Below are 144,179 nucleotides of genomic sequence, written 5' to 3'. Positions count from 1 at the left end.
CAATCACTCTGTTTCATAAGCAGTATTCTCGCTGGCCACCAAGTGACGTGCCGACTTCTGCATATTTTCCAGATTTCCCTTTTTAAAACCTCCTCTTAACTCTCCCATTATCATTTGGTGGAAAGCCAACAGTTACCTTACAAACTAGTCTTTTTACCTGTCAAATAATGAAATCAAAATGAAATACCACTAGGAAACAGAAGGATGTCCGTTCTGACGTAAACCTACATTTTACTCTTTTGCTTTCAACTTTTGTTAAAAATCTCATTGAAAGAGGCGGTAGAAAAATCTGTACCTTCACTGTTTGCCTTTTTTGGCCGGGTGTTATGCCTAACAGATAACATAGCCTCTCCAAGTTACCCCAGACAACATTTCATAACTGACTGTTGCCCTATGGATTGAATTTAGGGTAGCCTCAGGATACTTGGGGTAACACTGTGGGGGGGGGGGGAGAGTGGGCAAGCGGCTTGTACTGGGATCCGTTTATAGTGGCCACATCTGAAAAAAGTTTTGCAAGGTCCATTTTTAGAAATACTCTCAGGGCTTTTGTACTTCTGTTTGGCAAAGGTCTACTGCACATTCTGGCAGATTCTTGACTGTTATTAGAGAGCACTTTGCAAACACTTACTAGTCACTTCTATGTAACTGAAGTTGGTAGCTAAATATTAACCTCATTCTGCAGATGGCTGAGCGGTTGTTCACTTAAACGGGTAGTGTATTAGAGACACAATGTCAGAGGCGGGGATTAGAATATAGGAGTTCCTTGCTGTCAATCCTGTACTTGGTGCACTGGACCTGTCATATCACTGAGTTGCTCCTATTGGTGGCAAAAGGTCATATTGGCTGCTTTCCAAAGAATGCTGTTCAAAAGGCACTTGCAGATGTGTAGAGTGGTGGTTCTCAACCAGGAGTACATGTACCCCAGGGGCTACACAGAGGTCTTCCAGGGGGTACATCAACTCCTCTATATATTTGCCTGATTTTACAACAGGATATATAAAAAGCACTAGTGAAGTCAGTGCAAACTAAAGTGTCATACAATGACTTGTTTATACTGCTCTATATACTATACAGTGAAATGTAAGTGCAATATTTATATTCCAGTCATTTATTTTATATTGATATGGTAAAAATTAAAAGTCAGCAATTTTTCAGTAATAGTGTGCTGTGACACTTCTGTATTTTTTATGTCTGGTTTTGTAAGCAAGTAGTTTTTGAGAGGTGTAGTTTGGGGATACACAAGACAACTCAGACTCCTGAAAGGGGTGCAGTAGTCTGGAAAGATTGAGAACCACGGGTGCAGAGCAAGCAGTGAAAGGCTTGGGTGATACTGACCCCTCCAGCCATGCATTGCTCTGGAGTCCTAAAGAAAAAAAATCTGTGTTTGCACAGAGCCTAGAAGATAGTTGTACAGGTGATCATAAATAATCAATTGCCTTCAACATTATAGAAGTCTAGTTAATTTTTTTAAAATGTATTTGGAAAGTGTTTTCACTACGAAGCTTCCGTCCTCTCAATGGAAGTGAGTTAGCCACAAAAACTCAGACCCTGCCAATATATGTAAACACTTTAAGAGGTGCAAGACCAGACTCCAAGTGATGGGGAAAAAAAATCTATTATTAAAACAAAGTAAGCATATCTACCAAACAGTGGTGTCTCATGTACTACTACTCTTACTATCCTAAAAGAGAAATCCCTCTTTAACTGTCCAACTAAATAGAAAAAAATCAATAAAATCTGCCTGTATATATTCCAACAATGTCATGGTATATGTATTAAAAATGAGGGAGGAGAGGAGAGAGATTATCCTGCTAATAAGTTATACAGGCAAAAGGTGGGGTGTGTTTAACTGTCTCAGAGGAGATGCTACTGCAATGATACGGCAATTATAATTAATTTCTGACAAGGGAGGATTGGTTAAAAATAGGTGGTTAGATAATCTGGTTTCAGCATTATTAAAAATATTCACTTACTACGACGACTAGTACTGGTTGCAATGGAAGTTACGGCTCAGAGGCTGTTAGAGGTGTAGGGAGACCATAAAGGGGAGGGAATAGGTCATGTAATGGAGTATGGGTGGGCACTTGCAGGCACCAAAGCTGCTTCCGTAACGTAGTTCAAAATCTGATAGTGGGTTATGTGTAACAGAAGGCACTAAATTAGGCAGCCTAACTCCTTTCGGTTCAGTATAAGTAGGTCCAATTGCAGTCTGAAGACAGTTTCTTTGCTGGTCATCACTTCTCCACTGTGGGCCTAACCCTGCAGGCCCTGTTCCATCAACAGTGACAATTGTAATCTGTGGAAATTCTGGGCTGCACCATTGGTCTATGAGAGATTCAGTTTCCCATTCAATGTAAACATGACTAGCCGGTAGCATTGTTAGAGTCTTGGGTGAAATCAATGTAATGTTGATTGTGTCATTGTTTAGTCCCTTTCAAAGCAGTTGCTAAAAGACTTGTAAGAATTTAATAACGCCTTCTGCTCCTGGATTCAAGTAGGAAAGCTTTCTTATAAAACCACGGGGATAGTGAGCTGAATTACATGTGGAAAAATTCAAGGCAGCAAAAATAGCACACCCATCGCTAGCTGGAGAAAAGAATCTTCCTGACTAGTGTCAAAAGAATTTGTTTAAAAACAAACTGCACAGTAGCTGGAAGCATTCCTCTGGGATTTAAATCTCCCAAGTGGAGTTTTGAAAATGGTATGGTGTAGTGCTAAAAATAAGTTCTCAGATTGCTCCTAGCAGATCCCAAAGCGCATACTACACTGTCAATTCTCCCCTGCCCAGTTTTGAAAGAAATCTGGAAAAAAATAAATAAGAGCAATTTTTCAAAAGACGGCTTTGGTGCCGCCACGGTTTGCAAGAGTCTCGTATTTTGATGGGGCTTTGATGTGTGACAAAATAATGTGTTCCTTTTCTTGGCGTTAAGCGAAAGCACCTGCAGACCCGCTCGTCTTCCTTCACCCCTCTCCGTCTTGCACAGAAAGAATAATCAACCGAGAGGCTAACATCGCCAAAGAAATACTGTTAGCTGATCGCTTCCTACCCTCCCAGCAATCCCGGCGCTTCACCGACCAGATTGCAAGGAGTGACTGTTTATACTTAAGGGAACATCAATTCTGGGATCCGATTTTTAAGGCAAACCTACGGGTGGGTTGTTTCCCAGAGGCTGAATCTCTCTAGCAAACAGGTCAGTGCAGCTAGGCTGCGAGCATGGGCTCCTCTGTGGAGAATTGATGTTTAAACCGCGGCTCCGGCTAGCGCTTAACAATTAAAACCTCTAATGAGGATAACGGGCAAAGGTGTTTTTAACAAACAACAACAAAAAAAGTCGCTAATAAACCGTAGTCGAGCGGAGGGGTAAAGACGACTTCCTAAAGGGAAGGGAGGGACTTGGCTATGATCTCCGGTAAAAGAGAGAGTTGAAAGCCACTTGTGGCTGCTCCTTGTGAAGCCTCATTTAGCACCGAGTGTACCAGGGGGATTCTGGTCGGTGGTGGCAGCGCCGTGGGAATTCCCACTCCAACAACCCGTGAAGTGTTACACCGCATAATTATTCACCTTCCGAGGTCCATTAGAAGGTGTCAGCAGAGAAAGAAATTCAATTTCAACTCACCCCCGTGTGCTTAATGCTGCAAGGCGCTGACTCTGCGTGGCAATGCCTAGGCACAATGGCGCGACTTCGGAAAGGGCAGTCTAACTCCTGCGTGGCTTTGATTTCCTGTAGTTCAGCCCAGTTCTGCGTGTGGCTTTAACTCGGGTGAGTTAGTGATTCGCCTGCTTAAAGAGACGCTGCAGCACGAGAGAATCATATGAAACGCTGAAGGGCAGCGTGTCGATACATATAGTGGTATGTATATAAATACACGTATATCAAGGCACGTCTCTAATCAGATTATTTCCGCGACAAAACACTGTGTGGTCTTGGGCTTGAAATGTGGGGTCCGCGAATTACAACCTAAAAAATGCCACCAGAAAGTGGAGCATAACAGATGAAGCAGAGTGTGGCTGTAAAGCTTGTCCATTTCACCCCCAGAAGTTGCTCCAATACAAGGTGCTACCTCATCCACCTTGCCTCTCTAATAGCCTGGGACCAACACGGCTACAGCAACCCTGCGAGCGGGAATCCGCTTTGTAAAGGTACAGGCCGCCTAAGGAAGCCCTGTTGCTTCTTGAGCCCTAGCTGGCTCCGGATGACTAAGAACCTGCGAGAGACCCGTCATTTCCCTAGCAAAGCGAGCCTGTCCAGCGCTGGAGAGCGCTCTGGGACTAGACGGGATCACTCTGACCAGTGCAACGGGTACAGGCAAGGCCCTGCACCTGGCCACCGCTACTGGCTCAGTGCACCAATCACAGAGGGCCCCGTTCTGATTTTAGGGGAGTCTCTGCTCCAAAAACCGAGTCGATGGGTTTTTCACGGTATTTCGGTGGGCAGCGTAGGGGAGCCACCTTCAGGCCTGGGTCGTGCACCGCCGCCGAGCAGTTGTTGACGGGAAGGCGTTAAAGCCCCGCGAAGCCAAGCCCCTCTGAAGCCAGGCCTGCAAGAAGAGGCGACGCTTTGCAGAGCCCCCGCCCCAGCCAGGGGAGAACTGGGGGGCGAAGCGAGGGCAGGACGCAACGCGGCTGTCGGAGAAACCCCAGCACAGCCAGCAAGCGGCTCGCTAGGGGGGGAAAGGGCCGGGCCCTGCAGCTAGGAGCAGAAGCCAAAGTGGGGCGGGCTGGGAGCCTGGGCGCAGGGCGCGGGCCAGTGACGCTGAGAGGGGGGCAGCCCCACTAGCTGACACTGCTCCGGACCCTTGTAAAGGGCGAAGGCGGACAGCGCTTGGACACAATCCGCCTCTGCCTTGCGGAATGGGGCAGCTGCTGGCCAAGCCAGCCTCTCCGCTGGCGCTGAAACTGACTCCGGTGCGGCCCGGCGTTCACCCACGGCCCCTCAGTCAGGGCCGCCCCCGAGCAAGGCCGCGCCCACATTTACCCGGACCTACGGTCCCTACTCATCCGAGTGTGAGCCAGGCCTGACAGTCGCCCCCCGCCCCCCCCCCCGCCGGGTTTCCCCCCGCCACAGCCTAGCTGGAGCTGATGAAAAAATAATCAACAGAAAAGTTCAGGGCATAAAGTCCACAAATGCCTGGCAGCTTTCTGCGGCCCTCCTGTGCAGCGCCTGGCTCCCCCACAGCGCGGAGCTGGGCCGGACGAGGAGAAATCCCGTCTGGAAAGCCCCCACCCTTGAGTGCCCTGCAGTCCCGGCCGGGGGAAAGCGCAGGGTGGCGCTCTGAGCCTGCTCAGGGGAAGGCAGGCGGCCTGTCCAGCCTGGGGTGGAGGGGGCTCGTGTGGCGCGCAAAGCAAGGCTCGGAGCTGAAGGGAGGAGGAGGGGACCCAAAAACACCAAGTCCTGCCATGATGCTGCTGCTCCGTGGGACGCCGCAGGCAGGGACGCAGAAGAGGTGAGCCCCCTCAGGTCACTACGTGACCGCTTTCGCCTCCTCCCGCATCCACCCCATGCTGGATTCAAACGCGCAGGACAAACCCTGGTGTGAAATGTTTGAAACGTGCGGAAAGCCCAGGGGATGTTACTCCGATCGGAGAAGCTGCGCTTTGTCAGCGCTCGTTGCCACGTGCATTCATTATACCTATCAAGGTGGGGCTGGCCAAAAGGAGCAACGGAAAGAAGCGACAAGGGATAGCTCCAAACATATTGAAATGTAAGCTCAGATCCGCTGCTAGAAATAAGTAGGAGTTGGCTTCTAGCACTTGTCCTGAGAAGGGGAGAAGGCTCCATGGCCAGGTCAGGGAGAAGTCGTTGAAATGTTGAGTCAGCTACTGGACAGTGTCATGATTTTGGACATTCCTCTGCTCCCTACCTGTCCTCACCCCAAAACGGGCGTTTGGTCCCAGCTTGGGCTGAATCAGCGACCTGGGAGCAGGGACTTGTGACCTTTGCCCTCCAGAGGAGATGAGGAGCACACACGCGAATATACACACACGCCTGGCATGGAGCGGTTTCCTGTACTCTATTTTAAGAGAGTCTCGTGGAAGATAAGTACTGCGCGTGCCAAAAACTAAATTCCATAAAGGCGAAAAACAAAGTTGCTCCTCTATGGCTGGGGCCATTAAAGACCCTTTCAAAGCACATAGTATATAACATAATTATGCCTCTTGCTGAGCTATGAATGGTCAGATTCCGCTTCCAGTAACCTAGGTGTAAATACGGAGTAACTCCGTTTAAACCAAAATTTAGCTCCCTGTTGTTTTTTTAAACGGCACTTACCGGAATCCGTAATAAGGAATTAAAAGAAACTTTAAAAAGTAGCAAAGGGTACAGTTCCAAACAGCATTTAAAAGCCACACGTCTAGAAACTCAGAAATGCTAACTGAAGTGGTTTCTCCCAGTACACACTTTCCTGATGCATAACAAACAGCTTCTCTGAAAGGTTCCAAGCAAATTAACCAGAAAGCCTGAGAAAACGAAAGAAAAGAAAAGAAAAGAAAAGAAAGAAACAGACGATAGTAGTAAAGTTAAAAGTAATCAGTCTAAGATTTAAGGTACATATTTCACAATCAGTTTTTCCTCAGGGAGGTTGGGGAAAAATCAAACTCTGATTCTTAAAGAGTCCCTTTAATATAATAAAGTAGAGTATAATGAAACTAGCTGATTATGCAGCTCTCTTCGGTATGTTAGGAAACACCAAGCTACTTTGAATTAGAGTGAAAATGTTTCACCCTTTCATCAGATCTGATTAAGCTCTGTAGGCACTAAACCTTATGCCACCATGCTATTAATACGTTCACACGTTTTCCTTGCCATTTCTTCTCAATGCCAAATTAGAAGTGGCTTCACCAAACACAACTGAAGTTTGCCAATTTTAGGCAAGCGCGCATCTACCTATCTACACCCCCCCCATATAATATACATTCAAATCGAGTGAATTATTTGTTAAATTCGAAGCCTTCCTACATTCTTACAGTACTGACTTCTTGAAGGCTATGAAAATGTTGACGCGTGTATCGTGGATCCGCATAGCATGAAGTGTTTAGCATTCATTTTCCTTTTTACATTCTCAGGGGGAAAAGGCCAGAAACATTGTATTTATTTAGTATCTTTAGATATTAGGCTGATGGGGGATGGAGGGAGGGCGCATTTAAGCAGAGTCAAAAATCCATAGTATTTTTAACCAACTCAACTGCAGGCGCCTCCTCTCTCTACCCTACTGAAAAGTGTAAACTGCAAAAATGAAAAGCTGGAATTAAAGGAAAAAGTAGGACACGAAATTTGATAGACATTGCTACAAGCTTGTGGAAAAAAAGATTTAAAAGGTCAAAGAGCAAAGGAGAATGGCCGCAATAATTCTAAGGCGCTTGGAAGGTGAGTTGATGGACACTGGTTTGACCTGAAGGTCAGCAACTAGTTTAATTCTACCTTGGTCTACACAACGCTTGGTTTAAACGCAGGATAATTTGCAGTTGGTATCAAACAACTCAATGCCCTTAACTAGATGGGTTTAGTAAAAATAAATCAAGCTACAAAAGGGAAAGAGACTGGAATTTTGCTCCCGAAGAAGTTAAAGGAAAAAAAATGTCTACTCGTATACAACCATCAAGCATTAAAGGACCAGTAAGCTCACACACCTTTGAGGGAGGAGGAAGAGTTTTGTCATTTGTAGATCCTGTTGTAAACCTGCCCCAATTCCAGAAAGCTAGCTCCATAAATTTAGCAGAAGTCTTCTATTTATTGTCATGTTAGCCTCCTTCTCTTTTAAGTGACAGACTGAAGGAGCATTATTATGAGTTACCAGAAGAAGCATTCCTCTTACCTTTAACATTTAACTTTCCTTTTAGATTATTCTCATATTCCTCCAAACCAAACCAAACCACTACATTTTGCATATAGAGCTATGTTTAAATACATTAATCCCATTTAAACATCATTAAAAAAAAAAAGAGGCACAGCGAACTGTTGCTTTGTTTCAATGGAAAACTTTGTAGGCCTCAAACAGCAACATTTGTAAAAAGGCTGCTGAGAAATTTAGCTTTATTTAGAATAATTCCTGTTTCCAGTTTATTTTAAATGTCCATAACTTTATAGGATCAAGTTCCTGGGTGCATCACTCCTTTACAATTGCTAGGAGATGCTATAGACAGTTATATATTTCACATGCAAGCACAGAGTGCAATTGTGGAAATCTCAGTTCTGTGTACATATTTCTTTTGTTACTGAATTTTACAGGGATTCAATAATCTGGCAGAATGCAATATATTTAATAGAACAGGTTAGGTTTTCAAAGAGAAAAAAGTTCTAAGGAAAGAAGAGTTGGCTAGGACTTTTCACCAAAAATTAAAAATTGTACTCATTCCCATAATATCAGTAAGAGATATTCAGTTCTAGGAAACCCTCACAGTGATGTTCACTGACATCTGTGGACAATAGCCAACTGATATAGCAACAGTTTTAGTCCTCCTGGGCTTTATGAGCTTCTTGTTAATAAACTACAGTCCTTGAAATTAACAGATTCTGGGCCCAATAGAAAAAGGTCCCTTGGTCAGGATAGAATAATTCTTCATACACAATGGTTTGGTAAGTCCCCCACCCAATGGCTATGCAAAGTTGGGGTTCATCATGTTAATTTACTTTTTGTGGGTAGAGGTGGTGGTCGTGTGCTATCTAAAAAACATCCCCAGAACATTTCATTACTTTAGATTTTTAAGAAATAATTGTCTTTTTAATATAAATTGACCATTTACAATCAATCAGACCTAAAGGGGAGGAAAAAAATTAAAGAAGTATATGCAACCCAGTTAATTCATACACAATGCTTTCACAGGATCAGCACATAGTAGATGCTAATACATTTTCTTTAATTTCAGCTATTGCTGTAGTTTTCATATAGACTGACTAATTATCCATTTTAATGTCTCAAGTACGGTTTGCATTAGATACTATAGTTTAAAATTAGATTTGATTCCTTGTATTCCCTTGTTGACATTAAAATATAGAGAATTATTCAGACTGTAGGAGTTTCAGGTAAATAAAGAACCACCTACAGTGACTGGATTAAAAAAAAACAATTAACTGACCTAATGGAATGTTTTATCTGGAGTTTATTAATACCATTTAAAATATTACAGATAAAAATCAATTACATATTTCATGCATTTAAAATGCAAATCTAAAATGTTCCAGCGAAAGGCTTTCCATTTCAATGTGAAATATCCAAATTATTTCAACATTACAATGAGACAAATAGTTTGCAGCATTTGCAAACAGCTAATGTAGTGTCAGGAGTGTTTATTAACATTTATCAATATTATTTTCAGGAAATACACATAGGCCAACATTAGTTCAGTTTCACTTGGACAGTTTATTTAATACATGGGTTTTGGCAAACCCACTTTATGAAATATAGGAGAACTCTCACTTTAACTATACCTGAACTGCCAGCAAATGCAAATAAGTACATGCTCCATTAAATTAAATGTCATTCAACATTTATCAAATATTGTTTGCTTACAGGTTTATGCCTATCTAAATTAATATTCAAGCAAAAACTATATCCTGAAGTGCGATCTGAGGATACACTTCAAGAAACAAGTCCAGGGAAAAAAAGGCAGTTAACTAGGACTGCAACAATAACGCTTAATATTTTCTCGTGACAAAAGAAAAAAAAAGCTCAAGTGTACTTCAATATATTTTCAAATATTTACTAGAAGTAATGTACAAGAAAAATACTATACAAAATCGTCTCCTGAACAACTGCAGCTCACACCGATACACTGGTGGAGTTATATTTAATTGTTAGCTAATCTAGAATGATTTCCCCAGTTGTACAAACCGTTAGATTCAGATGTATTTTACAAATATTTTATTTTCCTATTTCTTCCCATCATCCTCTTTTTGGCATTCGATCTACAGCTTCGCTTGAAACCAAGGATGCTTCTTCACTGGATTTGAATTTAATTACCAAAAAATAAATTTAATCCTAATTATTTTCGGTGTACGGTGTGAATGTACAGAAACGGGACTATACAAATGGACGGGTGGACTAGCAAACGAGATTAAATTTGGAAAGTGGGGTTGAAATCTGTTTTTCAAAAGGACAAACACAGTCACGCTGGTCTCACTGGAAAGCAGTGCTTTTTTTAAAATATATGATTAGCTCGGGATCGTTTTAAATTCAATATTAGCGCTGTGTTTCAAAAACAACAATTGCAAAATGTGTTTCTAAAATAAAACTTTGAAATTATAGTTATAACACTCCAAAATCATTTCCTCCATCGCCAGCAAACAAGCCCGCACGATGTGCCTCTTCTTCGGCAACTTTGAATTGTTCCCAGGCGTATCTCTTTGATGGCTGGGGTAGGTTGGTTTTTTAAAATGATTATTTATACGCGTAAAAAGCTCTTGACCTGTGAAATGGCGATTACGTTAGGCATTTAACAGCTGCAGAGCACGTGATTTTTAAATAAACACGGAAGGGTTTTTTTTTATTTAGTTTTTTGTTGTTGTTTTTTTTTTTTTGGAAAGAAAAGTCTCCAATCCCATTTTCACCCAAGTGCTTCAAGTGGCAGCACCGGGCGCTTTCGGCCCCCAACTTTCTCAATGAGACACACTACGCTGGCCCCCATCTCACGCTAGTTTGTCCCGATCTGCCTCCTCCTTGGCCGCTTTTCCCCTAGGGCTTTTCTTGTCCGGCCCCACATTCCCCTTAACCCATGTGCGAGCGAGGCGCGCTTGGAGGGGGCTGCCCGTGGGCCCGGCACCGAGACAGGAGCTGAAGCTGCGGGGAAGGGAGGCCCTGGGGAGAGTGTCCGTGAAAACAGTGCACGTTACTTACATGTCCATGGCCCCTTTACACAGTTACTCCCGCGGGGGAGCGGGGGAGGGCGCCCAGCCCCAGCGTCTCCCCCGCCCCCCGCCGCAGCCTTCACTCCAAGCCGTTCCTGTGGCCGGGCTCCGGCGGCTGCAGCAGCTCCGGGGAGTGGCACGGGGGGCTGCCTGCCACGCTGTGCTCGCTGTCGGTGTCGCTGCCCTTCTTGCCCCCGCTGCCGGAGCCGCCCCCGCCGCCGCCCCCTGCGCCCCCGCCGCCGCCGCCGCTGTGGGTCTTCACGTGCTTGCTGAGGTGGTCGCTGCGCATGAAGCGCTTGTTGCAGACGGGGCAGGCGAAGCGCTTCTCGCCCGTGTGGGTCCGCAGGTGCCGCTGCAGCTCGTCCGAGCGGGTGAAGCGCTTGCCGCAGAAGAGCCAGTTGCAGACGAAGGGCCGCTCGCCCGTGTGCCAGCGCAGATGCGCCTTCAGGTGCGACGTCTTGCCGTAGACCTTGCCGCAGCCCGGGATGTGGCAGCTGTGCAGCCCCTTGCGCCGCAGGCTGGCCCCAGCCGGCCCCAGCCGCTCCGCCTCCTGGCAGTTGGGGCAGTCGCAGGTGGCCCGGCCGGAGTAGCGGCGGGCTGAGGAGCGGGGCGAGCCCCCCAGCGGCGCGGCGGGGCCCCCGCTCAGCATGGAGCCCCCGGCGCCGGCCAGCGGCGAGGGGGCCGAGTCCGGATAGGAGCCGGGCAGCACGGGCTTAAATCCGTCCATGAGGTGCTGCCCGGCGGGGCTGAGCAGGTGCGAGGAGGCGCCGCTGCTGAAGGCCGAGTGGCCCAGGCTCGAGTAATCCGAGTTGTAGCCGCCCAGCGGCGAGTGCAGCGAGGTCTGGAGCCCCCCGGCGGCCGGGTGCAGGGAGCCCTGCAGCGCCGCCGCCCCGTTGGGGTTCTGCACGTCGATCCAGCCGGCGCCCACGTCCCACCAGCTGGAGGCGCCGGCCGAGCCCACCTCGCCGGCGCCCAGGCCCGGGTGCGAGGGCTTGAACCAGGACTCGTAGGGGTGCGCCATGCCCACGCGCGGGTAGATGCCCTGCAGCCCGTCCACCGACGTGTGCACCTTGGAGAGGAAGACGGGCTGGTGCGCGGCCGCCTCCTGGGACGAGCCGCCGCCGCCGCCGCCCCCGGAGCTCACGGGCGCCTGGAAGACGGAGTAGTCGTTGGCGAAGGGCGAGCTGGCGGCGGCCGCGCTGCTGGAGGTCAGCGAGAAGGCGCTGGAGCCCGGCGAGCCGCCGCAGCTGAAGGAGTCCGAGACCAGGGCGGCCGCCGCCGCCGCGGCCGCCGCTGCCGCCGCCGCCGCCGAGGAGCCGTTCCGAGAAGCGCCCGCCACCCCGAAGCCCGACAGGCTGGAGCCCACCGCGTTGCAGCTGCCCGAGGAGGAGGAGGAGCGTTTCCAGGGGTGGAAGCCTTTGCCGAAGGAGGACGCGCTGTCCGAGAGGGACGAGGGAGACGGGCTGGGGCTGCCGATCTTATTGCAGGTGGCGGCGAGCATGGCCAAAGGAGTCGAGCCTAACCTCGGTTCTTCCTGCGGAGAGGGGGACAAGAAGGGCGTCAGCTTCGGAGCCTGCCCTCGAAACAACCCGCCCGCCTCCCATCGCGTCTCTGCCCCTCTCCCCAAACCGCTGACCCAAGCTCGCTCCATCGCCACCCCCACCCCCACCGCGAGAAGGGAGAGAAAAGTTTTTCCAGGCGTCCTCTGAAATGGGCTGGCTAACGAGAGTTGGGGTTTACGTAGCCTCTGGCTAGCTGGGGTATTTTAACGCTGATAAACCTGGAGGGGGTGGGGAAAAAAAGTTATTTATTTCCGCGATGCTAAAACTAAACCCCCTCAGCCCGGAGGCAGCTACGTTGCAGCTCGTCCTCCTTTCCCCAGGACCTAACAGGTTCGCTTCTCTCAGGCCAGAAAAGACCAGGCTGCAAAAAGCTGCGAGACAGTCTTATCTACGTACCAATAAACAAACATACAAGTTCAACGTACCTGCTGGACGCGACGGGCTGAAAAATGTTAAGGGGAAAAAGAAAACCGCAATCTGTTGCAAACTAGTAATTGCACACGGACGGGAAAAGTGCTTTTTTTTTCCTCCAGCAGTCACATGTAAAGAAGAGAGGACACTTCACCGGGGATGCAGGAACAGCACAGCCCGGGCGCTGTAGGTTGCTTCTACAAATGCCCTTAAAAACCTTTTCCTGCACACTGAAAAGTGACTCTGGCCCCTTCCCCCCCCCCCCTTCCTTTTCTCCTAAACTCACTTGTACTTAAGAAAAAAAAAACCTCAATAGAGGAGACTGATAGCCCTGGTCAAGACAGGGGCTATTTTAACCCCCTCCAATCGACAATAAAAAGAAACTAATTAAACCAGCAAGAGAAAAAATCCTTAGACTCACCCCTAGAAGTGAAGTTGCCATCACACAAAAGTGCCCTCCTCTCAGAGGATCTTTTTTATATTGATAAATCAGAGGCAGTGTTTTTTTTAGAGGTGTGCAATACAATGATCAGTTCCGCCCATTCCACCACAATTGTAGCTCCCTCTCAGGCTTTGAAGTGCCGCTGAGTCCCGGCCAGCCAATCTACAGCCTCGCCGGGCCTCTCCGAGACGTTACTGCGTGAGGTCATCAGCCCCACCAAACGCATGCGGCAGCCGCGCGGCAGCGGCTCTCCAAAAAGAAAGACGCAGAGAGAGCCTGCAAATCTAGGGGAGCGTGCCCCCAAGTACAGGGTGCCCCCAAATACTCAGTGCAAATACCCGAGTGCATTTCTGCTTCCCCCTTCCCAGCCCCCTTCGTGACTCTAAAAACTCCCTGCAGCATTTTCAGTTCAGTGAGTGTCCCTAGTTTCAGTCGTTTGTAGATCTTGTTACTCTCCTGCCTCCCTCCCCCCCTTTCCCTTTAGCAGTGTGTACATAGTCGGGTTTTTGTGGCTAGAAGTTATGGACTGTGCCTTCTGGTGGACTTTTTTTTCGTTTGTGAGGTATTTGGTGTGGATCCAAAGGTCCCACTTTCCGGGTGGGGTGTTTGTTCCCTTATAGCTAGCTAGTTCGGATAGCAGTCCACTTCGGTTTGCTTTCAGACCGTTTATCTTTTCAAGGGAAACAGGAAAATAGTTAAGTACAATGACTGTCTCCCCGCGGTTAGGTAGATTTCTATCCGGATTCCTTTTACATTGCTGTTGCTTTGTGCGAACGTTTTTGGCAACCCAGACTAAGCCATATATCAGGCGCGTGGGGACAGTGCCAGTGCCCTAGGTTATAGGTACGCGGAGATAATTTGGCGTGTATATTTTCAGAAAGTGTCATCCGAGTTTCAGGAACACAGCAGCTATACAACAGTGTAAACAATATTTCAGTTGCTATTCCTCTTTGTGTATTGAAAATACTCAGTTTAATCTCCTCTCCTCTGTAGTCCAAATGTTGATAGTTTAAAGGTAGGAGTTATTAATACTGTGAGCAACGGTGAGCTGCGTTGTTTTGACTGGCCTACTATGTTTGGGTTGGGTTATTGGTTTTTTTTAATCAAATGCATCAGAGCTTCCTAAAATGCAGAAAAAATACAGCTGTCCCTGGGTGAAGTTGCATCACTGGTGTACATTTCGGGTAGCAAAGTCGGCGTGGATGTTTGTTTGGGTTTTTGACTTGTTTCAGTGTTGCGGGGATATTGACCGTACATCATATCTATTGATTAAGGGGGTAACGTACATTATCATACTTTGAAGTAAGAGGGAAGTAAATTAATGAACTGCTTTCTTTCTCTGAAGACTGACGGTTACCATAAATGTCGTGTTTCTCTCTGCGAGCTGCTCTGAATGATTTTAGCCTGTTGAGAAGGCGTGACAGGCCAGCCCAGAAGGAGGAAGGGGTGGGGGAAGGAGGGAACTCCGTTTAACAAATAAAAAGGAATTAACTTCATTGCTTTGGTCTCCTTCTATAATGATATTCATTTTACAGACCTAATGCACACTTGTTTAAATTTCGGGTTTAATTCTAATCAATACCATCATCCGGTAAGGGGGGGGGGATTTTCGTGAGAGACTCCCTTGTATAAATGCTTATTAACTTTTATCCTACTTCCTTTCGCTGTTGGAGCTGAAGTGTAACTATTAAGACACAGATCAGAAAGCTTAAGAGCAAAACACGCATTTTAAGCTATATGCTTTTCAAGCGGAATAGAAAATCGCATTTTGTGGCGTGCCAGAGGCTGCATAAAGATCATTTACTCTCAGCCTGATAAAGTTCCTCTATGTATGTTCCAATACATGAGCAAAGTACAATGCTTAAGTGGTATCGTTTTTAGATAACCTCTCTAGTTAGGTCTTTAATTAGATCGCTTCCACATTTGTCTGCATTTTGTATGAAATGAGCCTTTTATGAAGTTTGTGTGTTTCTATACTTTTACTAACTTTTTTAAAATTTTGTTCTGAAAGATTTTATTTTTTAGTTTGTTTTCCTCTGTCGAAATAAATAAAGCAGTGAGACATGGACGTTGGAAATAATAAAAAACTCTTACAAAAATCGTAGAGTCACTATAACGGGAATTTGACAAAAGGTTTCAGAGGAAAAACAAAGGCAAATACATAATCGTAACTGAATAAAATACACAAAAATAGGGTCAGTAGCATCACTCTGCTGGTCTGATAGTTTCACTGAAACTGGAAAAACAGCAGCTCTGAAATTTGAGAGAAGTGAGCTGACCATTTCTGAATTCACCCCAGGAACATCTGTAACCTCCCCCTTTTGTATACATTGCCTGCTGGGCAGAGGATTTAAGAAAGCTTACAATTTTGTTTGCATTTGAGTTATTGACCACTACACTTAAGGGTGTATTACAGCAAGATAATATGCAGGTTTGTGCGGAGGAGGGGAGGAAAAAAAGCTAGCAAGTAAAGGCTTTTCCGAAATTAATTAAAACTTTTTTTCCATTTGAAGTTTAATGTACTGGGGTAGATAAATGTTCGTGCTGTTTCTTGAAAACCTGTGGGATCCACTTTCAATAAAGCGAAAATCTATTAGCATTCTGTATGCATCTGCGGCATAAATTTCATTTGAATTTCAAATTTAATAAACCAGGAGGTTTTTAATCATCCCTGGTTTTATTTGTTTGATATTAACATGCTTATTGACCGGGTCTGTTGACCAGTTTGATCATTACAGGACAGCAAAAAGTTAATTAAAACGACCACAGCTCCTTAATCATATCATCTGTCTCATCCATGTCGCTCCCTTTATTACAGGCTATGATGGATAGTCTCCCAGATTAATTTCTCTGTTTCTTCGATTTGGACAACAGCTTTGGGGACCTAATTTACATCCTGGGAACAACTTGCTCAAGTGTACCAAACACCTTGTGTCTACGGTATACATTAGCAACTGAAGAACTTCACCCGCAAGGAGAGCTTTCGGTAACCCTTTCCTCGGACCAGTACCCTGATAATCAAATAAATAAATGCTCCTCAGGGTTAGCTGCCTGCATACAATGTGCTTTAGAGGGGGGGTCTTTCTGTTTGATACAATGGAAATATAGTTCCTCTCCGGCTATTTCAGAAGGAAATAGCTGGAAAGGATTTAATCTAAATAATGAACAAATCACACCTGGAAGGTAAATATCAAAAATGAGACTATATGGCAAGTGTTTGTACTCTGTGAGTGTGTGTTTTGTGTCTATAATACCTGTGCGTGGTTGTGATATATTAATAATCATGTAATATCCTGAATGTTATAGGATTACAATTAAATCGCTTAGTGTCTAAGTAATTATGCACATTTTCTCAGACGTCTCCGGAAGCGTAAAGTGAAGGCTACAGCTTAGAGCTAAACCTGCCTGTTTAAATGTAACTGGTTTAAATTCAGGTTTTGACATATGCCTTGGGGAGGATCTAATTGACTTGGATTCCTTACCCCCTCATGGTCACTGCATTGGAAACTCCTATCTTGGACTGGGGTGCTGATAAATAAACCGTGCGGGAGGTGAACCCCCGGGTTGGGGGGTGGGGAGGCAGGTCCCTCCGGATTCTGGATTTGCACAGTTTTGAAGCCCTCGGGTTTATGGCCAAAGTTTCTTCCGTTCTTGCATTCCTGCTGAAAAGAAAACCTGGACAGACTGTAGCAGGTACCTGTGGATTCAGACGGGCACCCCCTTTTACATTGCTGTTCTAAAGCCACGTTCACCTGGCTGTGTGTCTAATGATTTACTGAGCGGTGACAACAAACTCTCCAGGCTGCAAGGGCTCCGCTTGGGAGGAAAAATGGAAGATGAAAAAACATAGACACCTTCCAGAAAGGACTGTACTGTTATTACCGATGATCATTTACCAATAGTAATGATTAATGCTATTATTTGATTGTCAGCCCCATCTCTCCATCGCTCTGGCTGATTTTGGACGTTTCTCTCATTACGTAATTGGGCAAATTCGTTGATTGCAGCTGTGCAGTAGGGTATCTTGGTCTAATGAGAAGCAGACTCTGCTGAAAGCAGAGAATCCTTTTTCTAGCTGTATTTATTACCGAACAGAATGTACCTAATTGATATCTCATGTTGTACCTGCAAGCGCAGTATTGTTCCCAGTCCTGTACGCGAACTCTGTTGCTTTGTTTTCAAAAACATTCACGATTACTTTTAAACAGCCTTAATGCTGCCGCTTTCTCATCTCAAAAGGGTTGAAATGTCTCAAAATGGGCATCGCTCCTCTGCCTTAGAGCCTGGCTTACTTACTGAGTCATTTTCGCGAGGGCACAGGTTGATCTTCTATTTTCAGCTAACTGAGGACAAAAACTGTGTTGAGTTTGGTCAAAAAGAGGGCATGCGTCTCTCAAATATCGATGCCTTTGCACTTAGATTACAGTATGAATACAGTATGCACATATTATTGTGTTTCTGGGGAGAGAGAGAGGTGCATTCATATCACAAGCTTTATAGATGGGGGTGTATACAATATAACTGAGCAACATTTTCACGGGGATTGTGTAACTGTACACCAGCGGCGTTCCGAAGTGATCGTGTAAGTACATGAGACACGTTATGGAGAGAAAGTGAGCTTCTAACCTACGTGCGTGTGTATGCCTGTATTTCTGTTATGCAGAGAGAGGGGGACAGCGAGAATGCGCGAGATAGACCTCCTCTCTGCAATACAGTAGGTCGCTTTGGTTTTTCCTAGAATAGATTTGTTTAAACTGTTTTCTGTGTTTCTATTATATCTCACTTCCTCACAGCTACCACTTTACAGTTAAAAACTACTAAATTCTGGTCCTTGGAACTATTGATTTCTTTTCATGCTGCTCTGTTACTAGAGGAGGTAATGCTTCCAGATTACCCAGCGTCTCCTCCAGACGGTTGACAATTGCAATCGCAGTTTCGGAAAGATAAATGTTACTTGGGGAATTCTGTTTAATTACAAATAATCTAGGAGCTGCTCTGGGTCCGATGGTTTAACCACACGTGTTCGAATCATTGTACAAGCTTTACAAGTGGGTGACAAGAAACAGGAAACGTCTGAGAAATCGGTGTGGGAGATCTGACGTTCCCATTAATAGTGATTGTCTACAGCCAGGTTATGCCCTGAAAATAGATTTAAAAAGAAAACAACCCACCCACCCACGTACACGCACACCCCCAGAGCACCAGAAGTCACGGTTTGCAGAGTATATACAAGAAGAAAAAGGAAACATTCCCACGGGTGTTGACATGCTGCCACTTGCAGAGAAAGGACAACCTGAAAATAAATCCTTGTCGATTAAATACAAGAATTCCTGATCCTCCGATAATGCTGCATACCATTAAACAGTTGTAGCTCCCGTTTTCCGGATCGTCGAGATAGACAGAAGTCCTGCGATTTGCTTTGAAAGAGCCCAATATTGATCTATTTACTGTTCTGCTTATTACTTATAGCTGCCACCTTTTTTGTAGCTATCTGCCTATATAACAGAGCAATTAGCGTCCCCACTGCCCTCTCCCCCCTCCCCCCCCAGTCGTATTAACTGGGGGCTGGGGGGGAAGGTGGCGACCAGGTTATTCTCGTAACCTGACCTGGCTGTAAGCGTGAGATGAGCAACACTGAACAGATGTCCCCATTTAAGCCATTCTTTTCCCACATGCCTGCTGCTGGATATTGCCAGCGCACAGGAAGCTCGCTTCAAACCTGGCCCATTCCCGGTCATAATGGCCAAGTTATTCTGGACCAGTGAGCACGAACAAAATGGGCTTCAGATCGCGTGCTTTAGAATAATTCGAGTCCAGGAAAAAGCCAGGGGAAAAAAAATAAAACCTGTTAAAAACCATTTTGCGCTCTGATCGCAGGAGAAGAACTTGCTCAAAAGATCGTTATTCCCTCCCCTCCCCGGCAAATATGGTATAATTTACAGAGCAACTTAATAATCCGAGGGGCACTGCAAAAGCCCTTTGCGTTGTAAACCGCTTCTAATTACCTGCCAGAGCAATTAGCTGACTATCACGAAGAAATTAGATCGCTCAATGTAGCATAAATAATGCGAATAATTTTGTAAGGAGAATGGAAAGCGAGACCTGGTGTTTCTTTATAAGGAAATAACACCTCGTACTGTACGAACCCTACATGAACACATATTAATGTCTAGGCATGCATGGAAATGAATCCGAACATGAACCCTCTGGCTTTGATTCAGCGCTTTCTTCATTTACATATGCGGGGTGAAAGTCGGCTTCCAGGCGTTTAGATATAGAGCTCTTCCAGATCACAGTAATTAACACATAGAGACTTCAATAGGAAAACCTGTTTTCCAGATGATTTTTACAATGCTGCTTTATGTCTCATTTGGCAGTTTAAATAGCTGGAGTTGTTTTCTGGCTGCATCTCTGCTATCATCTGTTGAGCATATTTTGCCTAGAATGCTGACCAAAATGTAGGAGCAGAATTTTTGCGGGGGTGGGCAATGTACTGTGTATGCCCTTAGTTTGGGGGGCCATTTCTGTTTCTTCTTCTAACACAGGATGGTTTCTACGCAGATTATATATAGTTTTGCAGCACGATTGTCTTTTTAAAAGTTTATGTCACTCATCCTTTATATTCACTTCTCTTGGTATATTGCACAGGAAAATAGAAAATCTTTGCACGATCCTCAGTGGTTGGAAAGAGTGTTTTATCTCCAGGTGAAACTTGTTTCTGAAACCAGATGTTGCAGGAAAGAAACCGCATTCTCCAGAGGAAAATCTATGTATTTAGGAATCTAGATATCAAGCTATTTAATAACACAATTTAAAAGATACTGCGTCCTCTCTACTGCTGGAACTTCAGATCTGGAATTTAGTAAGGACATTTTGTTTACAAATTCGTGCATACCATAGACTGTACATAGTCTCTGATGACGATGTAACATAATGTAATGGTGCGTTCATTTACAGTTTGATTTAGTAGTGGCTTTTTTTTGCTCAAGTTGATCGAGTTCTGTACTTTCTGTTATGTTTCCCCCAGTCAGAAAGCTACAAGCAAAGTGCCAATACAAAGTGAAATTGATCAAATCGCAATCTGCTAGCTAGTTACTACAGGGCCTGATTCTTGAATTAATACATTTCATTTGGCGTCATCTGGATTATTTGCAAACACAATTGACTAGGCGTGTGTCTAATATATATAAATACATACATATACCTTTATTGTTTGAAAGTTATCTCTGATAAAAAACCTCCGTTGATGATAAACCTTTCCATAACTTTCCAGTAATTTGTGTTCCCCTGCTGTGAGACTATAATTTCAGTTACTAAACTAGAAATCATGTATAAAAAGTCTTGTGTACAAGTAGTATTTGTAATATTACATGAATATGATCATTATCATACTCCAAGATTTGAATGGGGAGCATTTAACTGTTTCACAGTCTCCACATAGAATACACTTAATTTGTACAGAATGAACAAACGTTAAGGATTCTTGGCTGCTAATTAGAGAAGGCTTTGAAGCTCCATTACCGGCAACAAAATTATTGTGGTCACTTTAGGATAAATTCTGCAGTGCTTAATGGAGCGAAATTCCCAATGAAGTCAATGTGATAGAAGTCAATGGGTATTTTGCTCTATTAAGGACCACAGAATGTGTCCCTCTGTGATTTAGAGATTACACGCTGGTATCAATAAGATGTGAAAAAAATAGGGCCAGACTCTACTTTTTGTTACAACCGTATAAACTCTATTGGAGTTTTAAACCGTATAAACTCTATTTCGTGGAGCTGCTCCGAATTCACAACGGTTGTAACTCGGAGCAGAATTTGGCCCTGCAATTCTTCTTTTTGGCTGTTACACGCAAAGTGCCAAATCCTGCTTGCCCTCATCAAGCGAGTTGGGCCCTCTGGCTTCACTTAGATGTAAGGGTGGCGGGGAGGGCAGAATCCGGCTCTAAATACTGTTTCAAAGGGATATTAATTTCTATAGCACAAAGGGACACATTTTGTGCTTTTTAATTGAGAAAAACTCCCATTGACTTCAATCCCATTGACTTAAATGGGAATTTTGCATCCTTAAAGCCAGCAAAATTTGGCCCATACTGTGCTATCACGTAAATATCGAGCTAATTCACAATCCAGAAGTGATGGCAGTATAGTTCACATACCCTAGTTCAGACAAAACGATGTCCTTCATTCCCGCATTACTGTGAAAAAAATCCCACCCCCCTCCTCCGACTCCCTCCCCGCCCCCCAGTAACCCAAAAGCTAACCAGACAGGTTGGTTTCCAAATTTGTCTTTGGATACCCAGAGCATTGCATGAGAACACAAAATCGAACCCTGGCTTCCACGTACAGTAGTATGTCACTTTGATACTAATATCAGCCTTGGGAAGTCCGTCTGAAACCATGGCCACCTACTGCTGTTAATGTGATTTGACAGCCAAAGATGCAATGCACTGGTTTTAAGTCACTTGCATTTAGGTAACGCCTTACCTCGCTAGAAGCTTATTATACTTATTGAAAATGGGACTGTCCATCTACATGTACAGAATAGCATTGAAATCAATACAAATGTTGCTGCCTTGGTTAGGGACTTCTTCTAGTTAAAGTTCGATTGTTTCTCTCGCCTTGAAAAAATAATACAGCAGTGATCTTCCCTTTTCCCCCTGCAAACGTCAGACCTTATCCAGAGGACTTTCGGGGGATACAGAACTGATCCTCCAGGAAGCTGCACATAACACTCGGGGGGAGGGGGGAGGGGTTCTGCCGGAATAATTCATTGTACAAATCAAAGGTCAGACGTTTGCTTTTCCGTTGTTTATCAACCACAATAATTAACTCCTTCTATTTTCCCCACATACTGTGTTATAGTGCAATAAAAGGCTGCCGTATGAACGCCACTTTGGGTAAACCTCTTCAAAGGGGGTTCTAAAGAGTCAAGTTATACATCGCTTTTAAACGCAAATGGCTAACGTAAATAATGGGTGAGATCAGCAGAGGCTTCTGGAGCTTCCATGTATACGCCAGCTGGAAATAAAAAAGCCACGAGTTCTGCATCAAACGCTACAGGAGATTCCTGGAGGTGAACTCTCTCTCCCCTCCCCCGAAGGGCCCCCCCTCCTCGAGCTGACTGAGCTGAAATTTCGGGCCCGATCCTTCAACCTTTACTTCGGAGAAACTCCCTCCGAATTGCGGGATTGTGCCTATCACCTTTTAAAAAATGTCCTGGTATTTTCATACACCCCCCTGGCCGCGTCAAATCTAACCTACGCAGGGAATCCGGGATAGCTGAGCTGCGAGCATCTTGGCAAATGCTCAACTCCTGCCTCTGTGTCATTATTTTGCAGCTCTGCCTCAAATACATTTGGCTACATATAAAATATGCCAGTCCTGGAGCACACATGGCCTCTTAGTCAGTGAGGCTTCCCCCGCCCCTCTCTGAAGGAGAACTCTGTTCGCATCCCTAAGAATAAGTTTGGTTTATAGTTTGCCTGCTCCTACAAATAGCGTAAAACGGGCACGAGTGGCGCCACGGTGCAGACCAGATGAACTGGACCTACAGTTAAACAAGAATATATAATGCTCATAATAAAGACAGCTTTTTAATCAACCGGCCTGTTCGGTTTTCAGTGGTGTAGGGACCACAGAGAGTTCTTCTGAGGGAGTCGATTTCCCAGGAAGCTTTAGTAGGAGCCATAATATTATTGGCGCCGCTGAAAAGCGGGACCTTTCTTTTTGTATGTTCTTCCATGCATCTCTTTGGCAGGTGCTTACCAACTATTCTATGCCTGCGATGCAAGAACAATTTACTGGTGAATTTTTGTTGCCTAATTTCTCACTGATTCGCCCCTTCATGACCAGAAGCAGATCCAGGTGCCTACAGGGGGGGAACAATCTTGCGAATCCTGGTTAAAAACAGCAGGAGATAAAGTGAATGCCTGGCCAAATGAGCAGGAAAGTAGGGGAATAACTGAAGTGTAGAAAGAAAAGGAGGACTTGTGGCACCTTAGAGACTAACCAATGTATTTGAGCATAAGCTTTCCTGAGCTACAGCTCACTTCATCGGATGCACTTCATCGAAGTGTAGAAGTAGCCAAATACGCTGTAAGGAGCCGTGGGATGGAGCGCTACTTACCAATGGGATACAATGGGGGTAATTTAGAATTTAAAAATGTGGTTCACTCCTTTCGACCTGAGGTGGGCAGAGATTTTACCAGGGCGAGGGCTTTTCCCAAGTCAGCTCTTGGTTATGCACTTCGATGTGCAAAGTGGAAGCTCTCCTTCCATCAAACACAAGACCCGCTTGAGGACATTTGTCCCCCTGCCTTCCCCCTCCTAGCCATTGGCCGTTCCTAGATCCCTTACATCTGACTCTGTGTTATGGCTCAAATCCCGCCTTCCGTCGCATACTCTTGATACTGCCCCTTTCGAGGGGGGGGGGTTTGCACAGAGTGTGGGACTTTTGAGATGTCTAAGTCAGATTCACATGGACCATTTGGGATCTGGGGCAAAAATCGGGGATCGGCCCTGCTTTGAGCAGGGGGTTGGACTAGATGACTTCCTGAGGTCCCTTCCAACCCTGATATTCCATGATTCTGTGATTCTATGGACAGCGCCTGGTCAAAAGCCCGTTGAAATCAGTGGAAAGATCCCCAGTGACTTCAGTGGGCTTTGGATCAGGCCGTTGGTGAGATTTTCTGCCATGATGAAGGGTGTGGGGGGGATGCTGCAAAAGTCAAGAACAGGAAACCGGCAATAGTAGCGACGCTGGGGGTGTATTTCACGGACAGCGAACTGCTTTGGAAGGACAGTAGTGGTAGAGGGGCTTTAAGTATTTGAGTTCAATTCTAGAGTATAGCCACAGCCTGGCAGTTTAGATCTGGGGTATTCACAGCCTTTAGGCCTGTACAAGGAGATGCCAATGCCAGGACTAACAGGGTGTTTATCTAATTATCTAACGACGTTCTGTAGGAGAGTGGCAAGATAAAAGGCCAGAATGAACCTGTGCAAAGGGAACAAGTAGGAACACGTTGGCATGGTCTCCTCTCTGTTCCATGTGAAAGGGCAGTGCACACTCACTATTGTGCAGCAGGAAGTTGTTTTCCAACCCGGGTCAAAATCAGAGTCTAATCTTACCGAGGGCATATATTTCCTGCAGAAAAATAACCATATACACACGCAGAAGGGGTATCCCAAATAGAAAGCACCTGTGTACATATTACAGCGCAGCCGGGGATTGCCCAGCCCTGTGTAAAACTGTATCAGCAAGGTAAGTTCATGATCAGAGAGGGGGCTTCTGATCTTTGGATTTCCTTTTCGGGTTGCTTTGGTGCCCATGTTGTGTGAGGACAGCAGCGGTCTCCACCGTTCCCCTGCATCCAACACACACACACACACACACTCCCTGAGATCTGCCCTCCCCACGCTCACCCAATTAGCGCACGCGCGCACACACTCACTCCCTATATGCCACACACACTCCCACACATTCTAACACACTCCCTCTCAATCACGCTGGCCCTCAGCACTGACAGGAGGGGAGGGTAAAGGACAAAAGGCAAATCCCAGCTCCGCACAGTGGAGCCCACCCTACCCAGCCCCCCTCCGCCCCTCGGATCCCACCTCTTCCCCCGATCCCGCCCTACTCCGCCCTCTCGGTATGAGCACCGCCCTTGCATGTGAACGCTAACAGGGGACCCTCTGACACGGCTCTGTGTTGATCTCTCTCTCTCTCTGGCTCTCCTCCCCCGCCCCTTTGCGCCTTGTTTCTACACTAGGATGTGAGAGAGATTAGGACCCGAAGCACATGTGTTTGCCACTTGTTCTGCTAGCAGGTGCAAGCAACGGGGTTGCTATGAATGGGCACGAGGGGCTGTGCCCTCTTGTGAGAAGGGCGCTCACAGTGGGGGCGCTCCCCCCCCCATCCACACACACACACACACACACACACACACTTTCCCTTTCCTCTGGGCGCAGCCTACACACACAGCAGCAGAGTCTCTCCTGCAGCTCCGAGTGCCTCTGGCTGGGGACAGGCTACAGAGGACACTTGCTAGTGAAGCTATGGCAGACTGTTAGGGGTGGTCGGCGGCGGGCACTTCAGATCCTTTGTCTCTGATTAGCAGGGAGGAGGGGCGGCGACTTCCCACCTTTACAATAACCCCGCTGGCTGCACCCTTTGTTTTCCGGGGGATTGCGTGTGTCTGTCTAATCAGAGCTCAGTGGCACTGGGGAAATACAGAATGAACAGCAGAGGCTGGAGCGGACGGTCACTTCTGCCGAAAGTTCTCCTTCCTCCCACCCCAGAGCCCCGATTAAACCCATTATTAGCTCTCGAACTCAACTGGGGGGGGGGGGGGTTAAATGTGACCCAAGACTCTCCAAAACGTGGAGGCACAACCCCCAAATCCTTAGAAGGGCCAGAATCTGATTCCCTTACTCATGCTGAGTAGCACTTTACCCCGGGATGCGCCCCCTTGAAACAAATAGGACCGTGTGGAGTAAAGTATTACTCAGTGCACTTGAGTGAGTAGTAGCTGAATCTCTCATCTTTTTGGTGTTTTTTTAACCATGAAATGAAAAAGAAAATCGACAACCACGTTTTGATCTCGAATGGATATATTTTAATAATATTATTATTTAATAAAATTGAATATCGTTTTAATAATAATAAATAATATAGTAACTGATAATATATATTTGCTTTTACCACAGTTATACTTACAGTAATCTTTGAGTTACAAGCGTTAGTCCTTCTTCTAATGCCCTGATTTATTATAATCTAATGCAATCTGTGCTGTATCACACTTTCTTTTAATATAGAATTACTTATTTCATTTAGTTAAATATAGAATTACATATTTAATTTGAAAATTCTAGTGTCTTGCCCTTAACATTCACCATCGTTTTAATGATCATTTCTATTATGTGGAGTACTGCAAACTTCTAACTGTGGAAAATGCTTGGAGCTCAACACATTTGTATATATAGTAAGCTATTTACAATTTGTTAGTTTTTATCTTTGGCTTTATGGGCCAGATTGAAAAGCTCCCATTGACTTCAGTGTGGACTCTGAATCAGGCCCAATGTGAGAACTAAATTTCATTAGTCAACTACTCCCTTAGCTCAGAATTCCTGGTGTCTTAATTAAACTTAACTAACGTAATGTATCTCTTAACAACTAGCAAAGTTTTAAAGTATAACTTTTTTACTAAATTTCAAAAAGCAAAATCTCCTTAATCTTATTTTGCAACATCAAATAAAAAGTTATATTACTAATTAAACAGTAAACAGCAAGATATTAGTTTATTTTCCCCAGGATCTGTGTATGCAGGTTTCAGTCCAACAGATTTTTAACCAAAACAAGTCTGCCCCTTTAATGATTGCTAAGTGTTTCTGATGGGAAGATTATTCGGCTATATGTTGTCATGTGAGTTTTTCAAATACTGCCCTTCAAATTCTACTGTTCATCATGTACATTTTGCAGGACATATTCTATTTCCCCCTTATACTCTTGACTGATGAAGAATTTAAAGATACTGATAAAAAAGTACTCTTCAAATATATGTTTGTGTCTACATTGAAAGTAGATCAAGCAGATATCGAATATATTAGCTTAAAAGGTTCAAATGCATTTATTAAAAATTTGCCCTTTGGATATGCTTGAAATTAATTTCTCATACAGGATACAGCCACTTATCTGAGGAGAGCTTTATATTTTGTCTGTATTGGTGGTGATTGCTAATTAGGTATAATACATAAACTGGAGACAGTTTTAAATCCCAGTTTAGGAACCTAATTTGTTTAGTAGTTGATATGGACACCTTTTTTATTCTATGGGGGAATGGGCATTAAGTCTACTATAGCTTATTGTGGGAGTACTGTGTGCTTAAAGTCATTGACCAGATAACATCATGTTAGTAGTTATTAATTTATTCATCTACTTTCTGCTACACTAGGAATACTGCCTACAACTGTTAAAGAAGCAGCTGGCTTTTTTAGCCATATAAATTGGGCTCTGAGACTGTCAATCTTCTTTGTTGGACAGAGAGGAGTTCCTGCCTTCTTTGAAAGAGTAGCTCTACATCTGTCATCCCATTCACCAGTGTGGCCCAAAATCAGGGAGACTACAGCTGTCCTGTTCCTTTCAGATACTGCTGGGATAGAGAGGTAGGAGGACTGAGTATTTGGTCAGCATGTTCATCATGCATTAAGCAAGCTACTACAAGTCCTTCCATGTAACTGTATTGTTTTCCCGCTGCTTGAATAGGAGAATATGCAGTTTAAAAGGTCTTTGGAATGTTGATTCTGCTGTGTGTTTCTATCTAATTGATTTAGTCTGAACTTGCATTTGTTAATCAAATACATTTTTACTGACTAAAATTGTTAGCAGTGATTTACATTTAGGCATGTATACATGTGCATATAAATGATAGATTTATATGAGTATAAATAAAGCAGAAAATGTTATTTATTCTTCCAGGTTTGGAATGATACCACAACTGTCATTGTGTTGGCATAAAGATGGGAAACAAGTGGCTTACATTAGCTCATTCACTGCAAGTAAAAACCAAAACACATCTTTTAAACACACACACACACACACACACACACACCGGGAGAGAAAACCAGTTGCCACTTAAAAGGTATCTGAAACTTAAAAGGAACCTGAAATTTTATAAATGAAGATATCCTTCTCAGCATTCAATGGCATTGAAAATGAAGTTGTTAATTACAGTTAGCACTGATGTTGTCACCACATAACGATAAAATAAACAGTCCATGCTGGTTGGTTTCCAAAGTTATGGGCTGCAACTGTTATTATGACAATTGAGAGTCCAAGTAAACCTCACACTATCACGAGATAGTAACTATTATTATTATTATTATTATTATTATTAATAATAATCATGTTTATTATGGTAATGCTTCAGGACCATCCAAGAATGAGGCCCCATTGTACTGGGCACTTTACAAATGCAGAATAGTAGACAGCCGTAGAGCTTACCATCTACACCAGTGCATGCAGCCACTTTTCTAGCTCTAAGTCGGAGCCTAAAAAGGCCAACAATGGTGCAGGTATTTCCAAGTACCCAGATCATCAGGAATTGCCTCTCCACAGACTGCTGGCCACTGGGGCTCATTGGTGCCTGCCCTCTTTTCTCAGGGGGCATTGCAAGCTTAGCAGTGCTTGCCACAGTGCAATCATGCATGAGAGGGCGTACACTTCTGATCTGACCACAAGTGCCAATAAAAATTATAACTAGGGTGACCATATTTCCCAAAGGGAAAATGGGACACTGTGTGGGGCTAGCCCAAGGGCCCCTCCCCACACGGGGCTGGCCCCAGACATTTGTCCGAGCCCCATCCCCACCTCCCACCTGGGGCTGGCCTGAGTCACAGGCCTGAGCCTCCCTCCTCATGTGGGCCTGGCCCCCATGCCAGGCTGGAGTTGGCATCATTGCTGCCCGAGCCCTGCCTGCCCCCAGCATGACGCTGGGGCTGGCATCGCTGCTCTCTCAGGCACAGCCTGCCCCCCACCCCAGCCCTGCCTCCCCACTTGTGCAGGGCTGGCTTTGCCGCTTGCCCCCCCACATGTTCCTCTTTTTTGACAAAAGTGGGCATTTGTCCTGTTTGCTCTTCCCAACTGATCAAGTTGACAAGAACAAATGGGACAAATGCCCACCTTTGCCAATAAGGTTGGGATGGCTGGTAAAGGGCTTTAAAAAGGGACTCTCCTGGCCAAAACAGGACATATGGTTACCTAATTATACTATTTGGCCAGACCTGAAACAACGACAAATCTTTTGTCATAAATTTTATTTACAATCACTGAAAAGGTCTTACATTTTTAAATGACTTTTTTCAACAGTAATGATATTTTCCCCCTGATTTTGAAAATCAGACTGAAAATGATTTTTTTTTTAAATACAGGGAGTCCTTTTTTATATTGCATGTTTCCAGCAAGATGGCCAATGCTGGGAATAGGCTCCGCTCACTTGAAATCAATGGGAGCTAAGCTCCTAGATACTTTTGAACATTCCACTAAGCACCTATCTGCAGCTTGAGGCATGTAAATACCTTTAAAAATTTGTCTTGAGGTCCAAAGACCTTTGACTTCAATGGGGTTTTACTCATCAGTAACACCAATGTAAATGAGAAGAGGATCTGGCTCCACTTGATCTAACCTACACTAATCTCATCACTGCAATACCTAACGTGAAATTCACTCCTGGGCAGATGGCATACATGAAATAAGGCTAAGTGGACCTTAATTAGTGTGTAGGGTTTGTATGGGCTCTTTGCCCAAGTATGAATTTCATGCTAAATGCCTATAAAAGAAGTATTAGTATGATGTCCTTCATGTGCTGTAGTTTCCTCCCTCCTTTCCTTGAGGCAGATGGGAAATGAAACAAAAAAAAATGCATCTCAATTTATAGTCAAGCACCCATCCGAAACACTCTGTAATAGAACATGGTGGCCATTGAAAGACCTAGCTCAACCTAACAAGCACTATTAGGGGGCCTCATCATTTTAAGGCCAGGAATTCCAGGGGATGTGGTCTGGACGGACAGGTGGGAGGAAATGTCATCCTTAGGGTGGGAGAGGATGTCATAGAATCATAGAATATCAGGGTTGGAAGGGACCTCAGGAAGTCATCTAGTCCAACCCCCTGCTCAAAGCAGGACCGATCCCCAATTAAATCATCCCAGCCAGGGCTTTGTCAAGCCTGACCTTAAAAACTTCTAAGGAAGGAGATTCCACCACCTCCCTAGGTAACCCCTTCCAGTGCTTCACCACCCTCCTAGTGAAATAGTGTTTCCTAATATCCAACCTAAACCTCCCCCACTGCAATTTGAGACCATTACTCCTTGTTTTGTCATCTGCTACCACTGAGAACAGTCTAAAGCCATCCTCTTTGGAACCCTCTTTCAGGTAGTTGAAAGCAGCTATCAAATCCCCCTTCATTCTCCTCTTCTGCAGACTAAATAATCCCAATTCCCTCAGCCTCTCCTCATAAGTAATGTGCTCCAGCCCCCTAATCATTTTTGTTGCCTTCCACTGGACTCTTTCCAATTTTTCTACATCCTTCTTGTAGTGTGGGGCCCAAAACTGGACACAGTACTCCAGATGAGGCCTCACCAATGCCGAATAGAGGGGAACGATCATGTCCCTCGATCTGCTGGCAATGCTCCTACTTATACAGCCCAAAATGCCGTTAGCCTTCTTGGCAACAAGGGTACACTGTTGACTCATATCATAATTTAATCATGTGATTGATCAGGCTAAACCGAAGGCAGGAAATGAAAAGGCAGGGTCTGCTTCTCATTCTGAAAATTGTCTGGATAAGATAGGGGCTGCTTCTGGGGCTGTCTGCAGAGGACGACCCGGAAGATGTGGTGGCTGTGGTAGTCGTAGCTGGGAAAATGAGTCTAGATAGAGGTAGACTGAAGAAGAACCCTAGGGAGGACTGAGTGATGGCTGAACCAAGCCATAGGGGAAGGCTTATATCCTTTAGGAACAAATTATTTTGGTGACAATGAGCACTATAAAGGAAACTACGCTTGAAGGGAAGGCTTAGGATGGGAGGGACTCTATAACTGTTGAAGATATTTTGTGATCTTATTGAACCCAAGATACCAAGAGGAGTGGTGTTGCTAGAGACTTTATCGAACTGACCCCTGGGAGGGGTGAGAAAGGATTTGAAGTGACCTAGGGAAATAGAACCTGCATCCATGTGACATAGACAACGGGGAATGGAGGCATGGATATACCAGATCCTAGAGACGTATGTTGTGGTCACCCATACAAATTTTAAATGCACAGCTTCACAAAAACAATGCTAAATAAAATAAAAACTATCTGTTTCCACAACACCCAACTTTACTAGCAACAAAAGTAATCCCTATTGCCCCATATGGGACCTCAAATGTTCATATATTTTCCAAATCCTGCCTCAGGGTGATCATCTCGTCCTCTCCTCAAGAAGCTGAGAAAAAAGCTGGCTTCTCACTGTCTGGAAGGCAAACCAAGCTGGACTGTAGCCAGCCAAGACTGGAAACAAGTTCCAAAGTTGAGGTGCCTTCCCATAGTATAACTACCTAGCAATAAATATTTCCTGTTTAAACCAAAGAGGGCTGACAGGTATCTGCTGATCTCTATGACAGCAATATGGCATTGGAAGAGAGGCAGTTTCTCAGGTAGGCAGGTCCCAGTCCATTTAGAGGTCTCTAGGTCAAACTCTATTCTTAAACTCTATTCAGAAGATAGGGCAGTTCATGAAACAATGGTGGTAGGTGATTTAAGTATGAAATTCTACTTAATGATTAGGCAGCCACGTTCTGAACCAGATCATACTGTTGAGAGGTTTCAATGTGTTTCACTCTGTACAGCATGTGAGTCTAACATTGAGCTGAAAAAGACAGGAATAACTCTAGCAGGGCCTGAATAAAAAAATAAAATAAAAACTAGCTCTGCCTTGCCATCTACAGCTGGAAAAGCAGACTTCTTGCTATAGCCACTAGGCAGGCATCAAATAGCAGCTCAGGAACTAGACAGTCTCCAGAATTACAAACCAAAGTGATGACTGATGGTCACACACACTCTCAGTCAGGATGCTGAATCAATCTGCTCCATTTTTCTGGTTGCTTCTGCCCATCTACCAACATTCTCTCTGCTATGTGTTGATTAAGTCACAGCCTGCCAGTCCCAGCCAAGCCCCAATTCCCTGGAGACACTTACATTTGTATTTTACTCAAGTGTATGGGCCAAATCCTATGCTGTGCCCAAGTTTTTGAAATAAGATACACAGAGCATTGATTTGACATAGGATGCAGGACATTAGCCACAGAAAGTAAGAGAAAAGATGTTCCCCTAGTCTGGACCAAGATAGGAGCATCTCCTTGTTTATGTCAGGCAGAGAGAAGCAGCAAGTGGCCCACTGGACTAAAACTCATCCTCTCCATCTCTCAGAAGAAACAGCAGACAGGGACAACAGCACCCAGCCTGAACCATCAAACTCCTGTGATCAAGGGTGGGACAGGCTGTGATGGTGCCCCCCATAAGGCTTTTTGGAAATATGCTTATGAATATATATGACATAACTGGAATATGTTCTATGCTACATATGCCATGTAACATATCTATTTAAAGGTTATGATCTACTGAATCTATTACTCCTATTTGTATGCATGTATCATTTTTGTATTCGAAGTTATGAATATTGGCCGTGTATTGGCTTGATTTCTAAAGAACCTTAGTAGAGCATTTGGTCAGTTCCTGGAGAAAGGAATTCGCAAAGTTAAGTGCCCAGTCAAGAAGCACTTAAGGAACAATGCATCTTGGAATGCTCCAATCCACATAAGAAGTCTTCCTGGAGACATTCAAGATACCATGTGGGCAAGGGCTTCTGCTTGTAAAAACTGTGAGTCATGCATGGACATGTGACTTGCCCAGGTGACTCCAGAACTCCATCTTGGAGCTGGACTTTGCATAGGAGAGAGGAGGGGGTCTCCACCCACAAGAGAAAGTCTATTTCAGCCCATGGGAGACTCCTCCATTTTGTCTTCAGCTGGCTAAAGAGAGAGCCTCTCCACCCCCAAGAAAGAAACTGGAACAAAGGGCAATAACTACAGGGGGTGTGAGTGATTGGTGGGACCTGGATTAGAAGGAGATCAGTCTGTAAAAGGAAGCTTACTGGAACTGGTGAGGTTTTGTCTGTATTAAGTTTTATTAGACATAGACTTGCGGGTTTTATTTTATTTTGCTTGGTAATTCACTTTGTTCTGTCTGTTACAACTTGGAACCACTTAAATCCTACTTTCTGTATTTAATAAAATCACTTTTTACTTATTAATTAACCCAGAGTATGTATTAATACTTGGGGGGAGAGGGAAACAGCTGTGCATATCTCTCTATCAGTGTTATAGAGGGTGAACAATTTATGAGTTTACCCTGTATAAGCTTTATACAGGGTAAAACGGATTTATTTGGGGTTTGACCCCACTGGGAGTTGGGTATCTGAGTGTCAAGGACAAGAACACTTCTGTAAGCTGCTTTCAGTTAAGCCTACAGCTGTTAGGGGACATGATTCAGACTTTGGTCTTTGCAGCAGGCTAGTGGGTCTGGCTCAAACCAGGCAGGGCACTGAAGTTCTAAGCTGACTGGGCAGGAACGCAGGGGCAGAAGTAGTCTTGGCACATCAGGTGGCAGCTCCCAGGCGGTTTCTGTGATCAACCTGTCCCTCAGGCCTCTTAATCAACATATGAAGTTCTGCTTAAAAAATAAAAGGAAATCAGTGTGTGACTTGTCTATTTTATCACCCAATAGAAACATAGAGGGGAGTTATTGCTGTCCTAGGTGTACAGGAAATTCAGTGGGCTATGTGACCTCAGGTAATTTGCATTATTGCCAGGTCCAGGCATTCACAAATAAAGAGTCAGGTCTCAACAAATCATGAGATTGTCTTAAAAATCATGAAATCAAATTTAAAAAGTGTGAGGATCTTTTTATTTGCCTTTCAGTGTTTGAGCCTGTAGGATGAAAGCTGTATACTTCTTCACTCATTCTTCACTACAACCATGAGGTCTAGAACTTTTTTTAAAAATTTTAATCAAAAGCTGAGATTCTCATGTAATCATCTGATTCTGGGAACTGAGTCTTTCAAAAAAACCCAGCAAATATTGTGAGACTCAGACTACATTTGTGAGAGTTGGTAATATTGCAACTGGCTCATTGGGAAATAATGACTTAGTACATCCCCAGTGTCCTAATGTAAAGACGGGCCCTGAAAGTCAATAACCCAAGGCAAACATATAAAGGATGTGAATGGGCTCAAGTTTATCAGAGTATTTGTATCTGTCTTACAAAATGATCACACTTAGGTTCCATATCATTTCTGGTGTGCTGGTTGTGTTCATTGGAACCATTCAAAGCTTTATTGTAATGATTCTGTAAGTTATATGAGACAGACACAGGTAACTCCACAGTCACTGAGGGTTAGCTTGAGATAATTTTTGTAGAAATCTTTGATAGGGATTGATGATTTCACTACTGAAGTAAATGGCAAAACGGCAAATGATTATAGTGAGACCAGGGGCCTTTAAAATATTTTGCATACATTTGTATCACATTTCAGATATTTTTTTTTTATTGTGGAAATTAATAATTTTTTTGCCTGCTGTTGTCAATTGTACATACATTGGACAAGTATCCAGTAGGAAAAATCCAAGTAGATAGCACTCACATGTTCATGAAAATAAATGGAACAAAACAAATGGAACTATGATTACAGTAATAAAAACTCCTAATAGTCAGGGTGCTATCCAGGACAGATGTCCAGCCTGGGTAGCAGGCTATGCACTGGATATATGAACCGAGGGCCCAGGAAGAGGAATCCTTCGAGGGCCTAGAGAGAGGAATCCTTACTCCCATTTCACAAAGCAGCTGTAGAGTTATTCCACAGAGGCTGCAGCCCCAGGATAGCCTTGTGGGGGCAGAAGGATGAGGACTGGGGGATTCACCCAGTGAATTGTCCTGGACTTTCCCACCCTATTTCGGCCCACATCTTGCACCTTAAGATCTCACCCCTCTGCATACTGGCACATAGGGAGGCTTCAGCTTCATGCTGAAAGTGCACGCCCTCAAATCCAGCTCCACCACATCAGTTCTGCTGCCATGGGGAACATCCTCAGCCACAGGTGATGGGGTTGTATATGTCCCTTAAATTATGAAATGCAGTCATTATTTGTGCCTAATGTAAATTAAATAACAGTTCAATTGTGCCTTTGCAAGTGTAAAAATAAATTCATTTCTACAAGACGGAAACATGAGCATGAAGAACTTTTGTGGACTTTATTCTTTTAAGGAAGAGGAGTCTTTAGCTGAATGAAAACCAATTTTGCAACTGTATTTTTAATCCTGACACTTACGAAAGCCATTTAAACATGAAATGGTGAATGGGCAGGGGCCAGCTTTAGGGGCATGTGACATGGGTGGCTGCACAGGTCACCAAAAACTAGGGGGCACCATTCATGCAATGTGAGAATTTTGCAGTATCATGATTGTGCTGCTGATTCTGCTTCTTATCAGCTACCCGCTTGGAGCTTTGATGGCTGATCCGACAAACCATAAATAATAGAAGGTCAAACTGAGCAATGTTGTTCACTCTGACCTTCTAATACTTCTGGTTTATTAGATCAGTCATTAGAGCTTCAACAGGCTGCTAAGGAGCAATGTACAGGGAGTTGCAGCTGGCAAATTTCTGCCTGACCAAAGATGGGCTCTCTGAATAGAAGTAAAATAAATTTTATTTAATCCTTGTATAAGGTGTTTATTGTAAGACCTGTTAGTGCCATAAAACACAACATAACAAAATACCCAAATACAAACACTAAAACAGACAAAAAGTTGCCAACTTTTCAAATATAATATATGGACAGACAATGTGAAAATCTGTTACAAAAACAAAGTTAATCGCCATCAGATAAATCACCTTATCCAAAAAGGGATCATTTCTTGGCTATCAAGAGGATAACAGTAACAGTGAAAATAAAGGAGTAGCAGGTGCAACATGTGGATGGGTCATCAGAATAGTCAGAATAGGCCACAAATATATATGTTTATCATTACCACCTTTTTATAGATGGAGCTGGTTCTGCTGCATACAATGAAGCTTGTCTAACATGTTCCATTATAAGACACTGTTTTCAGCTGTTTATAAACTTTGTCAAACTTCAGTTGTTTAGGCAGAAATTTTCCATGCTGAGTCTTGGCCAAAGGCAGATCATGTTTGCAGTTTCAACAAAAATGATTCAGCCAATTCTGAAAATGAAATTAGGGACAAACACATTGTTTAGCCAATCTTAAAAAAAAATCTTACATTTTTTTAGAAGGTCTAGCTTTGGAAAAGGGACTCAACATTTTGCAGGGGTATTGCCCTGCAAAGAAGTCAAAGAAGTGCCTTTTGCTGTTCCCATGAAATCCACCCAAATTTTGCTACGTTATAAGTGTCTGAAAATAGCTGTTTGCACATGCTCACTCGTAACTTGTGAGAGACTGGGAGATTCCATCTGTGTTGAGCGGGAGCTTTTCTAAAGTTGGTCCTCTCAGCTGTTGGGGGCATTGTGGCTCTGGGCCCCAGCACTGAGAGTAGGCTGACTGTCTATTCTGTGCTCACAATGCTCCTTCTGCTGGTGCTCAGACAACATGGAGGAGAAGGAGGAAGCTGTCTGACTCAAATGCAGAGAGATGAGGAGCAGAGGAGAGAAAGGGCAAGCTAAAGGAGGCAGTAGGAGCAGTGAGTGATCAAAGAGAGGTTGAGGGGGCAACAGGAACTGAGGGGCATGCTGGATGGGAGACACAGTAGAGGACTGGTGCAGAAGGGTGCAGGCTTGGGGGAGTAGGGTAGGAAGAACACTAGAGCACACTCCCCTCCACAACTGGAATAGAACTCGAGACTCCTGAGTCTCCACATTCTTCTGCTGTCTAACAAGCAGCTGTGAAACCCACCAGCAAAGTGTGTGCCTCATCCACCTTTAGTCGCTAGTACACATAAAGGTTAACAGCCTAAAACCGCTACTGTCACTCTGTTATCTTAAGTGTCAAAAAGATCTGTGCTATATATCTAAAGTCCCAACCCTGCTGTTAAACTATATGGGGGTGGGAGGGGGGAGGAGGATCAGTATGATTCCATGTGATGGAATTGATGTTTTTTCAGCTTGTTTTTTAGGGGGAAAAAATTAGGAAATTTCATTTTAAAAATCTACATCAAAGGAATGTCAAGGTTGCAAACTCAAGCATTGAAAAGTTATGAAATGATTGCAACAACTGTTAGCATACTTTTGGTGTTACCTGCAGCTCCTTCTACCTGTCCAGGATCCCTCCATGTTTGCCTGTCCAATCTTAATTTGGCTCCCTTGTGTGTATACATTATGAGGCAGTCCTTAATTACATAATCACATACTAGTTTTTCTACAGTACACTTGCCTCATTCTGTGCACCGGATGAATGGTGCTCAGGGAATGAATCAGAGGACTAGAAGATATGTGTAGGGCATGACGCTGTTGAAGAAACTGGAAGGTGTGTAATGAATGAGGCAGGGATAGGTAGTAAAGAAAGCATGGTCTTGTGGTTAAGGCAGTTGAATGCTACTTTGGAGAGTTGGATTCTGGCCCTGCCTTTGCCACAAAGTTCCAGTGTAATGCTAGAGAAGCCACTGAAACCAGATTTTTCACAGGTGACCACCGAGTGTGTGTGCCTCATTTTCTGAGGGCACAACTTGAGGCCCTTGGGGTTGATTTGCAGGAGTGCTGAGCGCTCACAGCTTCAGGTGAAGTTGATGAGAGCTGTGCTTTGCAGACATCAAGTGCTATAAAAATGCTAAGCACTCTGAAAAGTCAGGCTCTAGGCATGTAAGTTTGAGCACCCCAAATGAGTGGACGTTTTTAACAATTTTGTTCTTAATACCTCTGAGCTTCAGTTCTCCATCTCTACCGTGGGTATAATATCCTATTTCACAGCGGTGTTGTAAGGATAAATGAATTAATGTTTGTGAAATAATCAGAAACTATGCCCATAAGTGCTACCTTGAAGACATTAATGATTCAGTGTTCAGACCAGGGTGTGAATGGTGTGCAGGAAATAAGATATGGAGCCACATATTGAATGATAAGGGTAAAATGAAATAGTGAAGAGCTGCTCATTCAGTGAGCCCCATCCATCTTGTGCATTGAGAGAAGTAGGGGTTCTGCTGAAAAAAAAAACCCTAGTATGTGATTATGTAATTAATGACTGTTATAATGCATATGCACACGGAGCCCAAATTAAAGTTACACAGGCAAGCTTCATTCTGGAACTTTGAGTGCTTAACTTTGCAACATGAATGTCTTTTTAATATAAGGTTTTTGTGTAATCACTAATGTACATTAATATTTTCTTTGTGAGTAGGAGAGGTGATTTGTGCCCTTGAACCCAGTGACCACTCACTTAATGGCGTCATTTGGCCAAATTCACTCCTGCTACAACTCTGCTGATTTCCCTGTGATTTCAATAGAGTTACACCAGGGATGCATTTGGCTCAGACCATCATCTTAGCCTCATTACATATTTTTAGTACCTGCTGGGTACGAGTGGACCAAAAACAAGTCTGTTATTCCCTAGAACATGTCTTTTGGCTTTACTTTATTTTCTGTCAGGTTTTTTGGTGGTTAATGCAGCATTTAGAGAATCAGATAAACTTCAGTCCCAGAAATGGAAGTATTACCAAAGCAAAAATTCCTATATTTACATATAAATATCCCCATTCAGCATGACTGAACACCTTTCTCATTTATAATGAACTGTCAACAACCACAACAATCACGTTCTAAGACACAGATGTTAAAGTGACCGAGAATATCTCTGATCCAAAAACAGTTTTTCAGAGTCTACATGATGCAAACAGATAATCCTTACAAAACCTATTTTGTATTATAGTGAGATTCCTAGATATGACTGCACCATCCCAGCCAAATAATTGATCAGACCTTTACAAGAGAGACTAAGATAGCTGCCTCATCCTGTGTCACGGGCAGGGAAAATAGCTCTATGTTTAGTATGTCATCTATCTTTAGATCAGAGACCAATAGTTTGGATTTTTATAGTGACCTATAGCAGTCAATGAATATTGTGGTCTTCCATTAACCACACATTGTCATTTCAGCTGGGAGGTAACAATGTGTCACCATCTGATTGAATACTTGGAGTTCCAGAGAAGAGGCGAATATATTTTTAAACAATGTTTTGACTGAAAATAATAATACAGTTAAAATATTTGCTTTCCTCCCTTCTGCAAATTCTTCTTACCTCAATTATAGAATAAATTAAATGGATTTAATAGCAGATTTGGTTTGATATTCAATATAGTCCTGTCTTTGACATGATTTTGTCTATATGCTATAGACAGCAGTTTAGGCTGCAATTCAGGGAAAAAAGCATGCTTAGGAGCATCCTTAATCAGAAAATAATTTAAGCATTAAATCCTATTGATTTAAGCATGTGCTTAATTTTAAGCATGCGCTTAAGTACTTTCTGAATACAGATGCTTTCTCAAAGAGGGGTCTTATTGTTTTTTACATAATCCTCCATTTTGTTCTTCTCTCTCTCTCTTTTTTTCCCCCAGACACATAACTTATTATCTATCTACTACAAGATTAAAAGTATTCTAAACCACATAAGCTGCAAGAAATAGCTATCCTGTTGATTTTAAAAAATATTTATAATATTCCATCTAATGTATTCAATGAATTATTTATCTTTTAAAGAGATACAATAAATCTTTACCTACAGTATTTCATGATTTTCATAGTAGGAATAATAAGTAACATGATTTGAGTGTGATTGGAACAAGGTATATTTTGGATTCAATTTAGAATATTTACTAGAAATCAGAAAATAAAATATGGAAAATAAACTGTGGACATTATTAAATTGCTCATTATAATTATTTTTTCAGTGAGGTATTTCTATTCAGGTTAGAGACATGGAATAGCTTGGATATTTATATATTTTAGGAGCAGCTCAGGTGTAGAGGCACTATCATGATTTTCAATGTCATTGTTCTCAGTTACATTGGAGTGAATCCAAAGCAACTGCATTGATTTCACTGGATTCACATTGGGGTAACCCAGAGTAGAATTTGACCCATTGTTGATCTGGGGGGAGGGGAGAAGAGATGAGAGTGCCAATAACTCAAGATTAGCATTTGAAATATAAACCCTCTACAAGAAGATCTTTGTGAGTCAAAAACTGTCTCAGTACCCTTTAGATCGGTTCACAATTCAAGAAATGGGCCATCTAAAATTTGAAATGTTTACAATTGTAAAAACTGTATCAAAATACTAACTCATCAAAATACACTAAGTTGTCACAGATGTTAATTTAGGCTCACAGCAAACTTGTGACAGAAGTGAGGCTCTTTGTTCAACATCCATTGATACGTAGAGGAGAGGGCTGGAAAGCAAGATTCCTGTGTCATTTCTGCCACTGGCATGTGGCTGGCTGGCGGCTATCAGGAGCTAATTAAAGGATTAGGTAGGTTGTCTTCGGTCTTGAACCCTGAGCCATTTTTAGTGGTATTTGAAAAGGAATCTTGTAGAATATTTATGTTTCATATATTAATTTCAGGTTATTTAGAGCTTTATCTCTTGTCCTGCCCCAAAAGTTAAACATTGCCATTTCTGTGTAGTAGCTTCTATTGTGGGAATAGAAGCTACAGTTCAGGTTGAACTCCAATTTAGACTATAATCGCTGCCTGCTTGCCCAACACACAGTATATTTTGTATGGACTATTCTGGACTTGATCTTGTTCCCGCTGGAATCTAGCAAAACACTCATCAGCATCCAACTATCTATGCCCATACACTTTAATATTGGAACAGGAGCAGGCTCACAATCTTGAAATCACCTTGATGTACAGTTTTTCTGATGACTGGTAATATATAAATGTGTGACATTATCAATGTTTTAGTCATCAAAATACCTAATCTTCAGAACATAGGAACCAGATTGACTTAAGTAATTTCAGTTTAAGACACTTTCCTACTTAAATATGTCTCCTGTAAAAAGCTATTCCAAACATCTGTTTGCATAAATGACATAGTAATTTGCATCTCTTGACTGGATTGCTGATTCTGTTTACATTTTTGGGAATAGTTTGCCTTAATATTCCGGTTAGTCAATGACATTTGACTGATAATAAGACATACAGTGCTAGCATACCTAAAGAGATGAATTCTTGTTTCGCTTTTTTTTAAGGCAATCTTCTCTTTCCCCTCTCTTCTGAATTAGAGTTGTATATAACCATCTAGTTAATGCTTGTACTGCTGATGCTTCAAAAGGTTTCTATAATAACACAAATAAAATCAGCACAAATGTAATTCTCAGCTCTCGGTCGTACAAGTTAATAGGTTTTCTTTTCAAAACACCTTTTTATCTACTAATAATAGTACACTACATATCTCTAATATATGTATATGAGCAAATCTAAGAATAGCATTAATATGGCAAAGCAAATCGCCTGTCCACCTATTGGTAATTGCCAACGTTATGGGTCAAATTGAGCCTTGGAGTGAGTGGGTGAAATTACATGGAAGTCAGTGGTGTGAAACCAGCTTTCATTAGGGCTAAATGTGATCCTATGGGATAAATTCACACATCCTGGCTCTGGGAGATATAAATTGCACCTCTCTGTGGCGGCTAGGTCTCTCCTGCTTGAGGGAGATTCACCCTCCATTGTCCTCTCTCATTGAATCAGCACAATCACATGCACCTGATCATACCTCTGTTCGGCCAGCACCACCCAATTTTATGGCTGCAAAGACTCCCTACAGGTTTCCCCCAACCTGGAGGAGAAGAGGTAGTGACCACTCACTGCCACTGCAAACTCCCTCTCTGAAGGAATGGCCACTTATGGAGTCTTGTGTCTGAGTGCACACCAGTGGAAGCCAACATAACTCAGGGTGAATTTAGCACTAACTCTTCTTTCTTACCATTTTTTCTTTCAGTGCCACAGGAAACTGTACCCTAGTTAAATGATGCCTTTACCCCCCCTTAAACACATTTAGGATCTGGCTTATCCAATTAACCAGTGTACCACAGCTCCTTAGCCCTTCCCCCACTGCACTCCAGCCAATCAGCAATCTCTCTTAGTGATGAACCACTGTCACAATCAGACTGGGATTTTATTTCACAACTTCCTTTTTACTGAACTAGGAAATGTATCCCCTCTCCCACACACAAACCTCAAAAAGAATGAAAGAACTGAGAACAAGATTTTAGCACAATATTTTAGATAAACGTCCATAATCATAGTCTAATAAAAAAGGCCTTTTTTGAATCAGCATTTAAAACCACAGTGAAGAAGACATACCTATTCATTTACAAACACTGGGCAAAATTCCGCTGTCAGGTATATCCATGCAACTCCACAGTCCTTGCGAACGGAACAAAAATAAACGAATACTGCCACATTTATTTATTGTTGCTGATATAATGGTAGCACCTAACGGCTCCAATCAGGACTGGGTGTTGTAGAAACACAGATAAAGCGACATTCCCTGCTCCTGGATGTTTGCAGTCTAAAGGCCCAGTTCTGCAATTTGTTGCCCGGGACTAGACTGCTGTGCACTGAGATGCTGTGTGGGGGCAGAAGTCTGCTTACATGCAACATGTGGCAGGATTGGGACTTAGGGTCCCAGTTTTACAATACTTTATGCCCATGCTTAACTTTAAGCACACGCATGGTCCCATTGACTTCCTAAGACAACTTGTGCTTGAAGTTCAGCATATGCCTAACTTAGTGTTTGCAGGCTCAGAGCCTAAAGACAGACAGAAGGATGGGGCTGGGATATAATGTACAAGCAAATGAACATGGCAGTGAATTGGCACAGTTCTCTTAGCAACATATATTGGTTTGGTTTTTAATTTGGGGGGTAGAGTTAGGGTTCAGGGAATGTCAGAATGATGGTGTTGTTGAGAGTAAGGGAGAAGCAAAAGGAAGGAAGGGTAAGAGGGACAGTCATAATTTGTCATTTATCTAACCGTGATCAGGTGGTAGGATCTCTAGGCATCATAGAGGAGCGTTACAGAGGGATCTGAAAGAGGATAGGGATAGGATAGACTTTGGGGAGTTTATATCCACGTACCTCTTCAACATCATTGAGAAAACTTAGGTGAGGTCAAAGACTGTAAAATTCTTTTAAAACCCCTCAGTGACTGGAGGAGAGTTCCCACCTCCTTGGAACTATCGTGTCCATTTTCTGTGCTAGGCTCCTGACTCTCTGGAACATCCAGAATGTAGTTTCAGTTTAAAAACAACTCCACCTTGATTAAACAAAGTGTATTGTGGCTACAGATAGCACAACAGTGCTTTTATTAAACCAAAGTTTACAAAGAATAGTGCTGAAATAAACCTTCATGGGTTGCTCAACATTTGTTCTTTTGGCTTAGTTCCCCTCCATCTAGATTTGTCAAGCATGGTAGAAGCTAGGGAGCAGGGAGCCCAGTTTTCTCAATATATAGAGAATCTAACATAATTAGTTCTGCCTCAGTTTTCTAGCCAACAGTGTGTTCTCATAGCACCAAGGAGATCTTTTCCAACTCAACATCAGGTGATTGAACTTGGCAGTATCTATTAAATCAGGCTTCAAGCCTCATGCTGTTCTTTTTAAACCAAATCTCCTGCATGTTTATTCCTGGCTTTGCTGTGCATGGTACTGGCTGCTAAAACACCTGTAAAAGAGTTCTTTTAAAAAAAACTGTCAAAATCAGCTTTCTACTAATTTCTCACATGGATTGAGTTATCCTCCTTGACATTAAAGATCTACTTGAGCTTTGGATATAGCTAATACTTTTCTTATGTGCATCAGCATTACTACTGGAATACTGTGTCCCGTGAAGGTGTCAACATTTTAAAAACTGGAGAAGGTTCAGAAAAGATCAACAAGAATGATTTGAGGCCCAGAAAGCATTCCTGACAGTGAGAAACTAAAGGAACTCAATCTATTTAGCTTATTAAAGAAAATGTGAAGAGGGCAACTTGATCATGGTCTAAGGGCACCTGCTCCGGGAAGAGATACCTGCTCCTAGAAAGTTTTTTAATCTAGCAGCCAAGGCATAACAAGACCCCATGGCTGGAAGCAGAAGTTAGCAACTGGAAATAAGTGAGGGCAATTAATTGTTGGAACTGATTGCCAAAAAAAGTGATACATTTTACAAACTTTAAATCAAGATTGGATGTCTTTCTAAAAGGTATGCCTAGTTCAATCGCAGGTTGTTGGGCTTGCTGCAGAAATCCCTGGGTGAAATTCTGTGGCCTGTGTTATGCAGGAGATCAGAGATGATCAAAACAGTCTTGCCTTAAAATCTATGAATCATGTTTGAGCATCATCCCTGGGCAGTACTTCTGTTAGCAGTTTATATATTTATTTTCGAAGTACCATTCAGGGTGTGAGACCCCCTTTAGGAATAACACCTTTAACCTCTATTCAAAATCTCCCCATTTTGCCACATACCAAATATAAGCTCAAATTGTCCCCTCTGTCTTTGGGTGGAAAGGGTAAAGACCTGGTGAGCTAGGTGGGGAAAGTATGAAAGTGGAAATGCATCTTGCTAGCTCCTTCCAGCAACTACAGGGAAACCCTTTCTGGGTGCATCACAGGTATCCGTAGTTAGGGAATGGGCAGGCTGGAGATGGAATCATTCGGAGAGTGCATTGTCTCACTACCCACCCTGTGGTTCACCAATTCAGGGCAAGTTTGAGTGTTGGTTACAATCCACAAATCCCTAAAGGATTTGGGACCCAGGTATATGAAAGATTGTCAGGACGTCATTTTAATCTCATGTAAAGGAACTGTGCTGGTCATGAAGGAATAGATCAAAAACAAAAATGCAACAACGTTTTTGTTTTTGAAAGATTTAGTGAGTTTTAAAAACAGGAATGTGTAGGATCCTGAACTGGTCAAATATTCTAATCCCAGGAGCAAACAGAACAATGAACTAACCTCAGAGCAATCAGAGTAGAGCTTTAAGAACTTATAAGTAGGGCTGGTAGTGCCCCCTGTTAAGTTTGTCTGACACTTCCCATTATAAAACTCTGTTTTCAGTTCCTTCAGACTTTGCCAAACATTAACTTTTTGGGCTGGAAACTTCCATGCCATGTTTGACATAGGCTGTTTATTTCGTGTGGGGTTTTTCTTTTTCGTTTTCTTTTGGTGGGAAAGATGGGGAATGGGAGGAGGGGCAAGTTGAGCCAAAATGATGCAGTCGTTTCCAAGAATGAAGCTAGGGGAGAATACATTGTTTTTCCCACGCTAAAAAATTCTGATGACCTTTTCTTTGAACAGCTCTTGCACCCCTGACGCTCTGGAGCAGAGAGTTGAAAATTTGTCTCGGAGTATCCTTTGTGTAAGAAATGTGCTTTTTGAAATCATTGGGAAAATCAGCCCAAATTTAGCTTTTATAAGCCTTTGAAAATCACAGGTCGTACATGCTCAGTAGAGACTTTTTGAGTTTTAGCAGCTAAAATCTCCAGAGTCCATCACCACTGAGCATGCTCAGGCCTCTCACAGCTCCTAGTGCTAACCAGTCTGGACATGCACCATTCCCACAGAGCAACTGAGCATGCTCCCTCCATCCCAGGGCTACAAGGGCTGAAGCCAAACCTGTCCAGTAATGGCTGCTGTATGTTGGGGTGGAGCCCAATATCAGAACTGAGATCAGGGAGCTTGTCTCTCAGGTGTTCTCAGTGACCGGCTTGCTTGTACCCAGGCAGGGTAGAGGAGGAAGTTGTCTAATTTAAAAGTAGAGGGAAAAAAGCCAGACTGGGGGTGGGGAAAGAAAAAAGTTTATTGGGACAAGGAGACTGATGAGACTGGGACTGGATTTGAGGCGAGAAACTGGGACTTCTGGGAAAGGAGATGGACTCATTAGTCAAGGAGGCTGCAACAGGCAGCCAGAATAGGGGATGGGAATCTTGGACTGAGTGGGGATTCTGGTAAAGGAAATGGGGGGAGATTTAAAATCAGACAATAAGCCTGGAGGGGGAGACTAAGACTGGCTGGCCAAGGAGACTGGGACTGGGATGAGAAGCCTAAGGAGTGGAGACTGGGACTGGAATAAGGAACCAGAGGTGGGCAAGAGATGGGACTGCGCCAGTGACAGGTTGGAGCAGACAGGGCAGATGGGGATGTACTTGGAGGGAATAGGCAGAAGATTCTAGAATTAGAAAACACTTCTCTCCAGAGCCTGGAATAGAACCCAAGATTCCTGAGTCTCACCATCAGCAAATATCAGTGCAACCCATTGGCGAAGTGTATGTCCCATCTACGGCTGGTCCACAGAGAGGATGACACCCTGCTGCAGTTATTCTGTTAGCTCAAGTGGCAGAGATCTGTGCAGTGGCTCTAACAATTCCAACCCTGTTGATGAATCATGTGGATGTCAGTGTGATGCCATGTACTGGAAATTCTGTTTTTTAAAGTTTGCTTTAAAAAAACAACAACTGGTCAATTACACACACAAACCACATTAAAAAAGGTATGTTATCATTTAATTAAAAATGCATTGTAATGTCTATCCCCAATGGGGCTGAATTATGACATTTCCTATCTTTTGAGTGCTTGATGTTGTAATCTCAACAACGTTCTTTTAATGTACTTTATTTGTGTGTAATATTCATATAGAACCATAGAATTCACCCAAAGTGAGATCTCAAACCCACGTCACTGATTTAAAATGTGGGTTTAATCTCTGAAATCACTTTAAGAAGTTGAAGTGGTTTAAGAATTTAAAGAGCCTTTGGGGATAAAGGGGTGGGAGAAAGTGTGTGGAGTACTGGTGGCGATTCTTCAGGCAGACTCACAAGGGTTTGTCTTATGCTAGCCCCTGTAAAACAAACATTGCAAGGTCCGGTTTGTACAGCCTACCAGATCCTTCAGGGATATCCCTAAATAAGAACCTCTTTCTTCTGCCACATCACTTCCTTTTTTTCATAGTTCAGTTTCTTCTATTAATGCACTGATATTTGATATCCAAGTAAGAGAAGTACAAGGTGATCCAGAAACAAAGATACAAACTCCAATATTTGCATGCTGAATTTTTTTTTTGAAAGTATTGTAGTATTCTGCACTGGTGAACCCCAGCTCTACAGCCTTCACTAGACCTGCTGCAGTGCTGGGAGTTATTACTGTATAATACTTTAATACTTTTTAAAAAAGAGTTACTGAAACTTTCCCACAATTTCACCCTGTTGCAAGATCCTCAACTCTGTTTTAAGATTATTCAAGAACTCGCTGGTGGCCACAGGATTCAAAAAGAAATTCAACAAGTTGCCACAAGGTGGGTATTTCATTTAATTGTCTTTACGTGGCCTTTGACTAGGGTAAAGGCTGTTCATCTGCACTCAGAGCTGTTAAAAATAATAGCAGTGCACCACACCAGGTCATGGACCCCTGCTATATTAAATGCTATTCTCAAATCAAGTTGAAATCTAAGAAGTGTAACTATTATGACTTGAGGCTGCTGGTCCCAATAGTATTACCTGTAAAGCCTGGAGTATTGTCTCCTTATTGTGAATGCTGAGTTACCAACTAAGTTTTTCATACATTCTCTGAGTGTTTGCAGGAACACAGCCATTAATGATCCTATGGGAAATTGTGGATATGGGAGAAGAAAATGTGGGGAAGATGGGGAACCCCATGCTTTCTGGTACTCCCTCCCCATCATGTTCCACTGATCTCTCTGAAGATGAAAATACTACTTTAATCAGGTGAGACAGAGATTTTCCAGGTTCTTGCCAGGTTTTCCTAAACACATCATATTCCCTAACAAATTTTGGAAACGTACACATTGCCAGTAGAGTCTTGTGTAAACTAGAACATTTTAGAACAAAATTCCCATTGGTGCTACCACTGGTTCATGTGCTGGTGGTTATGGGCGCCCTAGGGTGAAATCTTGACTGGCATGAAGACGGTGACAAAGTTCCATTTAGTTCAATGGGGCTAGGATTTCACCCCTACAGTATTTAAAATGCTCCTTCTGCTTTGTCACCATATTAGTCCATAGAGCAGACACCATGTTCGTCTCTAGTGTATGATATGGCCTAAGGGTTAAAACATACCCCTCATATTTGAATTTTTTTTAATTTAGTTACTTTTTTGTAGTTCATTTTAATTAGAGGTGGTCAGAATTTTGTGGGGGGGTTTTCTGCAAGGAACTTCGAGGTTCGGGTGAAAAATCTAAAACTGAAATATTTTGGCTGGAAGCTGAAATCGTTTGATTCTGAAATGTCACCATGTTGCCTCACAGGAGCTGCATTTTGGGTGTCTCATCCTCTCATTGTTTTCTACAAGATAGGCTTCCTGTTTGGACTACATTTCCCATGGAGGGTGGCCATTCATCATGGCAGTTGTGTGGCCATGGTGCACCATGGATGATGAAGTCTGATAGACACTTTCAACAAAAAAAGTTTAGTTGAAAGCCCAGTTTTCCATTTAAAATTTTTTAATTTTTTTAAAACATTTTCTACAGTTTGTCCAAATTTTAAACTTTACTGTCACTGTTTTTTATGTTTAATCTTTACAGTGACTAGGGAAGGCACTTCATGCAGGCACCACTCACGCTCCTAGCTGAAGATCTTATTTTCATTGTAAACCACAACGTCTTCATTCAGTTGTTCTCAGATTGTGGTCTTTGGACTACTAGTGTCCCACCGAGCCTTTGCTGGTGGCCTGCAGAATTAAAACAGTTTTTAAGATTCAAGCAGTGGGAAACTGGGAAGGTGGGGGAGGGAATGACTGGCATGATGATCTCGCTCTCTTACAAATTAGATGACAGAATGAAAAAATGAACCACTCTTCTACTTCATAACACGTCCCTCCCCACCTTCTGATTTTATTGTGTTAGAGATATTGGTATTACAGCCTGGCATACATTAAAGTGTATACAGAGAATAAAAGAAATAGCAGACACTGGGCCAAATTTGTCACATAAGTGACAAATGGTGCTGTTAGCACCTAACCCCAGCAATGCATAGCAGCTCTGATTTCGGTTAGGGCTTCCGGGTGCACTGAATCCATGTGGGCCAGATCCTGTACCAGCCAGCTCCAGGAACTCAGGATGAGCCGCGCTTTTAGGTGTCCCTACTCCAGGCAGACTTGCCCCAGGGGAAAAGCAAAGACACCCAAAGACCTGTAGAGAAAACACTGAAGTTGAGACACAAAAGATTTGTCCATCTTAGCCAATCCCTGTGCCTCTAAGTATTGCGGAAAGGTTAGAGGAGTGTGTAATGTTACCAAATGTTTGCTGCACCATGGTTTAACTTAAGGATATGTTGTCAGTCTTTGCTTTCAATTCTTTGCCTTTGTTTTGTGTCACAACCTAAAGGTTACTTAAAGCTTTCAGTATGTTAATTAATATGTTGTTCGTTAATTTTTTTTTAAAAAACCCTCTGTCTTGGTGAACTTCTCCCTAAGGCATGTGTAAATCTTTACATATCTTCATATTCTCAGCATATTTTATGCAAATAGTGGTTAAAAATGAAAACTCTAATTTCAAATGAAGAAAATTCATGACATGCATCTTGTGTTGCAGTTTAATCACTGTATACCCAGGAAAGTATTGACAGTTGTCCCGTGGAAGCTATTAAAGTTCCTGTCCAAGGTTAAATGAAATTGCAGTTTATCAGTGCGGCATTGAGAAAATAAGGGAATCTGTTCATGGCTCTTGATTAATGCCAAGCGTGATCAACACAAGGGGGTTCATTAAGCTATACATCATGTGGGTAATTTAACATGTCATTGTGCCTGCTGTCTGCTTTAACTCTCTATACAACACAGTGTTCCAAAGTTGTATCAGCTATGCACTTGAAGTTTTCTTATCCTAGAGTTCATCACACTTGGGTTGACTTGCCATTTTAACGTTTTATATCAGTTCATTTATTTACAAATGCATTATTTTTAAAAACCCACAAAAATACCCTCCATAACTTCAAATCTTGTGGCTCATCTAAATACATTTGTAGGATATTAAGACATAAGCAAGAAATGCAAGGAATTTTTCCTTCATTGCCAGGATCCTCAATGTTTGCACTGATTTTTAGGAGTTACCACAACTTTACATTTCAGATATATGGCTGAATAAAGTTTCCTGAGAGGTATTCAGGATTTAAGGAGTTGGTCTTGGTTGTGAGGCAATGTATGGCCTCAACTCCCAATGAAGGCAATTGATGAGTGTATCAACTTGCAGGATCAGAGACCCTTATTGCTTGTCAAATAGCAATTAAATTGTGATCCATTAGCTATTTGGTATAGCAGGACACATTCCTCTTTGGTGTAACATAATTCCAGATACATTAGTGGAGTTACACCAGCGATGATTTAGGCCCATAGCTTTTTCCCATGTGTATAAAGAAATAGGAACAGTAGAATTAGCATACTGTATCAGACCAGTTGTCTATCCAGTCCCATTTCCTGCATGACCGTGGCCAGCTCCAGATGCTTTAAAGGAAGTGCAAGAAACCTCATACTGGTCAATTATGGAATAGTCTGTGTACAGGAGAAGTTTCTTCCTAACTCCTGTCTCTTAGCATTTGGCTTATGCCCCAAAGGATGACAATTTATATCCCTTATAGATTTTTCCGTTTAAGTAACTGGGGTTATACATCCATATAAGTGTCTAATCCTTTTATTTTATTCCTACTAAGCTCTTGGGTGCCATGATATTGAGTGGCAGTGAGTTCCGTGAGTTAATTATGCATTGTGTTTGTACAATCATATTGTAAATGAACTGCAAAAGGAACTGAAGGAGACACAGTGCTGCAAGATGTTATGCTTTATGGCTGTTTTAAGATGAGGGTATTGTTGTTTTCTTTATAGGACTAATAGTGTGCAATGGAATCTAAATTTTGTAAAGATGTTGGTTCTTGCCTAGTGTTAGATTATTTTTGATTAAAAGATGTAGCCATACTGGTTTGCTTCACAGTATGTTGGATAGTGCTGAAAGAAACCTCTGTAGTCTGTTTATTAAGGTGTCTTCCATCTCAGAAATGAATTGTGAATGGGAAGCTCTCTGTGAACTTGGGAAGTCACTGCAGCATCATTATTTCATCACTTAACATAGGTACGTAAAGGAGATGGACTTGAATTACAGAGTCTGATATAAAACTAACTTTCCCAAAGTTTGGGGTAGTACAAGTGTAAGGTTTTGTTTTGTGCCCATCTCTAGCGCACAACTATTACAACAGGACAAACCCATCATCTGACTTTCAATTCTACTTCTGCAAAGTGACTCATCATGAGGAAACAATAAAGTTGTCATTATTTCCAGATTAATTTTAATGACAAGTAAAAACCTCTTTTTCTAACTGCCAATCCTGCCAGCTCAGTCTTGGATCTGAAAGTCAAAGTGGGGTCTTTGTGGTTTCTGCACCATCATCAGTAGCCCAGAGTCTTTGGGACACATTTTGATTTCAGTTATGCCTGCGCAACCCAGTTGTCTTGGTATTCAGTCTTGTTGGTGGACTTAACAAAAAAGAACTCAAAATCACATACAGTTGAATCACTCAGAACTTACTTCCTAAACCAAATAATCTCTTTTTGTGTTGTTTTGTTTTGTTTAAGGCCAGTGTCCTCATTAAACATCTAGGGCCCATCAAGGAGCACATTCAGGGTGAAGTAGTACTGAAGGTTCAGAAAAGGGCAACAAAAATGATTAGCTGTTCTTTTCATTCCCTCTGGGGCACCTGTTCTTTTCATTCCCTCTGGGGCACCTGACACTGGCCACTGTGGGAAGACAGGATACTTTGGTCTGACCCAGTATGGCCATTATTATGTTCTTATGAAAGAAAGGGTGGGCCAGTGATTAGGACACTGGCCTTGAACTTGGGTTCAATTCCCTACTCTGCCACAAATTTTCTGGGCAAGTCATTTAAGGCCAGATCATCAAAGGCTGGCACCTCGTGGGATTTTTAAAAGCACCTAAGCATATTGGGTACCTATCTCCCTTTGAAAGTCATTGATCTTAATGACAGGTTTCAGAGTCAGGGTTCCCTCCCCACTCTGAACTCTGGGGTACAGATGTGGGGACCCACATGCAAGACCCCCTATGCTTATTTTTACCAGCTTAGGTTAAAAACTTTCCCAAGGCACTAATTCCACCTTGTCCTTGAACAGTATGCTGCCACCACCAAGTGATTTAGACAAAGAATCAGGGAAAAGAACCACTTGGAGTTCCTCTTCCTCCCAAAATCCCCCCAAGCCCTTCCACCCCCTTTCCTGGGGAGGCTTGAGAATAATATCCTAACCAATTGGTTACAAAATGATCAAAGACCCAAACCCCTGGGTCTTGGAACAATGGAAAAATCAGTCAGGTTCTTAAAAGATGGTTTTATTACACATATTGAATCTATTTCCCTATGTTAAGTATCCTCACACCTTCTTGTCAACTGTCTAAATGGGCCATCTTGATTATCACTACAAAAGTTTTTTTTCTCCTGCTGATAATAGCTCATCTTAATTAATTAGCCTCTTACAGTTTGTATGGCAACTTCCAGCTTCTCTGTATATGTGTGTGTGTGTATATATTTATATGTATATAAGAAGATTTTTTATATATATATAATCTTCTTACTATATGTTCCATTCTATGCATTGGATGAAGTTGGCTGTAGCCCACGAAAGCTTATGCTCTAATAAATTTGTTAGTCTCTAAGGCGCCACAAGTACTCCTGGTTTTTTTCTTTTTATTGATCTTAATGTGAATTAGGCTCCTAACCTGCTTTGGCAAGGTAAACTAGGCAAGGTCAACCCCTGATGGGGGTAGTGCTGACTTTGCCTAGATTTACCTTGTAGTACAACTAAAGTGCCTGGTCGTCATTGTTTTTTTTTACCTTGGGATCGCTCACATACACACACATACCCACAGGTAAAAGATTAGTCTTTTAGCAGTAAGAAAAGGAGGACTTGTGGCACCTTAGCGACTAACCAATTTATTTGAGCATGAGCTTTCGTGAGCTACAGCTCACTTCATCGGATGCATAAAGTGGAAAGTACAGACTAACACGGCTGCTACTCTTTTCGCAGTGAAGGCAAGGCTCTAGACAACATGAGGTTAAAAGGATGGTGCCTTGTTCTGTATTAAGGTTCCCAACAGTACTAGAATTGGTCAACCTGCGCGGGTGATGAGATTTTTTTAAAAATAAAAATGTTAGTGTAGACACTAGGAAAAATTGTAAACATTTTTCTACACTGGTATAGCTGTATCAGTACTATCAATAGTGTTAGCTCTAATGTAGACCAGACACCAATGTTTTAACTACTGTTTCATCTGATCCTAATCAATTTAGAAGGATCTGGCACAACTTTCAACAGTTCCTCATTTGCATCCCCTTTTTACACCATGGCTGGTAGGAGCTGTAATGCAGTTACTAGTTTTTCTAATGTAGGCAAGGTAAAAGAAAGGGGATTCAGTTTTTTTCTGAAAGAGGTGTAAAATAGCTCAGGCACAAGTGATTTACAGGGAGAAAATTTACAAGAGCAAGTAGTATTGTTAATCTTATGTGTAAAATACCTGTTTTCTCTATTGGAATGATTTCTTCTTTTCCTCATATTCCATTGATGGCATTTGGGTTTCCTGGGATTGGATTAGGAGCTGTTGTACTCAATGAGGAGGTACTGCATGTGTGCCAGGATGTCCAAAGCATATATACACATGAATTTTATTTTAACTTCAGTTACATATTTCTTTTGTGGAAAGTGAATTTACTACCCACACCTGAAAAATAAACTGTTTAACTCTTTTAATTTGAGGTTTGAAAATCTATTTTAATGAGATCCAAGACCAAATTATAATGGTATCAAATGAAAACAACTGTTATAGTAAGCGACATGAATGGATTGTTTAATTTAACGATCGCTGTTGCGGCTCGGCTCTCTTTTTATGCTGACCTTTAGTTTCAACTACCTTGCATTCATATGGACTGCATGAAGTTCTTTACCTTAAAATGTAAAAATAAAATAAAATAAAAGTTCTTTCATGTATTCATAGTCCCATACTTGAATACTTTTTAAAAGATACAGTACTGTTTTCTACAGCCATTAATTACTAAGGGTTTATTTACAAGACAATAATTAATTATACCTCTGGGATGCTCAAGAGGCTAACATGAATCAAAGCAGACTTGATAAGAAGCGATGAAAGTCTCACATAATTAAGCAGGGCACTAGAGACCAATTGTTTATAGAATGATTTTGCTGGAGCTAATTGGCACTAATTATTTAATCTGATTTTCTTCTTCCTGGTGATTCTTCTACCAATTTACAGTTCTCTGCTAATGGTACAGACACAGTTGACTTTATCAAGGTGTTCTTCTTGTACTAATTCAATGGATTTTCACCTTTCCTACTCACTAGGTTTTGCTGTAGAAATATACAAGTGCAGGATAGAAGACAGCAATCCTTAAAACTTTTGGGCAATGTAATTTCTTAATGTGTTTGGAAGTGTTATATAAACCCACATTGGTTAAAAAAAACGAATGACAGAAATTTAAAGACATTTGGAAGCAAATATCAAACATACAGGATCACTAGCAGATAAATTATAGTTCTGTTCACTTTGTATGATCTTCACCTTTTCAACTATTACAAGCTGGCCTGTTGGCATAACATTTTATTCTACATAAGACTAAGTTACATTTTCACTGATAGTTTAGGCCCAATTTACGAAAAGAGTTTCTACTGAATGATCTTTCATAATTTCCAAACTATTTTATGCATGATTTGAAATGTGAGCTGTATGTGATTAAAAGAGGAAGAAAATATCAAGTTGTCAATGTTCAAAGGCATGACAAGTATATTTTTTACATGTAGAAATCATGCATCCAAGTAGTAGAATGTATTTAATACCCATCACTTTTGTATGTAAGTTAACTCCTAAGGTAGAATGATCTATATTTATGTAGAACCAGATTTTTAAAGATATTTAGGTGCCTAGTTAGGTACCTAAATACCTTAAAAAGTCTGGCCCATATTGCCTATTTGCAACATGTACACAATTTTGTATGAGATATTGTGTTAGATTCTTTTATCTTTCCCATACCCAAAGCACAGAGAGGTTATGGCTGCACTTCATAGTTAAACAAGCTCCTACCCAGGTTTTAGCCCAACCCTCCTGCTCCCCAGAAAAACTTCTGTCATGATGTGGTGGAGGTGCTTTAAGTCCAGGCTAGCTGACCCAGCTGGGGCTGAGGGTTAGAACCTGGGTTCTGCTTTTACTCTGGCTTGAACCCACCCACTTTGCACTGATGATGCAGGCAATATCACTGGAGTGCTGATAAGTCCTGCAATGCCATCACACAATTCCCCTCCAAAGACAAACAAGTTGTTCTGCATTTGACACAATTAACTGGGAAAGAATCTTAGAGCATCTCAGACCAAGGAACGGTGGAAATGCCACCAGACACACACACAGGTGAGTGCAAAAATGGTGAAAACACAGTAACAGGGGTAAAGATTTGCAGTGGGGACAATCATGCCAAGGCAAGGCAAACCCAAGTGCTTATCAACCTGGTTAACTGTGCTGTCTAATCATAGCCTGGGAGTCTTTCCTGAAGGCACTGTGACTCCCTCTCTGTAAAGAGGCAGAATGCTAGCATCTAGCACAGTGCTACTATGACCTGCTTCTATAGAGAAATAGCAGCAAAATGCAACCATGAAGAGGTTAAAAAACAGAGTAACCTCAACCTACCATTCACATAATTTTATGACATTTTACACTGTACAGATTATTTTGTTAGAGACATCCCAAGTACATGGAGGTACATTTTTGTTCACTGTATCTGTTTTTTTAGGCAGCGCTGAAGCAGTTAGGTTTTAGGTTGAGCTCCTGGAAACACTTAATTTTAAACATATGAGTAATCCCACTAATATCAACATTTAAAGTTAAGCATTAACCTAACATTCTCAGAGACAGACTACACAATGTGCGAGGTAACAGGATTACTATGGTAAACACACATTCATATACAACTGCAGCATGTTCAAATTGTAAACTGCTTGAGGCTGCTTCCTTGTGGTTCCAGCACTATATAAATCTTATCTTTTCTGAAAATATTTCAGTTTTTTTTTTAAATAACGATCCTTTTCAGAAATGCTTGATCCAGTCCCTCAGTGCCAGGTGTACTGGTATGTTAGTGCATATCTTGTAAAATCAGATATTCTACCTGTCCGTGCTTGCACAAGTACAGCATCTAATTTTATGAATATGATAAACAGTTATTATTCGGATGGTGCATAGACTGTCCTCCCTGAAAGCCATTACCCTTTTTCTCTTTCAGATACTTCTTCAAGAGCGACTTCTGTTATGACATCTACAGGAAAACCTTCAACAAATGACGGCAGGCCAAGGTTTGCAACCTCCACCCCTGCAATTCTTTAAAATGATTCTGAATCATTGGGTGATTCAACTACTCTACAAACATTGTAGCCATAATTTACCACTGTTCATAGCAACAGTGGATGCTGTAGTGTAGACAAGGCACAGGCAACGGTATTGACATATCTTCTAACCATATTCTGATTAGTCTTTTAGAAATATTTATTATTATAAATGTTTGATTTGTATCCAAATGCCCCAATCAAAGACCAGGGCCAAATTGTCTTGGGAGCTATGCAAACACATAGGGAGACCTGCCCCCAAAGACCTTAAAATCTAATTTATGCCCACAATAGATTATTTGTAGTAATCGCTGTTATAATGCTTTACAATCCTTGGATTGAAGGTGCTGCAGTGAATGAGATCATATCAATGCAAAATATCAGTATTCGTATAAGTACTTGTATTGCAAAGATGTGTTTGCTAGTTATTTTCCTCCAAGATTCAATAACTGAAAATAAATCAAAATGATTGAGTATTAAGCAGAAGTCTTTGAGGTCAAAGAATCGCAAGTATGTGACTAATATTCTAAATCAAATAGATACCCAATAAAGGGACAAAACACAAAAATTCAAAGGCAGAACTCTCATTTCTCTGAAGAGAGAGCCATGTGTGTATCCGCCAACATTTTGGTAATTTTTTTTCTTGCAGCGAGCTACAAGATGCAATACAAATCATTATTTTCTAGCTCCTTGTTTTGTCTTGGTGTGGATTTTTAACTAAACTTAAATCAATTTCAATTGAGTTTATTTGTATGCACCTTGTGTGGGGGGGATTTAATCAGTCTGTTATAAATGTACTTTTAACAGGCAAGGTAAAATATGGTTTGGTGGTAGAATCTAATTATTTGTGTATAAATGGATCTTCTAGAGAGAGGACAGAATAGCATGGTTTGAGGATATTTGGAAAGCATGCTTCAAGATAGAAAGAAGGATACTGTATTTTAAATAATTACTTGCTAACTGCAGAGATTGAAGCTATGAGGAAAAAATGTGTAGAGATATAAATAAATATGAAAAGATAACGTAAATAAGCACTTTAATTTAGAAATAGAAGAAGAGTTTATGACCAAAATTAAAAAAAGGTGTCTAGAAGGTAGACTCCTAAATCCATAACTGAGACATAAATAAAGCCCTGATTCAATACGGTACTTAAGTAGGTGCATATCTTCAAGCAAGTGTGTTGTTCCATTGATGAATGGGACGCCACACATGCTTAAATTTACACATGTTTAAGTACCCTGCTGAATCAGGGGTTAGATGGCTGATTTTTAGAAGTGCTGAGCATTCTGCAGCTCCCAAAAACTTTGTTTGAGCAGGACTTTAAGGTTTAGGAATTAGAGTATGTTTAGTGTAATCCCCCCCGCCCAGTAAGTAAAGGATAAATCCCCAATCCTGCAACTGGTTCCATCCAAAGAGACCTGATCCCATCCTGCTCCCAAGTGGAGCCAATTGCAGCATCAGGACGGAAAGTGGCAACTCTTTGTTTAGTTACAACTGAAATTCCACTGAGGTTTTCAAAAATTAGACTCCTAAGGCCATACTTAAACATCTAAATAAGTTGTCCAATTCTCAAAAGTGCTGACCATCCAAGCAGTCCCCCTCAATGACAGTTTTGGTCTAAATCTGCACTGGCTTCCAAGAAGCTTCTGGGTGGAATTCAAAGTGCTGTTTTTCCCCAATAAAACCCTAAATGATTTGAGTGCTGGCTAGCTGACAGATCATATCTCTCCCTCCCCATGATATATTGCCACAGCTGAGATCAACAGAGGCACTCAAGCTGGAGATGCCTCAATATAAACAAGAGGTGCTGCTCAGCCCTGGTCTACACTAGGAGTTTAGGTCGAATTTAGCAGCGTTAAATCGATGTAAACCTGCACCCGTCCACACGATGAAGCCCTTTTTTTCGACTTAAAGGGTTCTTAAAATCGATTTCCTTAATCCACCTCTGACAAGTGGATTAGCGCTTAAATCGGCCTTGCCGGGTCGAATTTGGGGTACTGTGGACGCAATTAGTATTGGCCTCCGGGAGCTATCCCAGAGTGCTCTATTGTGACCGCTCTGGACAGCACTCTCAACGCAGATGCACTGGCCAGGTAGACAGGAAAAGGCCCGCAAACTTTTGAATTTCAATTTCCTGTTTGCATGGTCACCTGCAGCTTGCCACGCTGGCCAGAGCTCATCAGCAGAGGTGACCAGGCAGAGCTCATCAGCAGAGGTGACCATGATGGAGTCCCAGAATCACAAAAGAGCTCCAGCATGGACCGAACGGGAGGTACGGGATCTGATCACTGTATGGGGAGAGGAATCCGTGCTATCAGAACTCCGTTCCAGTTTTCGAAATGCCAAAACATTTGTCAAAATCTCCCAGGGCATGAAGGACAGAGGCCATAACAGGGACCCGAAGCAATGCTGCATGAAACTTAAGGAGCTGAGGCAAGCCTACCAGAAAACCAGAGAGGCAAACGGCCGCTCCAGGTCAGAGCCCCAAACACGCCGCTTCTATGATGAGCTGCATGCCATTTTAGGGGGTTCAGCCACCACTACCCCAGCCGTGTTGTCTGACTCCTTCAATGGAGATGGAGGCAACACAGAGGCAGGTCTTGGGGATGAGGAAGATGATGATGATGAAGTTGTAGATAGCTCACAGCAAGCAAGCGGAGAAACCGGTTTTCCTGACAGCCAGGAACTGTTTCTCACCCTGGACCTGGAGGCAGTCCTCCCCGGACCCACCCAAGGCTGCCTCCCGGACCCGCCAGGCGGAGAAGGGACCCCTGGTGAGTGTACCTTTTAAAATACTATACATGGTTCAAAAGCAAACATGTTTAATGATTAATTTGCCCTGGCATTTGCGGCTCTCCTGGATGTACTCCCAAAGCCTTTGCGAAAGGTTTCTGGCGAGGGCAGCCTTATTCCACCCACAATGGTAGGACACTTTACCACACCAGGCCAGTAGCACGTACTCGGGAATCATTGTAGAACAAAGCATTGCAGTGTATGTTTGTTGGCATTCAAACAACATCCATTCTTTATCTCTCTGTGTTATCCTCAGGAGAGTGATATCATTCATGGTCACCTGGTTGAAATAGGGTGCTTTTCTTAAGGGGACATGCAGAGGTGCCCGTTCCTGCTGGGCTGTTTGTCTGTGGCTGAACAAAAATGTTCCCCGCTCTTAGCCGGGGCTGGGGGTGGGGGTGAGGGGCTAGCCACGTGGTTGGGGGAGGCAAAATGCGACCTTGGAATGAAAGCACATGTGCTGTGTATGTAATGTTAACAGCAAGGTTTACTGTAAAAGAGTGTAGCCATTGTTCTAGAAAATGTGTCTTTTTAAATACCACTGCCCCTTTTTTTTTTCTCCACCAGCTGCATGTGTTTCAATGATCACAGGATCTTCTCCTTCCCAGAGGCTAGTGAAGATTAGAAGGTGAAAAAAACACACTCGTGACGAAATGTTCTCTGAGCTCATGCTGTCCTCCCACACTGACATAGCACAGATGACTGCATGGAGGCAGACAATGTCAGAGTGCAGGAAAGCACAATATGACTGGGAGGAGAGGTGGCGGGCTGAAGAGAGTAAGTGGCGGGCTGAAGAGAGTAAGTGGCAGGCTGAAGACAGGGCTGAAGCTCAAATGTGGCGGCAGCGTGATGAGAGGAGGCAGGATTCAATGCTGAGGCTGCTGGAGGATCAAACCAATATACTCCAGCATATGGTTGAGCTGCAGGAAAGGCAGCAGGAGCACAGACCGCTGCTACAGCCCCTGTGTAACAACCGCCCTCCTCCCCAAGTTCCAGACGCCCAAGAACGCGGTGGGGGGGCCTCCGGCCAACCAGCCACTCCACCCCAGAGGATTGCCCAAGCAACAGAAGGCTGGCATTCAATAAGTTTTAAAGTTTTAAACCTTTAAAGTGCTGTGTGGCCTTGTCCTTCCCTCCTCCACCACCCCTCCTGGTGCTTCTCTCCTCCACCACCCCTCCTGGGCTACCTTGGTAGTTATCCCCCTATTTGTGTGATGAATGAATAAAGAATGCATGAATGTGAAGCAACAATGACTTTATTGCCTCTGCAAGTGGTGATCGAAGATAGGAGGGAAGGGTGGTTAGCTTACAGGGAAGTAGAGTGAACCAAGGGGTGGTGGGTTTCATCATGGAGAAACAAACAGAACTTTCACACCGTAGCCCGTCCAGTCATGAAACTGATTCTATTACTGACCTTGCTAAGTCATCTCCAATAAACAGACATGCTTTTAATGAATGCTCATGTGCTCTTATCTTTGAGGATTACACTTGACAGTGTTAACCCACAAAGAAATAAAAACTTTCCTTAATGCAATGCCAATAGTCACAAACATATACGGCGGTTACTTCTGTTTTAAAGAAAACCTCTTAGTGGTTTCATTCTCTTTACAAAGCAGGTGATCATTTTTAGTCCTCAAAACTCAGTTTGGTTCATCCCTGTATCGTAAACAGCTGTATTTGATTCAAGGGAGACACTGACTCCCAAAGTCTGATCTAGCTAATGAAGAAATATGTGTGAGCTATGCTCCTATTTCTAACAGCAATTGAAATACTTCACTCAGAATTCAAACCTGCCGTCTGTCTTGCATATGTAATGGAATAGATATGGTGAGATATGGCCACAATCAAATGTAGGCTTAGGGGAATGTCTCACTTTTTGCTCATATTCCTGCAGAAAGGAATTTACATTTTATCTGCCATTTTAAAAGGGTATGCTGCTGCATGATAGAGTGTCATGGGGGCGAATTCTACCTAGCACTCAAAGACGCAAGACAGGAACCTTCTTTTCTCCCTGTTAGATTCAGCATGATAATCAAAGTAGGGTCAACTTTAATTGATCAGTCAGGTTTTTAAATAATTGGCATTCTTCACAATTGCAAATAACAAATGTTAGATAGCATTTTCCAACTCTCCTTGCAACTGCACATAATTGTTGCTGTGACTTAGGAACTGTTGCATATACCGGGTTACAGCAAACAGAGGCACGGATAAAATTAAAATGTATTGGAAAATGTGTGATATAGAATGCAAACCAGCAAATATTGACAGCCCAATACTTAGTTGCTTTGTTAACAGTAATGTAGACGTAGACAGGTAAGCACATGTACAGGGAAACTAGTAAATCAACAATTAGATAAAAACAAACAACTTAGCATTTGTAATAGTGCAAAGACATCAAACTGATCACGCTGTGCCATTTTTTGGCTTCTGATAAATTGTGAGCTAACCCTGCCTCAGTTCCCCAACAGTAAAATGAGTATAAGAGTACTTCTCTACCACAGAGGGGTGTGGCGAGAATAAATTTATTACAAATGTTGCGAGATTCTCATGTACTACGGTAATAGGTGCCACATAAGTATTATAGATGAATTTGCCGCCTTGATCTGCTGCCTGCAGTACCCTGTATGTGGACCCAAAGATGAAAAGATGGTTAGGAAAAAAAAAGGAAGAGTACACTGAATTTAGTTACTGCCTTTGAATAGTACAAAGTAATGCATGAAAATATTTCAAAGGTTCATGGGCCATATGAGCTAAACAGAAGTATGGGGAAAAATGTCTAAGAAGTTTAACATCAGTAAGAAGGCTGCAAATTATATTCGTTGTGGGCAATGTTACTCAATTAACTTTCTGGATCATATAGTGCCTACATTTATGTTGTTTTGCACTTACTGTACATGCCAATTTTTTATTGTGTAAATATGACAGAAATGCATTGATTCCCTGTCCAAAGTGCTTAATCAAGCTCTATTATACTGCTAAGCATTAACTATCTAGCTGAAAGTTATTGCTTTGAAATGTTAGTAACTATGGATCAGGCTTGAATAACAGAATTAATCATTTACACTGTTTTTCTTTTACCTAATATAAGTTTTTACTTCCTGGAACAAAAATGTTTGCATACTTTGCTATTAACTTACATCTTGGCATTGTCTAATTTTATGTAAAGTACACTGATTTATTAGAAAGCTCACTCTACAGTAAACTGATAATTGGATGCTGTTGAAAGAATGAGTTTCATTGATCTAATCAATGACCACAGACATTACTGAAGTAAACCTCCTAACAGTGCTGGGGTATATTTTGGTCATGATCAATGTTTGTGAATCTTCCCTTGTAGTTTTTTGTTTTATTTAGCACTAATTTAAACCTGCAGCAGTTTTAATGTGTTAAATTTATCTTAACACAAAGTTTCATTACTTTTCAGTCGATATAAACTTTTTGTTGTGTATTATAGATGGAAAATCTTTCTTGATAGTGTAAATCTACTTATACCTGTTGCATCAGTATGTGTGTGCAGTAGATAAGTAAAGGGAAATATTAAAGGAACTGGGTTTTAAATAAATGAGTCAAATTCGCATTGCACTCGTATCTAACTTAATGCTGTGCAAAATGCTTGGTGACACTTAGCACATGGAAGATTCTGTCGAAAGCCAAATGATTCTTTTTCTTTTTTTTACTCTCTCTACTCCTCTGTGGGCTAGAAAAAATATCAGGTGATGTGTTAAAGTGAATAAATTATTGACATGTTACTACTGATTAAGGTCCCCATCCTACAAACACTCGTGTTTAACTTTAAACTTGTGAGTATTCTTCCTGAAGCTGGCTTCAATCCACTTGAGCAGAACTACACACAGGTTTAAAATTAATCACGTGCACAACAGGTTGCAAGAACAAGGCCTAAAGATCCCCTGCAACTGGCTCTGGGCTGGTGCACAATGTTAGCATGAAGCACCACTGGCTTCCTTTCACAGCACAAGAAGGGAGGGGGTGACCCTTAAAAACACCAAAGCAGCAGAAAACCCCCCAAATAATAATTGTTAAAGATGTCGAGACACTGCTTGTGACATGCTTTATCAGAAACTCAAACTTCAGTTTAGAACAATTCAGGTTGACATTAACATTAAAGTCCCTTGAGTTTTAAAATGTAAAAGAAGCTTCTAGGCCACCTCTCCTCTAAAGAGCCTGGACTAAAAGAATGTAAATAGTCTTTTCTTTTTATCACTTAAAGAAAAGGCTGTCTGTACCTTTAAGACTAGATGATTCAGCTGACAATACTTCCAGGGAAGTTTGCAGGCAGTTTGCTCATACAGTAGAATCTTTCTGGTTTGCAGGTGAGCTCTCAGGGTTTTATGCTATTTGAATGTGTTAAATATTATTACTTAATGATATAAACTATATTATTTTAAAATATTATTACAAATTATATAAAGTATATTCTTTATAGCCCTCCTATATGTTTCTTGGAGGAATTTGTTGTAAAGAGGAAACAGAGTTAACCAATGTTGAAGTAACGTTTAGTAACACAGTAATGGACATAAGCTTCAAATTTTCTAATCGAAATGATCCAGTCTGAGTGGTTAAGTTTCACTTTTGTTTTTAGTCAGTTTCACTTTCAGGGTTGCAGTCCTGGCAATTTTTGCAAAATGTTGCAGGGGTTATATTTGTTTACAAACAATTGTCTGCAGGGGATTTTTTTTTTATTTGTGGAAACATTTCTGTTGTTTGAGGATCTGTAAACGTTTGTTATTACAAAATCTAAGTTTGGGAACAAATCTGAGTTGACAGTGTTGTTCTTAATGTGAAACAGTCTGAGAGGAATTATTTGCAAAGTCAGATATGCAAGCATGGTTGAACGTACTGAAAGCCAGTTGCATGCAGTGGTTTAACAAGTTGCACATTTGTAAAGTTGTAAATGAACTTGTTGGGGGGGGGGTTTCAAGTAAGTAGTATTAGTTTATAAATATTTCGGAAAATTACACATTTTTTACACTCATCTGAATCTTGTTGATTTGTGAATTGACACTGAAGATTGTTGCACGGGCGGGATCGCTGTTGTTGCAAAAACAAACAAACAAAAAAAACCCCACCCCCTCAAAAAAACCCCGAACACCACACCTCACAAACAGAAAACCAATATTTTTGAAAGCCCATAATATTGCTTGGTGCTTGCAGTCTCCAGGTGCTTGTGCACTATGAGCAAATGTAGGCCCTAGAGCCTAGCTGGGAGATGCATGGTGGAGGGGTTCAGAAAGGAGACTTCTCCCCAAAAGCCACAGAACCACATTAGAGGTGCTCCACAGAGGTTACTACAGCTCACTGGAGTAGCATACATAGGGCCTTTATGTAGCTTTTCTGCATATATGGGGGGGAATAGGTGGATCTGCATATCAGTAAATCATGTTGTCCCTCCTACTCATCTTCCACCCATGCTGCTACCCACACATACCTATTTGCCTATCCAAGTATGACTATAATAAAGCCAGAATCTTGAATAATATGTGTAAAATCTTAGGGGTTTTTTTTTGGGGGGGGGGAAGGTGTTCGTAAAGGACAGCTGAAAGTTATGAGGAAAAAATGGTCAGCTTCCTATCTTGCTTATGTCTCTAAAGTGGAATTAATAGATAGGTCATTGAACTGTTCTGCTAGGTGTCCATAGAAAGGATATAATCAAAGGAGGTATAAGTACTCATTCAGTGGGGGTGGATTTTGCAACAGATTTGATAGCAGTGGAGTTAATTTCCCTGGTGACCCAAGTGAGATAGTATAGTTTTTATCTTTTTCAGAAAATTTCAGAGTAAATTGTGTGGTTCAATAGCTCTTACCAGCTACATTTAGATAGGCATTTTGTGATGTTTATTAATTTACTTATTTGGTGTAATAATGCCAGTGATTTAATAAAGATAAGAATTCAGATGAAAGTCAACAAACTTCCCATTTTGCAGCTGGCCCATTTCAGGCAGTAAGAATAAATTAAAAGATAAAATGGGCTTGCTGGTTTGATGAAGAAACCAAAATTAATCATTGTGAAAGCGAAGTGTTTCAAATTGAGGAAAGCAGCTTTCATTCTCAGTGCAAAATGACAGAAGTACATGCGCAGTGAATAGCCTGTAATATGATCATTCAGTTGCTGTACTATATAATCTTTCAAAAAGGGACTGGCACAAGTATATGTTTCATAGATGAGATAAATTATATGTAATGAAAAAAGCACTTACAATAAGTTTTGAAAAAAATTAGTTAGAATGACTGCAGTGCATATAGATAATAATGCAAACTTAAAGTTCATCTTTATCTTTTTGTAACAAGATCACTGTGAGATCAGAATGCAGAAACGGGAGAATTTCCCATACCGCTTTGAATTTCATAGAGAATAAATATCTGTTCATTATCCATATGAATGTACACATAGTGAACTCCAAAGCCTGACTGATAGACAGGAAGAGATTAGTATGTGTTTATTAAACATCAAAGACGCGAAGTGCTTTTACTTTCTCGTATCTTAAAAGCATCATTCTGCCCTTGTATATGGAGTCTGCTGTGGTGTATCAACAAAAATCAGCCACTGCACTTGTGCATGCACGTGTGGTAATTTGATTTTTTTCCCCAAGGTACTTCATTGGTACAACACTGCATATTCGAGGGCAAGATTCAGTCATTAGATAGTGTTGAAGAATATACCACTCCGCAGCAGCACCTGTGACAACCTAGTCCTAGACAGGGAAAAAGCATTCGTACAACAAGGAAGAAATTAACCTGACTTGTTTGGGATGTTGTTGTAGCCCTGTTTGGCCCGGATATTAGAGACAAAATGGGTGCGGTAATATCTTTTATTGGACCAACTTCTGTTGGTGAAATAGAACAAGTTTTGTGTGGCTCAACAGCTTGTCTTGCCAACAGAAGCTGGTCCAATAAAAAATATTACCTCATATACCTTCTCTCTAATTAACCTAATTTAGCAGTTAAACTACTGTGTGAGAGCTATTTTAAAAAAAATCCCCAAAACATGGCCCCACTGGAGCCACTGGCAAAACTCCCATTCACTTCAATCAGGCTAGGCTTTCACCCTTGATGTTGCTGGTCCAATGGGAAACCCATTTACAAATGGGGCCAAAAATATCAAATCTCTGGCGAGGTGGATTATTTTCTTCAAGAAAATTATGAATGCTTGGAAAGAAACCAAGTGCAGACCATCTTGCAGTGCTGTATTATGTTTAGTTGGTAAGGCCTTTCAGGCAGGAACTGTCTTTTTGTTCTATGTTTATACAGAGCCTAACACAACCGGGTCCTTGTCCATGACTGGGGCTCCTAGATGCTACCTCAAATAATAAGTATGGCTCTGCTGGAAGGAGAAATTAAGGAAAGGGGAATCTAGTGAAAATTTAAGCACAAGGGTCTCTGACAACAAGAGTTGAACATCTATATCGGCTAAACAAACAATTAGTATGATCACAGAGCAAATAACAAAGTATCATCCATGCCACTACCGAAATAATATTCCATCAGAGGAAAAATGGCTGACTTCTAGATGGCTCACAAGAGTAGAATGAAGCATTAAGCCATTTTATGTCATTGTTTAACACACTGTATTTTGAAACTTGAACAATGTCAGTTAAAATGTGTTCATTTTAATAAAACAATCCTTGAGAGAATGTGTTAAATGTTCACATAATTAACATGTAGGCAACTTGACTCCATCAGTGACATAAGTCACACATCACAGTCATCCCGAGTTGAGTTTGTCGCAGGCAGCCACTTAGCTCTGAGTTCAAAACAAGCTACTTTCTCCCCTCCTCCTGTGAGCAATGGGGAGCACTCATCTCTGCTCCTCCCCTATCTCCTTGCCTTTCCTGCAACACCAGGCCTGGGAAAAGGCAGAGGGACGTGAAGAACCCCTGGAGGAGCAGAGATGAGGTTGGGGGGGGCAGAACTGACACGGGGCAGAATTGATGGAGAGGGGGACTACAGAGCCTGGGCAGATGTGGGTGCAGAATTAATTGCTGGGTAGGGGGACAGTCAGATATGTGGGTGAGAGCTCCTGTAATGGGAGCCAAATTCACCTTAATACATTTGGGAGTGCTGGCAACACTAATTGTCACATGCGCACACACTCTGGGGGTGGGCAGAGGGAGTTTTAAAATCAAAAGACAGATCTGTAAACAGGATTTTCTGGGCGCTCTGATTCATGATTTTTGAACCTGTGGGGCTGACAGCACTGCAGAATTGGAAGTGGAAGTACTGCAGGAAAAGAGTTTCAAAAGTAGAGAGAAAAATGAGAGCAAAAGGGCAATGGAAGATGGGTCACCAAACAGCCGGGATGTAGTCAGCCTGTGGGCTATACAGATAGTTGAATATTGAAAAGGAAGTCTATTGATAAACAATAGGAGGAAGTATTGATTGAAAATTCTGAGTATAAAAATACAGCATCTGAGGTAACAGATTTTAAAAAAATGCATTTGGCCTTAAATTCCAAATTCTCACATCCAGAAAAGTGTAGTCCCGACTTTTTATTAAGTATTATGCTTCCTAATCAGCCCCTGGTGCCGCAAGATAAAATGTCAAAGAAAGCACCAATGGTGATAATATATGCCATCATATTGATATAATTTGTCACAGAAGTAGCAGTCAAGTAAAGGAGATGAACAACTTGGGTTGTTAATGTTAAAATATCATTTGAGGAATACTCCTCAACCCAGCATCCAGAGGCCACAAAATAGGCTCTGGTTGATCAAGAGGTGATGGCTGTCAGGGCGAAGGAGGAGCTGACACCCTCAGTAAAATTTCAGAACCTGTATGAGAGCTTTCTTCTCAGTTATCGTGAAAACATGCAGCACTGTACGTTCACTGTTGCATTACAGACAAAATACCTGCAGGAGGGACCTGCGGTGACCAACAGAAAGATCAGCGCCAGGGGCCCAGCTTGGAGAATGGTGGCCTGTCTACATTAGGGCTTAAACTATTTAAAGTTGAGCAACCAAAATTACTAGCTACTCTTAAAAAAAAAAAAAAAAAAAGTGGCTGCAGATTTTCAGATGTCAAGTGATACTTTGTTTTTGCATGTGGCAATGGAGAGCTCTAATATTTGCCACTTTCAACCCCTATTCTAGTAATGTGCTTCCTGTCCTTTATTGTACCCGTATGGTAGTTACCGTGAGTTCATTCAACTTGACTATCATGGGAACTGGAATTGTTCTCCCATTTTGTATTGCAGAAAGGAGGGCGCACATCTTTCTATGAACACTTTACTTTATGCAGTCTTTGTCTTTCTAGGGGTTTAATGCAACTAACTTTTGGGCAGTCTTTTCTATTGGATCGTCTGATAATGTGGCCTTTTGCATTAAAATAGTACAGGATCATATATACCGTACAAATAATAATATATTTTACAAAGCATATCAAAGAGTTTTTCCGGAGCCCATATCTGGAAAAAATGAAGGGAAGGGGGAAGCTGCTTTTTATATAATATATATGTTTAATGCTTTAAAAATAGAGAGAGTGAATAGCAAACCAAAGCGTTTCAGCTGTGCTTATAATAACTGCTTGCTAGCTGAATTATCACACAGTTTGTTGAGACTGACTCCATACCAAGAACTGTTTATTGAAATATACTACATAAAAATAATCCTCCTCTTTGAACGGCAGGAGGGAATTCATCTCCAGAAATGTTTGTCAGGGCTGGGCATGTGTTGAAATTTGTCAGAGAGGAGATCAATAAGTGGGCACTGCTTGAAAAGTAAATCACCTGGGGAGAGCCAGAGAATTGTCATTGTAGTGGAGGCATCTCAGTAGAAAGAGGGATATGTCCCTGTTCATTAGAAAGGAAAATGAAGAGGACAGGGAGGGAATGAGGAGGACGGAATGACTAACATAAAGAATAACTGTTGGGGGTTAATGCTTCCTGTTTGTGCAGTTGGAACCCATCTTTTTAGTTAATTCTTGTCTTTGGGGACCCGAGAAGGAGGTAACAAATTGTTCCCCAGCTGTAACAAATTCACTGAGTATACAGACTTGCCTTTTTAAACACAGGAGGGAGAATGTTGAGAGGAGCAAGTGAAAATTATTTCCTGGGGATAAAATGAATGTCCACATTTGTACCAAATATACCCCTTCAGAATGCTGGGTGTGGTATGGGGCAATGTTGGGGGCTGTGCAGTGATAAAGGTTAATCACCCATATCTCACATGTTATTCTGGAGGTATTTAGGAACACAGCAAAGCAGACAATCAATAAGGGCCTGAGCCGAAGCCCACTGAAGTTAATGAGAGTCTTTCCATTAACATTGCTGGGTTTTAGACCAGGCACTACTCTAGAACAATTGAAGGGCTACAGTATTCCAAGAATGAACAAGATCGACTCTGGATTTCTCAGGAAAGCTGCAAAAAAAGGAATGGGAACCTGTAGTAGATATGTTAATTGCAAAACTTCTTTTAAAATACAGTAGATTGGAGAGAGGTTAAGATAGCTGCTACGTTTTTCAGGGATCTAGGAGAAGCATCATCGATCAGGACAGAACGTATGATAGAAATCTGATTGATTAAGGACAGGCAGTATATCTATTAAGGAAATTAGATCACATCTAAGAAATCAAATGGAATTTGCTTTTTTGGAAGTAACAGAGAAATAGAAAAGTGTATCTGGAGTTAAGAAAGTGTTTGTTTTCCCTTTAAATTACATGTATATGTCCCTTAACTGGTTTTTTTGAATGTAAGCATATGAAACTGCTTGTGTAGTAAAACGTCTAACGGTTGCTGTATAGTATAGTAACATTCCACTGGTACTGTATGAAGTAAATTTAGTATTCAGTGGAATACACTCTGTAGAACAGGAAATCTTCAAGACAGAAGGAATTTTAAGACTCCAGGACTGCTTGTTTTTGTTTTGTTTTTGTTGTTTGTATAACAGCATCTAATAAATACGATTGACCCACAGGTTTACAAAGCTTAGTTTAGGAGGTGATCTTCTTGAGAACACATCGAGAACTGGCTTGCCTGTGAAACAGATATTATTTACAACCAGATTTTTCTGGGCCTTTTCTAAGACTCTGTTCCTGCAAACATTTATGCAAGTGCTTAGTTTGAAACATGTGTCATCCCATTGTCTTCACTGGAACTGTTCATGCGCTTAAAGTTAAGCACATGAGTGTCTGCAATATTGGGACCTAAAGTTGTATCTGCAAGTTTTGTACATGCAAGTTTGGTATTTATCCAGCTGACTGGTGCATATGAGGTGACCTTCTGGCTCATTGGGAGTATAGTCAGGTTCTGTCACCTGCCTTATCATGGAACTTTCACCAATGTAGGAAGCCTTGTCATCTGATGTCAAGCATAACTAAGTTCCTTCCCAGTACTTTATGGAGGCAAAAAGTGAGGGACACTGCTATCTATGTCAGGGATGTTGAAGGGCCTCAGAAAGAGCCAGGCAGGATGAAGGGAAGGGTAAGGAGGGTATCAAATGATTGGCTAGAATGACTGCTGATATAAAAAATATATTTTCTTGGGTCCTGGGCTGCAAAGACTTGCAAATCCTATCAGGCCCAGGCCTTAAATATTTCTTCATGTATCTAGTGGAGGCGGCGGGGGGTGTTGCAGTAGCCATGTTTTTGTGTCTCAGTTGATGAAGCTGGACATTTGGCATTGTTGGGGGGGGGGTTGGGGATGGTTTATTTTCTTTGTTTGTGTTTGTGTTGTTGTTTTTTTGTGTGGGAGAGTTCTCATAATATTTCACAAAAATATATTTTCTCTGCATGAAAAATGCAAAGTCAGAGTGGGAAATTTCACCCACCCCTGCTAGGGGCAGGATGAGGTAGATGGTTAGGAAGACGACATAGCTCATCCATATACGCATCTCAAAGTGCCTTATAAACATAAATTAATCCGTGTGACAAACCCTGAGATTGAGGAAGTCCTATCCTACCTGTTTCATGCGCAGTCACCATGCCACAGGTCCCCTGCTCAAGGCTGAATATGGAGTCAGAAGAGCCACATCTAGAAGCCAGGAGTTTGGGTGCCCAATCACCTGTACTAACCATAAAATAATCCGGCAAGAATAAATTAGAACCAAAAAGCCCCTAAATCATTTTACACTAGAAAACAAGGAGCCTGAGAGGGACTGGACATTAGTAAGACAGTGATCAATATTCTGCAATCTTTAAGCACAATATGAAATCTTTGTTTGTTTTTTAAAAACTTAGCTCTGGAACATGCTGAATGAACATAAACCAGGAGTGCTTCAGGCCTTTTACAAGGGAGCAGTGAAGGCTCATTTGGAACACTGTACAGTACTGTGTCTAACTATAAAAACATGAAAGGTATGCCAGGGGAGTGGCTAGGCAGAAAGGTTTGAAAGGAACTCATATAAATTGTGGGCATAGTGTCAGTTTTAGAAGAGCGAGAACATATCTTCCTCATTGTCTGTTTGCCCATCCCTCCCTGTTTTTTACCCCTCCAGCCTGTCTTGCCCTGCTCTCCCAAATCTTTCCACATCTCTGGACTGATTTTTTCTGATACATTTAACACTGAAATCAGTGGAATAAGTATGCATGACCATCAAGCCCCTAGTCTCACAAGCTAACTTTGAGTGTCTTAATCCTGAGCACTTGTTGGCACTGAGTAACTGATACTAGAGTTTCCAATCCTCCAGGATTGTCCTGGAGTCTCCAGGAATTAAAGATTAATCTTTAATTAAAGATTGTCATGAGATGAAACCTCCAGGAATACATCCAACCAAAATTGGCAACCCTACCTGATGCTGCCTGGTGTTTTGGGAATATCTTGATTGTGCTAAATTTGCTTTTGCAGCACCCTGCTTCCCATATGCTGTGGAGAACTGCATGAGCATACATGCTCTCCAAAGTGCCAGAGTGTTGCTCCAAATTTTTCTCTCAAGTATGCCTATGATTATCAGGGCCCTCACTAATGCCTTGTCTACATTTACACTGCATTTCGTATACCCCTTTACGATGCAAGATGTGGTATGGGGCAATGCTGGTGGCAGTGTAGAGGTAAAGATGGATCATCCATGTCTCTTGGGTTATTCTGGAGGTATTTAGGATCATAGCAAAGCAAATGATCAATAAGGGCATGAGACAAAGCCCACTGAAGGCAAGGGGAGGCTTCCCATTAACTTCTCTGGGTTTAAGATGCGAGCCAAATTAGTATATTTAATATAAAGTGGTGCAAACCCATGTGTGCACTTTTATTCTGGTGTAAGACTGACTGACTTCAGTTTAACTTAAACCTATTTTCAATAGACTTAAATTAAGACACCATACGTCAATTTTACACTGAAATATGAGTGTCCATATAGGTAGGTCCACTGGTTTATCTATATTGGTTTAAATTCACAACTTAGGTTATAGCAGGGCAACTTTGCTATGAGGACAAGGTCTGAGTTTAAAACAGGATACAGGCTATATGACAATTTGAATGTTTGTATGCAAGAATAAGAGAGCGTGGAAGTAAAGAAGGGTAAGGCACCAAAAGAATCTAGAATTTTTCATGGTGATGGTAAACTAAGGACAGCTGTCAAAACAAACTCGTGAATGAAAAATTATTGTGGTGTGTAAATGCTAACTCAAAGAAAGGACAAATCTAAATGAGTCTCCTGGGCACCTTCCACTCAAATGCACGTTCTTGAATCCAAATTTACTGCCTGTATCAGGCTCCAGCTTAAGCGGCATTGGTATCTCCTCATCACCATCAAAAAGAATTTCCTCATTGGGTGGTCTGTGTGGTGAGCAAGATTTCCAACAGCTTTGGCTGTTATTGCAAAGGTTAAAGAACCTGAGAAGATAAAGGTTAAAAAGGAAAGTTCATGGGTTTTTTCTCCTTAAGGTCAAAATCTTCAAAATTTGTGCATTTAAAATTAGGCCTAAATTGACGGACTACAAGATAAACTCAATACATACTCCATCAGTGTTTCTCACAACCCTGGGGAGGGAGGTCAAGAAAGGCAATCAGGATGTTTGCCAACCATTGAAAGTTTTATTACAATCTAAAACAAAGAAAAGCTTTCTTCCCCTACTCCTTGTATACCCATACCTTCAAATCAAGTATTTTGTTAACCTCTCGAAACGCAGACACGAATAAATTATATAGTCCCATCCATGTTATCATTGATATACTTTCTACTTTTACATTTATAGTAAATATAGGGAGGTTGTGAAGAGTTTTTATTTCAATAAAGGGGTCACCAGTTTGAAAAGGTTGAGAAACACTGCAAACAAATATAGGCCTATATACTGTATACATTAAGCCACACCATACAGTACAGATTGATGGAGAGATGCACAGTAACAAAAAAACCTGGAGATATTTTGAACATCACAGTGTATGCCATTTAAAGACCTGTCAACAGACAGTGCTGAAGCGGGAGTATGCGTTAATGTTAAAGGAGTTTGGTGCGACCAAGGTAGGTAGACTTTCCCAGTCTGGATGCTCTGGAATTTTGACAGGCCTCTCTGCAAGGCTTCTTATGGCACGTCCTGCCACTGCACTCATTCTCTGTCTCTCTCTGCATCTACTCAGAGCCAGCCACAATCTGGCCCAAGGTCTCTCTCTATATTAACTACACACATAAAACTATATTGAAAGAACATATTAAGGTTTCAAAGTCAAGCACTCAAACATTAGGAAATGCCAGAATTAAGGTTGTCTGTGGAGCTTAATTCAGCCCCCATGTGAATATATAATTCCATAAACACATACTGTGTTTTCCACAGGACCTCGGACTCATTCAGGCTTTTCCTATCTTTTGAGTGCTTGACTTTGCAACTTTAATAACATTCTTTAAATGTATTTTTGTGTGTATCTTGTCCTTGGGTTTTAAAAAACAAACTGAATAAAACAGTAATTCCTTCATGTGGCATCATATTGACACCCACATAGGTCATCAACAGGATTGGAACCTTTATATCCACTACCCAGACCTCTTTCTTTTCCTTGAGCGAATGGAGTAAATGATAGCAGTAGTAAATTGTCATCCTCTATGTGGACCCAGACTAGAGGGAGATGGAACACTTTGCCAGTATGTTTTACAGACATTTGTTGACAGCAGAGGAATGATGAGACTCGGGGATCTTGGGTTCCATTCCAGGCTCTGGAGTAGAGTGTGCTCTAGTGAGCAGAGATTATTTTGCCTATTCCCCTCAAGTACAACCCCATCTGCCCCATCCCCCTCCAACCTGTTCTTGTTTCACCCGTGGCTACTCTTCTGAGTCCCATTCTCCTCACCTAGCCTGTCCCAGTCTCCCCTCATCAAGTGTCTCATCCTAGTCCCAGTCTCGTTGTCTAGCAAGTCCTGGGCTTCCCAGCCCGCCCCTCTGCCATACCTCCAGTCCCAATCTTCTTGCCCAGCCACTTCCAGTCTCCAACCATCCCCCCACCCCAGGCACTTTGGCTCCTTGTCAGATCTTTCACTCCTTCTCTTCACCATGCTGGTTCTCAGTCCCAGTCTCCATGCCCACCAAGTCTCAGTCTCTCCCCAAACTTACTGGTTCCTAGTCCCACACGCTGTTTCCCTCCTAGCTCCCAGTCCTTTTCCAGTTCCTTGTCTAGCCTGTCTCACTTTTCCTCTTCTCCCCACTCACAGTCTCTAGTCCTTGTCCTCCTCCACAGGCTCCTTGTCCTAATCTCCCAATCTGCTTCCCTCCCCTCCGTTGCGAGTCTGGCTCTTCTACACTCTGCATTTGAATCAGGCAGCTTCCTCCTCCACCCGGCCTGGGTTTAGCAGGGAGTCAAGAGCACAGGAGAGACAAGCTCCCTCCTCTCAGGTCAGATATCTGGACCTAGACACAACATGGCCTGCAGCAGCTCAGAGCTGTAATTGCAGAAAAAGACCTGTTCAGACCCAGGCTAGAGCATGCTTAATATTTATGCAGTCTTTGGAGAATTTAGCTGCTAAAAGCTAAGATGTATCTATTAAATGTGTGAAAACTGTGAATTTTTTTTTTCCCAAAGGCTTATAAATTGGGTGGATTTTCACAGGAGTGGCAAAAAATACTTCCCTGACACCAAGGCCACCAGCTACCAAATTCAAGTGGCACTAAATTCAAGTGGCACCTGGAGGCACTAAAGCTTTAAAAACACCAACACCACCAACAATGTTATTTGTTGGTTTTTCTTAACATGGGCAAAATAGTGTATTTTTCATTAGCCTTATTCTTGGAAATGGCTGACCCATTTTGCCTGAAATTTTCCAGAACATTGCTGCTTGAGATGCAATTAAAATTTGGCAAAGTTATAAGCAACTGAAAACAGGATCTTACAATGGGAAATGTTGGACAACCTTAATTATAGATGGTGCTCTTAGCCCCGCCCGTAATGAGAATTTTATATATACATGTGCTTTTCCAACATTATATTGTCAAGCACTTAACGAACAGGCACCCCTAGACTGCCTAATGTTTTTGTCCTTGGTTACAAGAGTTATACTGTAAATTGAAAGGCATGGGTTATATCACTTTATAATTGGCCCTCCAAAAAGATTCTATGCACCAGATACACAGGGCTCATCCAAAGAACAGGGAAGGGGTTAAGTAATTTTCTCTCTCTCAAACCCTGTGAGAGAAGCAGCTATTCTGTATAGTCAATGTGTTACTGATACAGGTTGGGAATAAAGCTCTTACACTAATTCACCTTGCAAAAGTCACTACAAGAGAGTATATATAATCCAGCAGTTACAAAGACTTTATCTGAGCACTGATGATATCCCTGCTGATAAACTGACATTGCATTTCTTGCTGCTGCTTTCTTTGAAAAGCCATAATAGTCCTGCACCACCAGAAGGGAATAAAAACATCAGACAAACAGTTTTTAGAATCTGTTTTAAGCTTTCCCTGATTAAGTGTATTTGGTCAGTACTAGTTTAATTAGATGTCTGTCCAAAAGAAAATCAAACACCCATTCAAACCTCCATGTGATTAAAGTACATTTAGAGTCTGACAACCTGGAATACTTAAGGCTCCAGGAAATGTGATGTGGTGTATGTCTGGCCTTTTGCCTTGTGTACGGTTTGGACTCTTCCAGCATGGTAGTCTCTGTACCTTCACCCACTGTCTCAATCTTCACAAGTGCCAGGCCAGTACAGATGGGAAGCCCTGGTATAATAGACCCAATTGTGCAAACACTCCTTCCATTGACCTCCCGCAGGGCACCAGCCACTATTAGTGTGTCCTCTCTGGTCTACCTGCTATATTCTACTGGGTGGGTCAGAGGACATGAAGAGAGACGCCAAGAAGTTTTTTGTGAAGCAGGATAAATTTACGGAGAACAAAGAATCTATGATGAACTATATCTGGAATGACTGGGAAATGAGGTTCATGCTATGGGAGCAGGAATTCCACAGGGAAACGTTGAGAAAATGTGAGGATACAGAAGGAATTGCACTGTTTCCCCAGCAATAGGCTGTGGATCATATTCATCATGTACCCACCCCACAATACCTCCAGAGGATAGATGACAGTCGGAGTTGTTAGAATGCCCTATATTTACCGGCACTCTCCTATGCACTTCCACAGCAACAACCCTACACAAACAAGAGTGCTGTATTGCCCTGCTGTTTTACTCTACAAACCTGATCGCTAATTGCAGTTGGTCTTTGTGTTAAATAATGTTTGTTTTGGCTAATTACCTCTGAGAGTCCATTAAGTATACTGTACTTTTAAATTATTCTATTCTATAGGTCCTCATCACCATAGTATCTAAGCACTTCCCAGAAATGTAGTAAGTGGCATGACTAACATCTGTCATGTGTGGTTTGTTCTCTCTCTTTCCACTATCTGCCCTGATTCACCCCTCCGTAAACTCCCTCAAACAAGTCATATAAAAATCAAGATTAAAAAAAACCTCATTCCTACTAGATAAGGATGAACCCATCACCTACATAACAAGCAATGATATTGTTGTACTGAGTGTTGGTAAGAGCCAGAAAGAGTCTTTGATCTACTGGCAATAACAAACCACATTGAAGCTGATGGCGTGCTAGCCACCTTTCATTCTAGCTACGGTTGGAAGAAGCAATTAAGCTCTCTTTATGCAGTTAGCTGAATAAATAGATGTCACCACCCAAGGTGCTGGGCTGCATGGGAAGGCCTGACCAAGAACTAACTCAGGAGCATAAGAGGGGTTTCCCTGAGACTGACTGAAAATGCAGGGCTGGGGATTGGGTGTGTGTGTGTGTGAGAGAGGCAGAAAGCCAGCAGAAACAACCATAGTGTAGCCCTGAGAGGGAGCAGAGACCGAGCATCTTGGGCACAGGACTGGCTGGAAAAGCAGGCTTATCGTTCTGAACAAGGAAACTGCCTCCTGTTGTTTGTTCCTACTGTGTTCAGGGAAACAGGCCTTTGTACATTCTTTGCAAATAAATAAGATTGCACCAAAGAAATACCTGACTCTCATAACCAATTTTTCCTCCTAACGGAAATAATCTGACAAGGGTCCGAATAATGGCTAACCACTTGGGCTAAGGGACCATAATATTTAATGGCAACAAATGCTAACATTTAATTCTGCCTTTATTGGGCATCAGCATAATTCATCCCCAAATTCCCTGCTATACTTTCAAAATGTGTATATGGGGGATTTCCAAATTGGGGGCGCCTCTACAGAAGGCTGCACTGATATAGTGGCAGCCTCTGATGCCACAGCTATGCTGTCTGACTTTGCATAACTTGCTGCAAGTCCTAGGGCCTCCTCACCCCAGAATGTATTGAACACCTCTCCTTGCCCTGAAGAAGTGGTTTTTTTTACCCACGAAAGCTTATGCCCAAATAAATCTTTTTGTCTTTAAGGTGCCACCGGACTTCTCCTTGCCCTGGTTTTCACAGAAATAATATAGAATAGTGGTAGCCACATTATTGGAGGGACTTTCACGCACATCAGCAGCTAGCTCCAACTTGTGTCTGGCCATAAACAAACCACAACCCACCATCACCAGCGGAGTGTACAGCTGAATTCCCTTCAGTCTGGGTTCCTGTGATTGGGGTGTGACTCCATGAGCCATAGCAGCAGTGGGGTATGCTGGGTCACCAAGAAGAGCTGTGGAGGTGGCGACACCAGTGACATAAGTGCTGTGGGATGGGAAGAGTGTGCCCCTCTGTCTGCCTCCAGAAAGTCCAGCATTTTTAACAATTCTGGCATCATGCACTTTGCCTAGCCCTCCGATGGGTTCCCTCCACTACATACCAATGTGCCTTAACCCTGACCTTGGAGGGACCACCCCTAGGGCGAGAGGGCAGTCGTATCTCTCAGCTAAGAAGGCGAGCGGTCATGCCAATAAGTGTCAGTTGTGATTTTTTTTTTTGTAACGATATGAGTCATACCATCGCCACACAGCAGTTACAGCACACGTATCTAAAACAGTGCCACTGGCACTGCCTCTGCTGAGAATCATTAGCTGGAAACCTCACTTACTGTATTTTTAATTTAAGGATTATGTTAATATTCTATTAAAATAATTAAATCATGCATTCATAATTCTCTCTGGAGCTGTAGATAAACACTAAAGCTGGTTAGGAAGGACAGTGCTTAATAAAATTTAATGTAATTACAGTAATTAAAAAAAATCACCAAATGGGGGGGAGGGAGGAGGGAAACTCAGTGGTGGAATTTTCCACCCTCTGCATACACTGTAGTGCCACAGCTGCGGCACAGTGTTAACAGGCCTTCCTCCGTGGTGGAGTTCAACTGGCAAATTAACAGTAGGATGCTTCAGCTCTTTCGTTAAAGCTCTGCTCGCTCCCACAGGGTGGACAGCAGTGATTTCCCGTGCTGTCTGGGGCAGAGCTGGCTGTGGGAGGTGCACACCAGGGGGGAGGGCATTATGCCTGCTGGAGCCCCCAGTGGGGGTGCTCCAGTGCCATGCCCCATCTGTGCTGGGGCAAGCTACGGTTCAAGTGCTGACTACTTCCTGGTAGCAATCCTTTGGGCACGGGCCACCCTGAAAGAGGTGAGGGCATCTGCACGCTCAGCAGATCTATTTGGCCAAACAAGGGAGCGAGTGCACCCTGCATCCTCCTCAGAGGCAGTGCAGTAGGTGCACGACCTCCGTACACTGGGATGCTCAGAGAACCGTTGTGCCTCACTTAGACAAAATGCGGCACGGAGCTGTCTCTGCAGCAATGCGGCTTCCTGCCATTCCTCATAGGGGCCTGTGCCTAATGCACACAAGCTGCTCCATTGTTACTACAGTGCTTCCTACTAGTAATAGCTCTATTGTGCAGGGATGGGGACGGAAGGTGTGGTTTGGCTACAAATTACTTTGTATACGTTCTCTTCAGGGCAAGGAATATATCTTGCTCTGGGACTCTGAGTCTGCTCTCACTGAGATCAAGAGCTAAACATCCCTTAAGTCCAGTGGAAGTAAAATCAGGCCCCAAGGCCTACATTTTCAAATGGGATTAGTGATTTCTGGATGCATCAGCTTTGGGGGGTGCCCAACCTGAGATGTCTGAAAATAGCTTAATTCCAAAGGGCAAGTGTTGAGCAGCTGGTGAAGCTGAGGCCCCTTCAGACTGGGCACTCAAAAAAGGGAGGCATCCAGAATCACTTGTCCCTTTTGAAAATGTGGGCCTGTGTTTCTAATGTGCTATGTAAATCTGTCATGATAGAAATATTTGTGAATGGAAATAATACTTTTGTATTAGTGTCCACGTTTGAGCTTTAATGGAGAAAACACACTGTTTTAGAGTGAATCAATTAAGGCTAAGTTTCAGAGTAACAGCCGTGTTAGTCTGTATTCGCAAAAAGAAAAGGAGTACTAGTGGCACCTTAGAGACTAACCAGTTTATTTGAGCATAAGCTTTCGTGAGCTACAGCTCACTTTGAATCCTCAATATATGCACAGGTTGAGAGATGGTTTGGGTACAGCAAGATCTGATTTTTAAAATAATCACACAGAAGTCTTGCGAGATCAGCTCATGAGAATTCAGGGCTGTTCGATTTGTACGTTAGTCCTTGAATCCAAACTCTGTACCATGGCATGAATGTATTTTGGGTTCAACAGCAGCTCCTTGACCCACGTCCGTTAATCCTGCATACTCTTTGGTCTAGGCAATGTGGGCTGGCAGACAGGATTGAGAGTTGGATGGCCTCAGCTCTGCCACTCATTTGCTGTGTGGTTTTGGGCAAGTAAGATATATTTCTGCCACATTTTCCCGATCTGTTAAATAGAAACAATCCCTACTTACCTCGCAGGGGTGTGCTGGTGATTATTTAGTTAATGACTGTAAGGTGCATTGAATATTGAAAGTTGGGGATTGGTCCTGCTTTGAGCAGGGGGTTGGACTGGATGATCTCCTGAGGTCCCTTCCAACCCTGATGTTCTATGGTTCTATGATTCTATGATCCCTCATCAAGTCTTCCAGAATAACCCCATTCCTCACCTTGTGTTTCTTGGGCACGCTGCCAAATTTGCTCTCATATTCCCCGAGAGGGGGCACCTTTCCACTTCTCAGCTTCCTACTGGTGATGTCAATAACCAATTTCCCTCTTTTTGCAAGCCTGGTTTACTCCTTCCTGTACAAATGTAGTTCATGCAGATCTCAACTTTTAGCACAAATCAGTTCACACACAGAATGAGTAAATATCAAAGTGACTCTCACTGGCTGACAAAAAAAATGCAGAAATGAAATATATAGACAGAAATGAACAGGATAGCTAAATAGATGTGTACTCTAAAGATAAATCATTTACATAATAAATAGCAGAAACCAGGAAAACTTTAGCCATTTGATACTTTGGCTGAATGTATCGTGTGTAGAGCTGGGTGAATAATTCAGAAAGAAAAATTTATTCAACAATATTTGCCCCTCCCCCCGCTTTTTTTTATTGGTGGCAGGCTTCACAGTAGGGAAGGGGTTTATCCTAAGAGATCCAATTGCAAGATTGAGGTCTTTGGAAAAAAAAAAGCTTAGTTACTTCCATTTCTTAGTTCTTTCAGAACTCTTGACTGAATGGTACATGGTCCTGGTTGGCTGATTGCCATTAATTTCTCCAGTTGTCCCATCACTGTTCTATATTTCTGCGTCTGAAGAACGTCTCACCTTCACTATGTGGGCTTGATGTTCCTTCGCCATCCTTGTTGGTGAAGACTAGTGGAAGGAAATCACTTAACTTCTCATCGCTATCTTTATCCTGTTTATACTCTGGTGGTGGTCACTTCATTCTCTGGAGATCTATAATGGCCTTCCTACTTCAGATGTACTTCAAGAGTTTCTTCCTAATTTTCTAACATCTTTGCCTCTTTGTTCTTCCAATTTCCTCTGCTTGCCTTTTTAATCTCTCTGGTACAGCTTACATGCTAAAGGTTGTTCCCTTTCATTAGAATCACTTGGGATGTGAAAGTGACAAAAATTAAAGTAAAAATGTAAAGCTATTGAATATATGAATATTGTTGCTAAGCATCATCCCTTTTAGAGCTACATCCCCGTTCTGCAGAAGAGGGGAGGAGAAACATAGGATACAAAAATACTTTGAACACATTAAGCTACCTGAATCCAGAGATCAAATAATTCAGTTTTTAAAAAATCTATCGTAAATATTAGTAGCTGACAGATACATTAATATAGGTTCCATGTGGAGAGTTTTGTGCGGTACTGCAGAAAACAGCTATTTGGGATTATTACAGTTGCATCTGGGTGGACTGCAGATCTATGTACTGTACTGTATTCAGAAATTGTCAGGGCTCCGCATCTTGGTTTGTCTAGCTGGAATAAAGCTTAAAATCCTCAAATCTGCTAAACTGAAGGAACAAAGAAAGCAGTTTTTCAGGGGATGCTGAACTTCTTTTTTTCCCCTCAGGATTAGTTAATTCAGCACTCATTTTTATACCAAAAATGTCATTTAGTTTTTGACTGGGAGTGAGGAACAGAGAACTAAAGAATATCTTTCTGAGCTAACTGCTCTTATTTTGGTCTACTACTTATGCCTGATCTGTGGGAAGTTATACACAGTGGCTCTGCAGCGTGAAAATAGGAATAAACTTAGCCTTGATATCATACACTGGATTTATGCACATTTAAGTGCATTTGTTAGTGGTTCCTCTGTTGTGTGTTTCATGGTGCTGTTGTCACTGTGTTCCTACACCATAATTTGCTTGAGCACTTCACTGCTCCTTTATCGTACAAGAAACTATAAGGGTCAGTGATCCTCTGCACCACCACTTCCATTTCCTCATTACAAAAATTGACCTTCTTTCTGTTGTTTGAAAGGGCTCAGACCACTGTCATTCAGCCTTCAGGACTGTTGAGCAGTAATAACAGTATAGAAAGTAGAAGCAATAGCAAAAGCAGTCTGGCATTGTGTTCTCTTCCTGGAATCCATTTTGAATTTCACAGTACAGTCAGCAGGCATTCTTTGCTACCTTCAGGGTGCATTGTGTTTTGTTGTAATCCCCTACTTGTCATTAAATCATTTAAATGTATTAAGGTGACATACCGCTTGAATGCTTGCCATGTTTCTTTTGCTTTGCAGGTGATTGGCTAGTGCTGATTCAACTACCCAGAAATAGCACAGCACTCCTTAAAAAGATAAGCATCCATTCTTGTTTTTAACAAGCTAAGAAGATGAAGAATTGCCCTACAAAATCTATTCTCACGCTTACGTCACACACTCAAGTAAGACACTCATAGACTGAAGGGACTGATTCTACAGTTGCTAGGCACATGAGTATGGACTCCCATGGAAGTTGTGGGTGATCAGCTTCTCTGAAAATCAGTCCATTTGTTTATTTGCCTAGCCTTAGGCACCGTGGTTTAAAAATTTTGGCCTTTGTCTCTCTGCCACTACTACTAGGAGTTCATGCAACACACATTTCAGTTAAAAAATGTGACTTTAGTATTTTCATAGAAGCTAGGAACAGAGAACTAAAGTTCATGAACAGGGCATTAACTCACAATAACTGCTCTCTGATAGTTACTATGAACTCTCCACTAAGGCACTGATCTAGAACTTAGAGATTGATCCTCCAACCCCATTATCCTTCATTGCACCTGTAGGGTCAAATCCTGGCCTATTGCAGTCAATAGAAGTATTGTTTTTGACATCAATGGGATAGGATTTTCCCAGTTGTATCTCAGGGTGTTTCTGCACTGTCCTGCAATTCAGACTATAGGAGTGTGAACAGCAGTGCACAACAAAGTGCTCTGCTGTAATTCCCCTGGGTGAATGCTGTGGGCCTGAACTAAAAGGTTCCTAGTTCATATTAATGTAGTCTTGTTTAATTCGCGCTTCAGCATTAGGGTTGCCAGGTATCGAACATCTGGTCGAAAAGGGACCCCGGCAGCTCCGGTCAGCACTGCTGACTGGGCCGTTAAAAGTCCAGTTGGCAGGGCTGGCAGGCTCCCTACCTGGCTCTGCTTGGCTCCCGGAAGTGGTGACACGTCCCTCTGGCTCCGAGGCACAGGGTCGGCCAGGGGGGCTCCGCGCGCTGCCCATGCCCCAGTTCTGCAGCTCCAATTGGCCGGGAACCGTAGCCAATGAGAGGTGCGGGGGTGGCGCCTGCGTGCAGAGGCAGCGTGCACCATACAGAGCTGCCTGGCTGCCTGTATGCCTAGGAGCCGAGGGACATGTCGCCACTTCCAGGGAGCTCCCCGAAGTAAGTGCCACCTGGAGCCCGGAGCCCACACCTCAACCCCCTGTCGCAGCTTGGAGCCCCCTCCCATACCCAAACTCCCTCCCAGAGCCCACACCCCCTCCGACACTCCAGCCCCCTGCCCCAGCTCTGAGCCCCTACCGCACCCAAACTCCCTCCCGGAGCCTGCACACCTGACCCAGCCCAGAGCCCTCCCCCTGCCCCCCCAGAGCCCGCACCCAGCCTGGAGCCCCCTTCTGCACCCTGAACCCCTCATTTCTGGCCTCACCCCAGATCCCCCACCCCCAGCCAATGCCCTAACCCTCTCCTGTTCCCCAGCCCTCTGCCCCAGCCTGGTCAAAATGAGTGAGTGAGTGAGGGTGGGGGAGAGCAAGGGATAGAGGGAGGTGGGAATGGAGTGAGCAGGGGGTGGGACCTTGGAGAAGGGGTGGGGCCTGAAAGAAGGGTCGGGTGCAAGGGTGTTCAGTTTTGTGTGATTAGAAAGTTGGTAACCCTACTCAGCGTCCACACAGGGGAGTTACAGCGCAGCATTTTGCTGCACACTGCTATTCACACCCCTGTAGTCCAAGCTGCGGGGGAGTGTAGACAAGCCTTTAAGTAGTTAACTTGAAATGGAGAGTGCACACTTTTATCCTGGGGAGGACATGGGAAATTTATTATGTGTCATGGTGGAGTTATCTCAAGGTGGAGATCTTTGGAGAACCTGTTTTTAATATAATTTTTTAAAACTGCAATAACTTCTATAACGTTCTCCCAGTTTTTTTGGGAGGTGGAGGTGGGGCTGGGGGAATGCTTGGTCAAGGAGAGTTTGGTGACCACATAATCAGCCTATCTAATGTAGAATGCAACTCAGATTTTTCTGTTTAATGTGAGCTATGCATATGAAGCTATTAAATAACAAACCAAATTGGACATGGATTAATTATCAATTTATAATGTTAAAAAATCTTCTCTCCCCTGACAATTAATAATAATGCAAGTAGTTTTTATCATAAACTAAGGGTCCAATTTTACAATCTGTATTTTGGCAAGACTTCCCATTGAACCCCCTGACTGAGTGCTGCAGGATCAGGGCCCAAGTGTGGTATATCAGACATGTATTATTTATTCACTTGCTCTATATTCAGAAGCTCTCTGCTCATTTTTATCTTACTGAAAGATTATATCCCCAAGTGCATAGTTAGATGCTTCTCAAACTATTGTTTTGGTGTCCTAAACCTACTTTTATGCAGAGCTACACTTCAGCTTTTGTTAGCCATTGATAGAAACAACTAGTTGCAGGTAAATTGCTGAGTATTGTTACAAGTAGTGTTGTTTGTTTGCGGGTTTGTTTGTTTGTTTAAAGGGGAACATCAGCAGTAGACATGGACTCAGAGCAAAGCCCTGGATCCATGATCAATAGGGAGTAGGCAGGGTGGATTGATCTAAATCAAACCAATTTAAATCACCAATGTTAATCCTGATTTAAATCAGCAAGTAGAAAACCTTCATTTAAATCATCGATTTTAATTGTTTTACATTTGTATTATTTGGTTATTTTCCTAAAGAAAGTTGATTCTCATTGCTTGGTAGCCATTCAAACATAATTTTTTGCAACTAAATATAGCTTTTACACTAAATTTGATGGTTTCTTTTTGCTTAACTGGGTGGATACACTATATTTATGCATATTCATTTAAGCAGTTTATATCTTAACTTACATTTATTCAAAGGCTTAATTTTTACATTTTTTATTTTAGAAAATGGTGAATGATACATTTCTTATTTACTAGATGATGTTTAATTTTTTACTTGCAATTTGTGTTAAACTCTTTGGATGGAAATTCAAATTTAATTAAAATGCACAATAGGATTTTTTTTTAAATAAAACTACCTTAAATGTACTGGAAACATACAAAAAAAGTTTTTCAAAAGATGAAATAGTGATGGAACAGGGTGGTCTATACTTGGCTCTCCTACTGCCCAGGTGAGTGCCCTAACCATAAGGCTGCAGAGTGACTTTGTCTCTCTGGCCCAATGACTATGTATGTATTTATTCACAGTGGAACAGACATTGGGACAGAGAGAGAATGACGCTATAGTCCAGTGGTTAGGGCACCCACCTGGGAGTTGGAAGACTTGCTCCAATCACACTTTCATTATTTTTCCATGGATCCTGTGCTCCTGAGCACACACCTCCCATTGGGTGGTTTAGGCGGCTCCCTTCCTAGTATGCTGGCTTTCGTTGCTCACATTGTAAGGTACCTCTCTCTCTCTATTCATAGTAGACGAGCGTAGGTGCTTCACTGAGGCTTTGTCAATTGAGGTGGTTTTCCAGGCATCTAAAGGTTAGGTGTTGTGATGTTCAGAGTCATAATACCTAACTCGTTTTGTGCATCCAGGCCTATGTCCTTCAAGATTTTAGCACTAATAGATCTCATCCTTTCACGCTTAGTTTTTGTTCATAAATTGGAAGAGGAAAACAAGCTTTCCTGCTTTTTTCAACTTGCAGTTAGTTTCTTAACTTTGAATGAGCTAGTCACTCAACTGAACTAGATGGCTAAATTGAAATGAAGAAAATACTCTCTCTGTGTGTGCACAAAAGGCGACTGCTGTGTAAAACTGGTTTAGCTCTTCAGCAAACCCTGGTAGCAGATGCTTAGCCAGTGATTTCCCCGGTTCAATGGTTTGACTTGCAAATTTGGCAGCAAATACATACTTATTATTTTTTGTATCTAATTTAAATTATTTTACTAGATTACAGTAAGTTTAGGCCTTACATAGATTTTCAAATTTAATTTTAAATAGGTTTATTTTTAAAATAAACCTGTATTTAAGTGAAATAAAAAAATCCATTTAACATATTTTTTAAAAATAGTAGATAGGAGTGAGTTTAAAATCAAAATCTGTATTCAAATTTAGCAGTTTGGCATTATCTTTGTAATGGGGAGAACCAAAAGCACATATCAGAACATTCCTGAGCCTTGTTGGGGGTTCAAATGCCAATCCCAGATTCAAATATTATGATTAGTCACTGAAGTAGAGCTGGGTGAAAAATTTCAGACAAAACAGTTTTTTCACCCAAAACTCCATCTTCACATCAACCAAAATTATTCTCAAATTTGGGTTGAATTTGTCAGTTTCAGCTTTAAAAAAAAATGAGAAAAAAACAAGTTCTGAAAAATTCAAAACATTTTCATTTTGACATTTTTGAAAAAAAATGTTGTTTCAAAACAAAATGCCAAAATGTTTCATTTAGAAGTATCTCTAGATTAATTTTTTTAAAGGGTAAAAAACCCCCATGAAACTGAAACAAAACGTTTTGTTGAACCTGAAATGATTTCATAGAATCATAGAATATCAGGGTTGGAAGGGACCTCAGGAGGTCATCTAGTCCAACCCCCTGCTCAAAGCAGGACCAATCCCCAATCAAATCATCCCAGCCAAGGCTTTGTCAAGCCTGACCTTAAAAACTTCCAAGGAAGGAGATTCTACCACCTCCCTAGGTAACGCATTCCAGTGTTTCACCACCCTCCTAGTGAAAAAGTTTTTCCTAATATCCAACCTAAACCTCCCCCACTGCAACTTAAGACCATTACTCCTTGTCCTGTCCTCTTCTACCACTGAGAATAGTCTAGAACCATCCTCTCTGGAACCACCTCTCAGGTAGTTGAAAGCAGCTATCAAATCCCCCCTCATTCTTCTCTTCCGCAGACTAAACAATCCCAGTTCCCTCAGCCTCTCCTCATAAGTCATGTGTTCCAGACCCCTAATCATTTTTGTTGCCCTTCGCTGGACTCTCCAATTTATCCACATCCTTCTTGTAGTGTGGGACCCAAAACTGGACACAGTACTCCAGATGAGGCCTCACCAATGTCGAATAGAGGGGAACGATCACGTCCCTCGATCTGCTCGCTATGCCCCTACTTATACATCCCAAAATGCCATTGGCCTTCTTGGCAACAAGGGCACACTGCTGACTCATATCCAGCTTCTCGTCCACTTAAACCCCTAGGTCCTTTTCCGCAGAACTGCTGCCTAGCCATTCGGTCCCTAGTCTGTAGCTGTGCATTGGGTTCTTCCGTCCTAAGTGCAGGACCCTGCACTTATCCTTATTGAACCTCATCAGGTTTCTTTTGGCCCAATCCTCCAATTTGTCTAGGTCCCTCTGTATCCTATCTCTGCCCTCCAGCGTATCTACCACTCCTCCCAGTTTAGTATCATCCACAAATTTGCTGAGAGTGCAATCCACACCATCCTCCAGATCATTTATGAAGATATTGAACAAAACCGGCCCCAGGACCGACCCCTGGGGCACTCCACTTGACACCGGCTGCCAACTAGACATGGAGCCATTGATCACTACCCGTTGAGCCCAACAATCTAGCCAACTTTCTACCCACCTTATAGTACATTCATCCAGCCCATACTTCTTTAACTTGCTGACAAGAATACTGTGGGAGACCGTGTCAAAAGCTTTGCTAAAGTCAAGAAACAATACATCCACTGCTTTCCCTTCATCCACAGAGTCAGTAATCTCATCATAGAAGGCGATTAGATTAGTCAGGCATGACCTTCCCTTGGTGAATCCATGCTGACTGTTCCTGATCACTTTCCTCTCGTGTAAGTGCTTCAGGATTGATTCCTTGAGGACCTGCTCCATGATTTTCAGGGGAATGAGGTGAGGCTGACTGGACTGTAGTTCCCAGGATCCTCCTTCTTCCCTTTTTTAAAAATTGGCACTACATGAGCCTTTTTCCAGTCATCTGGGACTTCCCCCGTTCGCCACGAGTTTTCAAAGATAATGGCCAATGGCTCTGCAATCACATCCGCCAATTCCTTTAGCACTCTCGGATGCAACTCGTCCGGCCCCATGGACTTGTGCACGTCCAGCTTTTCTAAATAGTCCCTAACCACCTCTTTCTCCACAGAGGGCTGGCCATCTACTCCCCATGTTGCGATGCCCAGCGCAGCAGTCTGGGAGCTGTCCTTGTTAGTGAAGACAGAGGCAAAAAAAGCATTGAGCACATTAGCTTTTTCCACATCCTCTGTCACTAGGTTGCCTCCCTCATTCAGTAAGGGGCCCACACTTTCCTTGGCTTTCTTCTTGTTGCCAACATACCTGAAGAAACCCTTCTTGTTACTCTTGACATCTCTTGCTAGCTGCAGCTCCAGGTGCGATTTGGCCCTCCTGATATCTTTCCTACATGCCCGAGCAATATTTTTATACTCTTCCCTGGTCATATGTCCAACCTTCCACTTCTTGTAAGCTTCTTTTTTATGTTTAAGATCCGCTAGGATTTCACCATTAAGCCAAGCTGGTCGCCTGCCATATTTACTATTCTTTCGACTCATCAGGATGGTTTGTTCCTGTAACCTCAACAGGGATTCCTTGAAATACAGCCAGCTCTCCTGGACTCCTTTCCCCTTCATGTTAGTCCCCCAGGGGATCCTACCCATCCGCTCCCTGAGGGAGTCGAAGTCTGCTTTCCTGAAGTCCAGGGTCCGTATCCTGCTGCTTACCTTTCTTCCCTGTGTCAGGATCCTGAACTCGACCATCTCATGGTCACTGCCTCCCAGATTCCCATCCACTTTTGCTTCCCCCACTAATTCTTCCCTGTTTGTGAGCAGCAGGTCAAGAAAAGCTCCCCCCCTAGTTGGCTCGTCTAGCACTTGCACCAGGAAATTGTCCCCTACGCTTTCCAAAAACTTCCTGGATTGTCTATGCACCTCTGTATTGCTCTCCCAGCAAATATCAGGAAAATTAAAGTCACCCATGAGAACCAGGGCGTGCGATCTAGTAGCTTCTGCGAGTTGCCGGAAGAAAGCCTCATCCACCTCATCCCCCTGGTCCGGTGGTCTATAGCAGACTCCCACCACTACATCACTCTTGTTACTCACATTTCTAAACTTAATCCATAGACACTCAGGTTTTTCTGCAGTTTCGTACCGGAGCTCTGAGCAGTCATACTGCTCCCTTACATACAGTGCTACTCCCCCACCTTTTCTGCCCTGCCTGTCCTTCCTGAACAGTTTATAACCATCCATGACAGTACTCCAGTCATGTGAGTTGTCCCACCAAGTCTCTGTTATTCCAATCACGTCATAATTCCCTGACATCACCAGGACCTCCAGTTCTCCCTGCTTGTTTCCAAGGCTTTGTGCATTTCCCCTTCCCCCGCCCCGGTTGTCATTGAGTTGAGGGATGCGGGGGAGGGGGAGTTCTGTTTTGGATTCAGTGAAGCAAATTTTTTGCCCATTTCGTTTATCTTGAGTCACATGATGTTGTTTCTGCTTTCTTTTTGGATGATTAATTTTTTTAAAATAGGAGAACAGCAAATAATGAACTTCCAGTTGGAGGCCCGGACTCAGGAAAGGGATGGAGTTAAGAACATGCTTAAATGCTTTCCTGAATCTGTCTCTGAAATTTTGGTCAAATATTGGAGATTTGTGGACATTTTCACAAATACCCAGAGTTTGTCTAAAGACTCTCAAATAATATAACTCCAGGAGTTATAAAGAATTAGATGGGTTTTTTAATTTTAAAAAATGATTAAAAAAAAAAACCATTTAGGCCAATTCTAATATATATTTTTTTTCTTTTCAAAAAATATTAAATGGGATCAGGTCAGTTAGCTTCTGCAGTGTGACTATGTTTGGTTCAGTGATTATGCAAATAATACTACCACTAACCAAGATGTGCATAATATATATAAAAACTGCTGATATTATAAGCAGTGTGAGCTTAGCTTAGGCAATTCAGATCGCACCATCAGAATCTCTTATTTGAATTTCCGGGTCTGGAACTCAATCAAAAAATCCATAATAGTTATTCAGAATAAAAAAGGAAATTAATTGCGCAATCTAAAAATGGATGCAAGTGCTTAAATGTGTCACATATGTGACACAGAAAGGGAGAAACCCTTAAAAACATGTGATGGTTTTATGCAAGTAACAGTTTAAAAAGGGAATAGTTTTAAAGCTAAATTATCAAAATGACTTTTTTTTTTTAAAGAGAGTAGCTGCTAAATAGAGCTGGTTAAAGAGCGAAAAATCTGATTGCAAATCTGACACCATAGTTCAGTTTGTGGGGTGTTTCTGATTGCAAGTATTTGGACAACCTGTAGGTATTGGTGAAAAGCCTGACAGATACTGAAAGTTTAATGAATTACAGCTGGTGTATATTCACCTGAATATTAATACCAGATGTTTATTATTGGGTTTTTTGTAGTATTATTGATTGCAAGCCCCAAGCATTTAAAAATCAGGAGTAAGGACCTAAAAATCATATGACGGTTTAAACATTAAGAGAGTATAAAATAAAAATTTAGGGTTCTTTTTATTTGCCTTCTGGATTTTGAGCTTTTAGGTCACACTTGGTCACGTTATCAAGCTTTTCTCCACAACTATGAAGGCTAGAGACTTACTTTGAAAACATGTGAAAGCTGAGATTCTCGTATAATCATGTAATTCTGGGAGTTGAGGTTTTAAAGAAAAACACCAAAAAGTGCAAGACTTGCTATCATGTCCTATGAGATGGCAAAACTGCTGTTATTCTTCTATTTAAAAAGTTTCAGTCATCCTGTTAGGAACAGAAATAATATGATTTTTTTGAAGACCAATCCAACATTGGATTAATGATTAGTCATCTAGAAAGAAAAGGAGGACTTGTGGCACCTTAGAGACTAACAAATTTATTTGAGCATAAGCTTTCGTGAGCTACAGCTCACTTCATCGGATGCATTCAGTCCACTGAATGCATCCGATGAAGTGAGCTGTAGCTCACGAAAGCTTATGCTCAAATAAATTTGTTAGTCTCTAAGGTGCCACAAGTCCTCCTTTTCTTTTTGCGAATACAGACTAACACGGCTGCTACTCTGAAACCTGTCATCTAGAAAGGTTTGCAAACGAAGCATAGGCTGAAAATAATTTGTCCAGTCTATTTGAGGAATGCATACCTATAAGGAATGAAAATGAATAGTCACAAATGATATGCATAGACACTGAGTATTTGCAGTTTTTAGTGATGATAAATATTTTTCACATTGTATATTTACATGTTTCAAATACTCTACCCTGGACTGCAGCTGGAAGAATTCACGGCTGTCCCTATAGCATGGTTGTCAACACTATGGTCTTCCATATGAGACCAGAGGGCTGTGGACTTTGCTGAGTTGTTCCATCTCAACTATCTCATGTTGCATCTGTGGAGGAGGTTTTCTGCTTTGCTGGCTGTAACAAGCATGTAGCATTTATCTAGAGTTTGCTGGCTGCTTTATGGAAAAGGGGATGAAAAACAGAACAATAAAGAAGCAGCAAAGAATGAAGAGGACCCTCCTCCCACAACAAACTGATCTCATGAAATCATGTGCTTTTCCCCACCCCAATCCTCTGCCATGGTGTATACATGGGTTAGATCAGAGGTTGCTCTTGTGTTATCGTCTCCCATTCATGTCAGTATTTCAGGCATGCCCCAGAGTCTTTTGAAGTAAATGGAAACACTCCTGTTGACTTCACTGGGTGTTGGATTGGGCCTTAGAGTTTTTTTTCTGCAAGTGGGGGAGAATGTGGGGACTGTTAACACAGGGCTTACCAGCCTGTTGCTATCAGATTGGCCATAGGCTGGCTTTAATCCACCTTTTGATTCTTTTCTGCTGCTTTTTCTATGTATATGCCTCATGTTTCCCCTCTCTTGCAAAGAACAGCTAACAAAAGGACAAGTGCTATACTCTCCCTAGAGCCATGCAGGGAGAGTCTCTCTTTGCATGTTTCATCATACAAATAAATAACATTTTAAAAAGTATAACACCTGTATACAACTATATTGGGCCAAATTCAGACCTAGTGTTAGTGAATATCACTCCAATGAAATGAATGGTGCTAAACACACTTATCCTAGATCTGAATTTGGCTCATTTTGTTGTTGAGGTTTTTATGCTCAGTAATACATATTTCCCTCCCCCCCCCCCGCACACTTGTAACTAGATACATTTGTAAAAGTGTTTACTTAGGAGCAGTGATAGAACATGCTGCAAATACTGTTGGCAGCAAATGTGTTCACATTTCACTACAAAGAACATATGAACTCTTTGTACCTGACACTTTACACAATATGCTCTCTGGCTTTAAGAAAACATTATTTCATGTTCTTACTCTAATCAGTCTTGTCTGCCAGCTCCGAGAACAGAGAGGTTCATTGTTATATGCAGCTGTCGTTTGTTCCATCTCCTTGCTCTTTCTGACTTCAATATCTTTGTGGTATTTAGTGAAAGTAATTTTCAGTTAGAAATCTTCTGCCCTTTCAGTAAGTGCAAGTATAGCACTTCATCAATGGCCAAAGAATTCCAAGCTATCTGGGATGTATCAGGACAGTTGATAAAACCTCACAGAGCAACCTATGATAGTACATCCCATCATAAATAAAAAAAAGCAGAAAGGGCCTTTGTCAGTGTTTATCTGTAGCGCTTTTATTCTTTGCCCTTGATTTCCTCTTCAGAAAATTGATGCACCCTTAAATTGAAGCAGGAGGCTTGACAGGTGATGGTTAGTGTGATAACTGCTCAGATTTCATCAGCCAGTGTTTTTCTGGTGGTGCAATTGTAGGAACTTTCAGCTAGATTACCTGTCATCCACTACATCAGATAAAAGAGGGAGAGTTGAAAGATGCAGTTTTGCCACTGTACCTTACAGGAAATGAAAAGTGCAGGTGAGGTAACAGTAGCTAGAAAGAAGTACAATTATTTTCTAATCAGGCTATTCCATCAAGAATGTCAGTGCTGAAACTGGCAATCATTGGACAAAATCCATTCTTGAATTTGCATTGTAAAATTCAAAGGTGAGGGGAAAAAACCCTAAAAGGAATAGTCAGTCACATAGGTGCTGGAACTACGAGTGCTGGGGCGGGGGGTGCTGCCGGAAGCCCTGGCTTGAAGTGGTTTCCACTATATCCAGGGTTTACAGTTTGGTTCAATGGCTCTCAGCACCCCCACTATAAAAATTGTTCCAGTGCCCGTGGTCAGTCACACTGTAGGTAGCACTTCAAGCACTAGCTTTGACTATCTATTTAATTTTCTTGTTTGTTGAACTTGTGATATGATCTATAGTTAGCTCCCCCCCCAAATGTTCCTATTTTGAGTAGATTTCAATATTCTGATTTCAGTTTCCTTCTTATTCAGATATTACGTGGTTCTGAACTTTTAGCTGTTCAATTACTTTGTAGAACTCTGCGATTTTTTTTTGCACAGAAAATTTTTATTTAAAAACTAGATTCCATTATATACACCTGTTTTCTGAGGCATATGTAACTCAGCCATTATAATTTCCTCCAGAGTGAAACTTGGCAGCCATAGTTGCAGCCTGAGACTGGAGCAATTTGTTGTTTTGTTTTGTTTTATTTACCAGATATTACCCACTATTTAAAAGATTCTTCTATGTTTTTTAAGTTATAAGAGTGAAAATATTTCTGGGGTGCAGGGGGTTTTAATTTTGTGTTTTCATAGCATCTGCCTTTTGTGGATCTCAAAGAGCACACAAAGGTCAATTAAGCTTAACAACAACTCTGTGAGAGACAGGTGGTGTTCTTTTTACAGATGGGTAAAATGAGACGCGGAGAAGTTAAGTGATATGGCGAGCTGTGACTGGGAAAAAGAGGCTGATTATTCCAGGTCCCCTACTCTTGCCACGAAACAATCCTGTCATTTTTGCTCAAAAATAGTTGCACTGTAGTTATATTGTCCATAATGTAGAACTATTAGCAGTGCATACATTCAAATCTTGACCAAAAATGTAGATGGCTTTTTTGGCTCACCTACACCTGCATACACTCACAGGCCCATACCTGTCTGTCATTTTCATGCTGTATATTTTGAATTTCTGTGTAATTATTTAAACCAATAAGGTTCAGTACAGCTCTGCTATGTACAGTGAGAAAACTTAGTTTGATATCTTAGAAATGCGGTGCATCCCAGAAGTACTTTCTTTTATTCAAGGGGATGTGTCTAATACAAGGGATAGGAAACTTAGGCCATAGTTACAAGATGGAAGAGAAGTGACTCTGAAAAACACTTGGGGTTCATGGTGGACAAGCAACTAAACATGAGCTTCCATGACTATGGCCAAAAGGGCGAATGCAATCCTTGGATATATAAATAGAAGTAGTGAGATTGTGTTATCTCTGTATCTGACATTGGTGTGACCACTGCTGGAATACTGTGTCTAGTTCTGGTATTCACAATTCAAGAAGGATGTTGAAGAATTTGAGAAGAGCCACACAAATGATTAAAGAATTAGAAAATAAGCCTTATAGTGAAAAGCTCACGGAGCTCAGTCTGTTTAGCTTAATAAAGAGGAGGTTAAGGGTGGTTTGATCACAGCCTTTAAGTATCTACATGGGGAACAGAAATTGAATACTAGAGGGCTCTTCAATCTGACAGACAAAGGTGTAACAAGATCCAATTGCTGGAAGTTGAAGTGAGACAAATTCAGACAGAATAAGGTGGAAGGGTAATTAACCATTGGAACAACTCACCATGGGTTGTGGTGGATTTTCTACTATTGGATATTTTAAAATCAAGATTGTATGTTTTTCTGAATTCATGCTCTAGTTCAAACAGGAATTAATTCAGGGAAATCCTATGGCTTGTGTTTTGCAGGAGGTCAGACCTAGATGATCACATTGGTCCCTTTTGGTTTTATAATCTATGAAAGAAAAAGAGTTGGGACTTCCCAGGATTAGTATCGTACATGTGTTGTACACCCATGCCTTCCCCCCATACCACGCAAAAATAAAATAAAAAATTGCAAACAAAAGTTATTTGATCCCACAGAAAATCTTACAGATACACAGAGGACATGGCATGCTTCACCCTCAGCCAGACCCTCAATCAGAACATGGGCTAAAACTTCAGATAAAATAAGTACCCAGACCAGATTTTGATCCAGACTGAACCCAAACCTGGGGTCAAGTTTAGACTATTTTGGTTTACTTTGGAAAAAAAACAATTGTTAGTGTGTTTCTTTGCTGGTCAGCCACATGCCTAGCTACTGCTGCCTGGTTTTGACGAGGTGGAAAAATAGCCTGAAAAAGATTATGGTCCTGATTCTCCCAGGCCCCTTTACAACTCTTTGGAAGTGGAAAGGGGCCTTAAAGTAGATATAAATTCCAGGTTTTTAACAGTAATTACAGAGGGAGCAATGTACAGTGGCCTTAGTGTAAATGAGAATCATGCCCTGTATTTTCATTTTTCCACCCAGCCAAAATGAGGAGGTGAACTGGAGATAATCTATTGTCCGGTTATAGCAGAAGCACAGGAGATACTTGACATGGTTTAATTAGGCCACAAATTTATTATTACATGTTTGGGAGTATCCGGCAGATAAAAGTGTACAATGCAGGTAACTCTATGATAATTTCAGAATCTCCCCAGAGGGCTTCTGTCAGCCCTGCCCCTTTTTCCATTCTGCAGCCAACCCGCTGCTGGAATCTTGCCATACTCCCTTCCATCCTCCGAGGCTTAAGGTGGGCTGTAAAGGAGGGGAGGTTGGCTACCTGTTGCGCAAGTCATGGGAACCTCGAGTCCCCCTTATTTTCACTCCCTTAACAAACACCTCCTTTAAATCCTTTACCAATCCATTTACCTAATCGCTGTATCCCTTTCCTGTGGAGTACCTGCACTGGACATCCGCCCCGTGCTTACAGAATGAGTTGCGACATCATCGCCTAACATCTGTTCCATGGTCGCCCCAACTATGCCCCCCCCAAACCTGCTGTGGGGAAGGCGAAAAAGCCCACACTTTGCATTGGCCAATGTGGCAGTGAGGAAAAATTCCTTCCCAACCCCTTGACAAAGGAGCAGCTAGTGCAGTGCCCACAGTGGATCCTGACTAAACCTGGTATTTCGCCACTTCCAAAGGAGGGACCTGCTTCGCTTGGATGAGAGAGGGCTTTTCCCGCCCTGCTTACCCTCATATACTCTCCCCTACTTTCCAGTCAGGTCACCCGGGGGGATGAGTCAGCGTCCCCACGCTGACCCTCTATGGCTGCACCAGCATCTGTGCTTCTCTGTCTCTCAAAGAGGTATACCCCTTCCCCAGGCATGCATCTGAAGAATGGGGTTTTTTACACACAAAAGCTTATGCCCAAATAAATCTGTTACTCTTTAAGGTGCCACCGGACTCCTCATTGTTTTTGTGGACACAGACTAACCCGGCTACCCCCTGATACTTTTCAAAGTAAATTCTATTGAATGGCAGCATGGCAGAGCGGGTGCTGAAAGAGAGGAACAGACTGGAATTCCTCCTGCTTTGCATTGTTACAGTGCAGCAGTATGTACTAATACACATCATTAATTTACACAAGCTTTTTGGCCAAAAACACAGCCAAGTATTAAAAGGAGCTGTCCACTCACACTGCCCATAAATAGGAAAGTAGCTGAAATGATTGCTCTTGATCAGCAGCCATATTCCATTGGAAAGTCTATTGGCTTATGAAGGCTCTCAGAGCATATCTAATCACAGAGCTCCCTCCCAAGCAGAATATTGTTTTCCACCATTGCTGGGCCTCATTTTTATACTAGTCTGTCATCAAAATAAGACATGGTCTCAGCGGAGGGCAGAATAGTCATAAATTTCACCACCCCTATGCAGACAAACAGCCAAACAATTGCAATCCCTACTGCTTACTAGGTTAGCTTTGAGAGAAACTAGCGCAGTCTTTTGGGCCTTACATTACTAGTATTAACCTCAGCAGTAGGAGTACAGGCAGTATGTTATTAGATGGGACAAATATTTATCTGTAATAACACTGACCGTTTTACTAAATTTGAATATCATTGTCTATTGAATAATCTGTGTTTGGCTGAAACATCAGTGGGTCACAACAGCTAACAGTAGGAAACATTAGTTAGCTGATAGTCTTACTCATTATTTAGAAGAATAAATGTACAAATATAGGAATACAGCAAACAACATGTAAACCTTGTTCACAATTTTTATATCAAGAAATTACTTGAAAAATATGGTAAAAGTTTTGGATTCAGAATTTTGATGTTTGTTTTAGTTTTACAAAACCAAAGCAGGGGCTGTTCCAATCTCTTGCAGATTTTATCCAAACTTCTAAAGGTTGCTTTCGGCCATTTCTATAATTAGATAATGCTAATCAGAAGGTGCAGTTGAGACTTGGGAGTGTCAGCCATATATTTATGGATTGTTTGGATGATGCTGTTCATAATAATTCAGATAACCAATGCTGGTGCATTTAAATATTTGTACTGTCAAATGCGACTTGACAGCCAACATGCACCTTTTGTTTAGCAGGTTAACGTCAGACAAAATGAATGGCACTGTGTAATCCGTTCAGAAGTATAAGAAGTTATACCATGACTTACAGTTATTAGACAGAGATGTAATTATGCGTTGACAAGTTTCCCTGTGAACACATTACAAACTACCATGTATAAACATAAAAGTTTGTAGGGCTAAAGATTGAGACATTTTAAAACCACATATAGTCAAACAGTTCATTATTGGCTAAAGGCAGGGGAAGCTCAAAGGCTTAATAGTCTATTAAAAGTGAGCTGTAATTTACGTGCCCCAAACTGGGTTCAAATCCATTTGAACAGATGGTAGCATAAAGTGCGAGGAACTTCAGTGTTTGAATAATTCAGCCAAATTTTAGTCAAGTGTGCCTCTTTTTGGAGATCTGCTAGTACAAACGTGACAGCCATAAACTTCCAAAGACGTGTGCCTCTATGAGGAAGCTAATCTCAGCCTTTCATTCATGGAAATTACTACCAAAAATACTTAGGTGGGGGAGCAGGGAGGGAGGGGTCAAAATCTGTGCAACCCCACTGATTACACTGAGTTAAAATAGGAATTAATTCGGGGAGGTTCTATGGCCTATTATGCAGGAGGTCAGACTAGATGATTGCAATGGTCCCTTCTGCCCTTAAAAAAAAATAAAAATCTGTGAATGTATGAATTTGAGAGCACAGAACTTGGCCCCTGTAGTGCAAATGTGGGGTAGTATTTGAATGTTTAAGGGCAGTTTTTCAGCTGCAGTTTCCAAACATGCATGCACAAATTTTGCATATGAAAGACTCATTTTACCACATGAATAGAATAGCTGGGTGCCTAACTACATGATCAGCGCACTCAATGCCTGTCTGTCTGAACAAGTGTGAATTCTATGTGTGCAAGTTTGGAGGCCAGGCTGAGGCCAGCTGAAAACTTGGTCCTTAACTGTTTATATTGCACTATATCAGCTAAAACATGAAGTTGACCCCATCTCCCTATATGGGAATTATTGTGGTTTTTTCCTGTGGATTGTTAATGGAACATTCCACCTCTGGATCACTGCTCAGTTCAGTGAAGACCAAAAGCTAGAACTGTGGCCTGTGTGAAGTGTGTTGATGGCTGAGTCCAGTTTCTAGTGGACAGAAACCACCATTGCCACCAGCAGTGAAGTAAATTGGCATGGAGACTGAACAACCTTCTCACATAAAGCTGTGGGGTTGATCAGGGTTACAGAACACCAATTTGGTAGAATACAGAATTTATTTACTACTGCTTGAGCTGTTTATGTAGATAGAGAGGGCTTAATTCTACAGACATGTCAATCTGGTATCCTTCATGAGCCACAAAAAAAAAAAATTGTTTTAAGAAAATAGTCAAGTTGAGCCAAAATAATTCTATGTGCCATTATGTCTCTGTCTATCTTGTATGATGAAAAGGCAGAATACAGATCCTTAAAGGGGACTTACATGCTTTAATTCAGAATAAATTTTACATAACAGAATGTGTAATAGTTGAATAGTCTTTGGATGTAAGAGCTCACATTTGTTCAATGGCAGAGTGAACTCTCAGAGCGATTACAGTCTACAGAGGGAAAAACTAACTTTATAGTTTCCATAATATGGACTGACTTGATAGAGTGTAATTCATGCCAGTCTATTTAGTAACAATAAACATTTTAAATGTCAGTAAATAGCATCTATATTTAAATCATACATTTAATCAAGACAATCCTACACGTTGCAGGTGGGAAAAGACTGATTCGAGTGTCTAGATCTCTGCCAATTCAGGATTATTCTCTACATTTTCTTGTATTTTGTCCAGTCTAGTTTTAAATGTCCCAAGCCTTTTAGGAGATTGTTCCATAGCTTAATAAGCTTGTGGTGCCAAATTGACGGTCAGTGTAAATTTTCCCTTTCTTAATTTCAACTGATTCCTCATAGTTATATTCCTGATAGTATATTTTCCCCATCATTGATGTTTATACCCTTCAAATATTTGTAGACTGTTATCTTAGAATCATAGGGCTAGAAGGGATCACAACGGTCATCTAGTCTACCCCCCTGCCAAGATGCAGGATTTGTTGAGACTAAACCCTCCAAGACAGATGGCTATTCAGCCTCCTTTTGAAAACGTGCAGTGAAGGAGCTTCCACGACCTCCCTGGACAGTCTGTCCCATTGTCCTACTGTTCTTACAGTTAGGAGTTTTTTTCTGAGATTTACTCTAAATCCGCTAAGCTGTAGTTTGAACCCACTGCCTCTTATTTCTACCTTAACCATCTCTTAACAAAACTATATATATTTATTACAGAAGATAATAAGAATAATAATAAGAAAGGTTAAAAATACACAAGGGCATGTTTCAGGACAGTTACTGACTAGAGGTAGAAAGAAACATCCTCTATGTGCATGTCATTGCAATTAGGAGGGTTTTACACCTTCTTCTGAAGCAGCTGTTGTTGCTCACAGCCAATAGGATACTGTACTAGATGGACCGCTGGCTGGTCCGGTATGGTAATTCCTATGTTCCAGTCCATCAGTGCAATAGGCAGAGGGTCTGATACCTCCCTGCTCCATGATACCTTTACTTGTGCAACACAAAACAGCTATTTTTTTTTTGGCAGTCATTTTGCAACTTAATGTCCAATATACTGTCCCCTATTACTGGTAAGTTTATTTCAGAATCAGTGCTTTTTAAGTTTCACTCTCTCATTGAATATTCATGTTTTGGATTATTTTTCACCAAATATCTTCTCAATTGCATCTTTCTAATCCAAACCTCATTTTGTTATGGTATTTTTTGCCTGTATTTTTAATCTCTCATGGTGCCTTGTGTGTGTGCTTGTGTGTGTTGTGGTTTTTTGTTGTTTTTGTTGTTGTCGTTCTTACTGTTACTTGCAAGTCCTCCCAATGAACTATAATATGTGAATTCATTAACATACTGTTTTCTTTCTCATGGTCTATTTTAGATAATTACTGAAGATGTTAAACAAGACCAGAATTAACACCCATACTTGGGGAATCCCATTAGATACCTCTCCCTCAACCCAATATGTTGTCCTTTACATTACCCTTTGTTTTCTAGCTTTCATTCAGTTTTCAATTCACAGAACAGTGTTGCTATCCAAGCCCGTGAATTAACTTTTTAATTAAAGTTTCATGAGACACAATTTCAAAGGCTTTAATGAATTCTAAATAGGTCTGCTGTGATCCATGTATCCCCTAAGGCGCTGATCCTACAAATATGCATGCACTTAACTTGAAGTCTCTGGGACTTCTCATGTGAGTAAAGTTAAGCATGTGCATAAGTGTTTGCAGAATTAAGGCCTAATTTTGTCATTTATTTTTTTAAAAATACAATCAAGTTACCATAGTTTGGCAAAATGTTCCTTCATAAACCAATCCGAATAATCGCTCATAGTTCCATTACCTCTAAATGTTTAATGATTTCCTCTCCCTCTCCTTAATATGTGTCATTATTTTATTTGGAACAGGAGTTAGACTGACAGGATGATTAGTTGCTAGGATCACTCTTCCTTCCTTTTTTTGAAAATCAGTACTAGGTTTGTTTTTCTCCAGAGTTCTGGTACCTCTCCAGCTAGCCATCATCTAAAAAAACCCCACTCAATAGTAGAGTATATCTATTAGCGAATTCCCTTAATAACCTTATATCTATATCTATGTCATCTGTCCTAGCTGATTTGAATGTCACCATTATCCAAGAGACAAGGTGGGTGAGGTGATATTTTTTATTAGATCAACTTCTATTGGTGAGAGGGACAAGCTTTTGAGCTTACATAGAGCTCTTCATCAGGTCTGCGAAACTTACTCCTGGGACCAACATAGCTACAATAACACAACATTATCCAAGTAATTCCTGAGAAGCTCTTTATCAGTAGTTATTTTTACCGGGTCTTCCTTCTTTCTAAATTGGTCAAACCGTTTTTCTTTAATTTTCTTGATAAAGACATATTTTTAGTCTTCCATTTAGTACCATTAATTTCATCACCTTCCCGAAGTATTAATGGACCTTGTGATAAATGAAGTGGGGGACATGGGGGAACGTAGCTTCCTTTTATGGACACCCAGCCAGTTAGCTATAAAATCACTCTTGGTAGCTGTTCTCTACTTGCTTTACCTGTAAAGTGTTAAAAAAAAAAGCCCATAGGTAAAAAGAAGGGAGTGGACACCTGACCAAAAGAGCCAATGGCAGGGCTAGAACTTTTTAAAATTGGGGAAAAAACTTTCTCTTTGTCTGTTTGTTCTCCAGAGAGAGGAGATGCAGACCAGGAACCGGGCTGAACTATGATGTAGGAAGCTTTAAGCCAGGTATGAAAAACCATCAGATCATACCTAGAGATTGCTTATCTGAAACCCCAGATATGTAAGTAAGTCAGGGAAGGTCTAGGAAGACGCGATTAGGGTTATTTCTTTTATTTCTTATTGGCTTGTGGACTCCTCTATGCTAACCACAGGTGCTTTAGTTTTTGCTTTTAATCTTTAAGCTGAACCTCAAGAGAGCTATCTTGATGCTTAATTTTTGTATTTTTTTTTTGATCTAGCAAAAAGCCTAAGTTCCAGATGTATTTTCTTTCTTTTTGTTTTTAATAAAATTTACCTTTTTTTAAGAACAGGATTGGATTTTTGTGTCCCTAAGAGGTTTGTGTATATGCTGTTTAATTAGCTGGTGGCAGCAGCTGATTTCCTTTGTTTTTCTTTCTCAGCTCTTCCTGAGGGTTGGGGGGTGAAAGGGCTTGAGAGTACCCCACAGGAAGGAATTCCCAAGTGCGCCTTTCCGGGTTCTCAGAAGGGCTTTTTTTGCATTTTGGTGGTGGCAGCATCTACCCATCCAAGGTCAGAGAGAAACTGTAACCTTGGGAGTTTAATACAAGCCTGGAGTGGCCAGTATAAATTTTTAGAACCCTTGTGGACCCCCACCTTCTGCACTCGAAGTGCCAGAGTGGGGAATCAGCCGTGACAGACCTATTAATACTTTCTCTGTGAAATATTTGTAAAAACTCTTCTTGTTGCCCATCACCTTTCTGGCTATCTTTAATTCGCTTTTTAGCTGCTCCTGTCTTTCCCTTGGAGATCCTGACTGTCTTGTAGTATTTTTGTTTAGTTGCCTCCTTCTGTTTGTAGTTCAGGTAGGTTTTGTTTTGGACCAGAGATCTTTGAGCAGAACTTTGTAAAACCACATTAGCTGATTCTTGTGCCTTGGATTCTTCTTTAGCATGGGAATTCTATTCTGTTGCTTCTTATTTATGGTTGGCTCAATTTTCCACTGCCATGGACCTTTTCTGGAGTTTCCTCCATGTTCTTTCTCCAGTGTCAGGGTTTTGGGGCCTCACAGTGAGGAGGAATGTTAGCATGAAAATCCTGTGGATCCCAAGGATTCAGGGTTAAACAAGAGTATGACTGCTTATCCCAGGCCGTCCCTTGAAACAGTCTGCCCCTCTGTGGGCACGGCAGGACCCTTCCCCCATCATACCTAAAACCCTTCCCTTCCGTCCTGCAGCTGTGGACTGCCTCTTCATCTAGGGGTAGATTGTGAACTCCTTATTAACACACTGAGCAGATACTCACAGGATTAGTCCCACTGACTCCAGTTTGGCCTTTAGGAAATAGAAACTAGTAATAGCATTGACTCCTGCAGGAGTATCCCAGCAGACAGCCACCATGGAGCTTGATCCTGCAATGTGTTGAGCACCTTCAATGGGAGGTGAGGATGCTGAGCACGCAGCAGGATGGAGAGTCCTAAATCAGGAGAAGAGCATGTTACTCCCAAGTTCCATCACCATCCTCATGCCGTTAGGGTCTATAGGTATATAATCCCTATTTAAACTCTTCTAACATTTCATGGACCTTGTTTTCCCCTCATACCTTGTTTACTGCCTTGTTTTCCCCTCATATTTTAAAAACAGAACCTTAAAAAAGGAAACGTGTGAGAGTCTAGCTTGAATTCACAAAAGACTTGATGGCTAGATCCTTAATTGGTAGAAGTCAGGTTAGCTTCATTCGCTACTGTGGAGCTACACCATTTTACACCAACTGAGGATCTGGTCAGTGAAATTCAGTAGCAGGACTAAAACTCTGACCGACGCTCACCTTGGAGTCGTTTAAATAGTGGGTCCTATGTAACCTAGCCTCAAACACCTAGGCAGAAAGGGTTGCTTTAAACATGACTTTTCATCAGATGACCTGTCTTCCATGAACAGAAATGAGATCATTCACATTACTTTAACATAACATTTTGTGTATGGATGATTTTTCTGTAAATAAAATATATTTCCATTAAAAGGGAACAATGAAATCTAGCTGCTTGAATAGTACCATGACAAGATATTTAAAACATTTCCGCTTTATTCCATACTCAGCATGTAGACATTTATATTATTTTATAATTGATATAAATTGGGAGATATATGTTAAATCCTTTGTTTAAAATACATTTAGAATGAAACAGTCCATATTCACAGTAGTTAAATTATCTGAATAGATTGTGGAAAGCAAAAGGAGTCTGTTCATTTTAATATACCTTCAGAAATATTTTACTTCTTGATGATGACAGCAGCTCTTACTGACAACTATTAATACATTATAAACACCCCATCAGAGTTATATAAAAACATGTCAGTTTTAAAGAGAACATCTTTGACAGCAAATTTTCTGATTGTGAAACAGCTGTGCCTCCAGTACAATGCATTAAGTAGTTTATTCCTTTTAGATAGTTAAATTGTGCATGAAATGTTGCTGGCGCAAGGGCTCCAAATCTGGCCTGATTAGCGAACATCTGTTACATTGGAAAAATTCATGTCTACCCTAATTAGCTGTCAGGCTGATGTACATCAGCCCTGATGGTGAGGGATTCTGTGCTGTTTAAGTCAAACAGGTTTCTCTCCTATCCCATCACCTGCCCTTTCAAATCTCTTCCTCTGGTGTGTTGCTGTAATTAGAGATTGTTGGAAATACAATAGAGCAGGTTATGGTCAGTTATAGTCCCATCTGTGCAATTTTTTTTATTCCCACAAAATTTAGGAACTGACAGATAAAGTAATCCAAGCAGCGATCAGGCTAAGAGGTCTATATATTTGCTAATCCTAATCCACTCTCGTGCTTGAAAGAATTTTCATACTCCTAAAGCCACCCTCTTGTGGTGATCGAAAGAAAATCTATAGCTGACTGATCATTTTGTCTTTTTTTAATAAAGGTATTTCTGAGTTGAGAAGGAAACATGATAATGTACTACAGAAATGTCATGGAATAGCATTCCCAGCTATAGACAACATTATTGCTAGTTAGAAAAATGATCCAGGGTCTCTTTAGGTGTCTAAACATGAATCCCACTGTCTAATGTCTACCTGTAATGTGTGTGTGTATGTGTGTGGTTTTTTTTTTAAGTTTCTCTATTAGGGCTGATCTACACTGGAAACTTACATTGGCATGGCTACGCTTCTCAGAGGTGTGAAAAATCCACATCCCTGAGAGATGTTGCTACGCTGACCTGACCCTCGGTATAGACAGCACTAGGTTAACAGAAGAATTCTTCTGTTGACCCTACCTACCGTCTCTCCGGGAGGTTGGTTAACTACAGTGAAGGGAGAACTCCTCATGCTGCTGTAGTGAATGTCTACAGAAGTGCAGCTGCAGTGTTTTTAGTGTAGACATAGCCTTAGGCTTGTCTTCCATTGAAACAGTTAGCTCAAATTAATACACTGGTGTTGCTCCGCTCCTAGCTCACGTGAGAGCAACCACACTCAGGCCTAATCTACACTAGGAAATTAGGTCAGTATAACTATATCACTCAGGGGTATGAAAAGTCCACGCCCCTGTGAATTCTTCTGTTGACCTAGCTAACACCTCGTGCGGAGGTGAATTACTTATACTGATGGGAGAACTCCTCCCATTGGCACAGGTAATTTCTCCTCTGAAGCGCCGCGGCTGTACAGCTGCACCGCTGCAGTGTTTTAATTGTAGACAACCCCAACCACTGGAGCTACACGGAGTGATTGGATTAGCAGCACAGAGGGCTTGGATTAGCAATTGTTAAATTGTAACGCGAGCTGTTGTATCCCCACAGCATTACTAGCTCCAGTGTTATCAGCACTCGAGTTTCCCATCCCACAGCCCAGCTAGTGGAGGTATAAATCACCAGTTAACCCAAGCTGGATATTTTTGTGTGTGGATGGGAGTCAGGTTAGGGGCAAAACTCAAGATGTACCATTGAGTTGACAAGACAAGCCCTTAGTTGGAATTTCTTCATATATGTTTCCAACACTTTGTATATTTTTTCCCTAGTGATAATACATTGTTTTACTTAGTAAACACAGACTAGTCCTACTTATTGTTAGTGCTGAAATCATTATTTATTAAAGATTTACTATGTTTTGGTATTTTCTGTTTTAGGCATGTAATAGAGACACTGGTTCTAAACAACGGATCACATCCTCTGCTGGTGTAAATCAGAAGATCGCCATTGATAGAGCGACATGGATTTACACCAGCTGAAAATCTGGCCCTATTTGGCAAGGATCAGTTTGTACTTTGATTATAAGCCCCTGTTTTTAGGCCTTCATGACTCAGTTGTAAAAATGAGAATGAGGTTAAGAGGTTGATACTTAATGGATCAAATTAATCTCTGGTGTAATTCTATTAAAGTTGGTTGAATCACACTAGTGATCAATTTAGCTTAATATATGTGCCTTACTCCTGTTATCTTCAGTTAGGCCAGGTCTACACCACCACTTATGTCGGAATAACTTATGTCTCTCAGGGGTGTGAATAAGTCACCTTCCTGAACGACATAAATTACGCAGACCTAAGCGCCGATGTGGACAGCTTCTCCCACTGACATAGCGAATGCTGCTCATTGGGGATGGATTAATTAAGAGAGCTCTCTCCCGTCATCTTAGAGCAGCTACACTAGAGAGCTTACAGCAGTGCAGCTGCACTGGTACAGCTGTGCCGCTGTAAGGTCCATAGTGTAGCCATAGCCTTAGAGTTATGTGAGTGGATCCATGGGAGAACATGTTCTCTTGACCCCAAACTGGGGCTATGCATGTGCAAACAAAAAATTTTAAAAAATAAAATAGAGATGTGAGTGATTTATGACGGTTTTTCCCTCTTTCGTGTGATTTTCAAACTGGGATGTATGTCTTTGGTTTTAATTGCAATTTTTTGGACCACTAGTCCAGTATGGGCTACTATCATTGAGTACCCTTAAAAATGATAAGGATCAAGTAATTTTGGGTTAAGTTGTGCCCTACACCATTTATTCCTACACAGGAGAACTGGATACTGAACATTTAGACTTGCATAATTAGCAGCTGATTGTTCCTTATGGAGGGTAGGCTTGTCTCTCCAGAGAAAAAGCAGGTTATTTGGCTCCCAGAACTTGCAGTTCTCCTGAGATCCACCAAAGCCCATCAGTGGAGAGGCCTCCACCATGCTTCCAAAGTTCATTGGAGCGTGGCTCCAACCAAAGCTGTGCTCCAGCAAGCTTCCCCGCTAACCCTGACTTTCTCCCTTCCGGATCAGTTTGAGAGCCCAGAAGGAGAGAATAGATAAAACCAGGCTGACTATGAGATTAAGAATGAGGGGTGGGAGGAGACAAAATGTTATGGGGAATAGCTGGCCCCTCTCCCCTGCAGCTCCATGCCTACCCATGGAGTGTAATCTCCATAGAACACTCGTAATCTCCATAGAACACTCACAGGATTGGGGAGGGGTGTTTGCAAAGTCAGGGAGAAGCAAAGCATGGCCTGTGATCAGGCAAGCCCCTTTTCATGCCCACCTCACAGATCCACTGTTTCTTGTTACCCACTTCTCCTAGACAAGGAAGGTTGCTGTTGGCCATTCCTTTGGAAAAACAGCTTTTGCACATGAGCAGTAGCCAGTCTGATTTAAACCTTGAAAAACAGGTACAGATAGATATAAAGCTGAACCTCTGTCTTGTTGGGCTGTAGGTAACACAAGGCTTCCAAAAAATGGGTGACTTTCCCATCCAGGCTGAAGTACCTCCATAGAGAAAGTAAAAGTGTACAGTTTTTAGCATAAGCACTAAACTACCTGTCTTTTGTCATTTTAAATCAGGTCTCGAATATTTGTGTCACATTGATGCCCGTGGTGGTATATCAGTGAGCTCCAGGTTATGATTGAACTCTACTGTTCACATGAAGTGGAGCCTGTAATGAGAATAAGGATATTAAGCTTCAAAATGTGACCAAAATGCTATTAGAGCTGGCTGAAAATGTTCAAGTTTTGAAATTTACAACCAAAAAAGCGACTTTTTTTCTTTGCAAATGTTTTAATAAAAAAAGTCTCTTTTTTTTTCAACCAGCCCTGGATACTCTAGATTTGAGCTTCACACTTGGCTGATTGCAGTGTTAATTTGTTAAATAAAACCTATAGCCCTGACAACTTTTAAAACAGTATCTTCCGTAGTTAAAAAAGAATGGTACATCTAGTATGTATACAGTGCACAATACCAACAGCTAAATTAATCAGTAATAATTGTTTTCAGTGGTACCAATCAACAGCTGAGGGGGAAAAATGTAATCAAGGGCACTTTATTTCTAGAAATTAGTTATGATTTGGAATTCCTTATATTGTATTTCATTAGGACAGCACATTTGCTGAAAATTGTTTATCTATTCCAGTGTGTTTCTTTTTAGTTCTGTGGAGTTGACAGTGAGAGAGGTATTGAGAACCCGGAACTCTTATTGAAGTCAATGAACAGAGAGTTGGTGTGGGTGGGCAGGGATACACAAATGTCCTTTTAGCTCCACAATTTTTGTTTTCTATGTCTGGGGTGAGTAAGGGGAAAGCAGGAGGGGGATGAGTGAGGCTATTGCTACACTGGAGAGCTTACAGTGGATGCAACTGCACCGCACTGGCGCTTATGGTGGTATAATTTATGTTGCTCATGGGGTGGCTTATTCATACCTCTGAGCGACATGAGTTATACCGACATAATGTGTAGTATAGACATAGCCTTATGCATGATGCAAGACAGTAGGAAAGGAAAGAACTGGGAAAGAAGCCTGGGTGGGCAGGTGAATGAAAGTGTTAGTAGTAGAGGAACTGAGGGCTGGTATGCATGCCCATGTGTACAGAAATAACAAAAGGCATCAGTTACAGGCAATGTAGTTCTTTTGGTGAAAGTCTGTGTGTAGACAAGCCATGAGGAGGACAGAGGATGTGAGAGATCAGAGGAATGAGAGTTTTGCTGAAGAGCCTTGTGAATAGTAATAGAGCTTTGAGAGTAGGTAAAATATGGATACATTCTGCAGCCATTTGCTGTATTCATAATAAGCCAAATCTCACTCGCCTTACTGACAGTGGTGGTCCCATTGAAGTTAATGGGGCGTGACCGACACTTAAAAGTTAGGTCTACATAACTACATCGGTCGGGGTGTGAAAAATCCAACGTAACCCAGTGTAGATGCAGCTAGGCTGATGGAAAAATGCTTTTGTTGATGTGAGTACCATCACTTAGGGAGGTGGTGTTCCTACACAGACAGCAAAACCCCTTCCATCAGCGTGGGCGCCTTCTACACTACAGGGTTATGCTGGCAGAGCAAGGCAACATAGCAATGCTGGCATAGTCTCCCTTGTGTAGACATACCCCAGGATTACATGTGATTTTACCCAATATTTACTATTTTGTTTTGATTCAAGTTAAAACCTAGCATTTATCTGAAGGGGTGTTGCAAATGGATCAGCACAGTTACAGGGAAACTACATTTCTCATGGAATTGTTGCCTTTCTAATTTATCACTGTGGCTGTAGTTTGGGAAGAGGCTAGTGTATGTGGTGCTGCTGTTGTCTTTTGATCGTGTCACCAAATGTCATGACTGAAGCAGTCTTTGCTGGGTGGCTAATGTCACTTCCCCATTAGCTGCCTAGTGCTGGTGGAGATTAGTGGTCTACAGGTCCCTAGTAAGGGGCGGATGCTGCTTAAGACTATCCATTTAATTTAACATAGTCTATAGACCTACTACCACTCAGTACACACCATGGGAAAGATTCCATCAGGTAACTATTAATGCCTGCATTCTCTGCGCAGTCTTTATCATGGCTGGTGTAAACAAAAATGATGATACCTGGAGCAGACTATACTGGGCATCTAAAGCCATTAGAAATAACACTACAGTTTATGAGCTCTGTTCTGATGATTATAGTTAACATTTTCTTTTTTAAAGTTTTAGGCATTTTGGCCCACCTTATAAAAGGTATTTAGGCACTCCTGCCCTCAGTGTTGGGGTGCCTAACAGATTTAGGAGCCTAAATCTTATTTTCAAAAGATTCTTTTAGGCTCCCAAATCAGGTAGGCATTGCAATGCTGAATGCAGCAGTGCCTAAATATCTTTAAATATCTGGGTCTTTAACTTTAAAGAAGGGGCTGGCAACCTTCAGCACGCAGCCCATCAGGGTAAGCTGCTGGCGGGCCGTGAGACATTTTGTTTACATTGACCGTCCACAGGCACGGCCCCCACGCAGCTCCCAGTGGCCAACCGCATGCCGAAGGTTGCTGACCCCTGCTTTAAAGCATATTTTTTGAACACTAAAGTCCTGGGAAAACACCCCTTGACTTCACTGGGCTTTGGATCAAGCCATAAATGATTTACACTTGCCAGCACTTCCATGCATGAAAAAGGTTAAAAATAAAACATCTGACAATGTGGTTGTATTATTTCCAACACATGACATCAGCGAAAAGGCGGTACACCTCTCACTGATGTCAATGAAATGGCATTACCAGTTTATTCTCTGCTGCAGCTCAGTGAAAAATAAATCAAGTATATACCATAAGTCAATTCTACCTCACAGCCTGACAAATTTATATCTGTCCTAAACATGGAAGCCATTACATGAGATATCAATTACTTCAAAAGCATCTTTCACACTTGCTGGGTTTGCATTGATATAGATGTGTGAAGGCATCCTATATTCCCAGCCAATACCTGCGGGAGTACTTCAAGTTACCTTTCTGGATCCCCTCCCCAAGATTGTAAACCAGGCCCCAGTCACAAACACTTCACCTCATGCAGCATAACAGATTTTGAAATAAATCTTTGACATGATTTACATTGAAAGGTAAAAGATCAATATTCGAGTTTTATCAACTTGGCTCCAATTCCCTGAAATATGAAGTTTTTAGAACGCCAAAAACAAGTAAAGAACACATTAGGGGGAAAACCAGGTTTGTAGGAAGAAAAGTTGAAAAAAAATGTAAGTTTAGTGTTGACATAATCCAGGTTAAATCTAAAAAAGAAAAATACTTACTTTTGTAAAATGAGAGGCTATTTTATCACTCAGAGAATGTCACATCAATTGTAAAGCCATCAGCCTCAAGGCTTGTTGGTGATTGCTTCATATTTACTGTTAGTCCAGCAATGGAGATGGTACTTTTACAGTCTTTGGACAGACTCGTGAGTGTGACATTTAAAGTGTTGATTTTTGCAGCACTTATGCTAATTGTTGTAATTTTCCTGATGAACCACCATTCTGGTTCCCTGATGCAGCCAAGATAGTTTTACATTTTCTATGCAGGCCTCTTTGCCATTTGGTCTGTGTAGTGTCAGCTTCAAGTGCTACTGAAAGCAGACAAAATTGCAAGCAAATTGCATCAGATTGCCAACATTGTGAAAAGGTAAATTGCTTGCAAATCTATTTAAACCACTGCCCTATTTTCATCAGCTTCAGTACTTGGTATTCATGATTGCTTAATTGGCGACCTTTCCTATTGTGTAGTGCTTTATGGTGTAATGGAAAGCGATCTTTACCAAACCAATTACCCTTTTTTTTCTCAGCACTACATTATTGCTGTGATTGCAACTGCCAGTCCTTTGTAAATGAACTTTCTGATTTCAATGATGTTTTTAAAATGTAAGATAGAAAAAAGTGGCATTCATATTGTGCGATGTTCTATTTTGAAGCCTCTTTGTAGTCACCATTGTCTGGGAAAATGGACTGAAGGGTTACACAGTACCTACAAATATCCATGTAACTATTATTAATATTATTATAATGTCTCCCTTTGTACGGCAGCTCAATTAGGAAAGGATAGGAGAAATATTTTGTCACCCTGTCAAGTACACAGGAAATGCTTTAGATGCTTCTTTTTTTTGACACATACAGTATCACCACTAATAATACAAGATTCCTTTTTAAGGCATGGAAATAAATATACAAAATCTATTTAATCACTGTGAAAATGCAAATTGTTATATACGTTTGCAAAAATATAGTTTTAAAGTGTCTGAGCATTCCAAGACATTTAGGCATGAAATATTTTGAAATATTGTGGGCAGCATAAATGAATGTAATGTGAATGTTTCATAGGGCTAGAATTGGGATGCCAACCATTTCTCTCATTAATATAGGTACACTGGAAGAAAAACATAATTTATATATGCATATACTGCATTTTATAAGTGGTTTCAGCAGTAATTTCAGTTGCTTTAAATATTTGCACTTATTTGTTCTGTAAAACAGGAAACTTCTGTACAAGTTACTGTCTCACTTATCTTTGTAATGCATGATAAGAAATAATACAGAACTCTTGAGAGTTTAGTTTGTGTATTTGTTTATGTGATTTAGGAAATTATATTGTTACTCATAAGTGGCAGTTTATAAAAGTCTCTACAAGTAATTTAGTCATTCCCTAATATGGTACTGTAAGTGCAAATGGATGCCTCATTCTACCCCCTACAGTTAAGAATGATATTGTAACCAAGAAAAACTGAAAAGATTTCTTTTACTCTGTGTCCTCTCCTTTTTAATGAGCAGAAAGGGATCTTTGACCCCCTTGACCCTTTTCTGATGATTTTGGTAGTTTTGATGCAAAATAGTGATTTATTTATATCTCTGCACAACATTTCTTGCAAGACTATATTTGTAAAGGAAAAATGTGCTTATTAAACGACATTTTTTTAAGAAAGGTGTTGCTAAAACAGATTTTGCTGAAATTAGGATAAATGTATTACAGCATCTGAGTATTTGGAAACAGTGACAAAATACCTATTTACACAGTTTTAAAAGTGGTAGAATTCACCAAATCCATTTTTCTTTGCAGATTTGCATAAGTGGAAATGACTAAAAGAGCAGAGTTGGTCTTAATCACATTCCCAGAGGACAAGTGTCCACATCACAAAAAACACTAATTATTTTTATTACTTATTATGTGTATTCTGGCAGTACCCACAGTGTGCTAGGCGCTGTCCACACACATACAAAGAAGACACAGTTCCTGCCCCGAGGAATTTACAGTCGGAGAAGATAAGCTGCATGTAAAGAGTGGAGGAAAGGGAGATACAAGCAAAATATATACTGTTTTATAGAGTGAAAAGGTGCATTGATTGACATTTTCCAAATTTAAATTAATAATGACTTTTTTGGTAACAAAAATTGATTTTAGATGAAGAAAAAATGAATGTTTGAGGGTTTTTTTCATTCTCTTTTATTTACATTTGTAATGCAAATATCAACTATACTCTGCTACCCCTCAGCCTGGCCACTATTTATGGGCAACTTTCTCATAGGGATCATAGAAAAGGTGGGTTTTGAAGGAAAAGAGGTGGTGCCCTAATGGACCAGTTCAAGAGGGTGCCCCATTCATAGGAGGTGGTGTGGAAGAAAGCATGAAGGTGATTGTAAGCTCTTTGGGCGAGGGACAGTCTTTTTGTTTTGTGTGTACAGGTCTAGCACAGTGGGGTCCTAGCCCATGACTAGGCCTCCTATATGGCGTGGTAATAAAAATGATTGTGGAAGAGTGGACAATTGGTTAGTTGAGGCTGGCATCATTGGTTTGCAATAGGGGGGCCAGTGGCTGACGTGATAAGTGATGAATGGATGAGTAGAGAGGAACAGAGTCATTGAGGACAAGAAGCTTGAAAATGATGCAGTAGAAAAGTAGAGATGGGTCAGGGAAGGGATTTGAAGAGGGAGGACATGGTTCCAATGATGGGCAAAGAAGATGATCTTAGCATCTGTGTTTTGAAAGGATGGGAATGGAGGCAGTGTTACTATAGTGGGACATTAATTGGGAGGGGTCAGTAGTCAAGATTGGAGATTATGGAGAAGAGTTTTACCTGTATGTCTAGAAAAATAAACTGGATCTCAAAAATATTATGAATGAAGAACTGGTAAGATTTGGACAGTCTGGATGGGTGGGACAAGGGAGAGGAAGGAGTCAGCAATGACTCTCAGGTTATGGTCTGGATAACAGGAAGGATTGTAATGTTGTTGACAGTGACAGAAATGTGTGGAGAGTTTGGGAGGGCAAGTCGTTTAGTTTTGGTCAAGTTAAATTCAAGCTGACAGTGAGACAACTAGGAAGGGACGTTAGAGAGAGGCTGAGATGTGGGATTGGCTTGAGGGAGTTGGGTTAGGACTGGAAGGTAGGTTTGCAAGTTAACAGGATAAGAATAGTAGTTGAAGCCATATGAATGGATGATATCACTGGAGCATGTGAAGGAAGAAGAGGAAGGGGTGAAGGACAGAGCCCTCTTTCTGAAGAAATATGATGGAGATTCAAAAGACAAGGGAGAACTAGATTTTGAGGAGGAGGATATGGTAATTGTGTCGAAAATAAAAGAGAGGTTAAGGACAATGAGGCTAGAGTAAACCCCCGAGATTTAACCTGTAACTCTCAAATGGCAATAAACTGGCATCCCTTGTTGCCATCTATGAATAGAAGCCAAGGATTAAATGGGCACAATGAAAAATGAACTACTCTTTTACTCCCAGAGCTAATCCCTCCAGGTTATGGTTGACATGATGTAATTGTTGTTGTACTCAGTCTTCTCACAGATTATATTACACAACATGTAGAAAAAGTAAAAAAGTAAATCTTTCACAGCTTAAGGGTTTGTCTATTTGCATTAATTTAAAAACTGGATAAGTTAAACCACACATCTCCCTGTGTACACACACTTATTCAGAATTAGCGTTGTCTCAGTTTGGTTTATCAAAATTCACTTTGGAAGTTATTCAGATTAACTTTTCTGGATGTCCCCATGTAGACAAGTCCTAACTTACAAATTTAGGGCCTGGAATGTTGCCATTGACTTACATAGTGGAGGAACATAGTAAAGCTTAGTGGAACAGTATAGTATATTCAGAGAGGCAAAAAATATACTTTCTCCTTTTCAACTATTATTTCACATGGAGGAAAAATCATTAGGCACTGATGAGTTTATATGCGAAGACCTAGCACTATTCCGATACATTTTTATACATGAATTTTTAAATGTAAACATATGAGGAAGTACAGAAGTTTGGCAGCACAAACTCTGGTTTTCTGTTTATTAAAGGGGTTTTGAACTGAACTTGCAGTTTAGTTTACAACAGCTGGAAGCAAACTTGCCCAGGCAAGGTAAATGAGGTAAACGAGCAATCCTTGCATATTCACTGGAAAGTTCAAGTTCAGTCGTGAAGTGAATCTCTGAAAAGTTCTTAAGAGAAACTACTGTTTCTAGTTGCTTTGGTAAGTAAATAATGTTACAGAAGTATTCACCACTTGTCCTCGGCATATCCCTATGAATATAGTGAATACTATGAATGCTGCATTGATATAGTTATACCAATCCTGGGAGTTACTCCATGCACGCAGATGCCTCTGCAGAACCCCACTGACTTCAAGTCGAACGTGCAGGATTAGGAACTTAGTTATCAAAGGAAAGGGGGGCATTTATGAGGGTAATCACTGTTTAAGGTCTGATCATCCCATCCTTACTTAGACAAACCTATTGAACAAAAAAAAAAAAGTAAGGACTGCAAAAAAAGAAGTCCTTTGAGATTGGAGGATAACACAATATGGGGGTACTCGTGTGTAAAGATACATGTGTATAGCACCAAGACACTGCTTCATATATAGCTATAAGTTTGTGAATTTATTTGAGATCCCTTGGATTAAAAAATGACACATCAGTGTAAGATATTATTTGTACAAACATACATTTCAAATAGCAGTATGTATTCTCTTTTGAACTTTATCAGTGTGACACAGCAGCAGATTCTATCATAGAATTCCCACATGTTCCTTTAAATGAAAAGAGGGTGTTTCTCTGTGACAATATTTGGTTTTTTCCCCTCACATTTATGCCCTAGACTAAATTATAGTATTTTGTTTGCAATTTTTTTGTCATATCATGTTAGCCTAATATACTACTAATACCAATTTAATACAGAAATGTTAGTACTCCTACTCATCTGATGTTACAGTATCTTATCACATTAGCCTGCTTTGACTTTTTCTTATGGTATCAATTTCTGGTATATAATTACATTCCTACCTTATTTTCAGTCTGATAGGCACCACAATTGTTCACATTTCTATGTTGAGACCCTACATAAACTCCATATTTCAGTAGTCAGAAAGCATGTGGTAGAGAGATAGAGTTGATTTGTTTAGTAGACTACAATAATGTACTTACAGATAATTACAGATCCAGTTTCTGCAAGACTGGAACAACAATAACTTTAAAATGAACAATTCTTTAAAATTGTAAAAATATTTTTCATACAAAACCAATACCATGCTCCCACTAAGAATCTGCACCGCAGGATAACTGGAGTGTCTTGCAGAATCACAAATAAAGACAAGAAACGGATCTCTGCAGCTGTAAAAGAAATTCCTTTGTTTCTCTCCAGTTCATTTTCTCTACTGTGCCATGTTTCATTTGTCCATTCACATAGATCTAAAAGTCCTTCCATCATTTGAAATGGAGGAAGGGAAAAGGCAAAGACAGAGAAACCGGAAGTCCCAATCCTGCAGGCTCTTCTGTGTGTTCTTTTGCCCACAAGGAGCCCTACTGGCTGGGGCCATCTAGGCTGCAGATGCTCCCACTGGAAAGGACAGGGGGCGAGGGGAGGTTGTCTGTTGTCTCCAGGCAAGCTAAACTACCAGGATATTATGCGGGGAGGGGAAACCAAGTCAAGCACGTTATTTCTTGATCATTTTGCTTTCTTATCCTATGATACAATTTCATGCAATGCCTCCTAAGAGTGTGGGCAAAATATTAACAAGCTCACTGTATGAAAACAATACATTGTATAACTGCCCAGATAATCCATTTAGGGCTTGTCTACACAGGAGTTAATCCGGAATAACTATTCCGGATTAACTCCATGGGTGGACGCTCTTATTCCAGAATAAGAGTGCCTTATTCTGAATTAAATTAATCCATTTGGAGTAATTCAGTTTTATTCTTAACTCATAGCATGTACCCATGGAGATAATTAAGATTAGTTAATCAGCTTTAAATTCATAACTACTTTATGACAGATTAACTTCCATGTGCAGACAAGCCATTACTCCTCAGGATCCCTCTGGCCTGATTATTTGTGACCGTTCTATGCCCAGATGTTCTTCAGATCTGTAACTGTTTCTCAGTGCTAGGGCACCCATCATATATCACCTATCATGCAATCCTAACTAGCAGTCAGAAACACAGCAAAACAGTTCACACAAAGACTGTGTCTGTGACAGCTGAATGCATTGTTTCATGTTCCATGATGCATTCATTAGGGGCACTTTAATAATAGCTAAAGAGCTTGTTTGAGAGAGCACTGTGCCATCTTCACAGTCCAGGGTGAAGGAAACACTGATGACAGACCTATGGTATCCTTTTTATTACAGATTTATCATTGTTTGTTTATTTATTCACTGTGCATGCCAAAGTGTGTGAGGCATCATAAAGGATTAGAGGGAGGATGTCAGGGCAATAGATGTAAAGGGGATATAGTATGATATGTGATATACTCTATAGAGAAGCAGCCCCTCTCACAGGTGAACCTTCTGTGTCCTGCTCACTCTCCAGTATGAATGTTCCCCTTATAGGAACATTTTCTCAGCATGTCTTTTTGAGGACTGGTCCTTTAAATCTGGAAAAGACCTGCAACTGTAGCTGTAAAGTGGCCATTTTGGAACTAACTGCTCCTTTTTGCATATATTTGCCTTCCATTCTTAACATCCTGTTATGTTTCTCCTACTTTTCCTTTAAATTCTTAGTGTTCTTCACATTTGCAAATACAAAATCATGGATTGGCATAGAGATACTGTATATGCTTTTATGGTTAGTTGGCTAGCAATTGTTTTACCTCTTTCAAAATTTAACCATTCCTTGCTTTCAATTCTGGGGAGCCTTTCTTCACTTCCCCCAACCCCCTCCGATTTATGTGTTAAACCTAATCTACTTATAATCTCTTTATTTTCCTTATAGTTTCCTATTTTTTCCTTTGTTATGATTGAACAAAATCAGAAATCTTTGTCTGAAAAGAAAATGATTTGTCTGTCTTGGGCCACAATGGAAGGTGCTTGTGATGTTGCAGACTTCATGTCAGTTGCAATAAAACAGTAAGATGTCCAAAGACAAGAACTGCTTCAGGCAGTTAATTACTGGATGAAATTCTATGTTATGTGCTATGCAGGAGGTCAGAATAGATGGTTGTAATGGTCCCTTCTGCCTTTAAAATCTCCGAATCTCTCTGTGCATTACATTTTAAGGCAGATGTATAAATGATGACTATTGTGTGGCTTGGCAGGTGAGCAGATTTACAAAGCACTGGTAAATCAGACAGTTCCCTTCTGACTATCTATATCTTTCCATTCTTTTTTTTTCAAGAGTCTAGCAATTTTTGGGAGCTGCATTAATAGTAGTAATAATAATAATTAATAATAAATTCTGTATTTGTGGCAATGAACACAAGCTTCTCCAGCTAGGGTTGGCATTAATTTGGGCTCCCAGATCTCTGCCTTTTTGGGGGTGGTATCCAACAATTTAGTGCAGGTTTCCCCCTGCCCCCTTTGGTTAATGTTATTTTATTATAGTGAGACCACAACCCCTTTTGGGACCTTTCATATCACAAACACTACCTTCATGCAGATCTACAGAATCACCCTCTTAAAGAGAAAGTGACATGCCAGCTCAGTCAAAATTTGATGCAGAAATTCATCCAGCTCTTTAAATGCATACATGGGACACACTTTGGGAAACCCCAAACTGTGGTTCGGATGTTATAATATATATCTATATTTGGATTGGACTGTATCACTTGCTATCCACTGGCTTCCCATAATATTATTATTATTATTGGTTTTATATCTACATTGCAGTTGCACCTAGGGTCCCCAGTGTGTTAGACACATATTGTGCTATGCTCCCAGGTTAGTAGCTAAGTATTCCTGCTGACATATTTTTCTTGGGCAGCCCACAAAGAGTGACTTGGCAAATTGTATTATATTCACTGTTGCTCATACTTCAAAGGAGTTAAACTCTCACAGCATGAACCCGTCTTATAGGATCTTTTTTCTGAAATTCATTAGGAATTCAATCTCTTTCCAACTTGACTCAGATATTGACATATCTTAATAAGTGTTTATCCATAATCGCTTATACTTGTCTCTTACAGAGATGCATACTGCATGCAGCTTAGCAACTGAAAGTAAAGGACCTGTAGGATATAGAATATCTTTATACACAGGAGCTCTTTACTTACTTCTGGTGAATCCGGTAATACACTTTTTAATTTCTTTACATTGATTGTACCTTTGTCTGCATGTGCCCTAAGGCCCTGGGAACGTTAAATTCATTGAGACGATTAATTTATACTAACTGTAGCTTAATCAATTGTACAGTAACTCCTCATTTAAAGTCCTCCCAGTTAACGTTGTTTCGTTGTTACGTTGCTGATCAATTAGGGAACATGCTCGTTTAAAGTTGTGCAGTGCTCCCTCGTAATGTTGTTTGGCAGCTGCCTGCTTTGTCCACTGCTGGCAGGAAGAGCAGCCCGTTGCAGCTAGTTGGTGGGGGCTTGGAACCAGAATGGACCGGCCGCCCCGCATCAGCTCCCCGCTCCCCTAGGTTCCCTGTGTGGCAGCTGCCCAGCAGGCTATCTATTGCCAGCAGTTCAGCTGTCCCTCCCCCCCACTGCCGTGTGCTGCTCCTGCCCTCTGCCTTCGAGCTGCTCCCCAAGCCTCCTGCTTGCTGTGCAGGGGAGGGAAGAGGGGGGCTAATGTCAGGGTTTCCCCCTCCCCCCTGCTCCTGCCTCCCGCTTACCCCATCCATAGAGCAGGCGGGGACATGACAGGGCTCAGAATGGAGGGAGCTTGCTGGCAGCAGCTGCTGTCTCAACTTGCTGATCATCTTAAAAAGGCAATGTACTTAGGGTATGTCTGCACTACGAAATTAGGTCGAATTTATAGAAGTCTTTTTTTAGAAATCGGTTTTATATATTCGAGTATGTGTGTCCCCACAGAAAATGCTCTAAGTGCATTAAGTGCATTAATTCAGTGGAGTGCTTCCACAGTACCGAGGCAAGCGTCGACTTCCGGAGTGTTGCACTGTGGGTAGCTATCCCACAGTTCCCGCAGTCTCCGCTGCCCATTGGAATTCTGGGTTGAGATCCCAATGCCTGATGGGGCTAAAACATTGTCGTGGGTGGTTCTGGGTACATATCGTCAGGTCCCCGTTCCCTCCCTCCCTCCGTGAAAGCAGCAGCAGACAATTGTTTCGTGCCTTTTTTCTTGAGTTACCTGTGCAGATGCCATACCACGGCAAGCATGGAGCCCGCTCAGCTCACTGTCACCGTATGTCTCCTGGGTGCTGGCAGACGTGGTACTGCATTGCTACACAGCAGCAGCAACCCATTGCCTTGTGGCAGCAGACGGTACAATAGGACTGGTAGCCGTCATCGTCATGTCCGAGATGCTCCTGGCCATGTCGGCCAGGAGTGCCTGGGCAGACATGGGTGCAGGGACTATATTAGAAGTGACTTGACCAGGTCATTCTCTTTAGTCCTGCAGTCAGTCCTATTGAACCATCTTATGGTGAGCAGGCAGGTGATACGGATTGCTAGCAGTCCTCTTGTACCATCTTCTGCCGGGCAGGCAAGAGATGAGGATGGCTAGCAGTCCTACTGTACCATCTTCTGCTGAGCAGCCATGAGATGTGGATGGCTTGCAGTCCTTCTGCACCGTCTGCTGCCAGCCAAAGATGTAAAAGATAGATGGAGTGGATCAAAACAAGAAATAGACCAGATTTGTTTTGTACTCATTTGATTTCCCCCCCTCCCCCGTGTAGGGGACTCATTCCTCTAGGTCACACTGCAGTCACTCACAGAGAAGGTGCAGTGAGGTAAATCTAGCCATGTATCAATCAGAGGCCAGACCAACCTGCTTGTTCCAATAAGAACAATTACTTAGGTGCACCATTTCTTATTGGAACCCTCCGTGAAGTCCTGCCTGAAATACTCCTTGATATAAAGCCACCCCCTTTGTTGATTTTAATTCCCTGTAAGCCAACCCTGTAAGCCATGTCGTCAGTCGCCCCTCCCTCCATCAGAGCAATGGCAGACAATCGTTCCGCGCCTTTTTTCTGTGCGGACGCCATACCAAGGCAAGCATGGAGGCCGCTCAGCTCACTTTGGCAATTAGGAGCACATTAAACACCACATGCATTATCCAGCAGTATATGCAGCACCAGAACCTGGCAGAGCGATACCGGGCGAGGAGGCGACGTCAGCGCGGTCACGTGAGTGATCAGGACATGGACACAGATTTCTCTGAAAGCATGGGCCCTGCCAATGCATGCTCATGGTGCTAATGGGGCAGGTTCATGCAGTGGAACGCCGATTCTGGGCTCGGGAAACAAGCACAGACTGGTGGGACCGCATAGTGTTGCAGGTCTGGAATGATTCCCAGTGGCTGCGAAACTTTCGCATGCGTAAGGGCACTTTCATGGAACTTCGTGACTTGCTTTCCCCTGCCCTGAAGTGCATGAATACCAAGATGAGAGCAGCCCTCACAGTTGAGAAGCGAGTGGCGATAGCCCTGTGGAAGCTTGCAACGCCAAACAGCTACCGGTCAGTTGGGAATCAATTTGGAGTGGGCAAATCTACTGTGGGGGCTGCTGTGATGCAAGTAGCCCACGCAATCAAAGATCTGCTGATATCAAGGGTAGTGACCCTGGGAAATGTGCAGGTCATAGTGGATGGCTTTGCTGCAATGGGATTCCCTAACTGTGGTGGGGCCATAGACGGAACCCATATCCCTATCTTGGCACCGGAGCACCAAGCCGGCGAGTACATAAACCACAAGGGGTACTGTTTCAATAGTGCTGCAAGCTCTGGTGGATCACAAGGGACGTTTCACCAACATCAACATGGGATGGCCGGGAAAGGTACATGACGCTCGCATCTTCAGGAACTCTGGTCTGTTTCAAAAGCTGCAGGAAGGGACTTTATTCCCAGATCAGAAAATAACTGTTGGGGCTGTTGAAATGCCTATAGTTATCCTTGGGGACCCAGCCTACCCCTTAATGCCATGGCTCATGAAGCCGTACACAGGCAGCCTGGACAGCAGTCAGGAGCTGTTCAACTACAGGCTGAGCAAGTGCAGAATGGTGGTAGAATGTGCATTTGGACGTTTAAAGGCGCGCTGGCGCAGTTTACTGACTCGCTTAGACCTCAGCGAAACCAATATTCCCACTGTTATTACTGCTTGCTGTGTGCTCCACAATATCTGTGAGAGTAAGGGGGAGATGTTTATGGCAGGGTGGGAGGTTGAGGCAAATCGCCTGGCTGCTGGTTACACGCAGCCAGACACCAGGACGGTTAGAAGAGCACAGGAGGGCACGGTACGCATCAGAGAAGCTTTGAAAACCAGTTTCATGACTGGCCAGGCTACAGTGTGAAAGTTCTGTTTGTTTCTCCTTGATGAAACCCCCCGCCCCTTGGTTCACTCTACTTCCCTGTAAGCTAACCACCCTCCCCTCCTCCCTTCGATCACCGCTTGCAGAGGCAATAAAGTCATTGTTGCTTCACATTCATGCATTCTTTATTCATTCATCACACAAATAGGGGGATGACTACCAAGGTAGCCCAGGAGGGGTGGTGGAGGAGGGAAGGAAAATGCCACACAGCACTTTAAAAGTTTACAACTTTAAAATTTATTGAATGCCAGCCTTCTGTTGCTTGGGCAATCCTCTGTGGTGGAGTGGCTGGTTGGCTGGAGGCCCCCCCACCGCGTTCTTGGGCGTCTGGGTGTGGAGGCTATGGAACTTGGGGAGGAGGGTGATTGGTTACACAGGGGCTGTAGTGGCAGTCTGTGCTCCAGCTGCCTTTGCTGCAGCTCAGCCATACACTGAAGCATATTGGTTTGATCCTCCAGCAGCCTCAGCATTGAATCCTGCCTCCTCTCATCATGCTGCAGCCACATTTGAGCTTCAGCCCTGTCTTCAGCCCGCCACTTACTCTCTTCAGCCCGCCACTTACTCTCTTCTGCCCGCCACCTCTCCTCCCGGTCATTTTGTGCTTTCCTGCACTCTGACATTATTTGCCTCCACGCATTCGTCTGTGCTCTGTCAGTGTGGGAGGACAGCATGAGCTCAGAGAACATTTCATCACGAGTGCAGTTTTTTTTCTTTCTAATCTTCACTAGCCTCTGGGAAGGAGAAGATCCTGTGATCATTGAAACACATGCAGCTGGTGGAGAAAAAAAAAGGGACAGTGGTATTTAAAAAGATACATTTTATAAAACAATGGCTACACTCTTTCAGGGTAAACCTTGCTGTTAACATTACATACATAGCACATGTGCTTTTGTTCCAAGGTCGCATTTTGCCTCCCCCCACCGCGTGTCTCCCGCCTCAACCTCCCTCCCTCCCCGTGGCTAACAGCGGGGAACATTTCTGTTCAGCCACAGGCAAATAGCCCAGCAGGAACGGGCACCTCTGAGTGTCCCCTGAAGAAAAGCACCCTATTTCAACCAGGTGACCATGAATGATATCTCACTCTCCTTAGGATAACACAGAGAAATAAAGAACGGATGTTGTTTGAACGCCAGCAAACATACACTGCAATGCTTTGTTGTACAATGATTCCCGAGTACGTGCTACTGGCCTGGAGTGGGAAAGTGTCCTACCATGGAGGACGCAATAAGGCTGCCCTCCCCAGAAACCTTTTGCAAAGGCTTTGGGAGTACATCCAGGAGAGCCGCGAATGCCAGGGCAAATTAATCCTTTCACATGTTTGCTTTTAAACCATGTATAGTATTTTAAAAGGTACACTCACCGGAGGTCCCTTCTCCGCCTGCTGGGTCCAGGAGGCAGCCTTGGGTGGGTTCGGGGGATACTGGCTCCAGGTCCAGGGTGAGAAACAGTTCCTGGCTGTCGGGAAAACCGGTTTCTCCGCTTACTTGCTGTGAGCTATCTACAACCTCATCATCATCGTCATCATCTTCGTCCCCAAAACCTGCTTCCGTGTTGCCTCCATCTCCATTGAAGGAGTCAGACAACACGGCTGGGGTAGTGGTGGCTGAACCCCCTAAAATGGCATGCAGCTCATCATAGAAGCGATATGTTTGGGGCTCTGACCCGGAGCGGCCGTTCGCCTCTCTGGTTTTCTGGTAGGCTTGCCTCAGCTCCTTAAGTTTCACGCGGCACTGCTTCGGGTCCCTGTTATGGCCTCTGTCCTTCATGCCCTGGGAGGTTTTGACAAAGGTTTTGGCATTTCGAAAACTGGAACAGAGTTCTGATAGCACGGATTCCTCTCCCCATACAGCGATCAGATCCCGTACCTCCCGTTCAGTCCGTGCTGGAGCTCTTTTGCGATTCTGGGACTCCATCTTGGTCACCTCTGCTGATGAGCTCTGCATGGTCACCTGCAGCTTGCCACGCTGGCCAAACAGGAAATGAGATTCAAAAGTTTGAGGTTCTTTTCCTGTCTACCTGGCCAGTGCATCTGAGTTGAGAGTGCTGTCCAGAGCGGTCACAATGGAGCACTCTGAGATAGCTCCCGGAGGCCATTACGATCGAATTTTGTCCACAGTACCCCAATGTCGACCCGGCAAGGCCGATTTAAGCGCTAATCCACGTGTCGGGGTGGAGTAAGGAAATCGATTTTAAGAGCCCTTTAAGTCGAAAAAAAGGGCTTCATCATGTGGACGGGTGCAGGTTTACATCAATTTAACGCTGCTAAATTTGACCTAAAGTCCTAGTGTAGACCAGGGCTTAGAGTGGAGTCAGCGTACTTAAAGGGGCAATGCGCATCTCTCTCTCTCACACACACATACACAGGGTGTGTGTCTCTGTCTGCCACTCTATCTCCCCTCCCTCCATTTGTGCTTCCTTGTAGAGTGCGAGGCTACACTAACAACAATGTGTTAACCCTTGAGGGCTCAGCTGAGTTCTAGTTCATCATTTAGCAGTAAGGCATTCCCTGGGAAATATCCCACCCTCTTCCACCTTCTGACTTCACCAACTCAACCAAGCTTCAGAATCATCATTACTGTGTACAGTGTTAAATTGTTTGTTTAAAACTTATACTGTGTGTGTGTGTGTGTGTGTGTCTATGTATGTATATACACCCACACACACATACAGAATATATAATATAGTCTTTTGTCTGGTGAAAAAAATTTCCCTGGAACCTAACCCCCCCCCATTTACATTAATTCTTATGGGGAAATTGAATTCGCTTAACATTGTTTCGCTTAAAGTCACATTTTTCAGGAACATAATTACAACATTAAGTGAGGAATTACTGTATAGCACTTTACCAAAGGGATTCTAGGAGGTCAAGTGACTAGAGTAAAGGGCCACTTTGTTAGGATACTGTGATTTCCTTTGAATATAAGACTCTCCCTATCTGGTTACTAAAGGGAATTTTCAGATTACTTTAATACTGAAAAGCTGCCTCATAGATCACATACATTTCCTACTGAAGTTTAATGGGAGTATTGATGCTGATCTCTGTAATGTAATTGGTTAGTCATCTGCGTAGCACAAGTGTTTAGCATGTTTGACTGTTAACTAGAATATTGTTGAGTTGAGGCCTCCTTGCCTCAGGCTGTATTAACTTTACTGAGTATACCCTATGAGGGATGATACGCCTTTGCCCACAGCCAGGGGTGAAAGTAAGGCAGTACAGGCCAGTACGGCATACCGGTAAAAGGTAGCTGCCAGTACCGGCCTGTAATGCTTACTTTAAAGCACTTTAACGTCACTGCCCCTTTTGCGCCCCCCATTGGCAGCCCTTGTGGTAGGGACCCGGCAGGGCTGCTGATGGGGGGCGCAAAAGGGGCAGTGATGTTAAAGCAAAAGATGGGGGAGGGGGAAGAAGTAGCTACCCCAGGGCCGCAATTTAGAAGAGCCCGGGGCTCTGGCTGGCACTGCCACAGTAGCGGCAGTGCCTGGGGCTCCGACCGGGCCTTTAAATTGCTGCTGGAGCCCCAGGCAGCGCGGGCCAGAGAGCGCAGATGGCCTGGCATGGGGACACTGACCCCCAGCCCCGCCCCTTCCACCCGAGGCCCCGTACTGGTAAAAGCTCCATTTTACCCACAGCCCTCCACTTTCATCCCTCCAACATGTGGGTCTCTGGACACTCAAAGAGTCCTGTAAGATCATAGACAAGGGGGACTGTCCTGCAAAGGTAGCTATCCCATTTTCTACATGGGTAGGAGGAGACCTGTGCATGGATCCTTGGTGAATGACCCCTTCTTCCCCCTGCCCCATAGCTTTTAATTCTTTCCATGAGAACATTGCCACATATAACTTGCTTATTAAATTTAGTATTGCATTTAGATTAAAACTCTCTTGATTGTATGTAGATACAGACATTTGAAATTCTAGTTGAGATACTAAGGGCCAGAATTTTGCAAGCTTTCACTCTGTTATAATTTTAGGGGTATCATCTGAGGTGTGTACAGTTTTGCACACTATAGTTATCTGCAGTTCCACATCTGTGCTCACCTGTGCCATGAGAGAATTTTTTATTTGTATTTCCCATGAGTTCCAATAATTAAAAATACAGTTTCCCATCACACAGAGAAACCAAAACTGTGTAGTGATACCATAAACAGCATTTTGTGAGTTACATCACCCTTCCTGGAATGGTGACATCTGCAGGAAAACATGCTTCCATCTCTGGTTCTGTACCAATAGGATGTTTAAGATTTCCTGTAGGATGAGTGACAATTGATTTAGCTTTCAGAATAGTCCAGCACATGTTCACTAGGCTTGAGGTAAAATCTTTAAAGTTATGTGTGACGGGTTGGATCACAGAAAACCCCTTGGGAACTGAAAGCTGATGTGCTGAGACTACCCCTTAGCCTGTTTCCCCTGGCAACTTGGGACTTCAGTGCCCTGCCTGGTTTGAGCCAGACATACTAGCCAACTGCAGACCCAGACCCAGGTCTGAACCACGTCCCCTAACAGCTGCAGGCTTAACTGAAAACAGCTTAAGAAGTGTTGCTGTCTCTAACACTCAAATGCCCTGCTGCCAATGGGGTCCAAATCCCAAATAAATCCGTTTTACCCTGTATAAATCTTATACAGGGTAAACTCATAAATTGTTCACCCTCTATAACACTGATAGAGAGATATGCACAGCTGTTTGCCCCCCCACCCCAAGTATTAATACATACTCTGGGTTAATTAATAAGTAAAAAGTGATTTTATTAAATACAAAAAGTAGGATTTAAGTGGTTCCAAGTAATAAAAGACCGAATAAAGTGAATTACCAGGCAAAATAAAATAAAACACGCAAGCCTATGCCTAATACAGTAAGAAAGTGATTACAGATGAAACCTCACCCTTAGAGATATTCCAGTAAGGTTCTTTTACAGACTAGTTTCCTTCTAGTCTGGGTCCAGCAATCACTCACACCACCCTGGTTACTGTCTTTTGTTCCAGTTTCTTTCAGGTATCCTTTGGGGTGGAGAGGCTATCTCTTGAGTCATCTGAAGACAAAATGGAGGGGTCTCCCAGGGTTTAAATAGACTTTCTCTTGTGGGTGGATACCCCTCCCTCCCCCTGTGCAGAATCCCAGCTACCAGATGGAGTTTTGGAGTCACATGGGCAAGTCACATGTCCATGCATGACTCAGAACTTACAGGTAGCAGCCATTGTTCACATGCTATCTTGAATGTCCTCAAGTAGACTTCTTATATGGATAGGAGCCTTTCAAGATCCATTGTCCGTTAAGTGTTTCTTGATTGGGCACTTAACTTGCAAATTCCTTTCTAAAGAAGCTGCCCAAATGCCTTACTAAGGCTACTTAAAATCAAACAGGTACACAGCCAATATTCATAACTTCGAATACAAAAATGATACATGCATTCAAATAGGATGAATATACTCAGTAGATCATAACCTTTGCTGAGATATGTTACGTGGCTGTGTAGCATAAAACATATTCCAGTTATGTCATATTTACATTTGTAAGCATATTTCCATAAAGCATTATGGGGTGCAACATCACATTTATGTTCTAAAGTCAATTCTCATGTATACGAAGAAGCTGAAGAGAAGATGTGGTGTGTGTGTGTGATACTGCATGTGTTGTGCAGTGCAAGGGATGTAACATGTACAACCAATTCAGATGGTTGGCCAGAATCATGGAGTGAGAAGAGTTTTGGCTGGGAACTGTGAATGGTTGGTGTATTCCCTCTTGCCAATACAGCTGCTGTAAACTCCTGGCTGAAAACTTAAAACTATAGCCTGCCTTCATGGTAGAAACCCCAAGAGAAAGTGCCAACAATAATACCAACTGCCCTTCCTCAGCACGAATCTCCCAGGAGGCAGGGGTCTATACAAAGAGATATAATCTGCAATTTCCTTCACTCGCACTAGTGAATCTGGCTAGAAACTTGCTTTGTGTAGATTGGAAGTTGAATTAGTTTTTATACTAGGTAGCAGCAACTATTTAATTATTCCCTTATTGAAAAGTCCTACACATTCAACTGAGAGTGATAACCTTTCTAGGTAATTTTACACCAACATATAGAATTTAATTGTATCCTAGCTATAAATTCCATAGTTTTGTTGTTTAAAAAATTCTATTGAAAGAGTATCCTACATTCCATAGAACTTTAGAATATTCTCTGTAGAATCCTATTGGCCTCTTCCTACTACATTTCATGAGGTTTTTCCATGAGGTTTAGCCTATATGCATCCGATGAAGTGCGCTGTAGCTCATGAAAGCTTATGCTCAAATAAATTGATTAGTCTCTAAGGTGCCACAAGTACTCCTTTTCTTTTTGCGAATACAGACTAACACGGCTGCTACTCTGAAACCTAGCCTATATTGATAGTTGATAGTACAAAGATTTTGACATTGGAAAATTCATGTAAGCTTGAAAGATGTCAAAGGAAATAATATCAAATACAAAACATCCAATTATATCTATAAAGTGAAAAGAGGACAGTATTGTTTCTTGCTTTAAATGAGCCTAGCTTTAAATCTTCATGAAGAATGTTGTCTGGTGTTTCAAACAGGGGATGTCCATATAAATGCAAATTATTGTTATAAAAATTCCAACTGTCTTTGAAACAGAAGTTTCCATCTTCAGAACTCGACAACAAGTGTTGATTTGTGTTTGTTTTGCTGTTTCAGGTAATGCAGCTGAATCAGGACTTTGGGGAAAATAATAAATCTTAGAGTAAAAACTCATGAACATTCTATCTATGGTACTTCTACATGCCCCACACTATTGTGTAATCTGAGCAACACAAAATCTTTAATGTATTTATCTTCGCAACATAGCTGTGAGGTAGGGAAGTGCTGTTATCACCATTTTATGGACTGCAAACTGAGGCCTGGGGAACCTAAAGGTATGTCTACTCTACAGCAGCTACAGTGTCCCAGCTATAGTGCTGCAGCTATGCTGCTGTAGCATAGACGCTTCCTACATCGGCTGAAGGGGTTTTTCTGTCCACGTAGCTAATCAACTTCTTCGAGAGGCGATAGCTAGGTTTACGGAAGAATTCCTCCATTAACCTAGCTGTGTCTACAGCAGGATTTACGTTGACCTAACTATGTCGCACAGGGTGCAAAGTTTTTCACAATTTTTAGGTGTAGACCAGGCCTAAGTGATTTGCCCATAGTCATACAGGAAGTCTGTAGCAGAGCAGAGAGCTCAGAGCTCCTGAGTCTTAGGCTAGTGCTCCTAACCACTGCATTGTTCTTCCTCCCTAATTTTGAGATAACTTCAATGGGCCTGACTTTCCGAGGCTGGATGTTCAGCACTTTCTGACAATAAGGCCTCTTGAAGACATCTCAAGTTGAGCACCCAGAAACTGAGAAACCCCAAATCATGAGTCATATCTGAAAATCTTATTGTAAACCACGTTTTGTTACCTGAGTTACCTGGTAATTATGTTGTTTGTTTAAAACTGAGCCCTTGACTTTAATGGGAGTTTGATTAGTCTTTGAAGGCACAGCTGAACCTAATGTAGATTTTTAGGGTACTTCATGTAAGTTACATATGGATCATGATAAATGTCTGTATAGCTGTTGTAAATTAAACAAGTTTTTAAATAAAATTGGTTGAATCTGAAGCTTGTCTTGGTGATTGCCTGAGAGTTGTAGTAATTTCTTCCCAGGCATCTGTTGAGGCCAGCCAAATGCTGAATATCATGGGACTGCCAAATAAGGAAGGGGATCCAGAGGTCTAGGAGAACCAGGGGACTGGGATACTAGAATCATTATCCGGTGAAGAGAGGCGTCTCTAGGGAAAGCAAGTGCAAGATTCCGCCCTCCCCCTAGAAGATTATATCTTTCTTGTTTCTTCAGGGTTGGTCCTGTTGTGCCAGACAATCAGAAATAAGGGGAAAACAGAAAAGGTAAAATATATCACTGCTGTTAGCTTTGTTTTTTGAAACCACAGTAATTTATTGCCAGATTACTTGAGGACACGACACATACTGGGGTGCCATAAATAAATCATGTTCTATTTCTTATATTCCATGTCATCATATTTTGTGCATTTCAGAATCCAGACTGCTAGGGTGTTTGTGTTTCTGTTGTGCCTTTCCCACCTTCTGCATGTCAACTTCTTTTGTTCTTGTCTCAGGATAAGTCCCAAAACAACAAATTCCATTTCCACCAAAGGAAGGATTTAGACTGAGAAATTAAACAGAACCTCCCACTTTACGTATTTGCAAGATATCAACAGCCCTGTCTACATCGGCAAAAAAGGTGTGCGTTTCAATCAAGTTAGCTTAACTTGATTGAAAACTCCTCCTTAACACCCTAGGGCTATTCCAAGACCAGCTAGAACAATTTGAAAGGTGCAAAACTCTTCCTACAGGGCTGTCAAGGGGGCAGGTTCAATCAAGTTCACCTAACTTGATTCAAAAACACACCTTTTTAGCTTATGAAAACCAAGGCAAAGGCTTTGCTAAGGAAAGTTGTGCTCAAGTGTATTGTGCAAAAATATAAATAAATTCCCTTTCAGGCAAGAAATCTACATAATTTGTCAAGCATGCCAGCTATTTACCAGTTGTCTGATGTGAAAATCTGCCTGTATACAAGGTACAGATATTTATAGGTCCTGATCTGTCATCTAGTGTATGGAGCACCTGTATTGTTCCACTAGAAAAAGTTTTATGATGGGCTATGAGTCAGATAGGAATTTTATCCTAAGGATTTTCCAGAGTATAAAAGCACAGTATAAAGGCTGAGTGTAAATGATCAGGTGTAGTCCCGAATGGGCAGCTACCAGAATGCCCTGCCAGCATGGGAACGATCCTGCCAGCATGGCCTCGCACACACACTGTGCCATTTTGCTCTACCAAATGGTGTCCTCCATGCAGTGTGGCCTTGCTGGGACACACTGTGTGGAGGTTGCCATTTTGTTCTCAAAATGGTGTCCTTCATGTGGCAAAAATGCTGGTATGCTGTTCTGGTGCGATCCCAGCCCCACTACAACATAGCTTTAGATCTGACCCTGTGATAGGCTGTACACCCGCCACTTCTACTGAAAGCAAAGGGAGCTGAATGCAGTCTGTGCTACACAGAAAACTTATAGCACCTAGGAAGATTGAGCTCCTAATGTCTTGTCAGCTGATCAAATGTGAGGAAGACTAGAAAAGTGTGTCATTAAGTGTTCCCTATCTATTGCATTTCCTGGCCCCAGTGGGCCTTGATTTAGTCACTTAAGTGACTACAGTGGCACTCCCTGAGGGAGTTAAATAGCAATACTTTTTAAAATATTTTATTTTATGTAGCCCAGTTTTAGTAGGGTCAGTTCTTTCTAACCCCCAATCTTGAAATTTTGCCTTCAACAGGGATTCAGCAAATATTTCACAAATAATCTTCTTTTGCTGGCCTCTTGCTGGCACACTGAGAACTGGAAAGTCTTGAGGTCTTTAATGTAGAAGAGCCATATCCTATCTCTGAAGTGTGTAAGTCAGCGCAGAAGCAATCCCCAGTTACAAGATAAATGGTAGTGTGGAAACAAGTCAGCTTAGCCAACAACTGCCTAAGCGTCACAGTGTCTTTTCTGTAATTATTGCATTTAATACATCTAGTTACTTGCACAAAAGAGCTTCCGGATACAGCAATTTCCACAGAGGGCTGTTTAGGAATGTACAGGCCCATCATTTAGCTCTGATATTGTTGGGTTGTCAGAATTGATCATAGCTCTTGACGGAACACCTCTAGCTTTTTTATGGAGTGCTTCAGAGTGACATTTCACATTGTTTAAGTAGGAGTGATCTGTTAGTTTATATTTTATCTAAAACTGCAGAGCAGATGACCTCCCTCAGGGCCTAAATACATGAATCCTATACGCATGTTATAATTAATAGTAGAACTGGGAGAGAAATTCATAACAAGGGGCCGAAGAGCTGGGCAGAACAACTTGTCAAAAAGAAGGAAATTCCACTACAGATTAGCTTATTTTTAAGCATGTCAAGCTCTACATACAAACGTGATCTATTGCTTCCTTGTAATGTCTGTTTAGGCCAAGATGCTCCAGGCAGTGTCAGGGAGTGCTGTAAATTTTGTCTGAGTCAGGGCAATTCTGATTGATCTCTGAGTGTAAAATCGATAAGAAGACACTGTCATTTTCTTAAAGGATGAGCTAGAAAAGGAAAATAAATTAAGACTCTACTGAATGTCTATCTCCAGTGCTCATTAATTCAGTGTGGTCTGTACTTTGTTAATGTTATGTCCACAGCTTTAATCTTCCAGGTGCTCTTCCTGCAGATAGTCGACAGCAGCCCTTTATTATGTTATGTATATTTCATCCACACGTGGTGGAAATAAAATGTCTGACCTCTTCTTTCCCTGAGCTCCTGATTAATCCATTTTATTATTTTTCAGAAATACATCACTTGGGTGCTGATTAACTTAAAAATGGAAAGCCATTGTCTTTCTCACATGTCCTTCATCAGAACTAACGCACCAGTTACTCATTTGTCTTGAGTTGTTACTGCAAATAACAACTACCAAGCATTTCTCCTTTTGTAATGTACTTCGGGAAGATTAATTTACTTCTGCTCTTTTTCTCCTTTGCTTTTTTGTCTACTAAGACTATTTTGACATATTTCAACTTTTTTTAAAAACTGATTTTAAAACTCTTTTCAGTACTTCCTCAGTTACTTTTCAAACATTTTTATGGCATCCACACCAAGTTGTGTGGAACTGATCTGGACATTATAATTGTAAAGCAAAGAAATTCAGATTTCCATAGGTTTTTCTCCTCATCCCCTGCTATAGGTTTTACTCCTCGTTCCAAGTGAATTTTCCCCTCATGGGATATGGTTATAGTTTTTAAATAAAACTTCCAAGATTGTGGGCTTGATTCTGCAACCTTCTAAGGCTGGAGTAGTGCCATTGAAGTCAATGGACCACTAGTGTGGGTAAGTGCTGCTCACAGGAGTAAAGGTTATATGATCAAACCGTGTGACATTAAAAGGTCAGGTTCTCTTTATAGCTAAGTGGCACTTTTCGGCTATCTAAAAATATGTTCCCAATATATAATTTCTACTAAACATCAACACCAATTCATTTTATACATCAGAATCTGGGTCATAGTGTTAACATTCAGACCCAAATGACCTTTCTGCCTCTGTATGTTCAAATGTGGAGGCTATTAATAATTGACTGTATCATATTTTTCGGGAATATGGAGCACATAGTTGCTTTTTTCTTTTAATGTTCACAAACACGAAATATGCTACTTGCCTACAACTTCATTACGTACCTCTAGGGTGCATAGATTGGAGAAGCAGACAGAGATGGTTCAAAAAGAGGACCTTTTGGCTTCAACAAGCATTTAATTCATATTCATGAAGTATCTTACTCCCTTCCCTTAACAAAGCACAACACATGCCAATTAATTAATTTTCATGGAGAGGTCATTGGTGGGACTAGATCTCGGCCTGTCTGTTTCCCAGTCGAGCAGGCTTATACTGAGCTAAATGAGCAGATTTACAAGTTTCATCCAGCAGAGTCTTTAACATTTCATCTACAAATTGTCTGTCTTACCTTTCTTTCTATGTATATACTTCATTTAGGTCTTTGACAGCAACTTAGAAAAGGAAAAACCCCTTACACGCTACAGCAAAATATCTCTAGGACAAAATACAATGAACCCACATTCTATCCTGTGTTTCCTCTACCCATATTTATCTTTGAAGAATGACTTAAGTAAGACTGCCTGTGGACTGAAATGGTTAACTGGTGCTCTTTGTTGTTGTTGCTGTTTTTATTGTTGTTATTATGCTTTCAGATTCTTCTGTACTCCATGAGTTGTGCATGGTGTTACAGATGGTAGACCTCCAAAAAGGGAAGAGGTTTGGCAAAAACCCAACATTCTTGCCACAATACTGCCCTTCCTTATTTTCTGCAATCTGAAAATTAGTTAACTGGTATTCATTGTAGAAGTGCTTCTTTTACAATTTGGGCTAGACTGTGCTGCTCTGATGTTCAAGGTAGAGTAGAGGATGCAAGGAGCTGGCTCCCTGACTTTCATTTGAGTGCACAGGTTGGTCACAGTCTGCTCCCTACATTCCACTTAATGCACAGACTCCGTGAGGCTAGCACCACTTCTGCCACCAACATCCCCAAAGTGACAGGGAAAAGGTGAGGTCGTGGCAAATACAGCCCAACGGGACGATGGAGGGGCACTCATTGGTCTTTAGAGTCTTTCAGGTTGTCCACTGAGATAATGTGAGTTTTTCAGTAGAAAAAGTCATAAATGGTCTTCAGACAGTGCTACTCAATGTTAGGAAGAAGATTATTGGCATGAACTGAACACACAGTATAGCTCCAGGTATGGAACGGCCTTTTGGTTAAATAAACATTGGCTTGATTGTCGTCTGAACAACAAATCTGTAAACCCCTCTGGCTGTCAGTTATTTACAAAGGCAATAGGCATTTGCAATCGGGAGGGATTTCTTAGTGTTTCTGCTGCCCAGCTCACATCTCTAGATCAGCTGAACTTGGGAGTTAAGTTGGAATCTTATCATCAAAATCGAATTGCACTCAGTGTATGGTATTACATAAGTATGTTTTTCAAGCAGATTGTAAATGTGACTGTAATATAGCAATAAGTTTATAAATTGTATCATAGTAGACACTTTTATACTGTCCTTGAAAAATGCACCTATAGTCAAACTGCTGGAATGTATTTTAATAGTACTATATTATAGAAATGCACATAGTAAATATATAATACTGTGCACAAAATACATGTAGCAAATGACAGTGTATCTAATGCATTCTGTGATACACTTTCACCAAGCCCTCTGCCTATGGTTTTCACAGGTACACATACAAAACAGCATGCAGGCATACATGTAAACATCTGTGTGCATACTTAAAAAATTAAAATATCTGCACTTGTGCAAGGATGAGCATTTTAGAGGGTGGCGTTCTAGAACCTTTCAGGTGTTATAGTTTTTAAAAAGTGCCTTCAGATGGCTTTTAGGACTACAGTAGAACCTCAGAGTTACAAACACCTCGGGAATGGAGGTTGTTCGTAACTGAAATGTTCGTAACTCTGAACAAAATGTTATGGTGGTTCTTTCAAAAGTTTACAACTGAACATTAACTTAATACAGCTTTGAAACTTACGATGTAAAAGAAAAATGCTGCTTTCCGTTTATTTTTCTTTAATAGTTTACGTTTAACACAGTACTGTACTGTATTTGCGTCTCTCTTTTTTTTTTTTTTCGTCTTGGCTGCTGCCTGATTGTGTACTTCTGTTTCCAAATGAGGCATGTGGATGACTAGTCAGTTTTTAACTCTGGTGTGTATAACTCTGAGGTTCCACTGTATGCATACATGCACATGCAATTTTGTGTCGGCAGCTCAAAATTTAGTCCTGTCTATCTGCTGAAGAGACACAAAAGAAATACCAATAGGCTTTCATGCTAAAAGATGTCTACCAATGAACCAGCCTGATCCCACTGAAATAACTCCAGCATCTAAAGTTCCAGTTCAGGCAGGTTAAGAAGGGGACATTGCTTTTGTCAGACCTCATTTGCTTTTATGAGACATGTGAAACTGTACAATGTTAAGGACCTAACCCAGTTTGCTTTACTCATGTGAAAATTTCCATTGACTTATAGATGCACTTACAATTGCCTGTTTCTTCTTTGATGAGACTGCTTTTGTAAGCAAGATTGACCCAAACAGCTGATACTTCAATTCTTACCCATGCAAGTAGACCCAGTGAGGTGAATAGGACTACAGACCTGAATGAGGGCTGCAGGGTTGGGTCCTGAGATTTTAACGGACGGGATTTCCACAGGTAATGACAGTGTTATTTCAAAAACTTTAAAACCGAATGTAATTGTTACTTGTTTTTAAAACTAAACAGAATTGTGGACAGTGCAGATTACTTTCTTACACAAGAATGAAGACAGTATGTTGGATAAAATATGGTTTACAATTTACAAAATCATACAGAGCCAGCTTCCAAGTTCCTTCCCCTTTTACTCAGGTGGACTCCCTTGGATTTCAGTGGTGATAGTTTAAACTAAATGAGTTCAAACAAAATTGAATGAAACTAGACAAAAATCATTTACAGATATTGTGTTTGGGTAGATTGGCTCGGTTTTAAAAATGGTTTTAAAAAAGGTTTTAAAAATGTGTAAACCTGTTTTACGTGGTGTTCTAAACAAAATGAGCCAGCCTCTGATCTCTTTTTACATGAAGTCAATGGAATCACTCTAGATTCTGAAATCAGAATGTGGCCAAATAACTTTAGTGTGCTATGTTATTTGTATGTAACTAAAGAATAATTATGAACAGTTAAGTGACTGGTTATTATAAGTCTGTGCATGAGATTTTGATTGACCAGGCCTTGTCTCATAATCAGTTGGGTCCTGGGTAAATAGACTGAAGAGGAAGAAAGTCTGGAAGCTTCTGGCAGACAGAGAATCGTGTAGGAAGAGGAATTGGAATGCTGGTCTTAGGAAGTGAAAAGTTTGTAAGAATGGGTACCCAGTTGATTTAGTACTATAGGACTGGACCCATGATGGTAAAGTGGAGATAAAAGCCAGAAAGATAATGGGAAGATTAGTGACTTATATGATTAAATCAGTTAAGTGAATCCTGAACAGTGATGAACTGAATAATTCAAATAAATTTGGCATGTTGATATTATGGGATTTATCTATGGGAATCTACATAAAAAGAAACTTCAAACTCTCTGGTAGTGTTAATTGCCTGTGTTGTTATTGATTTAGACAATCTAAAATTTCTTAATCTCATTGTATATTTCGGTTATTAAACATCTAGGAATGTGCTTTCAATGCAGCAAAATATAGCTATGCATCTCCCATGAATGCTAGTGGAAATCATTGGTTAATACACCTCCCCACAACATTTCACAACACTCAACATTTGCATTTAAGGATTCAAATGTTTTTCATGAGCAATGTTTCATTGCTATTTGCAAAATCTGATCCAAGGAATGTTAAATAGGAATGTGAATGTCTTCATATTTATGTAGGGCATGATCCTGTTGAAGTCAACAGCTAAATTCCCATTGACTTCCGTTAGAACTGGATTAGTCCGAGAACATAAATAAATCAAGAATTGTTCTTTATGATTGTACTTACTGAAAAATATATCAACGACAATATAACAGAACATAATTCATCATATGTATATTCTGTGTGTGCATGTGTCTTCCATACAAAGGAATCTCAAACAGCCTTACAGTAGTGTTGCGTACCATGGATGAGCAGCTTTATAAAGGATCATGGTATCCCTTCTCCCCCATGCTCCTTTTTGTCAAAGTTTGACTTAGTTTCAGACATTCTTCTAGGAGTAGTTGAGTTTTTTTGCTGGAGCGGCTCCCACCAGTCATTTATCATTCAAACCAAGGTACCAAATCAGAAAAACAATATCTGTAAATCACTGGTATTGTTAATCTTTTATGTCTTGAACCCAATTGGCAGTTCATTAGGTACCCTACAGAGATGTTCTTTTGATACAGCATTGTTAAAAATTAATTGTAGCCATGCTTTAGAATAATACAGGTGTTGAACATTCACTCCACACCACGGGCACTTTTCCATCTCATCTGGGAATCACCAACATTCAGAAGCACCGACAATTTTGCTTTCAGCCTCAAATGAAAAGGGACAGTTGTTAACAAAAGGCAAAAGTTGATCAAATAATCTCCTTGGTAAGATGCCTTGGTTAAAAGTACTTGCTATTTTTAAGTGGGAAAGAAACTTCTGAAATTATTTTCTCTAACTCTTTAGTCCTGCTTATTTTTAGTCCCCTTTCCTGCATTATCAGTTGCCATCATAATGCTACGTTCTAATGTGGTCCCCTGATCATAAGACAAGTGACAGGTTCTTTCCTCATTCAATAAAATAAGCTGCAATGAGACAGCCTGACTTTGCTCCTACAAATTCATCTTCACAATCACTTCTTTCAGCACTCACTCCATCTCTGAGCTCCATACAAGTGCTCCACATTACCTCCCCAAGACCTGACCATGGGAGATTTATTAACCATACTAAACCCAAGGAGGTTAGTGGCTAACATTACCTGATAAGTCAAATGATTGCAATCCCAAATTCCCACCCATGAAACATTAAGCATACATAAAGACACATTCTCTCCTAAGTGCTTTTCCTGCTCCAGCCCTGTTTTGTTACTTCAATAAGTAAAACCCTCCCTCAGCGTTGTCTTTATTGTGTAGCTATATATTTTAGATTGCAAGATTCTTAAGGCAAGCACCTGTCTCAGTTTATACATATAAAGCACCATGTCGACCTACTGTATGCACTGTATGAATAATAATAGCCACCAGCTCAAACTGATCGCTTTTCTGAGATAGACACATTCTCTCTCCATTGCAGTAACTAGTAAAATAACTCCCAAAGAGAGGAGAAAGCAAAGTAATCTCTGATTATGTTTATGTGGTACATCCTGATTTTCCATTATGTGGATGATTCTTGAAAAGGGATGAGAAACCACAAATGTTCACTCAAGTATTTTTTCCTCTTAAGTGTGCCACTGGAGAAAAGGGGTTGCTCCTTTGCAGGGAAATGGCTGGCGATTTGGCCTCCAAATTGAATGGATCACTGGAGGCTAGGGCAGCTAACCGCATGCTGGCCCTTTACTTATATACAGGCTTCTGGCTTATTTGAGCCAAAGAATCACCTACCAGCCCCTGCCCCCAGGATGTCCCTGTAAATAGGTTCCACATTGTAGATGGAGACAATGATAAATGGAAACAGTTGGAGACAAATTTCTTCCCACAAGGCCTGCATTAACTGAACTGCTAAAGTCCTGTAGGTGTTTTTTCTACAATGCCAGGGCCAGTGGTTGTGCCCTCCACGCAGCAATGGCCCATTCCTTCCCATAGGTAGAACAATTTCCCTGAGATCATGGAGAAGGGTTAGCGACACTCCTTGTCTGACTTCATAGGTCTTTCACCCCCTCTGCCTATGCAGATGGAGGAGATGACTTTGCTACAGCAAGGAAACAAAGGAAAATTATACTAATTTCATTTTATAAAAAGCATAAGCAAACTCCCATCCTCCTGTAGTTTATTTGCACAATCAAATTTATATATATATATATACAGTGTTTTATATATAGGTATGTGGGTCCAGAACTATTATCTTCCTCTCCAGTAGTATACAAAGAAGAAAGATATACATCTCAAATTTAGTGCATAGTCCCAAATAGACCAGTCCTTATTTGTTTTGATTGCATCCTTTCACTGCCATTCCTTCTTTTAGTCAAGCTTTTCCTCCTCACTTTGAAGGTGTTACATAATATTGCCTAGCTTACTTACCTACCCTCCTTGCCTCTTGTAACTCTCTCACACTTCCTTTGAACATCCTAATCCTCTCACCTTCTCCTTCTTGTATCGCTTTCTCCCACATTTTGCTTTGTGTTTTTTTACAATAATGTCCTTCCGTCTGGAATATTAATTCCTAGAATAACCTTGTCTTCATTCACCAATGTCAAGAGTCCTCCCTCTCTTCTCTTCAAGAAATCTCTCATCCGTTTTTCTAGTCACTTGTAACCAGGGCTTAATTTGTAATAAAAGAGGTGCTGGGGCTCAAGCAATTTTTTTTTTTTTTACTTTCATAACTGATGCAACAAGCCCAGAGGTTCTGGGGCTATGAACTGCCAAACTGAGAGGGGCCGGGGCTCAGCCCTGGCACAAATTAAGCACTGCTAGTAATCCCTAGCTTCCCCATCTTCTGACCATCTGTCCTATGTTTTGTCTTGCTTTATTTAGACTGTAAGCTCCGGGGGGGGGGGGGGCGAACATCCCTTACATTGTAAAGCATTATGTAAATGCATAGCATTTTATAAATATTTGATGACAACAAGCTTTCATGGCCTCCCAGAAGTCTTTTTCTTTCTCTTCTATGGAACTGAGCCACCATTTCAGCTTCACAGCAAATACCGTTTTATGTTGGTGCTCAATAATATGAGTAATCAGAATCCTGTGGTTACCCAATTTGCTGTTAAATTCCCTCCCACATCCCTTTAACTGGATCAATAGGGGTTTCCCATCTCTCCGACACAACCCTACACACAGTTTCACAAAGAATAATTTAAAACCTTGATCTCCTTTGAATAGGATCTTTTAATCAGGTCAAGATACGTTGTGCTTCTCAAGTGTAGCTGAAAATTATCATTTCATCTTCATCTTTCATCGTCTTGGCTATTGCATTATAGATTTCTGAGGTATAGAGGATAATAATGGTGGCACTGGGTTCCGCCCAGTACTTTTGATTTAGAAAGCTTCTTGTTATGATAGGGAACCCCAGATCCCCCCCTAATTTGTGGATCTTGACAGACTTTATCATAAAGAAATAAAAAGAGCTTTTCTTTATTCTGCACAACAGAGAGGAAGTTTGGTGTCAAGGACCAGTTGCAGATTTGGGAGCCAGAAGTCCAGAGTTTTAATTCCAGCTTTGGCAGATTCTTATTTGACCTTAGGAAAGTCACTTAACCTCTCTCTTTCTTTCCCTAGCAGCAAAATGGAGACAATAATATGTGAGTTTCTACCTTACAGATATGTGGTAAGGATTAATTAGTTAATGTTAAAGGAGCTCTTTGAAGAGGCAAAGTACTATATAAATGCTCATTTTAACAAAGCATATCAAGTGCATAGCAGTCAAATTCTGGTCATTTTTTCAAGTGATTTTGTTCATTGGTGGGGACCTTTTATGTCCGTTTTCAGTTTGGAATTAAAATCCCGAAGTATGCCCAATGGAAACATTGTCACAAATAAACTATTTTGATAGGATTGTGGCCATAATAAAGGCAATTATTTCATTAAACTTCCGATTGCTATTCTCATAAATTCTACATTCATTATGTCATGGCCCAGAAGAAAGGAAGAGTCTGATTTTTCCTTTCACTTACTCCAATGTAAATTAGGATTAACTCCGCAGAGGTAAATGGAATTATACTGGTGAAAAATTGGTGTAAGAGGAGGCTCTTGCCATAAGATTTTAGTGGGCTCAGCAAATAAAGCATCATGTATCAAGCAAACATCTGGCAATAGGGTTCCACACAGAGCTGCACACAGCTCTTCTGTTACAAAATCAAGAGCCACTAAATATTTTGTTGACCGGGCTGTTCTGCCAGCATGGTAAAATCTTCCTGTGCGTATAGTGGTATCATTCATATTATGTTCTTGTTGTCTATTCTCCTAAACCTATAAGTCCCAGAACTGCATAAAAACGTTGGAAAGGGGAACACATTAGTTCACATTATGTGGCCTTTCATTGAGCTCTGCGAGGGCTGTGATTTAGGCAGATTCTCCACATGCCTCCAAGTCTGCATGAGTATACTACAGGGTAATACAAGGAAAAGTAGCAAGGGCTGGCATCCATGAAAATCCTACAGATCCCCAGCCAGACCCATGTACAAACCATGTTCTCTGTGCTGCACTCTGATCTCCCCACTAGCTAGCATGGTAGAAAGGGACCAGTCACCATGCTGCCATTGGCTGCCGGCACACAGCAGGAGTTAGTGCTGCAGTATTATTCTTACCCAACAGTCACTGTGGACTTGATGCAGGTTGCCGTGCACTGATAGGGACTGTTCCTCAGCTCCTCCTGCTTAGCTGGTTGTTCCCCCTGTTTCTGTGTAGCTTTGTGATCAGGATGATGGCGGCTCCATGGAGGCAAAGAACATAACATAGAGATACCGCCCTGCTTTGTGCTGCCCCTTGGCAGCTGTTTCTTGTGGTTTTTGCTTTCCTCGACACCAGGCAGCTGCTGTGAGCATATGGGCCCGGTCAATAATATTGCTACTGTTTTCTTTGAAGGGTTTACATTTTTTCAAAGTAATATTTAGAAATGGACTCAGTATGAATTCCCCAAATCCTCGGCTTTGTACCATTGTGTATGCCAAAGGTGTTGGGCACCACTTGGCCTCGTTCTAACCTTGGCAACACTGAGAAGAACCAGGAATAACTCCACGGAAGCCCGTGGAATTACACCAATGAAACGTTTGTAGGAGAGAATAATCAGATCCCCAGTCTTTTACCATCTATTGAAGCGGTTATTTCTGAGAATAATGTCCTAGTGCTGGCTGTTCGGTACCATCCAACGCTCCGATAGCCTCAAAAGCAGCACACGTGGCATTTCACAGCATGACTATATCTACTCTCTTGATGCCTATCAATTTACAAGAGCATATAAAGAGAAAACACCTGACTCTCATATGGGCTTCTGAATATCTCTTGACTTACATGTGTCTGAAGTTGCCAATGCAGTTCAAACCTTTTCTAGCAATTTTCCAGTCTGGCTTGACCAGTTGTCACCTATTGGTTAATTAAATCAATTTTCAATACTTGTAGAAACCATGGGGGCCTGTTCTCTCTTTATTCCATCTGCAGAGCTCCTGTGCCCTGTGGAACAAGGTGACACTGTGCCCCAGGTAACTCAGAGTAGGATTTAAAAAGTCCTATACATTATATCTGGATATTATATTTGACATTTAAAGCTGAAGAGTGCTACCCATAGCTAGGTTTAATAATTCCAAATGTCACCCCTTTTGGCTTCATGCGCATTACTGATTGTGCTAACGTCTTAATTAAAAAGTGTAACTCTAATAATGAACTTATTTTTAGACTGCCTCTCTGTACAGCACATTGTATCAAAGGACAGGCAATTCAGAAAGCAGTTAGTCTGTGGATCAACAGTGACACTGAGCACTTGTGTAGTAGCTGGGGTCAGTCAGTACATTTTTTTCACACTGGCGCTAGTCAATCACTTTTGTTTTCCAGATTAATTATGTGGCCTTTCATTAAAAAAGAGGCACTCTGGTTTCATGCCATTTCCATTTCAGTTGTGGAAATAGACTTGCCTATATGAATTTTACAGCAGGTTGGGGGAGGGGGGTGTTGTGTTATTTTGTTTTTTTGCAGGGCAATGGAGAGGTTTCTAAAGCTATACATAGGGTTGCATTTTTTGGTCCATGTTTTCTGTAAAGTTGGATAATGTAAACTCATGTTCTCAAGGTGAAGATTTGGCATTAGGAACCATACTACTCTCATTGTCTCCTTTCTTTTCATGTTCTATAGTTCTCTGTAAAAGCTGAAGCAGTGACTTTATTCAACACCTGCGTCTTTAACAACCAGTGCAGTATAATTACCTTTCTTGAACATTCTATAGAATTGTCAAATAGTAATTTTCTTTCAGAAGACAAGCTTTTGAATAATGCAGTTTACATACGGAGCTTAACATGGCTTACATTGAAAATCTAATTATAAGTATCCAAAATTTACTGCATGTTTGCTGTTTTATACTTCAATTTACATAAAATTGCTAAAACAGAGCACCTTTAACATTCATTAATTAATACACTCTATATTAGATGCTACTTTCAGTGTTAGTTGCTAATTTAATGCTATATCAGTATGTTTCTTATTTCCATATTACATTTGGCTTAATTTTTAAAGCGTATCTATGAAGCAGATGTACTTCAAAAGATGGGGTTATTTGTGGGGGTGTTTTGATGTTCTGATATTTTATTTCTTCATTCGCTGAAAATGATTTGCTGTTGAAAGAGGGAT

The 144,179-nt window shown here is 41.7% G+C and overlaps 1 protein-coding gene across 1 annotated transcript; it reads right to left on the bottom strand.

Moving 5' to 3' along the window:
• Window positions 1-10,498: 10,498 nt before the first annotated feature.
• SP8 (Sp8 transcription factor) lies at window positions 10,499-13,401 on the bottom strand. The gene is made up of 2 exons (XM_074943341.1): window positions 13,236-13,401; window positions 10,499-12,375 (listed from the first exon to the last, which is right to left on the bottom strand). The coding sequence occupies exons 1-2, from the start codon at window positions 13,254-13,256 to the stop codon at window positions 10,921-10,923; spliced, it is 1,476 nt and encodes a 491-aa protein (XP_074799442.1). The 5' UTR covers window positions 13,257-13,401; the 3' UTR covers window positions 10,499-10,920.
• Between the last annotated feature and the right edge of the window lie 130,778 nt (window positions 13,402-144,179).

This window comes from Natator depressus, chromosome 2 (genome assembly GCF_965152275.1).
Source record: "Natator depressus isolate rNatDep1 chromosome 2, rNatDep2.hap1, whole genome shotgun sequence".
Lineage (NCBI taxonomy): Eukaryota > Metazoa > Chordata > Testudines > Cheloniidae > Natator > Natator depressus.
Note: the sequence above shows the minus strand (reverse complement) of the source record. Positions and strands in the feature narration are given on the sequence as shown.

Bases quoted from the DNA above. Each gene is read 5' to 3' on its own strand.
- SP8 (XM_074943341.1), bottom strand. From the start codon at position 13,256: ATGGCAACTTCACTTCTAGGG. The intron at 12,376-13,235 runs GTGAGTCTAAGG...CCCTCTCCGCAG, and splicing joins TGGCAACTTCACTTCTAGGG to GAAGAACCGAGGTTAGGCTC.